At 42.6% G+C, this 144,179-nt stretch overlaps 2 protein-coding genes across 8 annotated transcripts; one reads left to right on the top strand and one right to left on the bottom strand.

Annotated features, from left to right (window-relative positions):
* Window positions 1-37,206: 37,206 nt before the first annotated feature.
* Window positions 37,207-93,472, top strand: PFKP (phosphofructokinase, platelet). Of its 5 annotated transcripts, XM_081298420.1 has the most exons (23): window positions 37,207-37,425; window positions 49,077-49,150; window positions 59,238-59,315; window positions 61,463-61,652; window positions 63,037-63,202; window positions 64,310-64,354; window positions 64,574-64,682; window positions 67,982-68,077; window positions 69,487-69,579; window positions 70,134-70,259; window positions 71,909-71,973; window positions 72,457-72,526; window positions 72,759-72,905; window positions 75,587-75,657; window positions 77,707-77,794; window positions 78,506-78,658; window positions 83,390-83,542; window positions 87,027-87,191; window positions 88,855-88,916; window positions 89,459-89,570; window positions 90,693-90,792; window positions 92,580-92,682; window positions 93,044-93,472. In XM_081298420.1, exons 1-23 carry the CDS (start codon window positions 37,314-37,316, stop codon window positions 93,192-93,194), a joined length of 2,529 nt encoding a protein of 842 aa, XP_081154546.1. In that variant the 5' UTR covers window positions 37,207-37,313; the 3' UTR covers window positions 93,195-93,472. The 5 variants fall into 5 exon arrangements, with proteins under 5 accessions (XP_081154546.1, XP_081154542.1, XP_081154545.1 ...); XM_081298416.1 differs by lacking the exon at window positions 83,390-83,542 and having other exon boundaries at window positions 37,208-37,425; XM_081298417.1 differs by lacking the exons at window positions 49,077-49,150; window positions 83,390-83,542 and having other exon boundaries at window positions 37,304-37,425.
* A 1,012-nt stretch (window positions 93,473-94,484) lies between these two features.
* PITRM1 (pitrilysin metallopeptidase 1) lies at window positions 94,485-127,469 on the bottom strand. 3 transcript variants are annotated; one of them, XM_081298038.1, is made up of 27 exons: window positions 127,351-127,469; window positions 125,086-125,188; window positions 122,884-122,990; window positions 122,201-122,352; window positions 121,238-121,352; window positions 121,056-121,152; window positions 120,026-120,186; window positions 115,963-116,089; window positions 115,595-115,683; window positions 114,610-114,738; window positions 113,932-114,045; window positions 113,649-113,745; window positions 112,955-113,089; window positions 111,573-111,711; window positions 108,701-108,817; window positions 107,074-107,206; window positions 105,647-105,767; window positions 105,450-105,526; window positions 105,029-105,194; window positions 104,606-104,706; window positions 103,041-103,161; window positions 101,999-102,070; window positions 101,238-101,350; window positions 96,839-96,964; window positions 95,700-95,845; window positions 94,993-95,095; window positions 94,485-94,868 (listed from the first exon to the last, which is right to left on the bottom strand). In XM_081298038.1, the coding sequence occupies exons 1-27, from the start codon at window positions 127,404-127,406 to the stop codon at window positions 94,775-94,777; spliced, it is 3,111 nt and encodes a 1,036-aa protein (XP_081154164.1). In that variant the 5' UTR covers window positions 127,407-127,469; the 3' UTR covers window positions 94,485-94,774. The 3 variants fall into 3 exon arrangements, with proteins under 3 accessions (XP_081154164.1, XP_081154165.1, XP_081154166.1); XM_081298039.1 differs by having other exon boundaries at window positions 125,086-125,185; window positions 127,351-127,433; XM_081298040.1 differs by lacking the exon at window positions 125,086-125,188 and having other exon boundaries at window positions 122,884-122,956; window positions 127,351-127,377.
* Window positions 127,470-144,179: the final 16,710 nt, after the last annotated feature.

Genomic DNA, 144,179 nt, shown 5'->3' with positions numbered 1-144,179 from the left:
TCTCCAACCTTATTTTCCTGCTGACATTTACACTATAATTCAGTAAATGTTTTTTAGTTTAATTTAATGACTGCTAGCTATTCCCAAATACCTGCTTGCCCCTGCTTCCCTGTAAAAGGCATCCTCTATTTATAGCTGGACATCCAGCTACTCAGAATAATTCCTACCTTTTGTAGCCTCCCTTACAGATTGGTGTGACCAAACTGAGTTCAGGCCAGTGGGACACAGGTGAAGTGGCAGCTTCCTGTAACTATCCTTAGGGAGCTTAGACCACCCTCAACCCCACTTTTTCAGCTTTTTCTTCTGTTAGGGTCTGTAAACAAGTCAAGATGGCACCTGGCATTTTGCAGAGGGAGTGGTTTGTGAAGTAACGCCATCGAGCCATTAAGTGTGGAGATTCCTTATTGGTGGACTGCTGTGTCTAGTTTATGCTAATTAAGATAAGCTGTGTGGAATGTATATATACCCCTCCTGTCCTACAATAAATGGCTCCCACTCCTGCTGTATCAATGTACAAGTTGTTCGACACCCCCTGGTTATTTTGCTGCAGCCAGACTGTGGCATCTTCCTGTGGGCAAGAAGGCAGCTGGACCTGGAGCAATTATTGTGGGGCTGAGAGGTGACTAAGGGAATGGAGGTTGAAATCAGTGGAGTAAGCAGACAAAGAAAGGCTGGGTCACTATTTCTGTCCAACTCTATTTTATCAAGCTTTCAGAGATGTGTTTCAGCTGTGTGCAAAGCACTAGACCATCCCAGGAGATCCAGTGATGAGCAGGAGAGACGTGGAGCCTCCCCTGAATTTACTCCCAACAAGGAAGATGTCCATCATGTCACAGGCATGACCATTGTGATGTGGTGAATGTCACCAAAGAAGAAGCATGGTGCTGTTCTGCCCCCAGCCATCACGCTGGTGGTGGTCTCAGGACTCTCATTCTGAGGTGGTTGTGCCTACAACAGGGGAAAGAGTGAATGAGTAAAAGTCCATCAAGGACAGAGTGGGAACACATGAACCTACATACCTTATTATCTGTGATGGTGAGGAAGCAATCCATTTACTAAGATCTAATCAGGATGACTCAAAAGTCAACATGAGCCAGATGTGGTGGCCCACACCTGTAATCCCAGCAGCTAAGGAGGCTGAGGCAGGAGGATCACAAGTTCAAAGCCTTCCTCAGCAAAAGTGAGGTGCTAAGCAAATCAGTGAGACCCTGTCTCTAAATAAAAATACAAAAATAGGGCTGGGGATGTGGCTCAGGGGTTGAGTACCCCTAAGTTCAATCCCTAATACTCCCCTCAAAAAAGGCCAACATGAATATGCTCCCATGGGGCAGAGATGGGACATTTGAACTTCAGAAAGGATAATAATCCAAATGATCAAAATCCTTAAAATATGTTCATGTTCATTAGTTCCCATTGATATTAAGTAAAAACTAACAGGTTATCTTTAAAGGATGACAGACATGCTGGTTAGCTTTCCAATGCTACGACCAAATACCTGAGAATATCAAATTACAAAGAAGAAAGTTTTATTTTGGCTCACAGTTTCAGAAGTTTCAACCATGAATAGGTGGTTCTGCTGTTTGGGGGCCTTTTGTGAGTTAGCACATTGTGGCAGAATGTGCATAGTGCAGCAACATTGGTCATTCTGTGGTAGCCAAGACCCAAAGGGAGAAAAAGGAAGGGGCTTGGGTCCTAATATTCCTCCCAAGGACACGCCCCCATGACCTAACTTCCTTTTACTAGGCCCCACCTCTTAAAGGTCCCACCATTTTCCAAAAGCACCATCAGCTGGGGACCAAGTCTTCAATACATGACACTTTGGGGACATCCAAACTCAAGTAATAGAGCACTAGTTCCTTGTGTTGAGAACTAGTTACTTAAGAGTGGATGAAGATTTGGTATATCAGGGGTCCTTAATGGGAAATCAAAGAGTAGATATGGGAAAATAAAATCATTAAATCATTTCCTTTACTACATAAAGGGAATGATGGAATGGGAATGGCACTATTTTGCACGCCCCAACAAATTAACTGATCCAGAAGTCGGAATAGAGCATTGACAGAGCCTAATATCACAGCAGGAGATGACTGGGCATTCTGTAGTTACTGATGAGAGAGAACATAACCTTCCGAAGTGACCAAACCCTGGGTCTAACCCAGCTTCTGGATCCTTCTGCCAGTTTGCAGAAACACAGCTGATAGCGAACCATGTGAGCTGAACCATGAGTATTACATCATCAAAATTCAGACTGAGAGACTCTAGGCCAGTCTACCCTGGCACTCCAAGAATTAATTTGTAAGGGAATGAAAGAGATGGAGCAGGAACGGTAGGGTAGAAGAGACTTGATAATAATCAAGCCGTTTTAAAAATGGTGGTGGAAAGGAGGGGGGGAAAGTCTAAAACTAGTGTCTCAAGATACACCTTGGGCTACTAGAACTTTTTTTTTATGTCTGATCTTATTTATTTGTTACTTTTAAAAATTCTTATTTTTCAACTGGTCTCAGAAGTAGAGGCTTTCAGAGAGGACAGCCTACGTCTCTTAGAAATCTGTTCCTGGCATTTTTCTTTGGCCACGTTCCTGCTCCTGACATCAGCTTCCTGCCCTAAGGTCATTCAGTAGTCTACACGTTCATTTTGAATCGTTTTTTTGGTTTCGTGTGTGTGTGTGTGTGTGTGTGTGTGTGTGTGTGTGTGTCTATGTTTTATTTTACATTAAAGTTGTTTTTAGAAAATATAATGATAGGGTCCTTATAACCTATGCAAAATTCTCAAATCAATTGTACATCCCACCCCACAAAACATGCAACCAGTCCATACCTTAGCGGACTCACAGCTATTCCATGATGAGACTCCCCTGGTGACCTTCACACCCTGCCTGGTACATGCTCTCTTTTCCACTTGAAGCTGGGACCATAGCGGCACAGGGACTGGGACATAAAGATTTCCCATCGTGTTTTGAGTCAGCATATTCAATCTCTTCCCTCTTTTGCCTTAGAATTTTCAAATTCTCCCAGGGGAAGAAGAACTCTGGCTACAATCACTGGCTGTTTAGTTCTGTGAACCAAATAAGACATTACCAGGTTCTTACAGCTGCAATTTGCAAGACCACTGCAACAGATCAGCCAGTTCCCTGTTCCTAACCTCAACTTTGTTCTTTGGGGTCCTTTACCCTAATTCTCCCCAGGACCAATTCCCAGAGTTACATAAATTCTGCTGATCATTGACCTTGAGGCATGCTGAGACCTCCTGGCTGGTGCTTGTATACATTTGCCCCCACCCTGTCACCATAAATACCATCATAGGCACAGAAGATGAAATTCAGTCTCCTGCCCAGCCTCAGATCCGGAAGGCACAACTATTAAAGAGAAGACACTGCACTTAGTAGGACTTGAATTGGGAGTCTACTCGGGCTTTGAATATAACCCTTGTTGCTTTGCCACTGAAACTTAGTTTAAAATTGGCTTTTTTTCCTCCCCTTCCTCTTCTCCCTCTCTCTCTCCCTAACCATGGGGGAAATGAGATTAACCTTAACCCATCCTAGGCCACATTATCTGTCCTTCAGCTAAGGGACCACAGGACTGAAGAAATCCAGGCTTCAGGACCGGCATCTGCAGATACAAAAAACTACTCTCTCAAGGCTACAAATGAATGATGATTCCTGACAGAGCACAACTGGAGTGTGGCCTTTGTGTCCCCTCTTCAAAGCCTGCTGTTCCCCCCCCCCCCGACAGTTAGAATCACCACCTCTAGGACAGGAGTCCCTGCATTTCTCTTTTTATTTATTTATTTATTTTTAGTTGTAGATGGACACAGTATCTTTATTTTTATTTATTTTTTTTTATGTACTGCTGAGGATTGAACCCAGAGCCTCATGCATGCAAGGCAAGCGCTCTACCACTGAACTACAACCCCAGCCCCCCTGCGTTTCTCTTTTCCTAGCAAAGCAATAAAACTTCTAAAATCTTTTCCTCAAAACCTTGTCCTCATTATTGGATCAACATCAGGGACAAGGACAGAGCTTTCAATATCAGATATGGGACTTTAATCTTTTTAATGAAATAGTAGTAAATAATTTGGGATAATGTTGGATGACAGTTCAATGGTGCATCCCATCAGTCAAAGCTTGTAAGAAACTAAAAACATCGAAAAGTGACAAGCCAGCGTGCTGTTTTGAGGCAAGAGTGCTGCCATTTATGTCGTCACTGTGAACGGCCTGCTCCCATTTAAGTCCAGCCACGAGGCTAGTCATGATTACACCTAGCAGTAAAGTGAGGCTAACTCATTGCCAAGAGTGCAGTTGTGTGCTCAAGAAGCATGTGCATCTGCTAAAAACACCTAGAAAAATAGGGGCAGCCCGGCCAGCAAGGCTTCCCAAGAGCCCAGGCAATCTTCCAAATGTGCAAGTGCAGAAATTGAGTCACAGGTAGGCTTAGGTGACTTCCAGAGGTCACAGCAGTGTTCACCTTCAAATAGCACATTCGCCTGTAGGTGCAGAACACACTACAATAAAGTGAAATCGTGTTTGCCAGTTTCTCATGCCTCAGTCAAAGACCGCGCACTCTCCAGAGGTGGAACGTCGCGCATCCGCGACTTACAACCCACGATGTCACCCTTTCTCTTTTGTCCCTCAGCTGCTGGGCTTCATGTTCATGTCTCTCAGCTCTGTGAGAACTGAGTAGTTTCTTTCTCCCAATTTTACTTTTCCTTCCTGGGTGGAATGCTCCATTTTCTTCATGATCATGTGCATCTTTCTCATGTACCTTCTGCACCCTCTGCACCCTCTGCACCTCTGCACCCTCTGCAACCTCTGCCCAGCTGTTTTGTCTTTTCATCGACATTTTCCTCTTCTCCCGGCAGACGTTTTTCGTAGACACACACACACACACACACACACACACACACACACACACAATACTTCGCCTAGATTCTCTGTAAGTACACATTTGGGGTGCTTCCCTAGAAAATTGTAAATTTAGGCTGAAGGGGGGATTCAGAAAAAGAGACATCCAGATTAAATCATTGTTTTAATGACTGTGGGATCTACCAGAAAAATCTGTAGACTGCAATGTGTTGTGTGTAGATCTTTAGATCCATTGACTCAGCAATTCCCTTCCCAACACACATGTCAGAAAAAAAGTTCAAGGAGCAGCGTGTAAGACTCTCCAATGGAGCATTGCTTATGACAGTAAAGAAGCAGAAACCACCTAAATATCCATCAAGGAAAATAAAGAAAAACATGTTGTGGGTGCATCTTAGTGGCAGTAGGGGCTTTGCTGTCCCTTGGTCCTGGGTTCCATCCCCAGCACCAGGTGAGAGTGAGAAGGAGATTTGGGAGCTGAGGGTGTAGCTCAGTGGCAGAGTGTGTGCGTGGTATGTGTGAGGCCCTGGGTTCTATCCCCAGCATCAAAGAGAGAGAGGGAGGGAGGGAGGGAGGGAGGGAGGGAGGGAGAGAGAGAGAGAGAGAGAGAGAGAGAGAGAGAGAGAGAGAGAGAGAATTTAAAGTTCACTTTGATCTGGAATGGGGAGAGAGCTGACTTCAGAGGGACTTGGAAGCAGAGCTCTTTCCTTTGAACACATAGAAGAGTAAAGAGATACTTCTGCCATGATAGTTTTTTATTTCACAAATGCTTTGGAAGGCATTTTGAACATGATCTGAGCTAGAAAACAGAGAGAACTATTACGTGTTTAGAGGAGAAAAGCAAACACAGTAAAAAGTGTATCGAGTCTGATGCTCTCTGAGATGTTGCCATCTGCATTTTACTGGAGTTGTTAGGGTTAGAAAACAAAGCCCTGCTCTGGTTATTTGTGGGTGTGTGTGTGGGGGGGTGATCTCCAAATCCCTTGCTTTTAGCCACACTTGTCCTGCCCTGTTGCCTTATGGCTAACATTCAGTCAACTGTTATTAAGAGCTCCCACCCCAAGTGCTGCCACAAATCAGTGACAGGCTGGGTGCTTACTTCTCTGGTTATCTCAGCATTCCTACAGGTTGACTTACCTTCCTGTCATAGATAAGAAGACAGAGAGACAAGGGAAAGTGAATGCATTCCTAAAGTTCACGGAGCAGCTGAATCGGATTCAAACCAAACCCTGCCGCCAAAGCTTTATATCTAGAAATTACTTCCTGTTACATTTGAAAATACAGAATCAGTTCATATCAGCAGATCCTCAAGGCCTGCAGCAGAGCATGGGCTGGATCACAGCCTGGGGGCCCAGACTGCAGGGGCCCTGCCCCTCTCTGGACGTGAGGTCCTGGGCAAGTCACCAGATGATCCAAGGCTCAGCATCCTGGCAGATTCAACGGGAACCCTAGCAGGACTTAACTCATGAGGTTATTAGGAAGATTACGTGACTTAGAAATGCTGGAAGGACTTAGCCTAATGCCAGCACATAGTGCAGCACTCACAGAAAAATGATTTAATAAAGTTGAATACAAAAGACCAAAGACCATACCCAAAGTGAGATCCTATGACCCGGATCTAATATGCGCCAGTGATGAGCTTCTTTACCACAAGATCCCGAACTGACCTGTATTATTCTGAAGTAGATCATATTGGGATCTGCATAGTATGCATGAGTTGTAATTTGTAAACATAACTATCAGAGAAAAAAGGCTGCTCATGAATTTGATTTTACCTTCTATAATAATAGCGTTTCTCAATGTTCTTGTGGATCTCTTGTGAAAAGAGACATTAAGGATATAAATCGTTTCTGGATCAAGTAAGTATGACAGATTTTAGAAGGAGTCTCAATTATCTAAAGGTCAAATATTAAAGATGTTCAAAAAAGTGGGAGCTAAGATACAGCAAAGAAGTACAGTTGGAATTTCCTCTTTATTGTTATATAATTTTAAAATAGCTTGGTTTAAGATAATTTAAGGAACCTGAAGGGATTGAATGATTCAAAATGACCCTGTCACTCTGCAGATTAGGAAACTCATCTTTCAGGGAAAACAGTGGAGATGATTTCTCGTTTCGGTTCAACACAGAATTCCATTTCCTCGCTGTGATTAAAACAGCTCACACTGACAACATGAGCTTTCTATGCTGAGACTCTCAACTTCTCCTTCTAAACAAGTAAGATAACTTAAAATTAATAAATAGCAACATTCCCAGTATTCTTAATGACACATTGAAGCCTGATCACTCCTTTAGCAGTTACACTAATAATTCCAAAGATTTTGTATTTTGTAAGCTTGAACCAAGCAATTTTTTAATTAATATTTTAGTGACTTTTCCTTTCCCTCCACCTTAATGGACCAAATTATTTATAAACATTGAGACTACATGTCCACAGGGAGCTCTTAGTACCAAAGGTAGTCCTCATGATGCAACATCATCTTAAAAGAATCTGTTCAAAAAGCTCAGAGTAATAATTAATTCATCTCGCAAAAGTACACATTGTCTTCATTAGGACAAGAGAAACACTTAGAAATGAGTAATGATGGTTATGAAAAATAAAGTATTACCTGCACCCTTCATCAGAAATTACCTTCTTAAAGATGAAACTTTTGCAGGGCCTCTGAACCTGATTTGATTTTCTCTGGCAGCAGATTCTTCACCACCAGGTAATGCCAACTCAGTACATATAAATCAATTCATTTAAGTGAAGTTTTATGAAAACAAAGAAACAACAAATTCTTTATAGATCTGAGTAGAATATAGGAATGATGAAGATGCTAACTGGATGCTGGTCCCTGCCCTGAGTCTCAAGGAAGAATGGGTGAAGTCTCCATCCAACATGGCGGCAGGAAGGCTCGTGCCCATGCAGGCTATTTTCTCTGCTTAATTCTCATCCACACTGAGAAGATTTCGATTTAAAGTTTCATCTTTGCTTCTAAACTTATTCAACATATAGTCTGCATATGTAGTAATTTATGCTGAATTGATCCTCTCTCCTGTGTGTTGTGGAACATTTTGGATGAAGCTTATACAAGTTATGCCTCCAGATTCAGGACACTCCCTCTGCGTTTCCTTTAGGGGATTTGCTTTCATCCCTCTACCAGGGCAATGAGGGTGGGGTTGAAGGTTCACTGGTTCCAGGAACCCACTTCCCACCTAGAACAGGAACTGAAAATGAGTCATTCATTGGAGCAGCACCATGACAGGCCATTTGTGATAGCATTAGATTCTCTCTCTCTCTCTCTCTCTCTCTCTCTCTCTCTCTCTCTCTCTCTCTCTTTCTGTTTCATAGAAACATTCTCACCACATTTACCAGGACTATTCCTGTTCAGACATTCTATTCTCAATGTCATGTGGGTTAGACATGATTATGAAGCATCTAGACTTCATGATTATCTTTATGTCCTGGCTGACCAGATGTATAATGGGCACCATTCAGTAGCATTACTGCCAGTGTTATAAAGGAAAGCTTCAACCTACACCATGATTGATAACTCCTCTTAATTTAATAGTTCAACACCATCTGTGCTGATAAATGGTCCATTTCTGGACCGGAGGGATTTTTGAGCATGTATGAAACATAAGACTTTCCTCTCCATGTACAAATGCCAGTTCCTATACATTTAATACAATAAGGTCATGGCTGTGTCAGTCATTCCCTGCTAAAGGAAAATATATTGTATGGATATACAGCCAAATGTCATTTAATGATGGGGATAGCGACTGAGAAACATCGTTCTGTCACTGTTCGGCCATCATAGTGGGCACTTCCACAAACACATACAGTGTTTCTACAGGTTGTGTGTGCGCGTGTGTGTGCAGATACAGATGCAGGAATGGTATCACCTTTTGCTCCTATGGTTGTGATAAGAAAACCACCCAAGAGGAGATGATGTGCTCAAGAGACCCAGGAACGTGGTGGCTCACCCATCCTTACTGGATGACTGAGTGTCCAGCTCATCGTTGTTGGTGATGTCTTAACAGCAGCAGCTTGTCTGTTTTCTACCGGAGGAACCTCGTTCTTTCCCTCGTTCTTACCTCAGTGGGTGTACAGTGAGAACAATAGGCCAATGCTCCCTTGGTTGGAGTCTCCCTACCAGGAAACAACTAGGGAAAACTACAATTCTTAATGCTAGAAAAAAAGGAAGAGATGTACTGGTTACCAGTCATCACCCATGAAGATGTTACACTGTGGCCTACAAATGCAACTCTGTTACTCCTGGTCCCAGGAAAAGCTTCCCTTTACAGCAAACTAACTTCCAAGCTGATTTGAGTGCAGCTGCTCCTCATTTCCCACAGTTAATACCAGAAAGACTAAGACATAAGGATGGTTACTATCACATTTGGGATGAATACATATGGCTTACACCCACCACAGGACATCTAAACCAGAGAGCCCAAGTCTATTGGGAGAAATGCAGCCACACTTATGATAAATGACCTAATTACACCTGAGAGTTCTGACAGACCCCAGGATATCAGTGTCAACATATTGTGATTTTAAAGGCTGATGGTTGGCTTGGGAATAATTGGTTCTTCAGGTCCAGAATTAGATAGCCAGCCTGGGTATGTGGAGCCAATTTATGGCCCTGGCTTCCTTCAGGCTGATTTTGAAAGCTCATTGTCAGGTACCCATGGATGCAAGGGGGTAGACACAAAGAACAGGACAACCTGCAAACCTCCCCAGGGTCCCAGCATAGAAAGGGGTGATTTTCATTGATCTGATCATTTAGCTTTGCTCTTCATCGCACACCTTGGTCTAGAGGATGTATTACAGCACGTGGAAGCTTTGGCCAGCTGTACTCAAAGAGCTCTCCAGGACACGGAGATAGGTCTTTCTCTCCTTAACATCAAGGTGTCACTCGAGAAAAGCCATTTTACAAAAACAAAAAATGTCTTCAGACGTCCTCCTAGCAGCTCAGGGAGACCCTTGCACCATCACCAGTTGGGAAGTTGCGAGCCCATTCCCGGAAACTCCAACGATGGGACTTAAGTCCTCAGAGATCTGCACTCCCAAGCACATGCTATGTCCTCATTGCCCTATCCTGTGGACATTTTGGTTTTCCAGAACTTTCAGGTGGGAGAAATTGCTGTTATTATGCTCATTAGTGTATTGGGGTGTTCTGTGTCTATTATTGTATGAATCTTGTACCCATATTCTTGCCTTCCTGCTTCTCTCACGGGGCACCCTTCCCCCAGATGGCATTTGTCTGTTTCTACTGAATCAGAGGTTTGATTGGCCTTACTCACAATCAAAGCATTTGAGTGACAACTAGCAAAGACCTACCTTGTAGGCCCATATCCCTAAAGAGACTAAAGAAGTAGAAATGATTTAATTCCATCACCGCTCTCCCTGTATATGATTCAAGGTCTCCAATCTTCGAAAAGGAAATGTTAGGTAGTAGTTAGTGGTGAACCTGGAATGCAAACTAATAGCACAGCTGAGGCCAGGGGTTTCTTTAATTTACCCAAGACCAATGAATACTCGAGTAGTTTATAGGAAAACAGTCAGTGCACTAACCCTGAGAATAAACAGCTGAAAACAAGAGGATCCATTGAGAAACCTGTCTTCTGAACATGTTTCTAAGGCAGATCTATGGGGCTAGCTCCTGCCAGAGTCTACTGGCATCATTATACAGTTAGGATTTATGGCATGGGTTTCTCAATGCTCACCAGAAGGGAAATTTCACTAGAAGTACAGTTGCACTAAGACAAGGTTTGCCTGGTCATTGACCCCAGCACCTGCGTGAACATAGGATTGAATTGTAGATGAAGCCCCCACAATGGAATGGTTACTGGGACAGTGATGAAAAAAGACCAACCAGGGTCAAACTCTCCCCGGCCTGACATGGAGGAGGAGTTAAGCTTCAGATTGGGGAAGACTCCAGAAGGTGGCCCCAGTTCCCACAGCAAACATAAATCTGTAATAAATTTGAGAGTAGCATTAAGTTTCCTTTGCCATTCTCTGCTCAGAGACGACCCAGTCTCTTGCTTTCTTGAGAGTTTTCTTTGCTTGAGCCTCACTTTCACTTAGAATAAAATTTTCTCTTGCTTGGCTTTTTGTGTCTAACTATAAATTTTCTCTTGTCAGGACACAAGAACCAAGGCTTGGAGATTCAGCTTCCCACTTGGTGAAAAGTAGTTTTACTCCCATAAATGAACAAAGCCAATGGAGAAGAACATAAAAAGGGAACTTGAACTGCAGCCAAATTTCCTCAGAAAGCAATTATTGTGGCAAGTTCTAAAAAGGGTATGAACCAGTGAAAAAGAGAAAGTTGGTAGATGCATACCATCTTATTTCTAAATGCTAAAATAACAGAATGTGGTATCGGAAAAAGAATGGACACACATGAGTGGTATGGTAACAAGGTACAAAAACAGACTCAGACTTATGGGGCCAAAGATTTCCAAAAAATAAAGGCATAAAGGCAATCAATGAAAACAAAGTATCTTTTCAAAATATGTTTCTGGAACAATGAAACATATATATTTTGTATACCATAATGATCTGACATAACCCCCACCTCACACCATAGACAAAAATTAACTGGAAATCTGAGCTAGGCAAATATTTCTCAGATATGACACACAATGCATGAACATAATTTTTTGAAATGATACACTGGACTTTATCAAAACTGAAATTTTATTTTAATCTTAATTTTAATTAAAAAGTGGTGGTAATTATTTGCAAAACATATGTCTGGTGAAAGACTCACATTGTTAACTTACAACTATTCTTGCAACATGATAATAAAGAAACAAAGAACCCAACTTTAAAATAGGCAAGATTCAAATAGACCTTTTTCTAAAGATTGCAGATGTCCAAAGAAGCCCATGTAAAGGTCCTGAAGCTTATGAATCAATTATGATATGCAATTTAAAACCAGATACCACTACACGTAAACTAAAATCTTAAAAATTGACCCTACCATGTGTTGGTGAGTACAGAGAACATGTGGAACTCTCATACTGCTGATGGAAACATTCAGTGGTACAACCATTTTGGAAACCAGTTTGGCAGTTTTTCTAAAAATGTAAACAAATAACTTCAATATAACCCTAGAATTTCCCCCCTAGATACAGTCTTGTACACTAATATCCACTGAAGCTTTATTTGTAGCCAGTACCACCTGGAAAAATCCAAATGTCCATCAACAAGTGAGTAAAGTGGTTACAAGCTATCCACACAGTAGAATGCTGGTGTGCAGCAGAAAAGAATGGATTCTTGATACACACAACATGACCAAGACATGAATCAAAACCATCTTGTAGAGTGAGAAAAAGCTGAAAAAAATAAATAAATAAATAGATTAAATAAATAAATCAGAGCATACAGTATATCATTTCATTTTATAAAATGATGGGAAATGCAAGCAAATCTATAGTGACAACAAGCAGGTCTTTCTGGTGAGGAGGTACAGAGAGAGGGCACAGGACCACTTTGCCAGTGGTGAGCAACAGTTTCATTTTATTTTGTGGTCTAAGTTTCCTTGGTATAAGCATATGTCAGAATTCGGCAGTTTGTAGATTTTAAATATGTGCAGTTTCCTGAGCATTGATTATACCTCAATAAAGCTGCAAATCAGGAGGAAAATACTAATAAAACAAACAAAAAAAAAAATTCAAATTTTTTTGTCGTTATTTGGGCCTGAAAACTATGCAACAAGAAATAGACTTTTTGAATTTTAAAGTAGACAGAGTCATTCTAAAAAACTTGAGTTCAGAGATGGTTCCATAAATCTTGATGTTCTAAAGGAGAATAAATTCCTATAATAACTTAGTTACAGACTATTTTAAGTCTGTACTCCAGATGGGAAAAAAAATCAAAAACATTTTATTGAAAAGGGCAAAAAGACACTTTACCTGTCAGGGACCGGTAAACTCCTACAGGTGTGGGAAACAAAATTCCTGGGAAAACATCTGTGATTCATTCTCTCCTAATCAGAGACTCAGCATGACGGCTGACAATGCTGCTGCCGGCTTGCCTCTTTCACAGTTGGTAGGGCTCTGGCACCATCTCGTGGTGGTGATGAGGCAGAACACAATTGTCAGAGGCATACATCCTTGTACCTGTGAATCAGATACAAAAGCCTATCAATGATTAGATTATTCTCTAAATAATTATTCTCTAAATAACCTGAAGATTATTCTCTAAAAAATTTTCTATATTCATAATCAATAATATAGAAGTAATTAAAGTGTTTCTCAAATTTTACTATGCATAAGAATTGCCCAGAATACCTATTTAAATGTATTCTATGATCCAGGGTCTGGGGGCAGGATTTAGACTATTATCACTCAACATCTGGTGATGGTAGATACAAACCACAGACCATGCTCTGAGTATCAAGGTCTTAGAGAACGGTAAAATAAATGGAAATGAATTCCTAAGCATGGATTTTGATATATTGAACTAAATCTAAAGAATAATTCAATACCACAAACATACGCACACCTAATTTTTCAGATTGCAATGAAAAACTCAAGTCTTTGAAGTGTGAGAAGGGCTGGAGGCAGCTAGTGTGGATGGATGGAGAGATTCTGAAGGTTCTCAGTTGGAACCAGTTGGCTTGTACAGCAGAAGCTCACCAGATGCCACCAGTTGATGAAGTCCCAGTCATCTTGGTCAGGATTTTGCTTTCTCAATAATCCAGTAATTATAACACTCATGTAAAACTTACTTATTGAAATTGCTTTCCATACATGTACATGTGCAAGTATTTTCTGGATTCCAAATTTAGCTAGGGAATATAGCAAAGACAAAGTGGGTGGGATCCAGTTAGTTTCTGTAAAACAAAAATGGAAGTGCACATACAGGTCAGTTCGCCTGGTGGAAAACATTCCATATTTGAAGCAAGACATGAGGCGGGAGTCTCCAATGGACACTATGCAAAAAAAATGCAAAACCTATCTTCAAATATTTATCATGATTGTGGGATAAAGTCCATTTGAAATGCATGCCCCATAAATGAATCTGGCATTTTCCCCAATGAATACCATGCCCTTCATCTTGCTGTTTCTCATGCAATGTGGGCCTTTGGCAATCAGGTCCCTGTCCTTAAAAAGTAATGAGGAGGCATCCTGGCAGGAAAATCATAGGAGGAGGGGACAGGGAGAGGGGCAAGGATAACAGATAGCAAGAGCTCAGAAAGGAGAGAGAGAAAGAGAAAACAGATGCACCATTTCCTAAATCAGTAAGAAACTTTCAAAATATTTTAACGTTTTTATTAAAATACCATTTACTGAAACTATGTTTTTAAAAACCACAAATCACACAGAGAAGTGAAATTTATGTTACCCACACACAGCTAAATTAAACTTTGCCAGCTTACTAAATATGAGGCATTTGTGTGTGTGTGTGTGTGTGTGTGTGTGTGTTTAATTCTATTTCATTGAATTAGGCAAAAGATGTTGCTCACCACCAACCTGCCAGGCTGATCACACTGCCCACAAACAGAGGGGCACTTCCAGCCCCACACTGACTTATCCCCAGCCCCACCCAGCTTGCTAGCATAGTCTCAGTTTCTGCAGCTAAAGGAAAGCAGCCTGGGCTATTTTAAGTGCTTCTCTCTCTCTCTCTGCAGCCTGCTCTTTGGAATCTGCCCAATGAGGTCCAGACAGACACTGGAGAAGTCTAGGGGTGGGGTCGCAGGCCAGGCACCACCCTCTGGCTCCACTTCTCTGGCCATACAAGGAAGTCCAAGGCCCCACCAGGATGACTAAGCTACTGACCTAACGGGGAGGGAGGGCTCAAGAGGCAGCATCTGGCCCTGCTGCCAGACATTGTCCCATGATTCTCTTAATAGTGTCTTTCACTTAAAAGCCACCCATCTCCACTAATGAGCACTTAGTTGTCTGCACTGCCTGACAAGGAGTGAAGTTAGCTCCGAGGTCAGAGAAGCAGAAGCGGACACAACTGAGAACAGTATCCAAGTCTCAGTCTCACAAAGTAAGAGGGCAGGTCTTGCCTGCCCCCACCCCCCACCCCCACCCCCGAGGCCTCTGGGGTAGATAATAGGGCACTAGGACCTGACCTTGCTTTCCTGGTGGAGAAGCCCTGACTCCCTGTGTCTCACTCCATCCTCTGTGGCTCCAAACTGAAAACCAGCAAGTCTGTCCTGTTGGGGCACCTGCCCAGCTGTCAGTCTGCTGTCTCCACTGGTTCCCTCCACCTGTTCCCTCCAGTCCTTCTCTCTGCCTGTCCTGGCTGTCCCCTGCCCCCTGAACTCACCCAGATCTTTCCTGGGTACTACCCAACACTGCCCAGGACCTCACATAACTCTGCCCTCTCCCCACTTTCTCAAGGCTCTTCTAAGAGCAGGTGCCTCATTTCCAACTCCTACTCGTCTGTCCCTCAGGTCACCTTCTCCAGGAAGCCAGCTTTCATCTCACTTGGGTCCCTCAACATGCCTCCAGAGGACCTGGTCACCTCTGCTCCACAGCTGTTTTTTCCAGTTGTCTGTGTGTTTATCATTCCTCCCTAATCCCAGGGAATTTAGGCCACTGCTGCCCTTGAGCTGACTGGAGTGTGACCCCTGGGTAGAGAGATGGCGTCCCATAGATGCGAGAAGTGAGTGCATGGGGCAGGGCCCAAGGCCCCAAAATATCCTCTATGTTGGAAGATAGGCTGGCCTGAGGCTGGGAGGCCAGAGTCACTCAAGGGGCACACAGGACATCCCCTCCCTTGGCTTCCCTTCATGCTGCAGGTTCAGTTTCAAAAGCAAGGAATACAAGCGAAACAGGCTTCTGTGCCTAGCTGTGTAGTGTGTGCACATACATTCACAAGCACAGGTCCACTGGACACAACCCCAGCCACGCAGGAACAATCGAGCAGAGCGACAAAGCTGCAGGTAGCAGACCTGAGGAGCATGGCCACAAGGAATGAGTAAAAGCCAGGGGAAAATAATGTGATTTGAAAATCCCAGGAATTCGTAAACAGGATCCTGAATGAGCCGTCTCCAGGGAAGAGTTCCAGAAGTGCTTCAGCAGAGGAAATTTGAGGATCTGTCACCAAGCAAATGGAATGTCACCAGGATACAGCTTGGGAGACAAGAAAGCAAGTCTACTTAAAAATAAATCTTATTTTTAAAAATGGAGAGGAAAGACCAGAAGAAGAGGAGGAGGGGCACATTCTGGGAAGAGAACTGTAAAGTCTCGACAGCCAAAAAAATGCTATGCTCTGTGCAGTGCTTTGGGGCAAAGGCACTAAGACCCTGAGCCACTGACCTGGTGCCTTAGACAGGGTGGTCAGTAGCTCTTCCCTCCGCCTCTGCCTCGCTCTCTCCATGCTGCCCCCTGATGCTTTGGTAGAAAACCCCCTCCAGACTGTCCAACACCCCTTCCCTTCTCCCACACACCCCACCTGCCCTCTGGTCCACACACAGCTTTTTGTTTCCTGTCCTCCTGGAAAGCCCACACCTCTGGTAAGAGATGCTATTGCATTTTCCCTATGGTGGTCACTGGATCACTGAGCCTTGAATCCTCGGGGAGGAGGGAGGTTCTCAGTGCCGCTCATGAGCTTGGGCCAAGGGGACAGAGGTCGAGGGAGGAAGAGATACAACTTGGACTGGTTCCTCACCCAGGCTCTGGGACTGGGTTTGAGGCCATGGGAAAGGAGTGAGGACTGGGATCTCTGAGACTGTCACAGGGGAATGTGACAGCCAAGCCCTAGCAGAGCTGGCTGGATTTCTCCCCCATCTATGCAGACAGGGTAATTGTGACGGGAAACTTTTTCCTTTAGCCTGGTTACTGATAGCTTACAAAAGTCAACTAGTTTGGATATTGGCATTTAACTTAATCTCATCAGTTCTAACAGCTCTTGCAATTACCTTAATATTTCTAAAAAAAAAAAAAATCATCAGTTGCCCCCGGAATTGTTCTTTCATCCATGCCAACGGTTAGACTTCTTTGGTCTGTCTCCTGCCCTCATTGGATATGAGGCGTCTCTGTTAATGTAAGATGGTGTCCTGGCTGCTGGCAATGGTTCTCCTCTCCCTATTAAATAAAAGAAAGACCCACATCTATAGTCTTGCACACACAGGGGAAACACCAGCCTGGCCTCTGGCCAGAAACAGCATCGCCTTGTCCTTGCTCAGCCTCTGACGGGCTTGAAAGAGGAGGGGTGGCTTTTTAGGATAACAGGGACAAGTGACATGGCCATTTCAGACATGGCATTAGAATCCTTCCAATTTGCCCCTCTGGTTAGTAATGACCTTCAAGATTACAAATGGGGAATCTTCAAAGATGTCTGACCACAGTTTCCCTGGCTGGTCTTCACCACTTAGTAGTCCAGTGTGGAGAAGAGAGAAGGGATGGTATTCCCTAACTAGGGTCTGTAAGTGTCACCCTAGGGAGCCCCACCTGTGCAGCAGACAGAATTCTGCTCTCTTGACTCTATAGTTTTTCAAAACAATTCCCAAAGGTCCTTAGGCATTGCGGAATCTGAGATTCGTGTTCCCCAAGGCTTGTGTGTTGAAATTCCATTCACCCTGTGAGGTTCTGAGAGGTTGGAAACTTAATCTCACTCTGGTGTTTATGAGTGGGACGTTGGGGAGGTGATTGGAGGTGACTTTTTGGAGTGGAGCCCCATGATTGGATTCTAGTGGCACTGTCCAAAGTGGGAAAGGGACCAGAAGAAACTCATGCATGCAAGTGCTCCTGGTTCCTTGCCAAGTGATGTCCTGTACCCTCTCAGGACTCTACCAATGAGAAACCCATCACCAATGCAGCCCCTGGACCATGCACCTCCAGAACCATAAGCCCCTTTTTCTTTAGAGCTTGCTAACTCTGTGTAGTTGTGTTATTAGCAAAGAAAACAAATGAATGTACAGAGCTCCCCGTCTCTGCAGCTGGTGTTCTCTGCAGGTGCCCTTTCTGGACCCTTGCCATAGCAGTGCAGGTTGCAAATCCCCATGTAGCCTTCATGGACTTCCTGCCACCTCAGACCTGCCACTCACAGCAGGTACAGTGAGAACTATTCGGCTCTCTCAGTCCTGTCCTCACCAATGGAAACATTTCATAAATCATGAAGGCATTTAATCCTTACCATGTATGGATTTGTGTGCCCCACCCCCAACCATAAATTCATGTTGACGTTTTAAACCCCTGACCCCAATGTGATAGTTTTAGAACTAAGATTTCAAGCTGATAATTTAGGTTAAAGAATGCAGGCTCCTACTCCAGTAGGCTGTAATGTCTGTATGAGATTCTCCCCCTTACCCTGCCCACTTTCTCTGACAGTGAGAAGAGGCTATCTGCAAGGCAGAACAAGGCCCTTCCCAGACTGCATTTGCCAGCACCCTGATCTGAGGCTTCCAGCCTCCAGAAGGATGAGATAAATGGCTGCTGTCCCCACCACTCAGCCTGCAGTATTTCATTATGGCAGCCTGAGCTGATTAATACAATTCTATTCTCCAGAGCCAGGGAGAACAGGTATTATTATGTTTTTTAATATATAAATAAGAAAAAAAAAGGATGTAAAATGCATCTCCTTCTCCTGGATCAGGGAGCCCATAGCAAAACTAAGTTTTCAGCTCTTAATATCAAAAGCCTGAGTCTTTCCCCTGGCAACTAATGAGCTTATATGAAAAAAAAAAATGTTCAACATCTTTAGCAATTAGAGAAATGCAAATTAAAACCACTCTAAGATTTCATCTCACCCCAGTCAGAATGGCAATTGTCAAGAATACAAACAACAATAAATGTTGGTGAGGATGTGGGGGAAAGGCACACTCATACATTGCTGGTGGGACTGCAAATTGGTGCAGCCATTATGGAAAGCAATATGGAGAGTCCTCAGAAAACTTGGAATGGAACCACCATTTGACCCACCTATCCCACTTCTCGGTTTATACCCAAAGGACTTAAATTCAGCATACTACGATTCCAGCGCGAGCAGTAAGGCTGCAGCCCCCGAGCTGCCCGGCTCTCTCGGCCCCTTTTCCTTCTCCAGTCTGCCTTCCCACTTTGCTTCTCCCCCCCGCCATCTCTCCTCCCATGCTCACTCCCTAAATCTAGATCTCAATTTCTTCCCCCCCCCCGCCCGCTCTCTCGCGTGCTCAGACACCCCGCATGGGCCCCCGTGGGGATGCTCCCCTCCCCCAGCCCGCACCCCCTCCCCAGGCATTCCAACGGCTGCAGCTGGGCGGCCGCCACTTCCTGTGGAGCACCTTAGAGCAGACTCTTCACCGCGCGAGTAAGCCGCCGACCCGCCGAGTAAAATGAAACAGCTGATGAGTGACAATTTAAAATCTAAGTGATCCAAAATGGCGGCGGACGCGGAGAGATCAAGTCTCTAACCCCTTCAGCTGCGCAGGCATAGGGAGAAGTAAAATATCAAAATGCTGTTTGCTCAGGACCACTAGGCAATGTAGAGCTGAAGTGGATCCGGGGTGAACAGTCTGGCCTTCTGAGAACACACGGAGGCCGGATAGGCTGCATTCTAGCTACGGTTCGCCTGCTTCTCGTGATTCAGCACTAATGATCCCGCTGAAATAACTAGTCGGCCCACCTGAACTCACAGAGGTAAAGGCCAACTGAGCACGATAGCCAGACCGAGGGAATCTGGAGTGACGCGGGACTAGCGGCACAGAACTCCCGGCTACCACTCCCACCAGTGCTGACAACAGAGGTCCCTTGCACCAGCTACCAGGAGAGTTGCTACCTGAGGGCAAACAAATTCGCTGGGGGTCCTCAGCCCCAAGCTCTACAAACTTGGGGTCTGAGGGAGGCAAACAGAAAGGGTGTGCCCAGGCATCCATGAAAACAAGGCTCCCAGGAGCAGCAGACCTGGCGTGTAGCCAGTTTTGTGGTGAGTGTCACAGGTGACTGGGGCCTGGCTTGAGGAAACACAAGAGAAGGCCCTAGGCACTCAGGATTGGAGACCCGCACAGTCTGGGAGGAAGAGCTGATGCACAGTGATTGGATCCCACCTATCAAGAAGAGAACCTTGGCCCAGTGGGCATAGCTCCACCTACTGGAAGAGAAGTTAATCGAGCTCTATGACTGCATTTATTATTATTAATTTTTTTATGATTATTATTAGTATTTTTTTATTTTATTTTCATTTTTTGTTGTTAATGTTGTTGTTCTTTAACTTTTTTATTAATGGTTTCAATTTTTTTAATTCTTTTTATTTTATTATTATTACTACTATTTTTCAAACTTTAATTTCCATTTTTTTATTATCATTATAATTTTTTTGTTTTTTGGTTTTAAATTTTTGTTTTTTCGCTTTTTCTTTCTTTCTTTTCACTTTTTTTCTTTTGTCTTTTCATTTCTTTTCAATTTTCTTATTCCCCCTTCCTTGAATTCTACCTGCCTACACTCACTCTCTTTAGTGACTTCTTCCCTTCCCTTCTAATATCTCTCCTCCCAAGCATCAAATAAATTTATAAGAGTAAACAGTAACTCAGCAGTCAAACAGAACAAGAAGTAACATGAGCATTAAAAAGCAAGGAAGAAAAGGAGTACAAACAATGAAGGACAGCCTAAATATTCAGGAGGACCTAGAGTCATCAGAAAAATGGCCATATAAAGAATTCAAGGAATACCTTAGACAGATGGAAAGGAACCTTAAAGATCACATTGGAAATGAATTACATAAACAGATAAAAGAAGAAGTTAAGCATCTTTATCAGGAGATAGAGACTATAAAAAAAATCAAACAATTCTAGAAATGAAGGAAACGATAAACCAAATTAAAAACTAAATCGAGAGTATCACTAACAGAGTGGAACAAGTAGAAGCCAGAACGTCAGATAATGAAGACAAAATATATCATCTTGAAAAGAGTCTAGCCAACTCAGATAGACTGGTAAAAAATCACAAAAAAAAATCCAAGAGATTTGGGATAACATAAAAAAAACAAACTTACGAGTCATCGGGATAGAGGAAGGTACAGAGATTCATACCAAGGGAATGAGTAACCTGCTGAATGAAATAATTACAGAAAACTTTCCAGAAATAAAAAAGGAAACAGATATACAAATTGTAGATGCATACAGGACACTGAGCACACAAAATCACAGTAGACCAACGCCAAGACACATTGTTATGAAGATATCCAATATACAGAACAAAGAGAAAATATTAAAAGCTACAAGAGAAAGGAGGCAGATCACATTTAGGGGTAAACCAATAAGGTTAACAATAGATTTTTCATCACAGACGCTGAAAGCGAGAAGATCCTGGAACAACGTATTTCAAACATTGAAAGATAATGGATGCCAACCAAGAATTCTGTATCCAGCAAAATTAAGCTTCAGGTACAACAATGAAATAAAAATCTTTCATGATAAACAAAAGCTAAAAGAATTTGTAACCAGAAAACCAGCATTGCAAAGCATTTTGAGCAAAACACTACACGAGGAAGAAATGAAAAACAATAACCAAAACCATCAGTGGAAAATGCCTCGGTAAAGACAGAGGACGGGGGGAAAGCTAATCATGGAGAAACAAACTAAATTAGAAAAAAAAAAGAGATAAACAATCAAACATGGCTGGAAGTACAAACCATATATCAATAGTAACTCTAAATGTTAATGGCTTAAACTCTCCAATAAAGTGACATAGGCTGGTAACATGGATTAAAAAAACAAATCCAACAATATGCTGCCTCCAGGAGACACATCTGATTGGAAAAGACATACAGAGGCTGAAGGTGAAGGGATGGGAATAAGTATACCACGCACACGGTCCTCGTAAGCAAGCAGGGGTGGCCATCCTCATGTCGAATAAAATCGACTTCAAGACTAAGTTAATCAAAAGGGATAAGGAAGGACATTATATACTGTTAAAGGGAACCATTCACCAACAAGACGTAACAATTATCAATATTTATGCACCAAATAATGGCGCCGCGACATTCATAAAACAAACTCTCCTCAAGTTCAAGAAGCAAATAGACCACAACACAATAATTATGGGTGACTTCAACACACCTCTCTCACCATTGGACAGATCCTCCAAACAAAAGTTGAATAAAGAAACTATTGACCTCAATATCACAATCAATAACCTAGACTTAACTGACATATATAGAATATATCAACCATCAACAAGTGGACATACTTTTTTCTCAGCAGCACATGGATCCTTCTCAAAAATAGACCATATATTATGCCATAGGGCAACCCTCAGTAAATATAAAGGGGTGGAGATAATACCATGCACTTTATCAGATCATAATGGAATGAAACTGGATATCAGTGATAAAAGAAGGAAGGAAAAATCCTACATCACATGGAAAATGAACAATATGTTACTGAATGATCAATGGGTTACAGAAGACATAAAGGAGGAAATCAAAAAATTCTTAGAGATAAATGAAAATACAGACACAACATATCGGAATCTATGGGACACAATGAAAGCAGTTTTAAGAGGGAAATCCATTGCCTGGAGGTCATTCCTCAAAAAAAGAAAAAAACAACAAATAAATGAGCTCACACTTCATCTCAAAGCCCTAAAAAAGGAAGAGCAAAACAACAGCAAATGTAGCAGAAGGCAAGAAATAATTAAAATCAGAGCAGAAATCAACGAAATTGAAACAAAAGAAACTATTGAAAAAATTAACAAAACAAAAAGTTGGTTCTTTGAAAAAATAAATAAGATCGACAGACCCTTAGCCATGCTAACGAAGAGAAGAAGAGAGAGAACTCAAATTACTAACATACGAGATGAAAAAGGCAATATCACAACAGATGCTACAGAAATACAGAAGACAATTAGAAATTATTTTGAAAACCTGTATTCCAATAAAATAGAAGATAGTGAAGACATTGATAAATTTCTTAGGTCATATGATTTGCCCAGACTGAGTCAGGAGGATACACACAATTTAAACAGACCAATATCAATGGATGAAATAGAAGAAGCAATCAAAAGACTACCAACCAAGAAAAGCCCAGGACCGGATGGGTATACAGCGGAGTTTTACAAAACCTTTAAAGAAGAATTAATACCAATACTTTTCAAGTTATTTCAGGAAATAGAAAAAGAGGGAGCTCTACCAAATTCATTCTATGAGGCCAACATCACCCTGATTCCGAAACCAGACAAAGACACCTCAAAGAAAGAAAAATACAGACCAATATCTCTGATGAACCTAGATGCAAAAATCCTCAATAAAATTCTGGCGAATCGGATACAAAGGCACATCAAAAAAATTGTGCACCATGATCCAGTAGGATTCATCCCTGGGATGCAAGGATGGTCCAATATACGGAAATCAATAAATGTTATTCACCACATCAATAGACTTAAAGATAAGAACCATATGATCATCTCGATAGACGCAGAAAAAGCATTTGACAAAGTACAGCATCCCTTTATGTTCAAAACATTAGAAAAACTAGGGATAACAGGAACTTACCTCGACATTGTAAAAGCTATCTATGCTAAGCCTCAGGCTAGCATCATTCTGAATGGAGAAAAATTGAAGGCATTCCCTCTAAAATCTGGAACAAGACAGGGATGCCCCCTATCACCACTTCTATTCAATATAGTTCTCGAAACACTGGCCAGAGCAATTAGACAGACGAAAGAAATTAAAGGCATAAAAATAGGAAAAGAAGAATTTAAACTATCACTATTTGTGGATGACATGATTCTATACCTAGAAGACCCAAAACGGTCTACAAAGAAACTACTAGAACTAATAAATGAATTCAGCAAAGTGGCAGGATATAAAATCAACACGCATAAATCAAAGGCATTTCTGTATATCAGCGACAAAACTTCTGAAATGGAAATGAGGAAAAACACTCCATTCACAATATCCTCAAAAAAAAAAATAAAATACTTGGGAATCAACCTAACAAAAGAGGTGAAAGACTTATACAATGAAAACTACAGAACCCTAAAGAGAGAAATAGAAGAGGATCTTAGAAGATGGAAAAATATACCCTGTTCATGGATAGGCAGAACTAACTTTATCAAAATGGCAATATTACCAAAAGTTCTCTATAGGTTTAATGCAATGCCAATCAAAATCCCAACAGCATTTCTTGTAGAAATAGATAAAGCAATCATGAAATTCATATGGAAAAATAAAAGACCCAGAATAGCAAAAGCAATTCTAAGCAGGAAGTGTGAATCAGGTGGTATAGCGATACCAGATTTCAAACTATATTACAGAGCAATAGTTACGAAAACAGCATGGTACTGGTACCAGAACAGGCGGGTGGACCAATGGTACAGAATAGAGGACACAGAGACTAATCCACAAAGCTACAACTATCTTATATTTGATAAAGGAGCTAAAAGCATGCAATGGAGGAAGGATAGCATCTTCAACAAATGGTGTTGGGAAAACTGGAAATCCATATGCAACAAAATGAAACTGAATCCCCTCCTCTCACCATGAACAAAAGTCAACTCAAAGTGGATCAAGGAGCTAGATATCAAATCAGAGACTCTGCGTCTAACAGAAGAAAAAGTTGGCTCCGATCTACATATTGTGGGGTCGGGCTCCAAATTCCTCAATAGGACACCCATAGCACAAGAGTTAATAACAAGAATCAACAAATGGGATTTTCTTAAACTGAAAAGTTTTTTCTCAGCAAGAGAAACAATAAGAGAGGTAAATAGGGAGCCTACATCATGGGAACAAATTTTTACTCCTCACACTTCAGATAGAGCCCTAATATCCAGAGTATACAAAGAACTCAAAAAATTAGACAATAAGAAAACAAATAACCCAATCAACAAATGGGCCAAGGACATGAACAAACACTTCACAGAGAAGGACATACAATCAATCAACAAGTACATGAAAAAATGCTCACCATCTCTAGCAGTCAGAGAAATGCAAATCAAAACCACCCTAAGATACCATCTCACTCCAGTAAGGTTGGCAGCCATTATGAAGTCAAACAACAAGTGCTGGCGAGGATGTGGGGAAAAGGGTACACTTGTACATTGCTCGTGGGACTGCAAACTGGTGCGGCCAATTTGGAAAGCAGTATGGAGATTCCTGGGAAAGCTGGGAATGGAACCACCATTTGACCCAGCTATTGCCCTTCTCGGACTATTCCCTGAAGACCTAAAAGAGCATGCTACAGGGATACTGCCACATCGATGTTCATAGCAGCACAATTCACAATTGCTAGACTGTGGAATCAACCCAGATGCCCTTCAATAGATGAATGGATAAAAAAAAAAAATGTGGCATTTATACACCATGGAGTATTACGCAGCACTAAAAAATGACAAAATCATGGAATTTGCAGGGAAATGGATGGCACTAGAGCAGATTATGCTTAGTGAAGCTAGCCAATCCCTAAAAACCAAATACCAAATATCTTCTTTGATATAATGAGAGCAACTAAGAACAGAGCAGGGAGGAAGAGCAGGAAGACAAGATTAACATTAAACAGAGACATGATGTGGGAGGGTAAGGGAGAAAAAAGGGAAATTGCATGGAAATGGAGGGAGACCCTCATTGTTATACAAAATTACATATAAGAGGTTGTGAGGGGAACGGGATAATAAACATGGAGGGAAATGAATTACAGTAGATGGGGTAGAGAGAGAAGATGGGAGGGGAGGGGAGGGGGGATAGTAGAGGATAGGAAAGGTAGCATAATACATCAATCACTAATATGGCATTATGTAAAAATGTGGATGTATAACCGATGTGATTCTGCAATCTGTATTTGGGGTAAAAATGGGAGTTCATAACCCACTTGATTCTAATGTATGAAATATGATATGTCAAGAGCTTTGTAATGTTGTGAACAACCAATAAATAAATAAATAAATAAATTCAGCATACTACAGTGATGCAGCCACATCAATGTTTATAGCAGCTCAATTCACAACAGCTAAACTATGGTACCAACTTGGTATCATTATCAGATAAATGGACAAAGAAAATGTGGTATATATACACAATGAAATATTACTCAGCCTTAAAGGAGAATGAAATCATGGCATTTGTCAGCAAATGGATGGAGCTGGAGAATATTATGCTAAGTGAAATAAGCCAATCAATCCCCCCAAAAACAAAAGCTGAATATTTTCTCTGATATGAAGATGCTAACTCACAGTAAGGGTGGGAGTTACTTTAGATTAGGTAGAGGGGAGTTAGAGGTGGGGTGGTATTGGGGTAAGAGGCTATTAGAATGAATCAAACATTATTACCTTATGTGTATATATGACTACACGACCAGTGTGATTCTACATCATGTACAACCAGAAGAATGAGAAATTATACTCCATTGTATATGATGTATCAAAGTGCATTCTTACTATTATGAATAACAAATTAGAGCAAATAAATTTTTTTTAAAAAAGCATTTCATGTTTGACTACTAATGAACAATTTGCAAAACCAGAAATCAACAAGAATTGGTGTGAGCAGAGAAGGAAGGGGTACCCACTGGTCATGGCGCCTCCACCACCACAGGCGGGAAGCAGGTCCCAGAGGTTACTGCAGACTCTGTCCAGAGTTGGTTTCTATTTAACAAGTGCATCTGCCAGGAGGAAGTTCAGATACTGGGGTGGGGAGAAGCAGCAGAATTGGGAGCCAGGCAGCTATGTGTCCTGGCTCAGACAGAGGGCAGGGGAGGCAGCCCTACGGGTCTCCTGGGCCCCAGGACAGCTCCCTGACACAGGAGGAGAGACATGGAGGAAGGGCTCCTTCATGGGCAAGAAAGTGTGTCCAGGCAGTAAGGAAACAAAGCATTAGGATGGGGCCGGGAAGCAGCTCAGTGTACAGCGCTTACCTAGCACAGATGAGGCACTGGGTTTGATCCTCAGCACCATCAATAAACTAATAAATAGGAGGGAGGCCAAGATGTTGAAATAGGCTTTGTCCAAGTTACAGTTCCATGTGGAGTTTGATCTGAAGGGAAAAGAGAACCAAGTGACACCTGTGGGCATTGGATCCCTGCTTAGGACCCAGTTGTGGGTCCTTGTGCCCAAAGCCTCCATGTAGCACTTCTCAGACCCATCTCTGCCAGCCCCCTTCACAAAGAATGTTCCCTCTCTTCAGCTACAGTGCGGCAGGGACATCTTCACATCTTTCTGAGGCTCTTGACAAAAAAAAAAAAAAAAAAGTAATAAAATAACAAAGAACTAAGGTGATAGATAATAAAAATAACAAAAGCCAGATTTTTAAAAAATAAAATCCCTAGAATTTTATTCTTAAACACTAAAGGCACAAAATGGTTCTATCTAGCTCAAGTTGCTGACAAAAACTGAGATGAGAGTGAATGTAACTTTACTTAATGACGGTGATGTAGGGAACTGGGTTACTTTTCCAAGTGACTTCGTAGGAGTGTGGCACCAGGTCTCAGGGGATTTTCACATTTCTGGGGCACTCACTTGCCAAAGAACCTTGCATCAGTTAGCGACTTCGTGCCACCTGCTCCTCCTAGGCATGGTGACCGAATCAGAACTGAGCAGGACACTGGGCACCTGGGAGCAACTTCAAGTCAGGTGAATCCATAATTGTTGTATGGGTCAGAATGTGATGTTTAGCATGAAATAATGACTGCAAGATTTCAAGGAGTTTGGAAAAGAGAAAGACCACTTCTCATGAAAACAATCTCAGAAGACGTTGGTGGGGAAGAATCCCACTTCCAGACATTTACTTCCAGGCCAAGGCTGTGAACATTTTTGTTACTGTGATCAAAAGACCTGAAAAGAACTATGTAGAGGAGGAAAAGCTTACTTTGGCTCATGGTTTCAGAAGTTCAGTCCATGGTCTGCTGACTCCATAGGTCTGGGCCCAAGATGATGCAGAACATCATGACAGAAGGGTGTGGCATTGAAAAGTAGCTCCAGATATGTCAACTAGAAAGCAGAGAGCTCTACCCACCATACAAAATATAACCACCTCCTTTCGTCACACCCTACTTGCCCACAGTTAATCCGTATCAGTGGATTAATCCCCTGGTTAGGTTAGACCTCCCATAATCTAATCATTTATTATCTGGGGGCCAGAGGTGGAATGTTATCATTTAGATATGAGATATCCCCCAAAAGCTCTTGTGTGAGACAATGCAAACATTTTCAGAGTTGAGGTGATTAGATTATGAGCATTGTAACCTAATCAGTGGATCCACAGATGTGGATTAACTCATGGTAACTCTAGTCATATAGGGTGTGGCTGGGGAGTAGGTCACTGGGGGCATGCCTTAGGGGTTTATATTTTGTCCCTCTGAGCTGAGTTCTCTCTCGGTTCCCTGGTTGCCATGTCCTGACCTGCTTTCTTCTGCTACACCCTGCCACCATGACGTTCTGCCTCATCTTAGGCTCAGAGGTGTGGACTCTGCCAGCCACAGCCTGAACTTCTGAAACCAGGAAAATAAATAAACTTTTCCTATTCTACATTGTTCTTGTCAGGGTTTTTGTTCACAGGGACCAAAAATACCAGAAAAAAAAAAAAAAGCATGACTAAAACAGACCCACATCTACAAGTAAGGGTAATCGGACGGACTTCTTTCTCTGGGCAATGTTGGCAGCCCTTTGGAATGGACACATTTCAGTCTTCCATAATGAATTCCAAATGGTAATAAGGGATTAAGAGATATAAGTTGAATGAGTAATAAAATTCAAGGTCTGAACAACAATTTTCTCACTTGAGTTTGTAAAAAGACCCTCTCTCTAGATACAGTTGTGATGTGGCCTCCGTCAACACCTGCTCCCTGCTCCCTGCCTTTGCCCTCTTTAATCAAGTGAGGAGGCTGAACTACCTGATCCCAACAGCCCCTTCCAGCTTTCTGTTGGCTGGGAGAACACCAATACCTAAAAGGTTAAAGTGAAATATAAGTAGGGTGAGGGATCAGGTTCTACCACATACAAAACGGGACTGGGGTAAAAATACTTCCACAGGTACAGATCTATGTTTCCATCTAAAGGAGGAAGGCAGGCAAGCCTCAGCCACAATGTGGATCCATAAAACTCCCAGAGAGCCAAACTTCTGCCATTCCCTCAGCCATGCTGATTGATGGAGTTTTATTTCCTAGATGGTAACTTTAGCGAGAAGCAAATTTAAAGAACTCTGTGTATTTTCTTACTCTCTTTTTTCTGTCTCTGTCTTCCTGTGCTTCTCTCTGCCCCCTCCCCACATCTCTTCTCTCTCGTAGCCGTCTTTGGCTTCACCACACAGGCTCTCTCCACCTGATGAGAGGATGAAATGGATCTCCCCATCAGCTCTGGGAGGGATCAGCAGGCACCTGGTGAATCAGCCTGTATCATGTGTCCTCCCATGACCTGGGCAGAGGGAGCCAGCCACCTCCCTAAGTGGTCAGTCCACCCACTCAGGACCTCAGGCAAGTGAGGGAAGAACAGTTCACAGAAAGGGGGTGGCCCTGGCAGAGTACATTAAGTGACAAAAGTTATCTGTGTCTGCTCATTAGTAGCAGAAGCTCAGCTCTGATGTTGTAAAGCCCTGGAGGAATGGCCTGTTATGGTAGAAAGCTTTTTAGGAAGAGAATCAGCTGTCCCCAAGGAGTGTTCAAATGGACATCTCTCAACCCATAAAAATAGCTGGAGCTTTGAAGTGACCACTCTTCAAATACGGCATTGCCAGGGAAGGCATAGAAATGAATCACACAAATGCCAATGTTTGGTCCCCAAACTCAGGACCAAGACCCCAATTTCTCACCCTGGTGAGTGGATTGCTTATATCCTGAGCCAAAAAGTCAATTTGACCTGGACTCAAAGACACCAACTCTGGACTAATATGAAGGGCATCCCAGCCATTCATGACAACTCAGAGATGCCTGCTCCTGACACATGATCACAGTTCTGCCTTTGCCCTTGGCCTGGGCTTCATTCTGTCCAGTCCTACTCCTCCCCTTGCAGCAGGACTCAGCACCAGCTCAGGAGTCCCCTAACACTGCCACATGACTTGGGGTGGGTGTGCAGATGCACTTGGGTAGAGGAAGAGGTCCGTGGCTTGTGTCAGAATCGTGCAAACAAAGTGAAGACTCCAGCTGGATTCTGGCCATGTGCCACTGACAGGGGTGTGGCCTGGTCATGCTCATCTGCAAACTGAAAAGTAAGATTTTTATAGCTTTGGTTTCGGGAATGCTTGCTTGTCCTTGAATGCCCAGACTTGAACCACTTCAGTTCTGAGTTGGAACTAAGAGAGCTTTATTTTTTTCTTAAAATTTTTTTCCACAGGAGAACATTTTATTTATTTAGAAAAATGTTTGACAAATTAAGATATATATTTTTATGATACACAATGTAATATATTGATATATGTGTACATTATAAAATGATTGAATTAACTAATTACATATCTATCACCTCTGGTACTTACCTTTCTGTGGAAAAAACATTTAAACATCTACCCTCTTGGTTATTTTCAAGTACGTGATATATTATTACTATATTCTACACCCTGTTCAGCAGATCTCCTGAAATTACTCCTCTTATTTATCTCTGTGACATTTAACAAACATCTACCCATTATTTCCTTCCTCCTCCAGCTCTGGTTACCACCATTCTATTCTCTACTAATTTGTTTTTGCAGTTTCCACATGTATGTGAGTTCATGTATTTTTCCATGACTGGCTCATTTCCCTTAGTATGGTGTCCTCCAGCTTCAACTATGTTTGCATAAATGACAAGCTTTCCTTCAGTTTTTTTTGTTTGTTTGTTTGTTTGTTTTTTTAAGGCAGAGTGGTATTCCATTGTGTGTGGGTTGACTCCCTATCTCGGCTTTTGTGAATAAGGCTGCAGGAAGACAGCAGCGAAGATGTCTCCAACATGTCCATCTCATCTCCTTTGATACATACCCAGTAGTAGAGCTGCTGGATCACATGGTAGTTCTGTTTTAATTACTTAAGGAACTTCCATAGTATTTTCCATGATGGCTGTACTGATTTACTTTTCCACCAACAGTGTACCAAAGTCCCTTTTACCAAGGAGCTTTAAGAACTAGTAATTACAAATTCAAATTCGTAAGCACAAACAGAGGTCACAGGTCTATGTGTAATATACACAAATTCATATTCAGATGTAGCATTTCACAACTGAAGCATGGAATGTGTATTTAACCTAACAGTAATGCTGCTAGAATCCTGAGTTCTTTTTCTAATTGGAAAATTTGTATGTAACACATTTTCCAGTGGAGACCAATCTCTCGTTCTCCCCATTTTCTTAAGTAACTATGGAAATGCCTAGTGATGTTCCTGAAAAAGCAAGTCATTTATTGTCCACTTTAACACCATGATTATTCTTCCTTTCCTGTTCCACTGAGAGTTGGAAGATGAGGACATTTCCATTAATCAACTCATACTAAAACACTGAGAAGGAAATAAAGTTATTCTGTGAAAAAAGCTTTAGTGTACTTACTCATTGATGAAATGGCCCAGAGAAGTCAAAATTCGTAATGGCCTCATACTTTACAGAAATGAGACATTTTTTCGTTTTTCTTTTTCCAGTTTCTAGATATTATTTCAGGATGGCATGATCCTGCTTCGAAGCCTTGGGAAACATCCAACTCTTTCCTAAATCATTTAAAGTTTAACTGCCAGATGGAGAGCTAAGTTAGTTTTAAGGGCAGGCAATCTGACCTGCAGCTGGAGGGAGAGGCAAGGGTTGAAGGATCTCCTAGTCCAGCAGGTGGCTTCACTTCCTCCTGAATTTACTCAATCTCAGGAAAGAGAGGGCAAGTGAGAAGGAGGATGGAGTAGGCACAGGACAGAAAGGATGTCAGGCAGCTGTGGTTGCACATTAGCTCAGAGGCAGCCCAGGGATTGGAACAGAAGGGAGTGGCCAAGGCAGGGGCAAAGTCTGGATCTCTGGGAGTCTGCGTCCATAGTGGCAAGGACAGTGCTGGAGCCCAGGGATTCATCCTGAGCACCTACAGTATCCTAAGCTGCTTACATTTTTATTCAAGTTTGATGACACTGAGCCAAGCTGTCCTGGGTCATCCTAGTGAGAAGGAGCAAGGATGGCGAAGGCAGTGAGGAGAGGCGCGGGGCTTCACGGCCTCACCTGATCTCGCTGTTCTTGACTTCCTACAACCCTGGAAGTATTTTATTACACAGCAGGAATTCCCAAAGAGGGGAATACAGTGCTGTGGGAGCAGGGGTGAAGGATTTCAAGACTGACAGATGATGGACATTTAAAAGGAAAGTAACAAATGGGCCTGAATATATTAAGTACTGCCAAAACTGTTTCTAATAATGATAAGGGGATACTCCAAGGGGGTTGAGGTTACCTTAGGCCAGTGACGAGGGGGCATCCTGGGGGCCAGGTACTGAGTCCAGCATGGCCCATGGGCTGTCCTCAGCCATGGCGACTGCAGCAGGTAGAGAGATGCCCCACCCCTTCTGTGAGAAATCCTCTCACTCTTCATCCACCCACCTGTTCATTCATTCATTCATTCATTCAGTAAGTAAGTACTGATGGAGTGTGCTCCTGTATGGTTTGGATTTGAAGTGTCCCCCACACACTCCTGTGTGAAAGCAGCATGTTTGGAGGTGACATGATTACACTGTGAGAGTTGAAACCTAATCAGTCTACCCCATTGAATGGACTGGATGGTGACTGTAGGCAGGTGGGGCATGGCTAGAGTAGGGGGGTCACTGAGGGCTTTCCCTGGAAGGTGCCTGAAGCCCCTTCCCCCTCTCTCTGCTTCCTAACTGCCACGAGGGAAGCAGGGCTGCTCCAAGTCCTTCCACAATGATGTTCTGCCTCACCTTGGGCCCAGAGCTGTGGAGTCAGAGGGCTGTCTAAACCTCTGGAACTCTGAGCCAAAAAACCCTTTCCCTCCTCTAAGTTGCTCTTATTGGGTATTTTGGTTGCAACAACAAAAAGCTAACACAGCTCCGTGTATGCCAGGCCCTGTTGGAGGACCTGGGATTGCCTCTGTGAATAAGCAAAGACTTCTGTATTCACAGCACTTGGAGTCCAGTGGGGGAAACCTGCCAAGGAACCAAGTAAACAGGGGAAACCAGGTAAGCTCGCAGTGCGGGTGACAGTAGCAAGCCACACCTCTGGAGGAGAGCAAGAAGGGGAGGAGGATGTGTGGAGGCTGCAGTTTCTAACAGGGTGCTCCATGAAGGAGACCTTGCTCAATGACTGAGCAAGCTGACTAGGTGAGTGTGAGAAGCCAGTGCCTGGGGCTGAGGAAAGAGCAGGTGCAGTGGCTCTGAGACGTTCATCCACCTGGGCAGATCTGGGGCAGAGCAGGGCTGGTGGGATTAGAGAAGCTTCTAGGAGAACAGGGCACAGGAAGGAGCCGGATGTTCCACAGGCAGAGAGAAGGGCCTTTACCCTGAGTGAATGGGGGTCACTGGAGAAGGGACAGGGCACTGAATGACATTTTAGTCATCCCACTTTGGCTTCTGTGTTGACACCCACAGAAAGGAGAGTGGGCCAGAGCAGAGAGGAAGCTGTCACTTGGTCCATGTCAGGGACAGTGGCCTAGACATGGGTGGTACTAGCGGTACTAAGCAGCCCAGGAGAGTATTCCTGCAGGATTTTCCAATGGCTTTCAGATGTCAGAGGCTGGCAAGTGCCCTAAGGTTTCAGCCTGAGCAGCTGAGAAGATGAAGTCACCAGAAATGGAAGCGAGGAAGATTGGAGGTACAGAGACTGGAGTTCATTGACGGTCCCTGCAGGGGTGAGATACCAATTTCCCAGAAACTGGGAGTCCACTGTGGGCAGGGGAAAGGCCCCAGCTTAATGATAGCAGAAGAGCAAGGATGGTACCCCAACGTACCCGAGGCATCCTGAAGTAGGGCTCCCTCCTGGCAGTGTTCAGCCTTCTTGCTGATCTGGTGAAATGCTCCCCTTTTCCAGAAGTTCAGAACTCGGGGCAGGCTGCTGCTTCATGGTCCCTGCAGAGAAGAGCTAGAAAGATATCCACTCCCAGCTTGTGCTATACTTCCCCTTGCCCTAGGCAGCCCCAAGAATGACTTCCAGTGGTCTCTGGTCCCCAGTGTTCACACCACTGGAAAGCTGGACTTAGTGCCCCAACTAACAAGTCAAAAAGACATCAGGTCGGTCTCCCCTGAGGCTAGGTAGCAATGGCTGTGAGTTACTCATGGTGCCCAGTCTCACTGGTTCTTGTCACATAATCCTATAATAGACTCAGCCTAGCAAGGGCTGTGGCCAGAGTGAACCTGAATCCTACCAACAGCCATGGTGGTGATCTTGGAAACTGTTCCTTCCCCTTTTGAATTTCCCGGCACCACTTCAGGGACTGACACCTGTTACAGCCTCAGGGAGACCCAGAAGCAGATGACCAAGTGAAGCCTGCCTGAGGGCCTGGACCACAAAACTACTGTGTATTGGTATGAGCCACAGAGCTTTTTAGGGTAATGTGTTAGGCACAAGTAAAGCACACCCACCACCTCCTGCTGGTGTAAGCTACACAAGTTAGGAGAGATGCAAGGTCCTCTCTTGAAGTAGAGGATTCTTTCCTAAGGCCCAAATTTTAAAAGCATCCTCCAGTTAAAGAACTATTAAAATACTGTAATGCAAAAACAAAGAAAAAAATAAGTGATGGCTATTTTTAACTATTAACTTTTGTCACATATTAATATCCTAATCAACTGAGCATGGGGCTAGAGCTCCTCATGACCGTGGCTGAATGATCAATTGTGTACCTGAGCCACAACTCTTCATAACGTAGACTCAAGCTTCTGGAAAATATACGTAACTTTGAGGAGCCGACAACTCTAAATCATATTGCTTCTTCATTGGGTACTGGGGATTGAACTCAGGGGTGCTCTACCACTGAACCACATTCCAGCCCTTTTTATTTTTTCTTTTGAGACAGGGTTTCCCTAAGTTGCTGAGGCTGGCCTTGAGTCTGCAATCCCCCTGCCTGAGCTTCACTGGGTTTACAGGTATGCACCACCAGGCCCAGCTATTGTTTTAAATTTACTATTTTTGTTCTAAAACCCATACTTTTTTTTTAAGTGTGGGGGGAAGACAATATTCAGAATACACAAGAGAATGGAACTAAAAATACCTAGGCTTGTGTACACACAGAGGCTCACACTGCTTCCAAGCCTGCCTCTTCACTTATTTATATATCCTGGGTGTATTTTCATGTGAATATATCTTTCTAACTAAAACAGTACTTGACTCTTATTCCAGTTTATATTTTTGCCATAATTTAACTCATTATTATGTTTAATCTGAGGTTGTACCTATCATTTCCTATATTTCACACAATTTGATAACCAATGACCAGTCCTGTAATTTTATGTAATGAAAATAATTGCATGAGAAGATAAAGGGCAATGGACTAAAAAATCAGTGTGGACCATCTTTTAAAATATTATTTGCTTTAGAAAGGAATGAATGATTGACACTCCTACAGCACAGACCCTAGGCCCTGGGCTACAGAAACCTCTGTGGGTAAGGGTGCTTAGAGCCTGGAACCTCCTGTCTTGGCAAGATAAATGGCACTGCCACTGCCAACTTCAAACACCTGTTATTCAATTCACAATAGCTAAGCCATAAAACTAGGTACCCTTCAACAGATGAATGGATAAAGAAAATGTGGTGCATATACACAATGGGATATTACTCAGTCATAAAGGAGAATGAAATAATGACATTTGCCAGTAAATTAATGGAATTGGGGACTAGCATGCTAAGTGAAATAAGCCCATCTATTCACTCTATTGGGGAGGGCAGAATAGAGGGAAGGGAGGGGACATTGGAATGGGAAAGAGTAGTAGAGTGAATCAGACATAACTTTCCTATGTTCATATATGAATACATGACCAATGTAACTCCACATCATGTACAACCACAAACATGGGAATTTATACTCCATGTACCTATATGTCAAAATACATTCTACTGTTTTGTATAACTAGAAAGAACAAATTTAACAAAGGAAAACAACCAAAAAAGGTGATTCTCCCAATTATTATGATAATAGTGTCTATGCTAATTCATAGACAACAGGTCTCAAATTATGCATTCATCAGAGTAACCTAAGGAGCTTGTTAAAAATGTGTATTCCCTGAGTGCATTCCTACAAATTGGACTTCAGGGATGTGGAGAGGCCAGGTGATTCTGATGATCTTGGGGCTTAGGAACCACTCCACCAATTCTGGCCTAAGCAGAGATCAGACCATGCAGGCACCACCAATGTGATTTATTATTTTTTGATGCTCAGAGAGATGAGTCAGAGCAGGAGGCAAAACCCATGTAAATTCGCATACCACCATCTTTTGTCTAACATAAAAAAACTAGTTTGTGTTGCTTTTGCAGCCTTTGTTCAGTTTCTTTATTTTATTTTCTTTACCGTTCAACAGACATTTATTGTGCAGAAAGAAGGCTCGCGGACTGCCACCCCCACCCTGAACCACGGTGTGGGGTCTTTTATGAAACTCTTGGGGTTACCACTGAAGGAGATATGTATCTCAAGAGACTGCTTCCTGAAGCACCACAGCACTAGGTGAAGCTCCATAAAAATTAACTTACTGCTCATCAATCGCACAAGATTTTGACTACAGACATTTCAGACGTTGTAGTTTCCAGTAGAGCAGCTATCTGGCAGGCAATGCCTTGACAGATTTCTTCAGGTAGGAGCAGCTGTCCTACTCTCCAGCCCCATGGCTTCCTTGTGGCGCCTTCTCCTGCTACACGCGGATTCTCCAGACTAGGCCTGGAGGCGAGAATGTCTCAGACGGTGGCGTCCATAAGTTCTCCTAGTCTCAATCCCTTTTGTTTCTGCCAGCCCAGAGCTGGAGGACCCAGAAGCGCCAGCGCTCTAAAGACGACCCGAGAAATGACAGCTTTGTCATCCCTCAGTCCGCAACGCCCACGTTTTCCCACCAACTTGAAGATCCGCTCACAAGTTCTTCCTCCCTGATCACAGAAGGAGGGGAAACCTGTGCGATCTCAGAGAAAAACGTTGGGGCAGATCACTGTTCCCGGCGCTTCTCCTGGAATAATCCTGTGGGAAGCAGTGCATGCGTCTCTGTGACGACTGGGACCCCAACCACAGGGGCGACTCGGGTTCACCAGGAATCTCCGAGTCCCACCAGAGCGGTTCCTACCTAACGCGGCGACATTCGGCTGGCGACATTCTCGCCCACCTGCTGCGCTCCGCCCACCTGCGGTATCCCCACCCCGGGCCTCTCAGCCTGGGGTCTCCCCACCCGCGGATGCTCCCCGTAAGCCCTCCCCCTGCGGCTGCACCTCCCCCGACCCCGTTCCACGTACAAAATCCCGGGGTGCTGCAGACCCCCACCTGCCGTGCTCCTCCCACCCTACGCCCATTTGGCAGCGCGCCCGCAAGCCCCGCCCGCGCGCCGGCCCCGCCCGCCAACGCCCATTGGCCCTCGGGCGGGCGGAGGCGGTTCCTGCCCGGTGCGGGCGGGGCGGCGGTTCCGAGGCCCGCGAGCGTGGGCCAGGTCCTCACTGCTTGCTGCGTACCCGAGCGAACCGGCGGTCTCCGGCCTCCTCGCCATGGCCAGCAGCGTCCCATCGACCCCCAGGGGGTCCTTCCCGAGGTACCTGGAGCACCTCTCCGGGTCCGGCAAAGCCATCGGTGTGCTCACCAGCGGCGGGGATGCCCAAGGTGCGCGCCCGCCCGCTTCCCGAAACCGGGCGGGAGAGGAGGGCGGCGGAAGGGGTTACTGGAACGGGGGGGGGGGGGAGGGGGATGGGAAGAACCTGGGAGAAACGTTGCGGGAGGATGGCTGGGGAGAATGGATGGGGAGGGAACCGAGGAGAAGGGATGGGGGCTGGAGTGCCCGGGAAAAGAGATGGGGAAAGGGACAGGGGAGAAACGCGGAGAAGCGATGGTGTAGGGTGGGGAGAAGCCCTGGGCCATCAGGGGTTCCTGGGGGCGACGGGAGCCGGCGATGGGACTTAGTTGCAGGGCGGGGTGCGGAGGACGGAGAATATGGCGGTAGTATTCTTCATCGGGAAGATAAATTATTTTTCCACCTCCAGGTCTATTTTAGCAATAATGGCAATGGGGTGGAACCATCCTTGGAGGTCGTTCTGTATTTGAGTCATAAAATGGAGCCAGGCATCCCTGCCAGAGTTTGAGTACCGCACGACTCCTCGAATATCACAGTACCCACCCTTTGCGGGATCTTCCCAGCCCCCCCCCCCCCCACACACACACACCGCGCCTCCTGCTGACTCGCGCCCCCCGCGCGGCACTAGCGTAGTCCCCTCTGCTGCATTGCGGGACGCGGCGGGGGTCGCGCAGGGGGTCCCTCCTCTGTGCTGCCTCGGCTAACCCGCTGCGCCCGACGTTTCCGCCGGGAGATTTTAAAAAAGGTTTCTCTGCTCCGACCTCCTGTCGTCTTCCGGCTTATGACAAAAGTGAAAACAAAAATGGGTCACTAGGCCCTCCCTGTCAGCCTCCCCTGGACGGGAAAGACCAGGAAGCGGGGACTCCGGGACGTCACCAGCACTCGGGGCGCGGACTCCGGGCTGCCCTTTACCCCTACGTGGAGACTGGTTTCAAGGCGGAAGGGGCCCAAGCCTGGGACCCTTCGACATGGAGAGTGGTCAGCCGCTCACAAGGCCTTTTGCCCGGGTGCACGTGGGGCGCCGGAATTCCCTGACTGAGGGGTTCCCCGGTCCATATAAATCCCTAGTGAGGGTAAACCAACTACTGTAAAGTGGATGTGCGCGTCTCAGGTGAACACACCCTTGGAGCCTTCAAGATCACGCGGGCTGGACACTTGTTCCCTGAGCTGGGTTTTGGTTTTATTTCCCCCTCTTCTCCCAGATGAGTATAAAGGCACTGATGCCTCATTCCTCCCGTTTTGAGGCTACACACCGAGGAGGGATGCTCCGAGGATGAGCCCAGTACCCCGCCTCCTGCCCACCCCGTGGGTGACCTTCCCTTCGCCCTTGAGCGGGGCGGGGCCCGGCCGTGCTGGCGCGGGGGCGGCAGGTTGGGGAGTCGTGAGCACCGCCCCGCCCGCTGCGAGAGCCTACGTGATGCCCAGTCCGTCGCCGCCCCTGCGCCTTGGCCGACGGGACTCGAGGGACACTGGGGCAGCATCCCCGGAGCCTAGCGTCAGGTGCGCCAGCGTAGGAAGCCTGCGCTATCGGGAGGGAGTTTCCAGTGAGACTGTCCTGATTGCTTTAAAGTCTGTTAGCGCTGCACCAGTCACCACCCGCACCTTGGAGGCCCTCCTTCCTCAGTCGGAGAAAGAATTGCTCTAGTATTGGTATTATAGTAAGGAGAGCCCCAGTGTAAACATTCCTTATGAAGGGCTGCTTTCCTAGGGAAGGAAAATGTTGTGAGATAGCAAAGGCTGGGGTTGGAAAAACAGGAGACTGAAATAGGAGATAACATCGCCTGAGTTATTTAAATAAACGCCTAAAGATGTGCTTGTGTAGGGCAGCCTGAAGGTCTGTCTTGTGACCTGAGTGGCTTCCCAGTCCAAGGGCTTCAAAAGCATCTGCATTTTTCCAGAGACCTCGTGCTTGGTCAAGTTAGGAAACACTTTGAATCTTATCCTGGGCTGCTGAAGAAGCAGCCATAGCCACAGGAAGAGGAACTAGTCTCCAACCCATCAGGGCTGCACATCAAGATTACTTTAGAATGAAGATGCTGTATTGATTGATAAAGTGTTTGTCAAAATACTTGTTCCAGTGTTTGCCAAAATACTTGGTGATTGGTGTACAAACCTATGAGATACTGCTGCAATTTGCAGAATCAGTTTTCTGTTGCTTATCCGGAATCTGCCATTTGTGAGAAGTTATAAATACTTAATTATAGCTTAAGTAATACTAACATGTCCATCTCTCCCCTTTCAGCAGAAAAGATACCTAGAAAATGAAAATTGTTTGAGAACTTTGGGCTTGGTTAGTGGGAGATGGCTGCTCTTAGTTTAGCAGGTGGCATGGAAAATGGCCTGGTGCTTTTTCAGCTCTGGGCTCTCACTAGAGGATGAAGCCATTATTCATTTTCCTGAGGCTCCATGAAACCACCGAGTCTTATTGTGATGTTTTCTTGGACCTGCTTGAGAGTTGCCCACGTTGCTTTCTGAGAAAGCTGGCCTCAAGATATTTGCTCAGAGGCTCTGGCCTTGGCAGTAACAGGTTTACCAATCCTTAGAGGAGGTTATTCCTGGAGATAGTATCTATTATACTCCAATGCTTTCACCATTTTCGCTTGAATGTATTAGTACTTGATTTTTCTCTGAGAGAGAAGATTTTTGCATAATAGCTGGAGAGCAAGGATAAGAATTTGGTCTCATTTTTAGGGTCATTTTCTAATCAGATATGGAATTACAGTAAAATTTCATATTGAGATGGTTATAGGAACTATTTTTTTGTGTGTATTTTATGTACTAAAAGCTTTACAATTTCTATCTCTGGGTCTAATCAGGTTGCCCCAGGATATGTATTTCTTAATTTTGGCGGTGGGGAGAAAGACCCACAGAAAGATGAGTAATTTAGGCAAGGCCATGAGGCTCCAGATAGTTTGGCAAGATTTAAACTAAGCTTTAAAATCTTACCCCCCCCCCCTTACTCTCCATTAAATCGTGTTCTTAGGGGGATTTTCTCAGTGAGGTCTTGTGATCTAGTCATGCTCAAATGTGAGCAGAGCCCATCTCTCTAAATTATGCAGAGTAAGCCTTTGGGCAGCTTTTTCTGGTGGAACAGAAAATGCCTTTTCATAGTAATGACAATCAAGGTGGCTAAAATGATGTACCATCACACTAGATATCAAAGTAACTGAGCACTTTCATTCCCAATGGAGTTTATATAGCATAAAGTAAAACTAAAAGTCCCCCAGCTGTATTCCTGACTCCTTTAGTCCCCACATTAAGAAAGAGTATTTTAAGGCAATTTTTTTTCATCTTCTTAAGTTGCACAGTATATCTGCAATATTAAATTGATTTCACTTTCATCTAAAATTAAGCTCTGCATTGCTGTATAGATAGGTTTACCATGACCTAGTACCTACCCTCAAATAATATTGTTTCACACACCAAAAATTATCCATGGTCTTAGACACAGGATGTAGTGTTTGCAAGGCTTCTGTATGGTGGGGCTGAGAATGAATGCTCAGACAGTCAAAGTTCATTCTTAGGGGAGGTGAAAGATGCTCAGGAGTCAACATGCATCCTTAGGGTGGGTAGAAAGGCTCAGGAGTCAAAGTCCATCCTTTGGTTAAGTAGAGGACCATAAGGAATGTAAAGGCACCTTTTTTGCCTAAGGCAAGGAGAACTTTAAAGCCGAACTTATGGGCAGTACATACAGTTTAAGTATGTCTTTCTAATCACAGAATAGCCAACATTGAGTGACTGTTATGTAGCATGCTTGCTGCCCCCAGGTGCTGACTTATTCCTGTTTTACACACACGCACTTGAAACCTGAGATGAACTGGCATTCCAGAGTTTGCAGAGCTGAGTATTAGTGCCTGGCTTTATGGCTGCAGTGAAAAGGTGCCAGACTGAGTACACTGTATTTCCAGCACCCAGCACGGGTGGCAAATACTCAGATGTTTGTTGATTGTTCCCCACCTGGAGTCACCTCTGAGGAAGTGGCAGGTGATTACGGTTCCAGATCATTTCCTTTGTCATGAGGTCATCCAAGTGAATGACTCAAAAGTTCTCTCTAATCCTCAGAGCAGGAACATGTAGACTTCACCAAAGTGCTAGTTGGTTCTTCAGTGTCTGTCCTCCAATTTGTGCCTTCCGCATTTACAGATTCAACCGACCTCAGATTGAAAAATATTTTAAAAAATATTTTAATATTTACATTGTATTAAATATCACAAGTAATTTAGACATGATTTAAAGTGCATGGGAAGATTGTGTAGATTATATTAAAATTCTGCATTACATCATTTTGTAGAAGGGACTTGAAACATTCAAGGTTTTTGATGTTTTTGATATCTGAGGGGATTCCTGGAACCTATCATACAAGAGACAACTGCATTTATTGAGCACCCAGTCAGCGTCCTGCTTTGGTCCCTTTGGTGCCTAGAGCTTGCCCATGAGCCTAGTAAAATGCACATTGAGAATACTGGCATTCTGTCTCTCACAGCTCTGGGGCCCTTCAGTATCCTGGAATTCTGTATGCCTGTTCTTTAATGGGATCTTTTTAGTTTAAAATGTAATGATTAATTTAGCAAAAATTAGTGGGCCTAGGAAGCAGTACGTGAGAATTGTAGCATAGCCAATTCTGTAGGAGAGTGGTGGATTTGTGTAAATGCATCCTTTTCTATGAATTCAGACATTTTTTTGTGGGCCATATGCAGATGACCCTAAGGAAAGACATCATGTTGTCTTTCACAAAAAGGCATATTTTATATTTTCCTCCTTGGTTCCAGTTGCTGAAAGCTTTTGGTAGAGAACTCAGACCTTCTGGCAGGCAGAATTGGGGCTATTTAAATAAGCTCTATCAATCTTAGGGGCTGTCAGAAGCCATTAAAATTAAAAGAAATACGAAAACCAAAACAGCATGTTAAGGACAAAACATCAGTTTATAAAACGGTGCATCCACTACCATTGTGATGATGTTAAAATGCATATATGGATAAAGAACAGATGCTTCTATGTTAAGGAAATGATTGAGTCACTTTTTTTTTAATCAAGCTTTATCTGGTAGTGTATTTTTATGGGTTACAAAGTATCTGTGTAAGGCTGCAATTCCTCTTAACTAGTTCTCTATTCCTTGTACCTTTGCCATCATGGACTTTCTTTGTAATTACAGTAACTGCTTGTCTAGAAGAAAGAAGCAGCAAAACATGGCAGAACAGTGTATTTGAAACTCAAGAGACTTATTTATAGATCCTGGTTCCTGGCTATGCTATCTAGTGAGATAGGGTCCTGTTTTGTTTGTTTGTTTGTTTTTTGTTTTTTTGTTTTTTTTTTGGCATTTACAGCACCAAGACATTGAAAATCACTCAGTCTTCTCTCCCTGCCTCCCTTTCCCCCCCCAACCCTTTTCATTAATGAGAGTCTCAGGCAAAATAGGAAGTGTCAAAGAAACAATGCAGGACAGCTCTGAGCCCCTGTCAGAGTTTTCCCCAGGGCTTTTTATCCTCTGCAGCCACCTAAGGATCCTGGGTAGAAGTGGGTGCTGAGTTTGGGGGTTAGGTGAGGCTTGAGCCTTGCACTTGGAGGCCACTGGTGCTCAGGTCCTTGAGACTAGGCTCCTTTGAGGTTTTTCCAGAGGATACCATCCCAGGAGTTCCCTGTGTTGGATTTCTGACCTTGACCCACATTTTGAGACTTTTTTTTAAAAAAAACATACATTGTTTAACAATTTATAGATAAGGGACTCAACCTTAGATTAGAAAAATGACTAAAACAGTGACATACAGTCACCTCAGGCTCAGTCAGTTGTCATTCCTTCTCTGGGTTTTGGGTCTGGGCTGAGGTTATGCAGATGGAGGGGGAAAGCTGCTGTTTCCATGGAGGGAGGAGCCAGCAGGAAGTGGGAGCCCTGGGGCCAGTGGGAGGAAGTGGTCCTGGGCGGGTCCTGGCTACTGGTAGACCAGGTGAGGACTTTGGATTTACCTTGTGTGAACTGGAAGCTGTGTGAAGGTTACTGGCTACCTCTGATAAAGGTGGCTTTGTGGAGTGGAGCAGGGACAGGGAGCCTGAGAGAGCCTGAGGTTAGAGAGTTGTTAGGAACAGGATCAAGCCACTAATGGAGGCTTGAGGGGGTGGTGGGTCTGGGGTATGTGAGCAGAGTATGTAAGCAGAGGTTGATACAGGTAGGATGGCTAAAGGGTATTTTTTTTTTACAGCAGTGTTCATAATAGCAGGCAAAAAAAAGTTGGGGGAGGGATTGTGAAAAACCACCCACAGGAAATTAAAATTCCATGGGTGTTCCTGGAATGGGCTTTGAAGAGTTTTGTGTCATCAGTGTGGCCAGATGTGCACAATGCATCAAGGATTAAGCACTCAGGACCTCCTCTGTCCAGTGGGAATGAAGCTTGCCTAAGTAGTTGGTGTTTTATAGGTAATTTCAATTGATATGGTTGCTACATTATTCACAGTAAACGGAAAAAATGAAATTCTATTTCACATTAAAACATTTATTTTCTTTAACCCACTATTTCAGAACATAGTTATTGATTTGGGTATTAACAAGTTACTTAAATTATTTCCACACCAAATCTTTGAAATCCATTGTGTGCTGGTACCTACTGCACATCCCAATCTGGGCAAGACACATGTTTCTCTGGACAGTGTGGTGAGAGAGACATGGGTATGTTACCACCTGTAGTTAAAAGATCCCCGTGAGTTTTATGTGAGAGCTTTGAGGTAGGCAGGGGAACAGCTGGAAATGGTCCTGACTTCTGCAGAGGACCCTGAAGGTCACACACTTCCAGGATGCTCTCTTAGGCCTTTGCTGGCCTGGCCTGTTCTTCTCTAGATGCCCACTGGCTAACTTTCACCTTCTTCAGATCTTTCCTCAAACATCAGGTTTCCAGGGATGCCTTCTCCAATTCTTACCTGACTTTTGCAGCCTCTCTGGCACCCTCTACACCCTAGGTGGCCTCTGCCCTCATCTGCTTATTTTTCTCCTTAGCACTTGTGCCCTTTTACCAGTGGGTATATTTTATTTGTCTGTCATGTTTATTGGTCTCCCCTGACTGTAACAAGCTGCAACAAGGTCTGTTTTGTCAATGTTGAATCCCAGCAGTATCTGACAAGCAGGAGATGTACAATCCATGTGACTCTGTAGATGGTGGAATGGATGAAGGCCTCCTCACAGATGTGTCTGCAGTTATCCCCTCCCTGACTTAAGCCACGGTGGGTGCAGCTGCGGTTAGGCAGTCCAGAGAGGCTTCCTGGCTTGATAACTTTGAACCATGAGGGAGCCAGCATCCCAATAGGATTCCCCCTGGGATTCCCACCTGCTCAAAGAGAAAGCTTTAGGGAGAACTTTAGTAGCAAGAGTAAGATAGGGCATAGTTTAAATTCGTCTTTTTTGTAAGAGAAGCCAGCAACCTGACTTTATTTTTCAAAAGGGAATTTATAAATACTGAAATTAGTGAGTGAATATGGTAAGTACTGTGAAATATTCAAGAAAAGTGGCTCAATGCTGTCAAAGGTCAAGCGAGGAAATTTATTCCACTATTTGGATAAGAAAGGAAGTAAAAGGATGGGTCCCAAGTATTTTATTAAATCAATATTTTTCTCATTTTTAATAAGTTTTATTTTTAATTAGCCCCAAATATTTTGTACTAATTTGTGGGGTACAGTGTTGCAATCTGATGCATGTATATGGTGTATAATGATTGGATCAGTGTAGTTAGCCTTTCCATCTCCTCAAAAAGTATCATTTCTAATGACGTACAATATAAATTTTATCAGAGCAGAGTCTCAAGCATTTGGAAACTGGGAGGCCACCTCAGTCCACAAATGAGGACTATCCTGGTGCTTTCTTGCCAGGCCCTGCTGGTGGCACATGCAAGACTCTGGACCTCAGGGAAGAAATTACCTGATCACTGTTAGTTGCACTAAAGTTGAGCGAGAACCTATTGAAAATGTGTAATATCAAGAAAATAATAATCTGGCCTTTCTGTTGCACTGAATTATCACTTGTTTTTCATTACTAGCTGTCTCAAGGTCTGTTTTTGTCTTCATGCTTTCCATACCTGGATTCTGTGTTCCCTGAGGACTGAGGATTAGATTTTGGTAAATTATGAAGAGGTTACTTTCCCAATGCCAGGATTCCTGCTCAGTAGGAGGATTACATTTTCCCACGGAAATGCTGATGAACATTATTGTTTCCCTGGTCTGGCTACCAAAACCCAAACAGAATGAATGAACCCTACTGGGACTAGGCTGTCTCTAAAAACAGTAGCTTGAGTGTTGAGTAGAGAACCCTGAAATGGCCCTTTGTCCCAAAAGGCCTAGTGGCTGAGCCCAAGGACAGCCCTAAGCAAAATGAGGAAACTGGGAATGTTGACCCACCAGGCTGTGAAACCAGTCGAATTTGCAAGGATTGGTGACTCTCCTGCTTATTTCTTCCCGCCTTGCCTCCGGTCCTTCAGTCTCTGGCTCCCTGCTTTGACCCCTCCTAGAACACTTTTGAGGTTCTCCTTCCTCAGGCCTCTACCTACAGTGCTCAGGGGAGGCAGGGGAGGCGGCCCTTTGCAGAGTAGATCACACCCCAAAGCTGGGAGCTTTCGATCCTATCAGGCCCCACCCCCAAGCAAAGAAATGAGAATCTGGCCCCTGCAGGCATTCTTATCCTGAAGCCTCCTTCCGAAGCCTGCTTTGGTGCTTCCTACACTTGGTCTTTGTAATAGGTGAACCTGGAGAGCCTTTTAAGTTAAAAGAAGAGGAAGGTTTAAATTGCCACTAAACCATTTATTGATTTTGTTACCTTGGGCAAATCAATTTATCCCCTCAGAGCCCAGTTTTCTCAGGGACCCCTGGAGGTGGCAGAATCTTAGCAGGCTTCCTGCCTGGTCCCAAACAGGTTGCTCCTAGCTCCTGAGCTGCAGAAGTGAAAAAAGGCCAGCTGGCTTTCTCCATTAGGGTAACTTGCAAGTGAAAAACCCCTAGGGCTTAGAGCTGAGCTTCTCAACAATGTGGTTCCCACAACAGCTGGAAGCCTGTTAGGAACTGCCAACAAAGGCCCAACCCATCTGCCCCAGGGGGTTTGAGCAAGACCTGCGGGGGCTGCTGCCAGCTTAGTAGAGCTGCCTCAGGGGAAGCCAGCTTTTCTCCCCCAGGTGGGAGGCGGAGAGGTGCTTGGAGGAGGCCCCCGGGGCTCACCTTGTCTTTTGTGTCCAGCTTTTAAAAATTTCAGTCCTCCTGCTATTTCTTTTCCTTGGACGTTCCTCAATCCCCAGGATTGTTCACTTGCAAGCCTTTATGAAAGGCCCTGGAGAACATTATTGTTCAGAGAAGAGGGGAGTAAAGGGGAGTAAATGGGAAAAAGGTTCTTGTGGTACAGTTTATCCCCTGGTGCCACCCAGTATCTATACAGGTATATCTTTGGTGGCTAACCCACCTGTTCTTAGTGACTGTAGCATTAAGTCCTAGAACAACACAGTCTGTTGGAAGGATCTGGAAATTGCTGCTTTTAATCCTAAGTGTAAGGCAAGATGCCTGCCACAGATGTGAGTGCCAAGAGGCAGGTGCTTCTCCCTGCAGGGGATAAGGAGAGACAGACGAGGGGGAGGCTGAGGAAGAGCCTCCAAAGAGGAGTGTTAACAGGGGAAGCTGACAGGCACTTCCTGCAGCCCCCAGGCAGGAAGGAAGAGTCCCCAGAGCAAGGAGTCATGGGGGAGGGGGAGGGGAGCATGGCACTGGAGTGGTTTAAAACAAAACATTTGTGCTGATGTTGAGTACAAAAACTTCAAAAATCGTGTACAGGAAAGAAGTATGGAATTATATTCAGGAAGATAGCCATGCAGCCTCGAATCGAGTTTTCAAAGGTCGGGGGGGAGGCTTTTATGTGTCTGTTTCCTTATCTGTAATTATTTTTATAAATTAACAGAATGTATTGATAAGTTATTTGCAAAAACACACAAAAAAGAAATTGCTTGAGTCACTCTGGCCAATTTCTGGTGTGGATGATGTTAGCAGGACATAGATTCAGGGAGAAAGTTTAGGAAAAGATGTCATTTTTATAGGCAGGGGCAATTGGAGGTATTGGTTTCAATGGCACAGAAGAAAATTGTGGTGCTGAGCAAGAGTGAGTACAGGGGAAAGAGAAAATTACCAGGATAAAAGAATCCAATTATATTTAGAAATGCTGTTTGACCTTTTTCTTTTTCATTTATTTATATGTGGTGCTGAGAATCCAGCCCAGTGTCTCACACATGCCAGGCAAGCACTGAGCCACATCCCTAGCCCTTTTTTAAAATTTTATTTGGAGACAGAGTCTCACTGAGTTGCTTAGCACCTCAGTGTTGCTGAGGCTGGCTTTGTACTCACCATCCTCCTGCCTCAGCCTCCTGAGTTGCTGTGATTACAGGTGCATGCCACCCACCATGCCATCAAGTTTGACCTTCTTGAGAGATGGCCCCCAGTAAATTCAGCAGGTTGTTAAAATTTCTTTACAAAGTAAACTGGCTTTTAATATGAAGTGATAAGGGTACTTGATATACACATGTACATAGGCATCAAATGTATATCATATACATTTATTTCTAAGACATACAATCCCAAGGCTTTTCAGCTAAAGGGATATTGTCATTCAAAAGTGCAGCCTTCCAGTGGTAATGAACTTATTCCAGAACTGCAGAACTGGCCTAGCATAATTTAGGATTTTTTAAACCATCTTCTGGGCCAATTCACCATATAAATATACTCAAGTTTAGTCTCCTCACAGCTCATTTTTATGGGGCATTTACTTAACAAAAGACATTGTCTGTATATTCTGTGACATCTCTGGTTCTGATATTTGTTTTATTTGTTTCCAAAATGTAAATACATGGAGGAGGCAGATTAGGAGTGGTTGAGTGTCTGGGAGCAGTTTGGCTGAAAGCTAGGGTGTCTCCCCCTTATGAAGGCATCTTTCTGGACCTGGTCCTCAGTCCTTCCATTTTTCTCGTGATGCCCTTAGCTCATTAGCCAGAGCAGTGATGCAGGACTGTTCAGGTTCCATGCCTGCGGGGGGGCAATTCCAGTCAGTTGTCAGCCTGCAGAAATGGGACTTAAGGGGAAAGCAAAGCAGATTCGAGTCTAGTGGACTTGTATGATTCCACGTCGAACTTTGCTGCTCTTAGTTTCTTTTAAATGTGAAAGATGTCCTTGAGTTATCCTGGTTAGGTTTAATATTAACACTAGGCAGGTTTTTAATCTTCTAATAGAATTGCATGACTTATATTGCACTTAAATCCATCACCTAATTGTTTATTATATTAATACTGGTAATGAAATAACCAGTTTTTCAACTCCTCAAATCAGACTAGTTGCCCTTTTCAGTATTGATTTCTTTGACTGTGGCTAACTTCAAGAAGACTATCTTCTCTGCTGACCTGCCACATGTGGATCTGCTTGGGAACTCACACCAAGCCCAGGCACCAATGTTCTGAACTGAAAGTGCTCCGGGTTCTGTTATGGCTGTATCCCCCGTATCCACTGTATCCATGGATGGGTGACCTTGCTTTACGTTCCCTGTTTCTCTTAATCCTTACACTAATCCCTCACTTCTCACATAGGGGAAAAGGGACGTAGGAGAGGTTGCACAATTTACCTGTAGTCTTGGTTAATTAATGGCAGAACCACAGGCTCTTGAGTAACAGTTGTTCCTGTTCTTTCTCAGGTATGAACGCTGCTGTCCGTGCTGTGGTGCGCATGGGAATATACGTGGGGGCCAAAGTGTACTTTATATATGAGGTCAGTGTTTGCTTCCCATTTATTGTTTATCTGTGCCTCCCATCTATCAGAGCTCTGCCATTGCAGGCCTGTCTCTCACCTGTCTCCCAAAGCTGAGCACAGGAAGTGAGGGAAGAAAGGAGATAAGACTGAGCACATGTCATTTTGCTATCAACTTCCTTTTCTTGATTTGGAGGATCAGTAATCTCAAATGGTGGTATTTGTCTGTAGTTCTTATTCACATACAAGTGATATAGTCCTTTCCAGTGTGGGCTGAGCTTGACCAAGTACTCTGAGAAATGGGGTAAAACAGCCACTTTGAGCTTTTCATTATTCATATGAAACCCAGGCCTACTCCCTAGTGTTCAGGCTTTAGTTTCAGAATGAAGAGTCTGTGACCAAATAGTAGGGGTGGCACCTAGTCTTTGACTTTTGAGGCCCTGGCAACTTCAGAATCAGTAATAGTTGGATGAAAGGTGCTAATAGAGTTTGAACCACATTATTTATTTTAAGAACTATTTGGAAATTTTTACCTTTAATTTTTACATTTATAAGTCATAGCTTCAAAAAATGGGAAGAGGAGAATGTTTATTTTTAAGATTAAATTTTTCTTAAGATGACCATTAGTGAGTATGATTCCTCTCAGCATTATATATATTAAAAGACTGGAAGGAAATATGTACATCTTGAAAAGTAGAGCAAATATATTTTATATGCTGTATTTTATTCCTGCCATTATGACTGTTTTCTGTTTGGTATATTGATTCCAACTATTCCTTTATTTATTTATTTTTGGTACTGGGGATTGAACCCAGGGATGCTTCGCCCCCCCCCCCGAGCCACATCCCCAGTCCTTTGTATTTTTTGAAACAGAGTGACAGTAAGTTGCTGAGGCTGGCCTCTAACTTGTGATGCTTCTGCCTCAGCTTTCCCATTTGCTGGTGCCTACAGGAATGTGCCACCACTCCTGGCCCAACTCTTGCTTTAAATGATCCAAAATGCTCCATCAGATTGATGACCCATTGTGTACTTGGCCCTCACTTCCATGATTCCTGATCCACCGTAGCACTGCAAGATCTATATAATATTTTAAACCATCTAGGGTTTTATATCACTACCTGCCAAGACCTGGCATTGACTGAGTCCAAACTCATGGTCCTTTTAATGCCAATGTCTGGCCAAAGTGATTTCAAAAATTTCTAACCCCAGCCTGAGGCCCACCCCCATCCAGCACTGTGCCACCCATGCTTGCCAGATACGTGTGTGGCTGCATTCATGCGACTCCCCGGGAGCTGGCGAGATTCCCCTGCACATCTACTAACTCATTTTCCCCTTTTGTGAAATGTCTGTTCCCATTCTTCTCTCATTTGTCTACAGAACCATTTGTTTATCATTTGCTGAAAAGAGGACTTTCCTGTGTTTTGGTTTGCTTTTTTGGAAGTGTTATGTGGTTTCTATTTGTACTTATCTGGTTGGGGCAATTTTAAAATGACGGTTTTAACCTCCGAGTTTCTAGACCACTGTTTTATCATTTTGTGTTTGGATTGGTTTAAGGTCAAATTGCCCTTGTGAATTTCCATTCCTGCGCTCTGGCCAGGCTCTGATGGCTGCTTTCCCCTGCTTATTGACTTGGAATGAGCACATTAGCGTCGGTGCCACGGGCATCATCCTTCCTTCCACCCCACTACCTTCCAGTTTGCATTCAGTCTCCAAGTCTCTCACCTACACCCACTGGCTGCCTTTTCCTGCTCCTGCTGCAGAGCGTACCTGTGCACCCTGAGGTAGTTTCCACAGCCTTGACTTTTTCTTTTCTTTTAAGTGGTGAGGTATGCATTCTGCATTAGACCAGGAGGGAGAATTTGGTGTTTTGGCCTGGAAGCTGTTCCTAATAAGTGAATGAGCTCTTTGGAGTTGGAGCAGCCTCAGATGAGGTTTTTCTGTCGAAATTAGGAAAACGTGTTCAAGTTCAACAAAGTACAGGATGTTTCCCCAGGAAAACTTGTGATTTCAGTGGCTGCTACAATCCCTGGCCTCTGTTAATGCTCCTGTTTTACAAATGCCTTCAGGATAGCGACTGACTGGATCTTGGTGGTGACTTTGTGGGTGCGAGTTGTGAGGAAGGAAGTTATTTCTGTTATTTCATAGTGAAAAGAGCTGATCCATCCCAGACAGTTTACTTTCTCTGGGTCACTACGCCTCATTTTTAGGGCTAGGAAGGTGTGTTGATCTCTCAGGCTCCTAGGCCAGGGTCAGGGGAGTGACTGACCCCAAGGACACTTGCTAGTGTTTTGAGACTTTTCGTTACCTCATTGTTGGAAGGGTTGTTGGTGGTGGCACCTAGTGGGTAAGTCCAGGGATGCCATCCAGCATTCTGAAGTGAACTACGTAGCCCCCACCACTGATGCCCAGCTGGCCTCAAATGTGAGCAGTGTTGAGGCTGAGCAGCCCTCCCGTAAACCAGGGGTCAACTCTGCACTTGGTTTGGATATTGGTAGAAGGAGGACCTGGTAAGGCTGATGGATATACGAGGGTTTTGTTTTTGAAATAGTAACTGGTCAACTTGATTGGATTTAATGGTTTTGTCTTCCTGGCCCTTGTGTATCTGTTTTTATTGGCCACTGTGCACGTGGTTGTCCACCTGTGTTCTGGTGATATTCAGACCTATGTCTACGAGACTAGGCACATTTTAAAATTAAGGAATTGGTATGGAACACATCTCATGGGCCTGTAACTGAGAACATGTGGTCTTTCTTTTGAGATAAACCAGATTTATTCTCTACATCATTGTATTCATTAAAGTTATAGCTGGGGATTTGTTAGATGGGTCCATAAGCTCGGAGGTTGAAAAGCCTCACTGTGGCCATCTGCAGTCCAAGGAAATCAGTAGCTGCTCACTTCAAGAAGCTGGAAAGCTCAATGTGAGAGATGCAGCTCCCAGCCACAGGCTGAAGGCCCACGGCTGCCTAGAGGGCCACTGGGTACAGGTCTGCATTCAGAGACTTAAGAAACCAGATTCTGAGGTCCATGGGCAACTCTTCAGCAGGGCACAGCAGGACTGCAAGCTGCCTCTTCCTGCTGCTTTTTCTTCCATCAGGCCCCACCCTGTTGGATAGTGCCACGTTCAGGGCAGATCTTCCTCAGTTCAGAGACCCACACATCAGCCTTCCCTGAAACACCCTCATAGAAGCAGCCATCCATCCAGCCAAGCTAGCACCCAAAGTCAGCCATCACGGTTATCAACTAGCGAAGTTGGGGCTCTGAGGTCCACACTTCCTGGTAGGCAGCGAAGGTGCCTGAACCCAGTGGTCTGTAGGGGCTGCGTTTGTCCTTTCCTCTCTGAAGCGGTGGTGAAGGGAAATTTTGGCTGGAGTGGGCTCCTCTTCCTATCCTTTCCTGGAGGGGGAATGAGGAGTCCTGGCTCTGGGCAGCTCCCATTTCCTCTAGGAACCTCCACAGTTCTTCCATTGAGATGTTGCCAAAGAGAATCCTGTGTGCAAATGTTGTTTAAAGACGACTCTAAGTTTCATGGTAACTATTTTACTAGGAGTGGGCACCTTAGATAGAGGCTGTCGCATATCTGAATGTAGTCGTACCTGGATTTTAAAATTCTGTCTTAGTGGAGTGTAATGGAAACACCCCAAAGATGAACTCTTTTGAATTGAAATTGCCCATCCAGAGATGATGAGGTGCTTCTCATGACACCCCTGTCCATCTCCCCACAAACGGTAATCTTAGTGGAAGAGCTCTATTCTTCATATCCTTACAGGAGGATAGTCCTCAATATCTACTTTACCTTGGTTGGGCTCACTAGAAGCATATTCTCAAACCCACCTCAGACCAGAGGGCCTTTGTGCAAGTAGCAGGCTCTTTGCTCAGTAGCAATAAATGTTATCTACTTGATCGGTTTGGAGAATCATTTCCTCTCTGTTATAGATTTAAAAATTTGTATCTGTAATTCTGAAATTAAAAAAAAATTCTAAAATCTGCAAGTTTTTTCTAACTTACAATAACATCCTGGCTGCCTATAAGGCTACCTATAAATCCTGGCTCACCCACCCAGTGTATTTGTACCTTAATCTTCAGAATCCCACGTCTGTAGGGGTGGGTTTGGGGTGGTGCATGCTCCTGAGAGCCCCAGGTTACACAGCAGTAATGTTCATACTGCTTGCTAAAATCCAGTGTCTTTTGAATTTTGGTCTGCCTCTCACTCACAGAGTTTGGGTAAAGGATTGTGGACCTATAGCAAGCATCTCGGTGGCAAGATGAATAAATTAACCCATAATCCTGTGTCTTCCTCTGTCCAGTGCAGAGGCCTCCTTACACTAGCACCAAGGGGGGCTGTTTGTGACCAGACACAGCATCAGGGTCTGCCGCTGATTTATTTATAGACCTGCTGGAAATTGTGGGTGCCTTCTCCCTGAGCTCTTGAGACTGTGCCCACATTTTGGAGCTTCTTTCTTGACCTCAGCACTATGACATTCAGAGCTGGGGAATTCTGGGAAGGGAGCAGAGTCCTGCACACTGCAGGATATCCAGCAGCATCCTGTCCTTACCAGTGAGATGCCAGGAGCACCCCCACCCTTCAGTCATGACAGTCAAAAATGTTGCCAGACATTGGTAAAATGTTCCCTTGGCAGAACGACCCTCATTGGGGACCACAATTCTTGACATATGTGGGCTCAAATTTAGAAGATGTGCCATTTAGTATTTTATTGCATTTGTAATTTTTTTTTTTAGTCTAGTTTTTGTGTTTTGCCAGAGCTTTGGAGGTTACCATCAGACTAAAACAGTTAAGCAGGTTAGTATGAAAGAGGGGAATTGAAGATTCTTTTTTTCTCTCTGGTAGAGGGCGTGTGAAAGTGTATTCATTGGAAGGAGCTGGTGTTTCTGGTAAAAGTCTGGCACTGTATTAGCCTGAGCTGTTCTATCTGGCTGTGGCTTGCAGACCTGTAAATCTGGGGCAGGCCTACGTGTGGTGCATGCGAAGCCCTTGGCTTACGTGTCAGAGAGCTGGGGAGGGATGGTGGATTAACCCGTTCTTTTCTACCTAGTCTGCTGATTATTGACTCCTTTTTTTTTTTTTTTTTTAATGGAGTAGCATAGTTTTTCCTTTTTATTGGCAATTAAATTACTTTTTTTTTTATTGGTTGTTCAAAACATTACATAGTTCTTGATATATCATATTTCACACTTTGATTCAAGTGGGTTATGAACTCCCATTTTTACCCCGTATACAGATTGCAGAGTCACATCAGTTACATTTCCACTGATTTACATATTGACATACTCATGTCTGTTGTATTCAGCTGCCTTTCCTATCCTCTACTATCCCCCTCCCCTCCCCTCCCCTCCCCTCTTCTCTCTCTACCCCCTCTACTGTAATTCATTTCTCCCCCTTGTATTATTTTTCCCTTTCCCCTCACTTCCTCTTGTATGTAATTTTGTATAACCCTAAGGGTCTCCTTCCATTTCCAAGCAATTTGCCTTCTCTCTCCCTGTCCCTCCCACCTCTCATCCCTGTTTAATGTTATTGATCTTCTCATGCTCTTCTTCCCTACTCTGTTCTTAGTTACTCTCCTTATATCAAAGAAGACATTTGGCATTGACTCCTTCTTGTTCTTCCCTTTAAGCTAGGGTTTTTCCTTAAAGGTATGGAAGCCTTTAGCTTCTTGGCGATGCAAGAACAATGGTTTGTGGCCAAGGCTGTGTCCAGCCGACTGCCATGGTTAGGGTGGGTCACACTGAGTAGGAATTGACCCTTAGCTGCCCCCCAGATAGCCTCTGTGACTGCAAGAAGACCCTGCAGAAGAGGGCTGTCTCCTTGAGTTTAGTTTGATATATGGGTTTAATATCCTGTTGTCAAAAGCTATTTTGCAGATTTAAAAAGAACCATTAAATATGACCCAAAAGTCTCTCGTTTTAAAAAGAAACTAGTTTGATGCTACTCATAAATAGCCATTTGTAAATATTATCAGTGTTCATCTCTCCTCTTGCACACCCTGAAATAAAAACTAGGAGTAATCCCGTCACTTTAACTGCTTAATCTTACTGTTATTAAAAAGAGCAGATTGTAAATGTGTCTGTGTAAACCCTTCTTACAGTAAAGGAATAAGGGCATGGGCAGGTAATCCTGTAGTCTCCAGAGCTGCTGTGGTAGCACCTTTTCCCCTCCCTGTGGCCTCAGGGCTCAGGGTACCCCCTTCCATCTCAGCTTCCAGCTTTCTCTTTGAAGGCCCAGGTTCACCCCAACTGGCCATCTGCCATGAGCTTGAATAATCAGCATGTAAATGTAGTGTCCCTTGTTCAGTCCTGAGCATTGTGACTTGACTTAATACACTAATAAAGAAGTTTTAATTAATAGATTGGTATCATTTTCTTTTCCTAATGGAGCCCCCTCCTTACCAGAGGAAACGCTGTCTGGGATAAGAAGCACCACCCTGCTCTCCAGTGTTTAAAAGTGAGAAATGCCACCCTGTGACAGACTCACAAAAGTCTTTCCCATGCACCTGCCCCCTGCTTTGCTCAGAAGTGCTGCTGCCCCCTCTCTAGCCTCTGTATGCCAGCCACTGGAGGAGAGCTTGTGAGGTGACTTCTCTGTAGACATGCTGGAATCCAGATAACACCCGTGCTCTTGGAATATGTGTGCAGGGGTAGCTGGTGAAAAGACACCAGGCCTTGACTGGGCTGACCTTGTAGGGACATGTCTGTGCTCCATCTCACCCCTCCCATTCCTGACACTGACCTCCACCTTCCCCCAGCCATGCTGAAAATTCCAGACGTGCCTGTGGTGTGTCATTCAGGCATGTCTCTTTGATGTTTTAAATGTAACTGTTTTTCTTTTAACTTCATTGATGCCGAAGCTGCTTAGCCACTGTGTCTGCTGGAAAACGACTGTCCCCGTTGAGTGTGTCCCTCTGCGTTGCTGCCTGTGCTACTGCTTCCCACCACTGTCTGCGGGGGGTGGGCTATCCCACCACTAACACGCGGGCATGGTGACTGCATTGCTTAAGTTGCTTAAATCGATTCACAAAAAGCCTGTGTGACCTAGGTCTCTGACGCATGCCTTATTACCTTTCCACTGCAATACGGGCCAGTGCATGTCCTGGGACATTGTCATAATTACAGGATGAGCATTTTCTTTTATTGAATGCTCACTGCATGCCAGCACTTAGGGTAAATTCTTCAAGTGAGATTTGTCTCTGGTGACATGTCCTCGACAGCCCGCGATGTCATGCTCCCTGTTGCTGGGAGCTTCAGCCAGTTTCATCACAGTTAGCATTTTTAAATTGCAAATGATCATGAGCTCCTTCCCCTGCCTCTGTCACTTCCACTGCCACCTTTGTCGCTGTGGGGCTGGGGGAGCCCCCTTTGAGTTGTAAGATAGCCTCTCTCTGGGAGGAAGGTGACCTGTCTCTTCTTGCTATTGTAACCACTGAGGCTGTGTACTGTTAGCTTTGACTGAAAGGACTCGAATAGTGCCAGAGGGCTAAATTAACCATGTTACCATATTATTTGTTTTCCAAAGTGCCAAGTACAGGACTACATAATGGTTTGCTGTGTTCAGCCTATTCTAGAGCGAAGTCTTATCAAGGACATCTCCTAAGGCTTCTTTCTCTGTTGGAATTTTCCATGGAATAATGTGCACACTTTTATGGGATAACTGTTCAGGTCTCTGGACAAGAGCATTTCTTTAGATCCCTAGTGGAAAGGTGAGCATGTGGGGGAGGAACTCTCCAATCTCAGGTTCTACATATGCATTCCCTTGGGGGAAAAAAGAAAGTCACAGCTCTCAACTTTGAAAATCACTGACAGAGAACTTTCTGCTGCCCCGTTTTATTGAGTGCCTAGTCTTGAATAAGGTAAGACTGCGGAGCCATTAGGCAGCCCACATAGCCATTCAGAGGGCCCTGTGTGCTCACTCTCAAGTTCTGTAAGTGAAATGCTTTGGTTTATTCAGATATAAACTGGGGGAGTCCTAGTACTAGCAAACTAACAGAAAATGTGTACACATGGAAGCATCAAAGCCCATGGATAAATCTTTGAATGCAATAACTACATTCACAGGAAGTCAGTTGTAACAGCATCTAGAAAAATGCTTTCAAAGTGCATCATTTTCAGCAGCTTGTTTTTCAGTTGTGGCTGGAATGTTTGCTGATCAAACAATTATTGACTGAAGAATTCAGGAAATCAGATTGGAAAAACAAGCTCCATCCAATTAAGAGGCACGGATGCACTGAACAAAATTTCTGGAAGAAGAGGTATTTTGCTATAACACCAGCCCATAAATTTCCTCTGGGTCTTTAATTAAAAAAAAAAAAAAAAACATATATCTATCTTTCTTAAAAAAGAGAAAGCCATCTACAGCTGGAGTAGCTCTTTTTCTGTTTATGGCAGATTCAACAAATGCCTGAAAATACTGGCCCAAACTATTTCTAAAGAAAGCAGTGTCTGGGCTGGTGTTGTGGCTCAGTGGTAGAGTTCTTTTTTTTTTTTTTTTTTTTTTTTTTAAACAGTCACACCTTCGAGAAGCCTTCATGGGCCACTCCATCACTATTATTATTTTTTTTTTTTAGAGAGAGAGAATTTATTTATTTATTTATTTATTTATTTATTTAAGTTCTCGGCGGACACAACATCTTTGTTGGTATGTGGTGCTGAGGATCGAACCCGGGGCCGCACGCATGCCAGGCGAGCCTGCTACCGCTTGAGCCACATCCCCAGCCCCAGTGGTAGAGTTCTTGCCTAGCATGTGTGAGGCACTGAGTTCGATCCTCAGCACCACATAAAAATAAAATAAAGGTATTGTGTCCATTTACAACTAAAAGATATATATGCAAGAAAAAGAAGAAGAAAGTAGTGTCTCCTAAGTGATCAGTTAGATGGTTACTAATGCTTATTCTGACATTGCTCAAAAGGTTTTCAAACAAGAAATTGAAATGACTTTGGAGTCTGTGACGTGTTCTTAGATGTGAACAAGTGACTTGCATTAAAACTTCTGCAGGACAGTAGGTTGGGCGCTGCCATGCAGGTCTCTTAGATTCCACTTATGAACTAGGGACCACCACAAGACAGATAATATTTTTGTTTTTCAGTCAAAAGCTAAACATAGTCTTCAAGGTATTGTTTTTTGTTTTTGTTTTTTTTTTTTTGTCTTACATGAGTCATAGAACCGCCTTGGCAGACAAATTCCAAAAGTCGCAGAAAATATTTTGCTATGTTAAAATAAGTATGTAGCCTTCCAGGGAAATTTCATTAGGAAAAAACTCATCTGAATACATTATAATACATTTGGTTAAAATTAGACCACAATTTGGTAACATCTCTTTATTCCTAAAGACAGTTTAACACTGCAGTTAGCAGTTAGTTACTTTTCAAATGTTACATCCGGTGATGACTTTGTAAATTGAAGAATGAGTCATTTCCTAGCAACTTACCACATGTGTACAATGAAGAGACCTTTGAATGCTATGCTAATTGCTGATTGAGTCATTCTTTTTTACTTTTTGTTTTCTTTATGTAAAATAATCAGATTATTTTTGGAAAATATGTCACTTTTTAAAATGTGTGTCATGCTATGTTTGGGGATGTAAGCAGTATAATTTTCACTAATGGCAAGATCAGACAGGTTGAATTATTATTCACCTACGCTTTAAAAAACAAAAACAAAAACAAAAAAAAACTTTAATAGATCTCTAATCAGCCTGGAAGTGCCTTGGCAAATTGGGACCCTGACAAGATGCTTTGACGTGTGCAATGTGTTGGTGAACAGTTTGTGTGAGTTTGTGTCAAGTTATGAACACTCACAATAAATGTGTCCCTTTTCCTAAGAACTAAGAACTAGGGAATAGTAGGCAAAACACTTTATTCCCAGATTTTCTGTTTGGATAAGTCTGGGAAAAAGCTTCCATTATTAAAGGGTAACTTCAGAGGCTTCATTACAGTGTAATACTATCATCTAGTGCAAGTATCGTGCTGTCTTCTAACCTTTATGTGTGGGGGAAACTATATTTGTGGCCATTTGTGATTCCATTTTGTGTAATTTGGGGATCAATTAATGTCACTGCAAAGTTCAACCCACTTTTAAGACCTCCTGTATTTTCTCGCCCAGGGCTACCAAGGCATGGTGGATGGAGGCTCTAACATTGTGGAAGCCAAATGGGAGAGCGTGTCCAGCATCCTACAAGTGGTAGGTACCACGATGTCTCTCTGAGGAACTGTTTTAGTTTGATACCTTTTCTACTTGGGCTTCAGTAACACTGAAAACACATTTATGTGCTGACTTCTGTTAGTGATTTCCTTACTGCTTTCATCAAATGAAAACATTATTAATTTGCCATTTAATTAAATTTTAAAAAATAAGAAACTCTCCATAATGTAAACCCAGGAAGTGGCCGTGATACAGAGTGTGTCATTGCCTGTTTTCCTGTGGCCCTGCAACTGGATTTTTTTTTTTTTTTTTTAGATAAGACTATAATTGAGGTGACTTTGTTGTGTTGGTGCTGTGTGTTCAGTGGCAAATCTCTGTGCTCATTAGGTTTTTGCATGTCCCTTGGCACTGGATATAACAAAGCCTGGGAGCCCCGAGGGCTACAGCTTTAATGGGGAGCCTGCATCACTGTTGTGGTCTAGATCAGGCAGTGCACAAGGAAGAGGTGATCTCCACTGCAGGGGGGAATAGTTGTTTACTCTGAGATTAAATCTAATACCTTCCTGGAACATTTCAGCTCAGCGAAGGCTCCAAGTTAAAAAGTGGAAAAGAATAGACTTCATGAAATGCCCGTAATTTGTGGTTTGGTTTTTTACAATGTGTAGACTAATGCTATGACTCATTTTGAGTACTTTTTATTAGAAACCAAACTAGCACATTGGCTCAGAAGATGCTGGTGGAATGTACATTGTAATGTTAGCCAACGACTCAGTCTGCACCTAGCTCTGCTGTGCCTGGACAAAAAGTGAAGGAACTTTTGACAGCCATCAGTAATTAGATAGAACAATACTTGTAAGACTTCCGGTTGTGTCAGCTGAATTCCACAGAGAAGAACTTTCCATTCTGCCATTGTGACTGAGACAGGATAATAGGAGGTGCTTACTGGGTTGGAGGGTGCTGGTGAGGGTGGGAATGGCTCTGTCCCTCTTATCTCTCCAACCTTGGTATTTCTGGGTATTTGACTCTTCTTCCAGGTGTAAAAAGTCACAGAATCCTCCAGCTGCTCTCTGTCAAGTGAAAGTCCAGAGAGCCAGCATACCCTGCTTTGACCTCTGCCCCTCCCACCCCAGGCCTGCCTCGGAGGGAGCCAGGTTGTATACTGTCGCAGTCACACTTAGAACTAGCATTGTGAGACCAGGATCACTCTTGGTGCTGTTAATGAATAGAGTTTCAAAATTGGGAACTTTCTCATAATGCTTTGGCCAATTAAATGATGGCGATTTTAATGTAGAAAGAACGTGCATTTGTGTGGTTTAAAATGGGTCTTCATAAACTGATGTGAGTTATACAGTACACTCTTGGGGGTGTCCAGACGAATACCAGCATGTGAGCGCCAGGACTTCAGGAAGCCATGTCCCAGTAGAAGTCTGCGCAGTCCGGAGATGACACTGTTCCTAAGCACCAGCAGATACTTGAGGCAGCTGGTCCAAACTGGAGTTCTTATAATTGTGTTTGTTATTTAAAGGACTCTTACATTTCTCCAAATGCTACAAACACACCATCCTCAGTTTTTTGAACAGCTAAGTATGAGAAGTCATGATTTATCTCTCTTGGAAGTTTGAGGGATCAGATTTCAGATTTAGCCTCTGAAAAGGGTGGAGGGATGTAATGCAAAAACTGGTCTCTGTTTCTCGGGTTCCCGTTGGTGTTACTTGAACCTGTGGTGCAACCTGACTCAGGGAAGGAGCCTTGGTCACCTGGAAGCAGCAGCACAAGTTGCTTCTCGGGTTATGGCTGGTGATCACGTGGTGGCTGCATCCCATTCTGTGTGCACCTGGTCACACTCACCTGCTGTGGGTACAGCTTCCACACAGGCCTGCTGGACAGCTGTGGTGACACCACAGACTTTCAAATGCTCTGCATACTTGGTCCGTGGCTGCATTTGTCTTCAGCTCCACACCTTCTTGGCCACTCTGGGCATGACACCTGTGTCTTTCACCACATAATTCCAATATGGGACTAAAAATGAGAAAATCACCAACTTTCACAGTGGGCTGAGGAGACATGCCAACAAGGAAAGTGTAAATTGAAAGTCCCATGTTTACTCATCAGTCTGCATGTGCTGATCCATCTGGCCTTCTGTCCAGTTGAAAGGAGATCAATACATATGATTTTATCTTTTCCAGGGTGGGACGATTATTGGCAGTGCCCGTTGCAAAGCCTTTCACACTCGAGAAGGTCGCTTACAGGCTGCTGGTAACTTGGTCCAGTGGGGCATTACCAACCTGTGCGTGATCGGTGGGGACGGAAGCCTCACAGGGGCCAACATCTTCCGGAAGGAGTGGAGCGGACTGCTGGAGGAGTTGGCCAGGAATGGTACATTTCCCTGTCTGCTCATGCTGGTCTCTGGAGCTTCTGTTTTCCCCATTCATCTTCCCTGGCCTTTAGTGAGATTTGAAATGCAAACATTTTGCCTTTGTAAAAGTTTTATTTTGTGTATGACGGACAAATAGCAATTGTGCACATTTATGGGTCCTTTTTTCTGTGTGAGCCTCTTAACTGTAGCCAAGTAGATTGGGCATCATTGTGGTGGTTCTTACAGCTTGTCATTTCAGGATTTAAATTGTGTTTCTCAAATAATAGCAGTGATGATGGTAAGCCTTACTGTGTGCTGGGAAGCAGTCAGCCTTTTACATAGATAGTCCTGTGGAATTCCCACAGCAATCATCTGAGATAGGTTTTTACCTTATCTCAGTTTTACAGATGAGGAGTCAGAGGTGACGGGAAGCGCACAGCTATGGGAATGGTTGGGACTCACGCCAGCCCTCAGACACCAGCTTCCACCCTTTGAGCCACCATGGTACATTCCACTGGCTCTGCTGGGGTCACTTAAACCTGAGTTGTTGCAGGAGTTTAGACGATGACGATCTGCCATCTTGTCATCCTCAGTCACCTTTGATGCTACCTAGGAAAGGACTTTGGAGAACCCTGTGTATCCTGTAGCTTTCTCTCTTTCACAGTTGGTTTTGTATGATATGATGTGTGATATGAAAGTGTGTATTGCTCAGGCTGGTAGCAACTGCATGAAAGATGTGAAGGTGAGCTCACGCATTTGTGCTCAGGTTTGTACTTAGGAATGGAGCATTACCACCAGGCCAGAGGTGGCGAGGGCCTCCCGCATCCTGCCGTCCACCTTGTCTGATCTAATACAGGTCTGTTGGTAGCACAGAGTAGGAATAGTGACCATGAGTCCAGGCCAAAGCCTGTCCTTGCTCCTTTGGCCATTCTAATTTATTTTTTTGCAGAACTGCCTGATCCAGGTGAGTCTGTCCAGAGAGCGCTAGGTAGGTGGATACCCACCAACTCGCTAGCTCCCTGTGGAGCCATGAGAAAGGAACGTGAAGCTGGCATTTGTGTCTCAGTACTTAATTATGAGATTGTAGTGTCACCTTGTTCATAGTGATGTCATTCTCCAAAGGTGTTGCTAGGGAAAATAGAGGTTCATACGTACTGATTGCAACACGTGGGTCTTTTCATTTCTGTAATTCGGTGCTCTTGTTAAGTGCCCTGTGCCCACTCACGCTTCTGTGATGACTTCTGGCTCTGTCTGGCTTTTCTTTCCTTAAGTCTACAGATGCAGGCTGCATATATTTCTGAGGAAACAATGAAGAGAAAAGTGTAGAATCCTTGCTCTCTTTACCTGTGGCCGTCTGCCTAGTTCCTGGGCAGCTCTTAACTGTGTTGCTTGTTTCTAACGCAGGTAAGATCAGTGAGGAAGCCGTGACGAAGTACTCTTACCTTAACGTGGTGGGCATGGTGGGTTCCATCGACAACGACTTCTGTGGCACAGACATGACCATCGGCACGGACTCTGCCTTGCACAGGATTATGGAAGTCATTGATGCCATCATGACCACTGCCCAGAGGTAAAATTCCCTGCAGGAACCAGGGGTGTTGACTGTAGGCACGTGATGTGCCAGCGCTCACACACTACTGCTGGCTGTGCCGAAGGTGCTATGGGGGGCTGTCAATATGGTGCATTTCCAAGCACAGAGAGTTGTTCTCTGGTTTACTTTTCACTTTAAATCTTAAAATATTGCTTTAAAAAAAAATCTGATCATAGAAGGAAATGCACTTGTGGGAGAAAAATTAGACAACAAAATTAAATTATCCAAAGCCTTGCCCAAAATTTCCTTGAAGGAATAGCTTGCAGGTAAAGCGATGGAGCGAGTGAACTTGTTGGAAAGTGAGGAGGCATTACCTTGTGCCTGGGATTCCAACCTGCAGTTGATAGGAATATAGAGCCACATCAGCTTAGCCGAGCCTGCCCAAACTCATGGCAGGGTATTACCCGTCACTTCAGGGCGGCTGAGAGTTCCTGAAGCACTATTCATAAAAACCATGTGGAATAAGAAATAGGGCAAGTGCCTCCCATTTTAAGGATGAGAAGCTTGAGACTTGGAACTTTGGAAAAGTACCCAGAGGGTAGGGCCTCCCAAGTCCTCCTGTACCTGTCCTGTTTGCCTCTATTGCAGACCAGGTGTGAATGTAGTAGACACCTAGGAAACCACTTCATCTCTTCAGGTGTGGAGGGATTGCTCAGAGCAGTTGGCTCTTGCATTCCTTGGAGAGACAGTAGTCATTGGGTGTTCATGGAGCTGATCTGTGCACTCATGACTTTACTTGGGATCCAGCTATGGTTCTTGACAGAAGCACCTGACTTTGCCCAGCACATCATCACCTTTGAAAGAGCATAGAACAAATGTGTAAGTTAGTCTTAGGCTCAAGCAGCAGGTGTAGAGTACGTGCTTAGAACTTGCAATTGCTCCTTATGCCCCTCTGCTCATAAGAGTCTGAAATACTGTTATAGTGGCATTTTCTTTTGTAGAAAATGAGTCATTTTTTGGAAGCTTGGGTACCTGCCATCATTAGGCAGCAGACTTTGTCTCACTTGGCTGGAAGAGCACTTTTCTGTTCACTTTCCATACTGTTCCCAGTGGAGGTGACTGGATTTTCCCTTTATATCTTTCCAGCCACCAGAGGACCTTCGTTCTAGAAGTGATGGGGAGACACTGTGGGTATGTATCTGCAGACACGATTTAAGTGGAAAACACCTTTCATTTGTCTCCTCCAACGTCCTCCACCCCATATTGTGTGGCTCCCAGAGAAGCCAGCATCTCCTGGTTCAAGTCCAGTGTGACATCTGACCTAGCTTGTTGTTGTGCTTGGGTGCCTGTGGTAGGCCGGCTGGAAGGTTCCTGCTCCGTGTATTCATCCTGTCATTTTGTTTTATGTAGGTACTTGGCCTTGGTGAGTGCCTTGGCCTGCGGAGCAGACTGGGTATTCCTCCCAGAGTCTCCACCAGAAGAGGGCTGGGAGGAAAACATGTGCGTCAAACTCTCAGAGGTAATTGGTGATTTTGCCATGCATGGCCGGGGGATTCTGGCTGTTGCTTTAGTTAGGATCTGTAATGGCCTTTGGGATTGCCAAATTGGACAGCTCTTTAAACAAGTGAAAACTTGCTGATATTAAACAAAGCAAAGCCTGTTGCAGAGAAGCCTCCTCTGTGGGCTGTCCACGTGTCTGTCTCCTCCTGAAGTGCCAGGAGGGAGCAGCTAGCATAGCACTTGGTTGCTTTTCATTCAAGGTAGTGATCCTAGTTTGAGAAGTGAATTCCATGGGATTATGGCTATTAAAGGAAGCCAGATTTGGAAAGAGAATCTGTTTGTTGGCTTTGCTACCTCTGTGTGCCCAAGCGTGAACAGACCCTTGTTCACCTCTCCAGTTTTAGTTTCCCCAGAACACTAGGAGTCAGGTATTGTGGCATTTCCTTCTCCAAGGTATGGGATCTGGAGGTTTGCCTGTTTGCTGATTGACATGAGCCAGGCTTCTTTCTTCCTCTGTCCAAAGTGAGCTGCACATTTATCTCTCATACTATGGCTGTTAGTGTGGCTTGTTTGCCTCCAAGAAGGCTTAATACTTAAGGTATTAGAGGTCTCACTTAAGACTATGATTAGCTTTTAGGATAGCATCTCAATATGTGGGTTAATCCCCCATCTATTTTGTAGTACTAGGGATAGAGTCCAGGGGCCCTCTATTACTGAGCCACACTCCCAGCCTTTTATTTTATTTTGAAACAGTGTCTTGCTAAGTTGCTGAGGCTGGCCTCGAACTTGCAATTCTCCTTCCTCAGCCTCCTGAGTCATTGAGATTATAGGTGTGTGCCACAATGCCTGCCTTCCTTCTCTTATTTTTATAATCGTTATTAATTGTTCAATAGGTAAATTGTGCAAGCACCGTGTCACAGACCAAATTTAGTTGTATTCAGCAAGTGCATACATAGTGCCTGTGAGAATGGCCACGTGTTCAGTAAGGCTTTGACACAAGAGCCTACGTTAAAAACTATTGAGTAAAGCTGAACTGTAGCTAGGGGAAATCATGCATCCTTTTGAAGTTCAAGCTGTTAGTTGACATAGTACAAATACTACCATTTGAGGAAGAGGTTCCCTGGTACCTGGTTCTGACCCAGGGGATGTAAGCAGCATCTTCATTGGGCTTGGATTTCATGAGATGTAGGTCCTACTCCTTTTAACAGGCATGTTCACTGGGCCCTGGGGAATATGCAATGAATTATACAGGACTTTTCTTCTGAGATCTCTGTGCTCAGTGAGCTTGGCCAGTCAGGTATCTGGCCTGATCCTCAGTGACATTGTAGGACACAGGTCCAATGATAGCCCTTCAAGGAAGACTCTGGGAGGCTGGTTAGAAAGAAAGTCTACAATAAGATTGGTTCAGTCATTTGTTTTCTAGATACTTCCCTCATATTTGCAGGTGATTAAACTGTGTTGTCTCATCAACAAATCTAATTGAATTCCACACTTATACACTGCACTGTCAGGTATGACCAGAGGAGGGACACTGGCATCCATCTTAGGCTTTGGCAGAGACAGGACTGATGGTCTGAAGTAATCCATATTTGGAAACACTTGATATCATTTTGTCATTTATTCTTAATTGATCATCAATGCCCCACTGCAAGAATTTTTTCCAATATTTTGAAAAAATAAATTAGCCTAAGAAACAAGCCCTCAAATGTCTCCAAGCTGTATGTATTTTAATATAAAATTTATTACACCTTTCTGAGACATCAGAATTCCTAGGTTGAAACCTTGGCTCTACCACTCAACGGGTGGTTTAGGACAAGTAACCTCACCTTCCTGCATCCAGTTTCTCTGCTGTAATTTGCAAAATCCTTAGTGATTTTGCAGAGTCAGTGAATGCATTCGTCCAATCCAGGTACAGGACAAGGAGGTGATCTATAAATGACAGAGGCAAGGAGGCTGTCTTCCCACCTCAGTGTCCTGAGGACTGTGGTTTGTAATCAGTCCAGAATGGTGTGTTGGATGGTTGTTTAGCCAACCAGTTATTTATGGAAATTGTTATCATCTCTGCTTTTTCTCTTTTAAGCAAGGCTGAAGTTATCACTCTGTACTTTGAACCCATAAGAAGTTGCTTCTGCATAGCAAATTCTTCAAAGCATAGCACATTTCATATCCATCAAGAATGAAAACAGAATATGAGTTTAACACTGATGTTGTCAGAGTGAGCCATGTTAGAACAACCCGCCTTACCCTGGTTCTGGCAGGGTTGGCTGCAGTCATGGCCGGGGGTCCTCACAGCTACCACTGACACTTTCTACAGAATGGTCTTTAATTTGGGACCTTACAGAAATGTATCCTTAAGAATGAGTTAATCTCCCTCATGCAGTGGTTGCTACATGTTATGATTCATTATAGGCTCAAGGGACTTCTGTAAGTATCTAAGACAGTGCCACCAACAGTACCAACTAGAGAGTCCAGACAGCATGAGTGGCCACTAAGGTACAGCTGCCCAAACCCTCTGTCTGGGCTATGGATCTGCATTATTCAGGTTTCTGTTGTTGTGACAAATCACCTGAAGAAATCAACTTTAAAGGAGGAAAGGTTGATTTTTGGCTCATGGTTTCAGAGGTCTCAGTCCATGGTCAGGACTGCCTGGCAGAGGAGGGGATAGGGTCCCAGTGTCCCTTCCGTGGAACACCCCCATTGACCTATTTCTATCCCTTGGCCTCTCTTTAAATGTCCCACCACATCCCAGTGGTGTTTTGGGGTGGGAGCAGGCCTTCAACACATGGAACTTTGGGACATTACAGATGTAGACTGTCACAGGGTCCTTTCCCACCCCACCCGTCCACTTCTCTGTGTGTGCATAGTCCTGTTCATCGCAGTGGCAGCAGATTCCTGGCCCAAAATAGGAGTGGGCTGTCTTGGGGATGGGGGCTCTTGGAGAGTAGCAGGAAGACCCGAGTGTAAAGGAGACCAGACGTGGTTTGCAGGGAGACACAGCTCAGGAGTCCAGCCTATGTGGGATCCACCACCCTGTTGTGGCCTGTCAGCAAGTTGGCACTCTACCCCTGTCTTGGCTGGCTGGGGGTTCAATTCTGACCAGTGTTTGCAATGCCACCTACGCCATTAAGTCCCACGGAGACCCCCAGCCTTCCCTGTTGTCACTCAGGCTACCTTATTCCTTCAGTGTCATCGGGAAGCACTTCTTGAAAGGATTTTTGCCTACAAATAAGCCAGTTTACTTTGGGACAAACTTCTATGGTTTTGTTGTTGTCAAAAACAGGTTAAGAATGCGAATATTTTCATTTTCTGTTTCTTTAGAACCGTGCCCGAAAAAAAAGACTGAATATTATCATCGTGGCTGAAGGAGCAATTGATACCCAAAATCAACCCATTTCCTCTGAGAAAATCAAAGATGTAAGTTTGTATAATTTCTCATTTTTACTCTGTTGTGCACCTGGAAACAGGAGCTGTTAGCATGATTGACAGGGTTTTGATCTAGAACACTGCATAGTACTAATCTTTTTTTTTTTTTTTTTTTTTTTTGGTCCATGATAGTTTAGAGTTTTTTTCCTAATGACTCGTAACTTCAATGGCCTGGGGAACACACAGCTCCCAGGCCGGCACTTCTTCTGTTCTCTCTTGTGATATTCCTCAAGGCTATGTGGCTCCAGCAGAAATAGGGAGAGACATACGGTGACCAAGCATGTTCTTTTGGTTAGAAAGTTCCAGCTATTGGGCTTTGGATGTGGCTCAAGCGGTAGCGCGCTCGCCTGGCATGCGTGCGGCCCGGGTTCAATCCTCAGCACCACATACCAACAAAGATGTTGTGTCCGCCGAGAACTAAAAAATAAATATTAAAAATTCTCTCTCTCTCTCTCTCTCTCTCTCTCTCTCTCTCTCTCTCTCTCTCCTCTCTCACTCTCTCTTTAAAAAAAAAAAAAAAAAAAAAAGAAAGTTCCAGCTATTGAGCATCAATTGCTCTGAGGGTGAGCAGGACTGACCACATGGCAGCTGACCTGGGCTTCTCTGTTTGCAGCAGCAGAAGTCCCTCCCCCAACCCGGAGCATCAGCTGAACACATTCTCAACAAGCTGCCTCATTGGCCATGAGTCATTGTGTCTTTATGGCCATGAGGAAAGGCAGGGTCTGGCAGGATGCTGCCATGAGGCTGGCTCAGTACATTTCTCTCACTGATTTCAGTCCCAGCACTGCACATCCATATTCAATTACTGACCCATATCTATCAAAGACATCTGCCAATGTTTGCGAAAAGTGATCCATAAAACGAAGGCAAAGATTTTCCTTCTCACTTAACTGAGATTAAATCATGGAATACTATGCCAGAAAGGGACCATGGACACAAGGCAGCCAGCCCTGCTCCTGGTAGAGAGGAGGACTCTGAGTCCTAGAGAACTTTGCCTCTGCACATCAAAAGCTGGCATTCCTTCGGGTGCAGGGCTGACAATCCTGGGTGATGTTATTCAGATGACAGCTGTGCAAGTTGAAGGTGATTGGGGAATTGCTTACATTTTCAAAAAATATAGATACCTGAAATAGAAGCTACTTGAAACATTGCGCTTTTTGGAAAATAAATGTTATGTTCATTAGCTAGTTGGGAGATATGTTGTATTTGATAACAAAAGTGTTATTTCAAAAAATATCTGTTATCTGTTCCACTGAACATTCTTTAGGAACAATCATCTGTGACTTTAGTTCTGAAGAAAGAGTAGAGAAATCTCTCCTCAGTGCAGTGACTGTCTCCACAGCTGAACTGATGTGCCACATCACAATTTTGTACCTTCTAATGGAAGTCTTTCCCTTTAGCTTGTGGTGAAGCAGCTGGGATTCGACACTCGAGTGACTATTCTTGGACACGTGCAGAGAGGAGGGACCCCTTCAGCATTTGACAGGATTTTGGTAAGTGAGGATGGCAGATGCCAATCACAAGGTCTCTGGGAAGGAAATATGTGTGGACATTTAAAGGAACCTGTTTGTCATAAAGCCTGATGGGCAGCCCATCCCTTGAGATGCCAGCAGTCTGCATCCTAAGGTTAAAGATCCTTTGAGACTTGCTCTCCTAGAAGAATTTCCCAGTTTAAAATCACCTCAGTTGATGGGGAAGTCAGTGTGCCATTTCAGAAAGGACCAGGACAATAGAACCCAAGAGGTGGAAATGCAGTGTTCAGAGTGTAGGTTTCCACATGCTGGCCCGAGGGGACAGCGGGAACCCCGAGTCCAGACCCTCAGGTCTGAATACTCTCTGCTCCCTCGCCTTGTCCTGCTGCCCTCTAGCCAGTTCTCACTGGAGTCGTCGTGTTATGGGGAGGTGGACTGGAGGTGAGGAAGCAGGGTGGAAGGTGAACACAGAAATGGCAGAAAGCCTTGCCGTGATCTCTGTGGGCTACCGGTGCCTCCTGCTGAGGATGTGGAAGAGGATGGTGGGCCATCTTTGTCCCCACTCTCATTTCCAGGCTAGTCGCATGGGAGTGGAGGCGGTCGTTGCCCTGCTGGAGGCCACCCCCGAGACCCCGGCCTGCGTGGTGTCGTTGAGTGGAAATCAAGCTGTGCGCCTGCCCCTGGTGGAGTGTGTGCAGATGGTAAGTGTGGCCAGTGGGTGGGCATGGAGAGGGGCTACCCATCCATGACCAGTGGGTCATAGTGTATAAAACCCACGCAGCCTCTACTCTCTTGTTTGTGAGTTGCCGTCCCAGTGGCACTCCAGTGGTAACATCCCCAAAGATGAGTCTGCCATCAAGAACCAGTGTGCTCTGGGGGCCTTGAGTGCCTCCTACAAGAGAAAGGATCAGGTGGCCCCTAGGCACCAGAGTCTGCTGGGAAAACCAGAGCAGGCAAATGGTCCTGCTGGGAATATGTAGCGTAGCGCTTCACAGGGAGAAGGTGTGGTATGGTGCATTTCTCCACTTTCAGTCACTCCCTGTCTGTCCGTTTGTCCCATAGGACATTCAGATCTGTGTTATGGGACACTGGAAGAGCTTCCAGTGACATTCTGGTCCACAGGAATGTCTGAAACAGGATGGAGGAAAAATGAGTTATAAGTTTTCAACCTTTGTTCAGTAGGATGGGGTGGCAGTGAAGTTAGTTGCATTAGAAATTGCTCTTCTGTTTTTCCAAAGTGACTGTAACTTTGGTCTTTCCATTGACCCTGAGGTGAATGCCTTTCGTGATATGGAGAAGTGGATAAGTAATTAAGTCAAGGGGCTTAGGCACAGTAATCCTAATACACCTTAAAAATATACTTCCCGAAGCCATCAGGAGGGAAGAAAGTCTGTATATGTGTGTGGTCATGTGTATGTATGTGCAAATGTGTGGTCATGTGTGAATGTGTGTGGGCATGTTGTGCAAGCGTGTTCATGTCCATGTCTTTGGGGACGGGAGGACAGGAAGTGTCTGGAAGCGTGTGAGGGGTGATGGGCTTAAAAGGCCACAGCTCGTTGATTTTGAGCCTGTTTCTCATGTCTCGTGTCTGTTCTCCTAGAGACCAGGTGGCACAAAAAACTTGGCTCCTTCTTGAAACCATCATATTAAGGTTTTGTCACTGAAGGCCACAGTGAGCCATTTGCTGGTTCCCTGCAGTTTGTCTGGTGTTTTCCTAACCGTCTGTTTTTAATAACCTTAGACAGCTTTGGAGAGGGGTTGGGTTTTTCCTCTTATCTTACAGACGAGGAGATTGAAGTTGGGAAATGGGTAACTTGCCCAGGGTCCTAAAGTTAACTGGGATCACCGGAGCCTGTCATTCCTGTCACACCCTTTGTACTGGTGTGGCCCCAGCCCCTCTGTCCCCTCTGCCTGCTGTGAGCACACTCAGGTCTCGTTCACAGGCCCCCAGAGAGGCCAGGGACTATGTTTTTCTTTTCCCTATCAGAATTAAATTGAGAAATATTCAGAACCTTCCCTGAGAGATTGGTTTCCTCTAACTTTGCTCTTGTGGAGTGAAATCCTTGTGCATCGGAGGCCATGAACAACAGGTCCCACCTCCTCTTCCTCTTTCGGGAAGCAGTCTGGGCTGGGTGGGTCCAGGGCTCTGAGCTCATAGCCAGGCACTGACAGTCCCACTGCTAACCACAGTGTTGGATGCCTGGCCACCTAATCTTGGGGCTGCCGGTCATCCAAAGTGAGACTGAGAAGGTCCAGCTGTGGAGGCATTGACCCTTTCCGCCCAGCAATCCCTACCCGGAGACATAGTAACTCTTGGCACATCCTTATTTTTTCTTATTTCTTTTTAAAGACCCAGGATGTACAAAAGGCGATGGATGAGAGGAGATTTAAAGATGCTGTACGACTCCGAGGAAGGTGAGACATTTTGAAGAACATTCTACTTCATGAGGAATTTATATTCCTTGGGCTTGGTCGTCTAGACTGTGCTTAGAGCTTGTGCTCATCCTTTCCCAGTATGCACAAGACCTAGATAACTAGGTGGAGAAAAATAAGTGGTTTTTTGTTTTGTTTTGTTTTTAGCAGGGGTTGTTCAGACCCTAGTGAGATCAAGGTACAAGGAGACATGCTGCCTGCATTTTGAAAAGAAACTTAGCAGGAACCCAAGAATGCCATTTTTCCTTAGCCTGTTTCTGAAGTAGAAAGAGACAGCCTCATAGGCCCTCTCAAGCTCCCTGTAGGACATGTGTAACATCAGGGCCTTGCTCTCCCTAAGTGGCCACTTGGGCATTTGCAGGGTATCTGGTAGGATTATTCTGTGGGGCCCTGCCCCCAAAGTGAGTTCCTTCCTGCTGTGTTCAGTGTTCTTGGCCCTCACTCAGCAAAATCCTTTCTTTTCAGGAGCTTTGAGGGCAACCTGAACATCTATAAGCGACTGGCCATCAAGTTGCCTGATGATCAGATCACAAAGGTAGGTGACTGGCCTCCGGTGCCCCGGTCCTCCCAGGGCCTGAGTGCCCTTCTGCCCTCGTGCACACAGGCCCCAGCTTAAATGTTGGCTTCTGGGGGATTATCCTTGGGCTCTGCGGCTGGCCTTCCCACTGTGACCTTTACGCTACTGTGGAATGTGGTCACCTGCGTCGTGTGGGCCAGGTGTAAGATGTGCAGCATGCCTGATGACCTGGGCCTGCCCTCTCCTCTAGAGCAACTGCAACGTGGCTGTCATCAACGTAGGGGCACCTGCTGCTGGGATGAACGCGGCTGTGCGCTCCGCCGTGCGAGTGGGGATCGCAGACGGCCACAAGATGCTGGCTATCTATGACGGCTTTGATGGCTTTGCCAAGGGCCAGGTGAGTTTCCCCGGAGTCCCAAAGCACATGACACTGTCCCTGCACGTGGGGAGGCCAGGCTTCCGGTGCCTTTGTCATCCAGGATTCTGTGACACTGTGATGACAGCAGGTTTTCGCTTCAGAGGTCACTTCTGCTTGAGACTCCTTCCCCAAGTTAGAGTCTGGGCCTTCAAGTTAAGCCCAACACGTGACATGTTTTCAAGTTTCCTGAAAAGGTGCTGGGTGATGGCAGTGGTGGTGACATCACAGGCATTTGTCAGGTCTGCACTGGGCCCCGGCAGGCAGGGCACACGGTCTCTGCTGTGCCAAGCCCTAGGTGAGATGAGAAGAACAGTGCGCCCTTCTCACCTGCTGGCACTGGCCCGCATTCCTCAGGATTTACATATATTAGCTCATTTCCGCATTCACCTAAATCTAAGATGTTGTCCTGATCTCACTGAGGAACCTAAGGCACAGAGCCATTGACTGACTCAACCCAGTTTCCCTGGTGTGGGACTGAAGCAGGGCAGGAGGACTGCAGAGCAGGCACCTCAGCCAGGAGCCATGCTAGCTGACACTAGCTAGCAAATTGTTTTGTTTGTTAAATTCTTACACTGCGAAGTTAAACAGGGGGCAGGGCAGACCTCTGAGAGAGAGGTGACAGTAGGAAGAGATCCAGTAAACCATCTAGATTCTTAGACTGGAAGCAGTGCTGAAAAGACACTGGGGTCAAGAGGGTGATGGAGCCCAGCAGGGTTTGCATGAAGGTCCTGCCCAGCTGCTACTGGGAACTGGATTTTAGACCAAAGGTCTGGAATAGGCAGGTGACTCCTATGGGCCTGGTGTGCTCATCCTGGGCAGAGGAAAGGAAGTGCAAAGGCCCTAAGGTAAGGTGTTGCTATTCTAGGGTGGTGGTGGCCATCCTGCCCAGCAGGGGAATGAAAGGGTGGAAGAAAGGGGTGGGGATAGAAAGGATGCTAGGGCCACATCATTGGTAGACAGTGGGGAGTAAGAAGCTTGGCTTTTATGCTGAGCTTTTATGCTAAAATGGGATGGTTTTCAGCAGGGGAGTGGTACAAACTGCTGGGCTTTGCCAGGATCCCTGGGTGTTCGTCAAAGGCAACAGCAGGGAGCACCAAGACTAATTGTGGGGAGGGGAACAAGAAGTGTTGGTGACATTGTCCATTCTGGCAACTGCACAGACAGACATCTTCAAAGGTCTGAATGTACTTTCAGGACAGGGTTGATGGGATTTGTTCATTTAATATGTAGCTGTGGGGAACGAAAACAAAAGGGAGGAAGGGTTACTCCCCTCTGGCCTGGGCCGATGGGAGGGGTAGAACTGCAGTAATGCAATTAATCGCAGGAGAAAGCCTGGGGTTGCCAGCTTGCAAGGAAATACAAGGAGCTGAGGTTTAACAAGGCTCATGAAAGATGTCCAGGAAGCAGGCGGACACTGGGGCCAGGTGTCATCAGAGATGTGGCCTAAGATGTGAGCTGGGAGGCTTTAGCGTCAAGATGATAGACGTAACAAACTTGGCGTTTCCCCAGTGGAGTGGAGGTAGGACAAGAGCAGGAGCAAAGTCTGGGGCCTTGTTGAAAGAATAGAGCCAGAGGAGCCGGCGCCAGCCCAGGAGGCAGGAGCGGCGGAGAGGTGGGGTGCAGTCACCTAATTGGCAGCCCTGGGGAGCACCCCACAGTCCCTTTCCACCTTGGGCAGCTGAAGGACAGCACCCAGTAAGATAGGGTCCCTCTGTCCTAGTCTGAGCAGCAGAGAGGGGACTAGGAACCCTGCCATCCTCAAGGGCATCTCGCTCTGCCATTGTTCCTGTTGAGGCTTTGGGAGACTTACTAGTATTAAGCTGTTCTTTGCTTTATGGAAATAATTAAGCCAATCTCAAAGAACCAAATGCCAAATGTTTTCTCTGATAAGCAGATGCTAATTCACAGTAAGGGGCTGGGGGCGGGCTAGGGAGAATAGAGGTACTTTGGATTAGACAGAGGGGAATGAAGGGAGGGGAGGGGGCGTGGGGGTAGGAATGACAGTAAAATGAATCAGGCATTGTTACCCTATGTGTGTATATGATCACCCAACCCCTGTAACTACCCCATTTACAACCAGAAGAATGAGAAGTTACACTCTATTTATGTATGATGTGTCAGTATGATGTGTCAATGTATTCTACTGTCATGTATAACTCATTAGAACAAATTTTTAAAAAAGAATTACTCCCTTCAAAACTGGCAGTTATAACTTCCAACTTGTGGTTCTCAGCAGCATTATGTTGGATCCCCTCCACTATGGTCTCTTTTTCTGTCTCTGTCTCTGTCTCTGTCTCTGTCTCTCTCTCTCTCTCTCACACACACACACACACACACACACACACACATGCGTTTGTTCATGCATATGGGCCTGGATAGATACACTGGAGTGGGATGATATCTTTATTTCAAATATACATTGGCAGGAGCCCTCACAGCACATGTTAGAGTCCCCCAGGGACTTGACATACCCAGGCACATGGTGGAAGCTGGGAGTCCTGGTCTTCACTCCCTCGGCAACACTCTGAGAGCATGGTTTTGTAATGCTTCAAAATCTTCCTGGGAATGCAGCCTATTGAAGGTACAGGAATCTGAGCTCCTTTTTAAAGTGTCCCTAGTCCCTTTTATCTCTCACTTTGCTGTTTGTGTTTGCCTATCAGATTAAAGAAATCGGCTGGTCAGATGTTGGAGGTTGGACTGGCCAAGGAGGGTCCATTCTTGGGACAAAACGGTAATTTCCAAATCTTAACTCTCAACCTGCTCTCAAGGAAGAAGAAACAGGCACGTTCTAGAAGAGTGGCTGGATGTGGGTGCCTCTTCTGATATCTTGGAAGGAATTCCTAAACAAAGAGGCATTGGGGCACCTACCTGTCCTCGCTCTGGGAACCCGATTATGTTTGGGAACTGGGGGTGAGTCCCAGGGCTTGGAAAGAGAGAGAACATAGCTTTTGGACACTTTTGTCCAATCAGTTCTTCATTCCATACTTTGGAAGAGCAAAACCGCACAACTCATTGGAGGTTTCAAGAGAGGTAATCATCACTGGGCTGTAGTAACCTGCTGTGTGACAGGCACTAAAATCTTGCTGGAGCAGGTTTGTGGTGTTGGGAATGACACAAGGGAACCCCATAGCGGCTCTGGGTTCATTTCCACACTTGAAAAAATAACATGAGTAATTTTGATGTGAAAATGTGTTTATCTGAATTATAGTATGCTTCAGTGTTTCCCCATAGCTGGGGGAAGGATAATCTAATGAGGTGTATTATTTAATATTAAGTGAAAGTCCTTTTCATCTTTGATAATCCCAGGGGTGCAATATTAATGCCAGTCATTATTATAGTTTATATTTTGATACGGAAAGAAAGTAATTTTTAGGTAAATGTTATATAGGGTTCCATCTGATAGTGACTTATTGTCCCTAGAAAATTATCTCAACCCTTTGTTCTGCTTTAAAACTAGGACTTCCAAAATCGCCTGCTGCTAGCAGGGTCCCACAGGGCTGGATTAGTTCTTCAGATCTGCCTGTGTTCAGTTTTCCAGTCGGACCATGTGCCCTGGGGTTGGTTTCCTGGAAAGCTCTAGTGGAAGGAGATGTATCTTTAGGTACTTCCAGGCTTCAGCAGACTGGCCAAGACACTTCCAGCATCGGTGTGCTGGGCGTTGCTCTTGAGTCAGGCAGAACAGGTTGGGGACTTTGGACAGATTCTAACGATGTTTCAAAATCTGCATCAGAAGGCTAGGAGGGACTTTGCAGTTAGACACATGCACTCTTTTGCTCTGTTTGAGTATTTTTGCCCTACATATTTTTATAAATCTATCAAAAATATAAGTACTTTATATCCTCACATAAGCATGAAAGGAAGACAAGGGATGTGGCTGGGGATCTCAGTTGGTAGAGTGCTTGCCTCACCTGCATAAAGCCCTGCATTCAATCCCCAGCACCTCACAAAAACAAACAAACAAACTAACAAACAAAAAAACAAAACAAAACACAGAAGGCAAGATAAGGTGTTGGGTGGAACCTTGGGCAGACCATAGAGCACAGTATCGTTTGCCTGGTGTTACATTGTTGATCATGTCATTTGAAATAGGCAACAACACAGAAGGGTACCAGCAGAGCAAGCCTGGATAGCAAGTGTAGGTGTATGAGATTAAATTATAAGCTGAGTGCAGTGGCACAGGCCTGTAATCTCAACGACTCAAAGGCTGAGGCAGGAGGATTGCGAGTTCAAAGCCAGCCTCAGCAACTTAAGGAGACCCTGTCTCTAAGTAAAATATAAAACCGGGCTAGGGATATGGTTTAGTGGTTAAGTGCCCCTGGGTTCAATCCTTGGTACAAAAAAAAAAAAATTTTTTTTTCTTTTTTTGAATAAAAACGTTCACAGGAAGCTACAAATTTCTATTTAGACAATTACTGTTAATAATTACAAGTTGCTTTGGTTTATTGTTTTCTAATAAGGCAGAAGGAGGCTTTTCAGGTGCAGGATTAGCTGAAGTGCTTCTTCCCAAATATTTATGGAAAATACTCTCTCGAGATGTGACTTATGGCCACTGCTGCCTTGGGTGTCCATCCCCTGGCACTCTGCTGCTGTCTCCGCAACAAAGGGACGGAAAAAAGCAGCTAACAGTCCACTACCATAGTGCCGTAGAATGTGGCCACGATAAGAGGTGGGAGGCAAGACCTGGGGCGGAGGGGTTGCCGAGGGGCTGCAGGTGTGATGCACATGGGGGACTGTGTACTGGACGGTGCCTGACCTCATCTCTTGGTCCATTTGTTTCTAGTGTCCTGCCCGGGAAGTTCTTGAAAGAGATTGCTGAGCAGATACGTGCTCATAGTATCAATGCCCTCTTGATCATTGGTGGATTTGAGGTAAGTCGTTGTCTGTTAACCTGCTTGATAGTTGCGGACATGTGACTATCGACCCTGTTTTCACACAAGCACAAAACTTGTTGGCTGCTCTTTAGGAACTTGGGTTATGGATTCTGAGGCCCGTTGCCACTGGCTTGATTGTAATGCAGAAGAATAGCAGGTGGCCTAAGATTGACCCAGTTCCAGTAAAGACACCTAATGTGGAAGCCAAAGCTTAACTTCTTATCTGAGATTCACCTATTTGTGAGATCTGATTTGATTCCTGTCTATAGAAATCATTCCATCTCTTCAATGTGAAGCCCATTGGCTCTTTACAGAGGAAGGTAGTCACACGGTTAGATTTTCTTTTTTCAGTTTCTTCAGAGTCACGTGTTGGACTACAGTCCTTAATTATGTACTCTTGGATAAAGATCAGTCCTGTGATAATCTTTTGATTTACTTTGAAGAAATGTAAGAACCTTAAGTAATCAGCCTCTCACCAATAAGAGTTAGTGTTCTACGTGATAATGTCCTGCTTTCTCCTCTGTACTCAGCAAACCTCTCACCCTTGGACTGAATGTAGTTCTGTGGTATCCCAATATGTACCTTGTGTGCTGTGCTGGAAGTGGCTCCCTGAGGCTCTCCTGTGTTTGCACTCCCAGCGATACCCTCTTTGCCCGCTGCGCCCCTCCCAGCTTCCTGGCCCCGCAATCACACACACTTGTCTGACAGGCCTACCTGGGACTCCTAGAGCTGTCAGCGGCCCGGGAGAAATACGAGGAGCTCTGTATCCCCATGGTTATGGTTCCTGCCACTGTCTCCAACAATGTACCCGGTTCCGATTTCAGCATCGGGTCAGACACAGCTCTGAACACTATCACCGACGTAAGTGCGCGTGCCAGCAAAGCAGGTGCGCTGCTGCTAACCTTAGGCCTGCCCCTTTTATCTACCAGTGCACTAGAAATAGGCCCCAGGCAGCTGGGCAGTGCCTGCATGGGCTCAAAGAAATCTTTTGGCTTTTTCTTTTCTTTTTTTTTCCTAAGGTATATTCAAAAGTCCTTTTGCCTCTGAAAAAAATTGATCTAGTTCCTCGAAGTTTTGCAACCTCTTCTGTATAGCTGAGGCACTATCGCTGCCAAGGCCATTGAATGGCATTGGCACCGTAGCTCTGGGATTTGATAACTATTAAGATTTTTGTTTGTTTTGGTGGAGCCTCATTTACTTCCAGTCTGTAAATATTACTGTGATAAAACCTGGACCGTGCTTCTCTGCCTTGATGTCTAAGGGTGGAAATTCAATATTTGGTAATTTTATTCATTGATTATTGAATCCTCTGTTTGCATTTGTTGTGTTTTTCGTTATGCTGTTAATGTCATTTCCTCCTTAATTGGCAATTCTAAATTACAATCTAAAAATATTGATGCTGCTTTGATTTTTAATTTTTTTGCCAGAAGGCAATAAGGAAACATAGAAGTGCATTCTATGTATCATATTTGTAGTTAGCCTTGATAATTCATATGGGAGTTTGAAGATCAGTATCTAAATCAGAATACATTAGACTTAGTTTGTTGTCAAATATTTCAGTTAAGTCTCTGGTTTTTATTTTCCTTGTGAGATCTAGTTCTTATGAAAGTTTTTGGAGTTTTTTTTTTTTTTTAAAACTCCTATCACCAAAAAACCTATTTCTAGTGCTGGTAAATAAAAGCCCAAAAGCTTTTAAGATAAGATCTCAAGGGTAAGTAATGATTAGCACTTATTTCTTGCTTTTCTCAAGTGCTTAAACTTCTTCCTGCTTTGTTACTACAGCAGTGTGATCGTGTCTGCTGAAAGTGGTGCGTGTGTGTTTGCAGTCACTAACCTTTTGCTTAGATCTTGCATGTGCTTCTTGGTGATTGTTACTGTTTTTGCTGCTTTCAACTGATTTGGGCTCTGGATGGATCTTTGTGAATGTAAAGATCTGCGTCTACCACAAAATGAATTTGTTTTTTTCTTTCTCTCTCGCCTGTCCTGCCTAGACTGGGGGTCTCTGTAGGCTGAGTTCCTCAGAGAAGCAGTTGGACTTGAGTTGCTTGTTTACTCATTGTCACATAGTTAAAGCTCACCTCCGGGGGGATGGATGGGGACCTGGAGGCTGTCCTTTGCCGTGGGTGGGAGCTTCTGCAGGTGCCAGCCAAGGCTTTTGTTCCCTTGATAACACACTCTTAGGCACCAAGGAAAGAGTCTCCTATCTTACGATTCTGAGCTCCTCTGCTATAAAGAACTGTTTCTTCCCAGATTGTTGAGAGAGAATAGATACATAGTTGAAAATTTGAAAACCAAAATAAATTGGAGGACAAAACCCAAACCATCTATCCTACTTCCCTTAGAGGGAGGTTTTTGTGACTTCTTAAATTTGGTCTTTTATTTGTTTGAGTTTCTCAAAGCTAGGTTAACCAACAATGATCATTCCTGAGAGCCTCAGGCATGATCACATGGCAAGGGATATGTGTGGTCTTCCTCATGTGCTGTTTCTGAGGCTCCAAGGAGCCAGGTCCTCTTGGTTCTGCCATCTCAAGGTAGGTGGCCAAGGCTGGGCCTGCTCTGATTGCTCTGGGGCCTGGAGCCTGGTGAGGGGTGAGAAAACAGCTAAGAGCCCTTCCACATGTCCTAAAGGGGTGAAGACCAAAACTGAACATGTCATTGGCTTCTTCCAAAGATATGGTTTTTGGGCAAAATGAATTCAATTCCAGTCGTTTTGATTTGGGGTTAAACTAGGCTAGGCTAGTCATAACCGCGAATCCTCTGCAGGAAATGGGGCATGCAGCAGTCTACACAGGTCACCCGGAGTCCCTCTTGCCACTGGTTCTGGTGAGTCAGGGCCCAAAGCAAGTTAGTATCACCTCACTCACCTTATTGGTAGCATAAAGCCGGTGTCCTACACAGGCCCTAGGAGCTCCCTGCACGCTCACATCTAGGTACTCTGTTTCTACTGGTGTGATGTCTGCTTGGCCCAAGATGGCCTTCGCATTTAGAATCAATGGGCATCTCCAATACCAAATCACTCCTTTTGTTCAGGGAGCTTGGCGATTCTCAGCTGTGGATGGTTTTGCACCAAGGGGCATTTTGAGCATTGAAGGGTATTTTGGATTGCTGCAGCCAGGAGAGAGACTGCTTCTGGCATCTCATTGGCCAAGACCAGGGATGCTGCTCAGTGTCCTGGGAGGTATAGGACAGTCTCTACCACAGGGAGTGATCTGGCTCAGGATGTCAACCCTGTTGAGGCTGACAAACCCTGAGCTAGTCTCATGTGATACAGATATCATTGTCTTTGGATATCCCATTATTGTTGTCACTGATCCTTTCCCACTTGGTAGCAGTGATGCTCAGCTTGCAGATGCATCCCTTCAAAGGGATCTCAGGAGCTGCAGTGTCAGTGGGTCTTCTGGATAGAGCAAAACCCACACAGTACCTCAGAGCAGGCATTTAGAAAACTCTCCTGAGGTAGCTGTAGGCTTTTCTGTTGAACTTACTTTTTATTCCTCTACAATCGTACAGCACTTTGTTCCTGGCAACAACACAATCAAAGCAAGCTAAGCACGTGCTGCTGTTGATGCCACAAAGGTGGCAGTGACTACAGCCCTGCCCATATCCCTGGTCAGTGATGTTGACCATGAAATTGAAAACCATGACTAGGTCCCTATCTGATTGCTCTGGGCCCTGGAGTCCGGTGAGGGGTGAAAAAACAGCTAAGAGTCCTTCCACGTGTCCTAAAGGGGTGAAGACCAAACCTGAACGTGTCATTGGCTTCTTCCATGACTGTGCCCCATCTCTTCTCTCGGCGTGGGTAGCTCTATCCAGGGTAGCTTGATGGTGTCTTAAAGTGTCCACCCCGGAGCCCTGAGCAGGGCAAGTCACTGGTGTTCACTCAGGATCTGCAGGCAAGACTTGCTTGTGTGTCTTTGGAGTGTCCTGCCTTCCTGGGCAGGGGGCTGTCGTGTCCAAAGTTTTCCTCTCATTTGCTTAGAGATTGAAGGAAACAAAAGGAGCAATGGGAAACAGAAAGTAGGAAGTGCTACAGCAGTACCACCGCCATCGGAGGTTTCAGGAGAAACAAAGTCACTAACCCTGCTGCTCACCTGCCGCCTCCTCCACCCCACCCCAGCTGGCCCACGGAGAGCACTCTGTCCGGGGCCATGGCCTATGTCCCTTTGACTTCCAGCAACAGCTTTCTCAGAGAGACAGCTGCTTTCTCCACAGCCTGTCCTTAACTGACCCAGAGCTAGAAAGTGCTGAGGAGCCCATCAAAAGAGTATGGGTACTGGCCAGTGGGTTCCCCCAGATGAACAAGTGCTGTGCTAACTGCCACACCAAAGGTGGATAGGCAGAGGCCACACAGAGACTAGCCATGGGCCCAGCTTGGGTGGAAGCAGAGGATCAGGGCTGAGTGGGGGGCCACATGTGGGTACCCTGCTCCTGTTTCGTTCATCGTCATCCAGTGCAAATGGCCCCATGTCACCTCCAAACTAACTGCTCCAAGGACTAACCTGCACAGGTCTACGGCTCACTGTCCAGAATCCTCAGGCTGCACATTTTGGGTCACAGAAAGGCAATACAGAAGGACAAGGGCAATGACTCAGTGGCAGAGCACTTGGTAACATGCACAAGGTTCCGGGTTCATCCCCAGCACCGACAAAAACAAAGGCAATTCAGGGCACACTCCGTTTATCATAGAAGTTTCTGCAGAACACTGAGAAGATGTATTAAGTAGAACCAAAAAAGACTATAACTGGGTCAGATTTGCCAGCAAATGTTTCATAAAAATACCTTGTTCTGTTGGAGGCTGCTTGGATTTAGGAACTATGGGTAAGTGGACCTGTATCCTACTACTAACTTGGTTACCTCCCTGAGGCAGAGAGTTCAACCTCTGTCTAGGGGCTGAATAGCTCACCTTTTGACATCAAAGCCAAATCCTGCTTAATGTAAGCTCTCCCGAGGCCCCTGAAAGGGAGGCTTCCTCCAGAGGGAGGTGGATTCCCCAAACAGAGCAGTTATGCCCCTGAGCCAAGGCTGCAGGTAACGTATCTGCACGCCTTCTTCCACTTCAGCCCTCCATGGCGCCGCAGTGCCTGCTGCAGGTGACCCTGCTCTGCATCTGTGATGCCAGTCATTTGATGTCTACCTCACAGCCCTGTGCTGTCCCCACACCTCCCTGCAGAAGTTACAGGATTGGTATTGCGCTTAGACTTCCCAGCCTAATCAGCTCTCCCACTTGCTTTGAGATGCCAAGAAATGAGCTGCTGACGGTCTAATGACTAACACACTTGTGCCGCCTCCACCCCTGCTTTGCTTCGTGCCTGCTTTGCTGCTGCCTTGCACCACCAGACTCCACTGCTTGTGGCCGCTGCTGCGGGACACGGGGGAGGAGGTCGGGCTGCACCCTGTGGCCCCTTGTTGTTGGAGCTTGCTCTGCTCCTGCAGTGTTCATCCGGCCCTGTGGGCTCTGTAGCCCTGCATGAAGCCGCTTCCCACTGGCGACTCAGGCCCCTCCCTGTCACATCCCTGGAGCCACAGCCCACACCCAGTGACTGGCAGGTGACGAGCCTGTGCCTGCTAACTGCCATGGCCCTGCTGCTTCAGGCTTACTCCAGCGCGATCATGATGGCTAATGCTCGCGACAGACATGAGGAGTTTTGCATCCCTGTGTGCGTTCTGCCTGCTACCATTAGCAACAATGTCCCAGGCACAGACATAAGTATTGGCTCTGACACTGGCCTGGATGCAGTGGTTGAGGTAAGAGAACTCTGTTGGCTTTTGCTTTGTTGTGTTTAACAATTTGACTCTTCTGCCTTAAGAACATTGCTGTGAGGTCCAGCTCTCATTTCCAGTTCTCAGTTCCCCTTCACTCCCTGCCTTCCCCCAAGTGGACATTGAAGGGAAACCCACCCACTTAGTCTCTTAGGATAAATGGGCCAAATTTATTATTACTTTTTTGTTTCCTACGAGATTGGCTTTATGTCACATTTTCTGTAATAAGGTAATTTTTCCTAGTTTCTCGCAGGGAGAGCCTGTTTGTATTGACTGAAAGTGAGACGTTGTATAAAGCCCTTTGCATAATGTTTCTGCACCACATAAACAAGGTGAGCTGTGGCCGTCCTTTCTGGTGAGGCCTGCTGCTCCTGCCTGAAGTTGAATAGCTAGAGGTGTGACCTTAGCGGAGCATCACAGAACAAGGCATGGGAGCGTGCGGAAAGGGGGCTTAGGTACCTGGTAAGTATGAGGACTCCAAGATGAAGCAGTGCTCGTCTGCACAAAAGTGGGATCCACTGCCTGGAAGCACAGTCTTCCTAGAGAGATGAAGAGGCTCCCTAGGAGCTCACTGACTGCCGCACCCTGTGGGTAGGGACTAATCCAGCAGGTGCCAGCGACCACATTGCAGCATGTGTGACGTGCTAGGCCTTCATGGCCTGTGACTCCTTTACATTAGACCTGAGAATATTTGGTAGCTCCAAAGGCCTTTGCTGCCTAGACTGTTCCTCACCAAACCAGAAAAAGGATGGTGGCCAAGCACGCTGGTAACTTCTGACTCAGTGTATCCTGTGGGCCTCTTAAGACATTCATATCTGAGTTAGTTCCAGAGTTTGCAATGAAAAGTCATGACTGTTGGAGAGTTTCTTTAGCTCAGCTCGGTACAGAACTTCAGAAAATAGCAGTTTTATCTGAGGTTTTTGTTCTGGGTTGAATTAGAATGCAGGAAAAGGAGAGGACCTCCCCCACTCCACCACACACACACACACACACACACACTTGGGCCAAGTGTCCCAACTTTCCACTAGAATCCTAGCATTTGATTCTTGAACCGATGGAAACATCCTCATTATTGCCTTCTGGCACTGGTTCTTTGCATGTTAAATAAGAGCCCAGATAAACCAGTAAAATAGCTCTCCATCACTAAACACTGTTAGGGCCCAGGACAGTGCCTAGGCCTTACTCTCTTTGAACACCTGGGCTAGTTTAGACTGCTCAATTTGCAAGTAGCACCGAACTACCCATGTTCACTGACCAGAAATGAGACTTGCTGGCTCCCTGCCAGCAGACAGTGGCACCGGCCCCTCCTGACCCCTGTGCAGTCGCTGCCCCTACTCAATCACTGGTCCCTGGAGTTCAGCAGTCAGCCAGCTAGTCAGAAAAATATGACTTCCTAGCTTGTTAGCAGAGCAAGACTGTGTCCCCACAGTACAGCCCACTGTCTTTCCTTCTGCCTTAATACTATAGTAAACCCCTCCTTATCTTTTCACCTTTCATTTATAGTTTTGAAAACCCAGTGTAAAATACTAAGGGTATTTAAACTACAGCTTGTAGTTTTTCTTCTAGTACAAATCTTCCCAGAAATTTTCCCCAGGGCTGTGTCCCCTAGTGACTTCACTCTCCATTAAGTGCCCTGGAGACTAGTTTAGGGAATCCTGTATGATGGGCTCTGGACTGGTTGATGACATGGGCCAGTCTGTTTCATATGTGCATCTATTTCATTCTGTGACATTGACTGAGTACTTAGCTCAGCACTGGAGCTGCTGACTGTGCCACAGTGGGTAAGCCCAGCCCAGGATGCCTGCCCTTGTGGAATCTAGTGAGGAAGAGACACCCAAATCAAATACCTTCACAAGTAACTGCAGGACCTCATCCTGGGGTGGTTTCTATCAGGAAAGGGCACCCAGTGTCACAAGAGCCCCTACAAGAGAGAATTGTAGAACCCTAGAGATTAGACTTTTCCTGAAGAAATGACATTGAACTGGGTCAGAGGGAAGAAGGTATCTATGAGTTTCCTGTTGTTGAAGTTACTGTGCATGTGCCAATGTACTCTCAAGAAGCACTCGCTATTTTCTACGTCTCTGAAGGCAGAAGTCGGGGAGCTGACGTCAAGGTGCAGGCGCTGGGTGCCTTGGCCCCTGGCCTTTCCTCCTCCCTCCAGGCCAGCATGAGGAATATTGCTCAGTGCTTACTGGTCTGCTGCTGCTGTGTCCCATCTCCTCTGACTCCCCCTTGTAAGGACCCATGTAATGGCATTTACGGGCTACCTGGATAATCCTTAGCTTAATTTATAGATTCTAGGATTAGAATCAGGATCCCTCTGGGGGCTTCTATGCAGCCCACTACATGCCCAGAGTGTACGAAGACCACAAAGACAATCCAAGTGCAGCATGTCTGCAAATCAGGACGGGGGCTGGAGCCAGGAGTGGACCTGACCATGGGAGCTGGCAGGCCAGGGGTTCCATTTCAAGGTTTTGAGCTGTACTTGAAGTAGTTGGTGGAAGATTTTGAGTAAAGCAAGAAGTTGATTAGATTTGGATTTTAAAGTTGGATCTCAGTTTTGTGTGAATAGATTGGGTGCTGGGGCCAGGGTTAGAAGTTTTGGCAGAGTACTGAGGAAATAAATGGCACCTAGACCTGTGCCCCAGGTGGGAGGCAGCAGTTGGATGTTCCCGAGTTGCTTGCCAGGAGCCTGGAGGTTAGATGAAAGACGTTTCATTTTGAGACCAGTTGTCCATGTATCTGGAAGACTTCTCTGGATGCCTTTGTTTAAGAAACTAGTCTGTCTCTGACTAGAGGTACCCCTAAGCATGATGTAGCATGCATGCCAGAACTAAAGGTGAACAAAACCCCAATGGCACAGACAGCTTTTCAAAAACAGTGTAGTGATTTCCATGAACTAAGCTGGATAGTTGGCATTTGCATAAAATCTAGATCTGCACTAGCAAGGGCTCACTCCGTGTGGTGGCACATGCCTATAATCCCATCAGTTTGGGAGGCTGGGACAGGAAGATTGTGATTTCAATGCCAGCCTCAGCAACTCAGGGAGACCCTGTCTCAAAATATTAAAAAGGGCTAGGGATGTGGCTCTCGGTTTAAGTGTCCCTGGGTTCAATCCCTAGTATCAAAACAAGGAAAAAAGCAAAGGTGAACTGTCTTGAGTGACCATCTTCCCCATCACCTCCTAAGGCACCCAGGAGAAGGACAGTGGCCAGGCCTCCACCATGGGTGATCATAGCTTCTAGGTGGCCCTGGTAAATAAATGCAGAGGCTGGCTCAGGTTACTGAGGCAAGGTCCAGGCAGCTATGCATACTGTTCCTCGCTATGTCCAGTGCTCATGACTGCTCACTCGGGCTTGGTGGAGGGACTTGCTATACCTCTTGAGGGGTGCAAGGCTCTAGGCTGGTGCACATCTGGCACTGGCCGGTGTCCTGACTTGGAATGACTGATCTCCTTTTCTATGACCAGACATGTGACAGAATCAAACAGTCGGCCAGCGGGACCAAGCGTCGAGTGTTCATCATCGAGACCATGGGGGGCTACTGTGGCTACCTGGCCAACATGGGGGGCCTCGCAGCTGGAGCTGATGCCGCCTACATTTTTGAAGAGCCATTTGACATCAGAGATCTGCAGGTACATAAAAGGGTCAGGCCCCCATGAGCACTGTTTAGTTCAGAATCCATGTGGTACCGCTAAGTTCATAATCACATTTGTCACTGATTGCGTTTTTAGGGGATAGAGATGGTGTTGTAAAATATCCAAAGCTGTATGCCCTTCAGTTATTGCCTTGTTTTATTCAGATCCTGTGACTTTAGTATCGGGAGCTCTTTTGATGGGTGACAATGAATAGACAGAGTCGAAGGACACCTTTTATTCCTGTGTGTGAAAATAGGCTTGTACAGAGATTTCATCTCTTTTATGTTTTTTCTCATGTGTGACATAAGTCACCGAAAGGTGATACATGTTTAATGGGATCCAATATGTTGAGCAGGCATATTATGTATGACCTCAGTCCCAGGCCTCTGGAATCTTTGTAGATCCAAGGGTGGGGAGTTTGTGGTAGCTGGAGGGTGGTCTTTGCCCTGCAGTGCTGGGGACCTGTACCGGTTGATGAACCTACATTGCACATCATGGCCCCCAGGCCTGACTGACACAAGGACTTACTGGGTGTTGCTGTAGCTCTTTTAAAATCCTAAGATCTGCGATGACTGACAGAGGAGGCCTAAGGCTTCCCAATTCCTTCAGTTCGTTCAGGCCAATGGCTGGTTCAGCCAGTCCTTCCAGGCTCTTCCCTGACTGGCCCCGGCCTGGCCAGAACCAGGCTGCTGGATGGAGGAAGGACCGGTGGGCATCTGGCAGAGCTGGTGGCAGCCTCAGTGCCCGCAGCAGGTGGTCACGGATTGGGTAGGGAGGTGGGGCTAGGCCCAGCCATGAACCATTCAACCTTGCAAAAGGATAAGCAGGGACAGATGAGACAAGTTGAGCCATTGTTTTTAAGCAAGTTATGTTGTTTCTGAACTAAATCAAGTAATGAGATGTTTGGTGACATGGACATTGCATGAATTTATTGACAATATTGAACTGTTAATACTTGAGGTCTCTCTAAAGACAATGCCTTACTGGCACTTATGGCTTCTGGCACATGGTAGATGGTTAAGAAATGTAATTATGACAAATTCAGTGACTCATTTTTTAGGATGAGTCATTAGGAAATTACCGCCCTTTAGTAATCTTCCTTGCATGGACTGAAATGTTTTTGCACATTCTTTCAAGACCAATTTTCTTAAGAAAATTTATGTATGCACGAGCCTATAAAATGTTTCCTTGGTCAGAAAATGTTTATTAAGCATTTGTATGAGATTATATAGAATCAGTCAGGCAACAGGTAGTTATTTCCGAGAGCTCTAAAAAAATACAGTATAGATAATTGTATAAACATTAGGCAAATACACAGAATAAAATAAATACTTTAAGAAGGAAATCCATTTATTTTGGAAAGCATTTCTTGTGGAAGTTATGATTTTCATTCACTAAATAAATATGCCCAATAACACAGCCCTGTTGCTACCCTATATATTATTATCTTGATTATTGTTACTGGTGCATTTATTACTACTATACATTTATCACTAATATATTTTTATTTTGTCTGCTGTAGTCTCCCATGAATAAATAAATAAATGTAAGCTATAAACCATCTCTCTCAATTGCTGTTATATTCTAGCACTTAGGATCTTAGAGTAGGCACATAGTGTCTAATAATTTGATTGTCTGATGAACAAAATATTCTTTCTAGTCCAATGTGGAACACCTGACAGAGAAAATGAAGACCTCCATCCAGAGGGGTCTTGTGCTCAGGTAATGAAACAGTATTTCTAATCTTACTTCCTTTTTAGACCTAGGTTCTTAGAATCTCTCTTGTGATATGAAACCTAAGGTGCACTCATTACTCCTTTGCCACTCTGATTCTCACTATAAATGCTGAAGGAACACAGACAGAAATACAGCAATTGCATGCTGTTAAAAATACACTTGCATTTAGATAAAGAGTGATTTTTCTGGCAAGGCTAATATTTACTTGCCCTCACTTAGACCATAGTTTTGTTGATTAGAGCATTATTCTGAGCCAGTGTTAAAAAAATAAAGCAATGAAGGGCAATTTTGAAATTTAATTTTGCTCTGTAGTCTTTTTCTTTTCCCCATGATATCTCCCAATCATATTAAGCCCCTTGATCTTTATGAAGAAAGGGGAAAATACCTAGTCCGGGTAGGGATGAAGGATCAAGCAGCCCACCTGACAGGTGGCTGTACACCCCTGGGCTGCTCGGGTAGACCACTTCCCTGGAGACCCCTGCTTGCCATCACCTGGTAAATAACTCAGATGTTTCTGTTCATGGCAGGAATGAGAGCTGCAGCGAGAACTATACCACGGACTTCATTTACCAGCTCTACTCAGAGGAAGGCAAAGGGGTGTTTGACTGTAGGAAGAACGTTCTGGGCCACATGCAGCAGGTAGGGCTGGAGGCCTGGGTGACATGGAGGCCTCTGTGCTACTCAAGACAAAGGCAAACTGTCTTCCAACTGATGCCTCATTGTAGCCATTTTTGGAAAAATATGTATTCAGAAGTAAATTCTAGGGTGACTAGAAGTAGCAGCTGAATTACTCCATCATGGCAGTCTCACTAGCTTTAGAATTTGTTCTCGTTTATAATTTATTACAGTTTATGAGTATTTTAAGAAATACTATGTAAATAGTGACACTGGTTCATTTGGAAAGAGTATACAAATTTAAAAACAAACAATTTTTTGGTATCTATAATTGAATCCAGGGTCACTTAACCACTGAGCCACATCCCCAGCCCTTTTAATTTTTATCTAAGTTGCTGAGGCTGTCTTTGAACTTACCTTGCCTCAGCCTTGCAACTACTGGGATTACAGACATGTGCCACCATGCCTAGCAAGTACTTTCTTAAATATAGGTTTAATAAGATTTAAAGTAGAATATCGGACCAATGATACTTGATGTTTATAAAAAATCAGAATGAATTGGAAAAGAACTGTAGGGTAAACATTAATTTTACGATTTCTGAGTGTGTCCCCAAATAACAACTGTAGCTCAGCTGGGAAGTAGGTGGTCCCAGGTTTCCCAGTTTGAAGGTCTCTGCTGTTTGTATCATTACCTCCTATTCCTTGTATGTTAGGGAACTTTTAAAGTAGGGTCCATTGATTTATTTCAAAAGGTTCATGAGTCCTTAAATCATATGATGAAATAGGCAAGTGTGTATTTTGGGGGGAAAAACAAAAATCCACAGTTTGTCAGATTCTTAAAGGAAACTGACATCTCTCCTTACCCCAAAATAAGTTCAAGAAACCCTGATGTGAGACTCTGCAACCCTGAGGGGACTCGTCGGTGATGGTCCAGTTGATTAGAATCCTGCCCTTCGAGAAGGAAGGCTTGCCAACTAGGTGAGCCATCAGAGTTTGGATTTATGACCCAACCAAATCCAACAAGACAGAAAAAGGCCAAACCATACCATATTTGCAGGTTCACATCTCTTAAAAATGTGAATCTTGTTCAACTACAGAAACTGTCATTTCTGCCTACTTTGTAACTAATAACTTAACCACAAACAGGGTGGAGTACCTTCTCCATTTGATAGAAACTTTGGAACCAAAATCTCTGCCAGAGCCATGCAATGGATCACCACTAAGCTGAAAGAGTCCTACGGCAAAGGTAGGAGGTCATGGGGAGGATATTTTTGCTTTTTGTTTAGCTTTTGCTAGTCTTAGCATTGCTATATGACTTGCAAGGTTAAAAATAAATATAAAGCCTATTAATAAAATAAAATACTTTACTCCTGCTTTTAGTGGTGGATGACAATCCAATAATTTAGTAGCTTTATATCTATTAGGCAGAAACTACTGCACACATGTTAAGACTTTTAACAAGACTGTAAAATGGGCTTGTTTTATTTCCCTGGTGATGAGAATCACTTTGAATTAGCTTTTACTTAAGGTACTTAGGACTTACTCATTGCTTCATTCACAACTTTTAAGAGCACAGAATCCCATAACAGAAGACAGGTGGTGTCCACACCATGTTTCTCCTTCAGAACCCAAGTGTATCCTTCAGTATTTTAGAATTTTATGATGACCTGTGCTCCTGCAAATCCATCATCTCTGCTGATCCAGGCCAGCTGACCATTCTGGTGCTGGCACTTGAGTATGCCACACAGTATGGTAGTGCCCAGCTTCCTAGGACCTGGCCCAATCGTAAGCCTGGTTTCTGCTGGACTGCAAGGTCTTCAAATTAGTTTACCAGTCCCACACTCACCTGCAGGCATGCAGTGTCCTGTTACTCTCATCTGGCTTACATCTGTTACCCTGACTTAAAAATGTTGTCTATTTGGTGTTTCACTGTGGCTTGGAGAGGTGGACTCAACAGGTAAAGAGGAAAATGGCAGGTGGCATGATGTTCTTGTTTCTCTGTATTTTGCCTGTTTTTCTGTTGGCTAGTTGCTAAGAGTCTAACATGTATCAAAATCATCCATCAAAATACTCAATTTTCTTTGTAGAAAGATTTGACTGCTGAATTTCTCTGACATTTATAGAGACATTTGTGTTTTTTTTCTTTTTTCTTGAATCATTTTTGTAAATTGCATTTTCTAGGAAACTTTTAATTCATTTAAAATTCTCAAAAAAAAATTGTCACTGAACTTCCCATAACATTCTTCTTTCAGTGCCTGTAGCACATTTAGTCTTCATTTAATCCTGAGACGGGCTTTTTGTGCCAATTTTTGTCAATGCCACCCCTACCCTGCAGGTTTCTGGGTCAGTCATCTCAGACATGTGTTTTTATACAATTTCTGATGTCTGGCTTACAAAAACACAGCTTTTATAAAAATGGTGATATAAGCAGTTCCAACCTAATTTTAGTATTGAAGAACTGGCATTGGCTTTAATTCCTTCTACTTTGATAGTTTTTCTACATCAATTTATACTTTTGATATTTCTTTCTACTTCTTAAGATTTCATTTATGGATACTCATTAACTTTCAGCGTCTGTCTTTCTGCAATTTACGTTCACTTTTCCTTACTCCACTAGTTAGTGAAATATTTATTCATTGTTAAAAAATGTTCTTTGCATAAATGTGTGGTGGCCGCTGTTCTGGTAAGTGGCAGGTGATCAGCCATGTGAAATAAGGGAGGCCTCACCACAAACCAGGCCGTCCTCCTCATCAGTCCTGAAAAGCCTGGAGAGACTCTGGAAAAGTCTCAAAGGACACTGTTACACTGTGCACTGGCTGTCCCCACTGGATAGACAGCTGATTATCAAATGGAATCCATGGCACACATCAGGATTTCCAAGCTTAGTGGTCAAAACTGGAATTCCCTGCATCCACCCCAAGGTGGCTCTGAGGCATCCAACTCTTATCTCACCTTCACATGACATTTTATCAACATGATGCATTAGTAGTTCCTAATTTATTTTCTTTTCTTTTTTTTTTTTTTAACTCATAGGAAAGAAATGTGTTTCTGATGACTACATCTGTGTGCTGGGAATAAGCAAAAGAAACGTCCTTTTCCAACCTGTGGCAGATCTAAAGGAGGAAACAGATTTTGAGTAAGTCAATTAAACACTGTACGAGTAAATGTCATAGCTGTTAGCAAGAATGAATAATAGGAGTCATGAGGAAAGAGGGACACCACAACCGTAGTCATTGTAAGTAATGCATGGCAGTATTTGAAGGAACACATGGGCTCTTCTAGAGCAAGGTTAAAGAATAGTAGACATTGAGAAACAGGGCAGAACTTTTAGAAATACAAAAATAATATTTTCATTTGATCTGTGAAAACTGGCTTTATCATCCAAAGTTTAGTCAGGTGACTCCATAAACCCACCTTTTTTGACAAGTCTTCTTTGGCCTAGCTGCAGCCAGATTGTCTTCCAGCAGGGAAGGTGGCAGTCTTCTCTTCCTTCCTAGGCACAGGATTCCCAAAGAACAATGGTGGCTGAAACTGCGGCCTCTTATGAAGATCTTGGCCAAGTACAAGGCAAGCTTCGACGTGTCTGACTCTGGTCAGCTGGAGCCTGTGCAAGACCAGAATACTCAAGGGGAACCTGCGGCCATCTGAGTGCTGTGCTGACCACCGAAATGACGTGTCCAGTGAGGCCTGGAACTTACCGGGACCATCTTTTTGTAACATTTAAGTTATTTATCGGCACTTTATGCAAGTATTGTTGGCAGTAACAGCTAATCAGAAAGCATCAGTTACCAGTGTCATCTTATCCCAGTCATCTGCGACATGAACCCCTACCCATTCCAGTGAGTTGTCTCCTCCCCCTTGTATTCTATCTCATGCTTCAAAATGTGTCTGTCTAGTGGAATTAAACCTATGACTGAAACCCTTAAGAGCACTGTTTATTTTCTTGAATTTAAAACAAGACCTGCGGGTGGTCACTAAAGGATTCCTCAGCAGTTTTCTGGGCAGAGACTAGCAAAATGTAGAGAATCATTGAAATACATTAGCACAAAGTCATCTATACAGCAACTGTGTCATTACATGGAATTGCCCTTTAGCCCATGCTGAAATCAGCCTGGGCCTGGCTCTGACACACCATGTAGTGGGTAGGTTAACTCCAAGCTCTTAGTCTCTCTTCAAAGTGAGACAAGGTGCAGAATAATTAAAAGAAAAAAAGAAAGAAAAAAAAGAAATATATGAACAAATGCCTTAAGTATAAGCTATCATATACTCTATTTGAATTCTAGTTGCACATTAAAACCACAAAGGGATTTGTTACGAAGAATCTGATTCCCAGTATGTCCTGTAGACCACAACAGCCGTGCTTCTGGGTGGGCCTAGATCGGAACTCTTCAGAGGGTTTTCAGGGGGCTGCTGGAAGGTCAGTCCACAGGCATGAGGATAATCCCACTGAACTGATGAGTCACTAGGAAAAAGCATTTCTGCCTCCTCTTCAGTCCACACATGAGTCTAGTCTACAGTAGGCAATGTACGAGCACCAGATAAATAACTGAGCTCTGCCCACACAACTGCTGAGAAAATAACGGGGGAAAGAGTTCACAGAGGGAAGGGAAGGAGCGACTTAGTAAGTTCTGTTTGCAAAATCTGAGGATAAAACAATAGAGGCGAGCTGGTCCTGAGAAGTGTTCTGTCCCAGTAAAGACAGTAGGAAAAAGTCAGTTTAACACTTCTTAATAGAACATGCCTTGTTCTTGAGCTGGACTCCCCTAGGGCAGCCCTGTTTGACTCACATGTGTGGGGCTGACTTTTCCGCTGGTCCATGGTGTGATCGCACCAAGCAGACAGAAGCTGGAATACCCTTGTCACTTATTCATCAATTTTTAATGAAGGTTTACAGTGTTCAGTTTTAGCAAAATGTCATTTAAAATAATGACAAACAGGTAGGTCAAAGTTGCCTTTTATTTTTAAAATAAATGTTTTAGGATTAATAAGTTTAAAAATTCTCATTTGTATAATCACTTCAATTTCTTCATGATGACCTACTTCCCTCATACTTCAACTTGCCAGTCAGTACTTTTGGCCAAATTTTAAAAACAACATGATTTTTGGAAAAAGCAGTAACATTTCTGGTCTTCCAAGTTAAATCTGGCTCAGAGGCTTCAGTTTTAAGAGCCTATACACATGTAGGTTCAAATGAGTTCCAGAGTCCAGTCAAAAATACTTGAGACCAGTTATCTTATTATCCATGAGGGGTCCTTAGCAATTTTTGCAATCTCTGGTCCAAGTATAGCCAATCCATGTGTGCTCTTCCCAATGCCAAGGTATCTGAAAGGAAAACAGTAAATCTGGACTGTTTTCTACATTACACACATTCTCCAAGTCAACAGAAAGTCTTCACATTTCTGAATTTCACTAACTAGACACATCATACTACAACGCGCATACTCACTCATTGCTCACGGCAACCAGCTTATCATGGCTGACGGCAAAGAGCTGCTCCCTGTGTGCCTGTTTCATCTCATCTGAAAGACCCAACAAGAAGTGGTCCATTCCTGAAAGGAAAACCACAGGTATAGATGGAGGAGCTAGCTGGGTATGGCTCAGGTGGGGGCCTCTGTGTTCACAACTGGGCAGGGATACTGAGGTTACTTTATTGATGTATTTCAAACAGGTATCTGCATGGCCCAGAGAGGTCAAACCTTGACCTCCACTTACCACAGAGCCATGCTCACCTCTCCTACAGAGTCCCACTTTTGGAGTATGGATAAAGAGTAAGGATCACCTATGACTGGTAAAACTGTGAACAAAATTGCGCTATATGATAAAGTGGCTGTTCTCATGCCAAGTCAAAAATATTCAACTCTAATGCAAGGTGTTTTACTGGGTCAGCAATTCGACCTCACTGTATGTTTCCATTCATTTGAAGTAAATCATCAACATGTTGTTGACTTGCTGTCAGGAAGCATGACTTTGAGGTCACTGTTTAGGTTGTTAAATATGAAAACCATATCACAAAGGAAAAAGGACAGAGATGGGGAAAAAACAAGACGGAGTTGCTGCCTGTGGTCCCCACATGCCAAGAAGGAAGTACTCAGAAAACTCGAGTTTTAGCTGGCAATAACACACATCAAGGATTTCATTATTTACTCAAATTACCTTTGTCTGAAGGAGCAACAGGAGCATCTACAGCAGAGAAAACAGAGAGTTTGGCTTCATCAATGTCCTGCTCTGTGAATTTTCCAGATTTAGCCCAGTCAATAGCCTTCTCAAAAGATTGGAGTGTTTCTATTGAATTTGGATCCCTGGAAAACCACAGTTAAATACTGAAGGATTTTACCAATGGAAAAAGTAACGAAAATCACATGGTGACTAAGAGTTCATCGACATTTTCTATTTGTTAACAGTTCTACATTTAATATGTCGTATTCCAAACACCACACTAACAGAGCAATTATATTCTGCAGAAGGTTAAATCTGACCACAACAACCTCATGACAAACTCCTTATATTTGGTGACATAGTCTACCTGCCTGATTTTATTGACAAATTATTTTAAAATGCTCTTTTGTGATTCTATCAGGAGAGGAAGTCACATGGAAGAAGGGAAGTCAGAATCACAATGACATTACAGGAGACTGGTGGAAAAGTTCAAGGTTAAACAAAAATACTTCCACAAGATAAACTCAGAATACTGTCTAGAATTTGCCCAAAGGCTGGACAATTATCAAGATATTTCCTTGTATCTGAGTGGAAAGACTTCCAGTCCTTTCTGCCCACCATCATGGTTCTGAAGGCAACTTCTGGGGAACGTGAGGGGAAGGCCTGTGGGCTGTTTTCACCCCTCATCTAGGTACAGCATGGGAACAGCAGCAGTGGGTGGCAACTCGAAGGAGGAGGGACAGGAGAACTGTATCAGAATGACACCAGATGACTCACTCTCAGGGTATTCTGGCACATGCCTTCTTCAGGCAGCAGGGCCTCGAGAAGTTTAGAATTACACCACAAAAAGGGTAACAGTCTTAGGTCTCTGAAAACCTCAAACAGATCTCCTTTAGGCCTCTACCATTGACAGGGGCCCAGAAGGCTCTCAGGTCGCTAATGTGACAATTAGCAAACGAGGATCCTATCCCTGGTCCTTGCAACACCAAGGGTACTGTTGGGTGTGGTTAGGTGACAGTCACTCCTATATATAAGATGATATATAATTACACTGGTAATTAAAACAGCCAAGTACTAGAAGTGAAACGAAGTATGTGTGTTCATACATGAGATGTGGTGAAAAGACAACAACTCACCTGTAAGAGTAAAAAGTGAAAATTCCATTATAGTTGAGTTTGGCACCTCCACCATAAGCACCCCCTTTTTCTCGAATTTCTGTATGCAAGAATTTAGCCGTCATCACACGTGCAAGGATCCTCAGGCTGCAATTAATGTATTAAACAATGCAAGTTAAAAACAACATGGCTAAAAGGAAGTACTACATGAAATATAATCTGAAGAGATGTCTAGAGTATAATTAAGTGAAAAGAAAACTAAGTAACATACAGTTGGCTCTCTGTAGCATTCACAGATGGGTTTAATCAAGCACAGATCAAATATTTTTTTTAAACTTTTTTTAGTTGTGGATGTACACAATATCTTGATTTTATTTACTTATTTATTTTTATGTGGTGCTGAAGATCGAATCCAGTGCCTCACACGTGGAAAGCAAGAACTCTACAACTGAGCCACAACCCCAGCTCCACAGATCAGAAATAATTAACAGCAACAAAAAAAGTATCTGCAACAAACATGCAGTTCACGTTTTTTCTAGTCATTATTCCCCAAACACTACAGTGGAGCAGTTATCTGAACAGCATTCACATTGTATTAAGTATTCTAAGTAATTGAGCCATGATTTAATGTATACAGGAAGAGTTGTAAGCAAAATACTACACTACTTCATGCATTGAATGTGAGCATCCATGTATGGTATCTGCAGGGACTTCTGGAACCAAAAACCAATGACAGGTCCACATTACGGTCCCACTTTTTTTTTTTCTTTTATGTAATGAACAAAATGTAAGAATGTGAGGAAGAACAATTTCGAATAGTTCCCTTGGGTCAGAGTTTGGACCAGAGAGATTGTAGAGATGGAATAGACTTTTCTTCAAAAGACTTCTACATAGCTTAACTTATTATATACATATGTGGCATTTTAAAAGTCTCATTCAGTAAGAAGAAGTTATTTATTTTTTTTTACCAATTTTATTTATTTTTTGATTGTTTAAGTTTTTTGCATACTTCCAGAAAATGATTAGATTATATAAACTAAAATATATAAAAGCTAAAGAAAAATCATAAGACAATGGCCAAAAAAATAAGTTAACAAAGTTATGAGAAAGTGATAAGGAGAGGATTTTTTCACAAAAACTACCATCATCATATATAAAAATATTAAACACAAGTCCCAAATCATTCAAATATATCCACATTAAAAAAAGGAAAATTATATACTCACAGCATAAAAAATAAAAGGAAAGAATGTAATTTACTTAAAATATGTGGGAACACCTTAGTTCTCCATACCAATTGGAGAACTAAAATTTATAAAAAGCAAAAAAGGTCATTATTTTGCAGCCAAAGCTTTCAAAATTGATGGGTGGAGCAACGGAATAATAATAAGTAATTATTGTAAAGGCAAATGTACAAATGATCATTTAATTAAATGCCTCACATCACTATATGGAAAACTGAATAGATTTATATAGATTTATATCTCTATTAAAAAAACACGCATATTCCAGTACAGCACATTTTTATTAAAGACTAACTTTCTGATGGCTTCCACTGTGAATGATAACAGTTGGACCCCTGAGAGAGGAAAAGATTTTAGACAGCATATTAACATGGCAAAAGATCAAACGGAACAATGATGTGGAAGGGAGCCACAACTGGGAAGTCCGTGGCAACAGCCCAGGCCTGTTACTTATACTGTGGTGACACTAGGTCCCAGATCTCTACTACCACTGACTGTGGTCTTCTAGAACACAGAGGCTGAAACAAGCCAAATAGAAAATGAAGGAGTGGACATGACCCCATTCCTGAAAGACTGTGGTGGAGACGTTACCTAGTATCTCCTGAGTCCAGGGGAGATCTGGTGTGCGAGGGGTGGCACCACTCAGCGCCAGTGCCAGCTCGTCCCCTGACTGAGCAACAGCATAGGTAGGACAGACAGGCCCTGGAGAACAGAGCTTCTACCCTGGCATCAGGACTGCAGTCTTTATCCATCTCTATTATCTTTTCCTGAGATATTCAATTATTTACTATTAGGTAAAAATACATGTTCACTTGTTGAAAATTATAAAATATAAAAATTAGCTTCTTACAACTTTTAAGTGTTTTAAATTTACATTTTCCTGCTGAATAGTAGAAACATATATATAAATATTCATTTTCTACTAACATGTAAACACTGAAAACACAGTTGAGATACACAAGGCATTTTTACTTTGAACACATTCCCTGTTCTTTCTTAGCCTCCAGAGACACTCATTCATCTGTTGGGCTCCCATGCACCTGTCACTGACACCTCCACGGAACGCAATCCCTCTTGTCCATCTGGTCACTTGTCCCAGAGCTGGCCTAAGCTTTCCACTTGGGCAGGCAGAGTGGGGAATCTAACTACCTAGAGGGACCTGGAAATATGCACCCCTGCTTCTATCACCCCGAAGCCTCCTTGTGGGTGTGCATGTTTCCTGCCCTCTCTGCTTTGCTGGGCAATTGGCTTTCTCCTTGCCCTTGCCCGCTGCAGCTTCCCTGAGTCACATGGTCCCTGCTCATCCGCATTCCTGCTTTCTAAGTTTTCCTGAAGCCCCTGAATGCTGTCTGCCACCCCATCTCCATGCCTTCTACCTTGTGGCTTTATGCTTTTTAAGACTCTGCTGACACTTTGCAGAGTTACTAGAGGGTTCAAATATAAACACACAGGTTCCATCTGCCACATTTACCCTAAAGCTTCAAGCCTTCACTTATGCAATTTTTACCTACAGATAAGGAGACTAAGTTGGGCATTTTGAAAGGAGTTCATTTAGATCTGTAAATGTTAGCATTTTTACAGGAATATTGAAGGAATATAAAGAATGAGACTAGATCTCTATCTTATTCTGCATAAAAGTCAACTCAAAGTGTATCAAAGACCCAGGAATTAGACCAGAAGCAGTGCGACTGCTAAAAGAGAACATAGGCTCACCACTCCATCGTAGCAACACTAAATGTCAGCTCTTAGAGCTCAAGAAATAAAACCAAGAATCAATATGTGGGATGGCATCCAATTAAAAAGACTCCTGCACAGCAAAGGAAACAAGGGCATATAGAGAGAGCCCACAGAATGGGAGAAAATTTTTACTGCTATTCCAAAAGGGGATTAATATCCAGAATATATGATGAACTCAAAAAACTAACATCAAAAGAAAATAACCCAGTCAGCAAATGGACAAATGATCTAAACAGGCATTTCTCAGAAGAAGAAATACAAATGGGCAACAGATACATGCAAAAATGCTTAACATCTCTAGCAACTGGGGAAATGGAAATCAAAACTACACTGAGCTGTTCATCTCACTCCAATTAGCATGGCAGCCATGAAGAATACAAATAACAAATCCTGATGAGAATGTGGGGAAAAGATGCATTTGCATATTACTGGTAGGACTGCAGATGACTACCACTACTCTGGAAAGCAGTATGGAGATTGCTCAAAACACTAGGAATAGAGCTAGTATATGGCCCAGCTATCCCACTCCTTGTATTTATCCTCAAGAACTAACATCAGCATCCTATAGTAATACATGTTTACCAATGTTTACAGTAGCATAATTACAATAGCCAAGTTATAGAGCCAGTCTAGGTATCTGTCAACTGATGAATGGATAAAGAAAATAATGTATACATACACGTATATACAATGGAACTACACAGCCAGCCACAAAGAATAAAGTTATGTCATTTGCTAGTAAATGGATGAACTAGAGAACATCAGGCTAACTGAAATAACCCAGAGTTAAAGAATGTTTTCTCTTGGACGTGGAAACTAGGGAGAAGAAAAGAAAAAAGGCATAAAAATGGGATATGACAGAAACAGAAGGGAGACAAGAGAGCAGAGGAATGAGATGGAAAGGGAGGGAGGAAGGGATAGAGAAAACACTGAGGAAAGAAATCAAATTATTCAATTTTCTTGTATGAATATAATGAATCCCACTTTTATATACACCATACTGCACTAATTACAAAAAAATATATATAATAGAAGGGAGACCAGCAGAGTAGAGCAAGGGGATGAGGAGGAGGAAGGAGCAGAGGGAAAGCAGAGATACTGTGGAATGAGACTGAGCAAATCATATCATGGGCATATAGGGATACAGCATAATCAGTTGCACTATTATGCCTAATTATAATACATTTTCATAAATAAATATAATGATTTTTTAAATTTAACATAGGCATATTGTTGGGCTGTGTACAAACCCCTCAAGGTGCACACTTTGCATTTTCTCCACAGGAGTTCTTGCCAACTGGGCATAGCCAGCAGACAGATCCCCTCACGTGGCAGTCCTCAAAGTCAGTATGAAAACTGTGCTTGACAAGACAGGCCTTTCTTTCAAGACATGCTCAACAAGTGCTGTTCTTAAAGCACAGAACTCAAGGTCCACCTACCTGGCGTGATCTGGATGCACATAGGGGACAGTCCTGATACACTCGCCCACATAATAGACTGGGAACGGCAGCTGGAAATGCGTCTTTATCTGGCAGGGTTTGAAAGTGGGATCCTGAGGGACAAAGGAGCTGGGTCATGCCAGGCTGCAGCAGCTAACACAGCCCACAGGTACTATAACTTCCCTGAGGGAGTCACTCATGGTGTGCTCCTACTTAAGAGCAAGGCACCACAATTACTTCACTCCACACAACCTATGACTTTAAAACTAACATGAAATATTCCACACTTGCTGTGATGCTTTAAAATACAGTGTCACCACTAAACTATAAACACCCCATTGCACATCATTTCTATCATAGCTGATTCTTTGGGAGCATGTTAAACTGCCATCCTGTGATGAACAAAGCCCAATGGCTTCACCGCAAAAGCTGAATGGGTAGGAAGGATCAATCGGACTTCCTAACTAAGGGCACACTGCTGATCAAGCACCATGAGCTACAGGAAGCTGTGAGGAAAGGGAGGAGCCTGTGTCCTCCTAGCCACACCCCTATCCAGGAACAGGGCCCTCACTGGGCAGTTTCTAAGGGACAAGGCTCAGAGTAGTAATGACCAAATACAACTAACAATTCTAAGGACACAGCCCAGCCCAGCAGGATGCAGATGAGGCCCGGAGGAGCACTCCCACTCTGAGGGTAAAAGGACACCCATGCAAAGCGACCAGTAGGGTTCACTCTGGAGTCAAGGGCCTGTGGCCACTTACTGTGATCAGCTTTCTTATGATCTGGGAACCATTTCCATGTGCTCTTTCACCAGACCCACTGTGTGCAGGTTTCTGAAAGTAAAACATTTCCAGTAGAAATGAGAAAAACCCAAAACTCACACAAAAGAGATATGGTAGAGATGTGTAAAACTCACAGAGCTGATAAGTATCAGGAGAGATCTATTTTTAACTCTCACATACAAATATTTAGACATTTAAAAGAAATGAACTTGTAGAATTTTTTCAGATAGTCAATGAAAAAAAGTCCTTGTTGTACATCACAATGAAAAATATTTTAAGCTTTCTTCTTTTTGCATTTTCTAGTCATAAAGCTGCATCCAGAACAAGAGGGTGTATAACGCGAATAGGCTGTGGGCAGAGTCACAAAGCAACAGGAAGCTGCCCCCACAGAGTCTCCCATAGGTGAGGTAGAGAAGCTAGTGAGACAAGGGGCAGCCAGGGAACCAGGGCACAAATGGAAGAAGGGACGTGAACATCAACAGACAAAGAAGAAATCATTCCTGCAAAATCCTCCAATTCTCAACACCCTCCAGTGTGAAATAAGGCCTCTCACTGATCATGGTGAATCAGACTAAAACCACCTTTGTCAACTGATCAGATTGATCAGGTTATTAATGATTGATATTGCTTTAGATAAAAATCCATGAACTATTGAGTCACAGCAAAAGAATTTTTTAACAATCTTTTTCTTCCAAAGCCTAACAATGGGAGAAAGACTTCATCAGATAATTGTTTTCAGCTATTTTTATGGCCATATTCCAAACCAGATTCTGCCTTTCCTTGTCAGGGGACTGTTTGCTGCAAGACACAGAAACAGCAGGTGAACACAGGATGGAGGGCAGATGACAGGGCATGAATTCCTTTAACTTGGTCAGTGTGAGAAAAGCTATGGATACCTCTTCAGTTTCTTCACATCGAATGGTTTTAGAGTTAAATGATTAATATATATATAAAAACTGAGACTGACTCCTGGTGCCTGCCAGATGCCCAGTGACCACCAGCTTTATGACCAGGGTGTTACCTCAACCACATGTGGGCGGACAGGCTTCCGTTCCTTTTTGCTTCGACCAAGACTTCTGATGAACTTTTCTACCTCTTTTTCTGCCTGAGACATCTGTTGAGGAGTAGCATTCACTGAACATCTGATTAAAAAATTATGTACAGTAAACCATTATTATAAAAGATAAAACACTTTTACTGATTCTTCACATTTTGTATAAATTACACAAATATGAAGTGAATAACAATGTTTCTGTATAAGACGATATTCTAAATGTTAAAAAGAAATACTATCCAAATGTGAAAATAATACAGCTTACTTACTTCTCTACGGTGCTTTCAAATTATCAGACTTTCACATATTTATTTTAATGTGTTATATCTACTAAATAGTCATTAAGATGTAAAGAAAAAGTTGTTGACTCTAAATTCTGTGCTCGTAAGAGCAAAGAGAATACAAAGAACATCAAGATCTGCCAGTACTGTCTTCAGACTTATGTAATCAGAAGACTCAAAACTTTAAAAATTCTCATCCAGAAGACAGATCAATTTGAAAATATAAATTGGTTGCTAGAGTAAAAAATTATAAGATACCAAAAATCACCATGCTTCCAAAACATATTTTTATACAACTTTCAAAATTCTAAAAAATCACAAATACTAACATATAAAATTTATTTGAACTCCACAGTGTGTTGGTAGAATATATTTTCCATTTTAACTAAATGGCTGGTAAAATTAAATTAACACAACGTTTAGGCACTTAACTAATTGAATTGAGTATATTAGTTCTTTTGTTCCTTATGATAAACCTGCAAAGTAGGGTTTTATGGAGGAGGAGGCAGAAGACCCAAGTAGTTAAGCCACCCAGGATGGCCGTGGTGTACACCTGAGCACTGGGCCAGAACCTGCAACAGCCCTGTTGGACACCTGACTGCCAGGCCTCACCTCCTGCCACCCACAGCATGACCTCAGAATCTGCTCACTGATTGTCAGGAACCACTGCGGAAAGGTGCCAGGTCTGTGAAACCAGGGACTTGAACATTTTCACACCAGGGACCAGTGAGTACAAAGTCAGGGTCACTGTAATAAGATGCTGCAAATAAACTGCTAAGGATTTAAAAATTTAATTATGATCAAACCTGAAGGCATAAGGCCAACTTTATGTGCATGAGTAAGCTGGCCATCTTATAATTTTGTTTTTATAAGAAACTGCATTTTTATTCTGGTCTTGAGCAAATTAACCTTTATTCAGCTTCACAATCTCCTTATTTAAGGAACATTGCTTTTGGAAACAATATAACCTTAATTCTACTTTGCAGTTCTAGAATTAAATTAGCTTGCTTTCTTCTCCATCTCCCACAACTTTTATTGAACTTAAAACATAATTCTTTTCATTTCCATAGCAAATGATTTTAGCTCACTAGAATGTTAAGTCTAGAATCAACTCTATAACTTATACCTATACCAAATAGTCTTTCTTCCTTGAAGATAAATTTATATAATTTCAAGTGAAAAAATCTAAAAACCACACTCAATAAAATAGAATGAATAAGATCTTTCTTTAGAAACAATTCAGGAACCTACCTCATATTATCACAGTTTAAAACATGTTTCTTGATCCGTGGGAACTTTCTCAGGATTGGTTTGATGTCTGTCATTTCAGCAATTCTCTTCATCAACCTCACCTGAACCAAAGGAATCAAACACAAGAATGATCAAGACCACAGACAGAGCCCCAGTCTGAAAAGCAAAACCCTCAATATCAGAAGCCTACAGGAGACATCTGCCAATGTTGTGCTTGTGTGTGGTAATCGCCAGCCGAGGTGGGGTGGTGTTGGAGTAGAGGTTGCACAAGGAGGAAAATGAGTTAAACAATTATTCCCCATGAGAATTGTTAATTATAAAGTTAGTGCTCTGACATAAGTAACTTATTACCAGAAACCATCAGCAACTCTGGAAGAAGATGTGACTAAGCCAGAATAACAAGCATCCCTTCCCAAGTCCCACCTGATTCATGCCACTGAAGGTCTCTTGTAAGTCCCCTGCAGGCGTGAGGGTCCTGCTAGCTCTGAGGGTTGCATAGAAATGCCCAGAGTCTGGGATCCCATTGGAGAGCTCCTGAGCTGTCATCTTAACTAACACTTTGAAGTGTTCGTCTTCTTCAAAGGATGGACTATGGAGAAAGAAAACCAAAATAAATTCCTGAAGATCCTTCTGTGCCCCCTTCAATATCATGAAAACCTTTATTATGTATAAGTTTTCAGATTATTTCAACATCTTCAGGCATTTTTCTGGTCCATAGGAATGACAAGTAAAACCAGGCTAGGAAACCCAACAAGGACATGCTGAGTGAAGTCTACTCTTAGAACATTTCAGTGTTACTTTCTGATACATCTCAAGCATTAACATGTTTTGCAAATAAAGTTACTTGTTAAATATTTCACTCCACAGGTGCATCATGTCTGGAAGATTTCGATTCAGGCAGAAAGAGGAAAATAGCACACCCTATATCATGAAAGGAAAAAAAAAAACAAGTAAGAACTTATAACGTAATTTCAAAGGAAAAAAAATACACTTTAGAATCAAACCTTTGAGGACAGCTATGATCCTGAAGTGGAATGCTACCTGCTCGTATGTGTCCGGGTCAGACTCGTCAGGGAGCACGTGGGGAGACACAGTCATGTCTCCCGTCTTCAGCTCCAGTTGCTGAGCCAGTTCTCTGTAGTTGAGCGTGCCACAGCCCAGCCTGTCATGGCAAAGCATTATTTCCTCCATTACCAAGGCAACTGCACTGCATCGCTTTTAAAATTGTGCATCTTGAATTACAAGTTTCTTGTACTAACTCACAACATGGCTTTCCAAACCTTTTATTATATGTCCGAGGTTATAGAGCCCAAATGCACTGTGGCATTAACACTCTCTAGACTGCTCATGTGCCCTCTCTCTAGAGTGGAAACCAATTCCTCTTATTCAGGTTTCCAGGATCCAGGCCACTAGACACTCTGGCAGCCAGTGGCTAGCACTGAAGATAAAAGTCTGAATTGCATGTGCTCTTCCAGGCCTAAGCTTGGAAATAGTTGATGAGTACTCTCTATTTGCTTCTAAAACATTCTGAAACATTTCATTTGTTCAAATATAGGTGGTCTTGAGGGGAGATATCCCCAAAATAAGTCTTTTTACTTTTAAAGAAAAACAGTATTACTCTTTGCATTGATGCTTCTAAAAGAATCGTTCTCACCAATGCTCCTAAGGCAAGAAATAATCTGAGCCAAGAGGACAACTCTGAGGTATTATTTAAAAATGTTACAAGACAAGCAGTGGGAGCTCTTAGGAAGGCAGACACTTTCAAAAGGTGGAGGCCCTTTTTCACCTGACGCACAGTCAGGGTGTAGTGCCCACAGCCACACAGTGTTCCGTACATGCAAGCATTTGTACCTCCACAAAGTACAGTCTGCTTCAATGATTAGGTTCTTTCTGTCTTCCTGGAATAGCAAAGGAAGGCTACAGCTCTATCTACTGCATATCCTGCCACCCTCAACCTCTGACATGCACAGAGAAAAGGAGCAAGCAGTGCATGTGTGCTCCTGAGTGTTTCCCAATCTATTCAGACACCTGCTTACAGAGGACAATGAAGTGACCTGCAAAGTCAGCTCGGCAGAGAAGCAACCACAGGAGCAGGAGGCACACCATGCTCTTGCAAGTCAAACCTAGGCTTAGGTCCTGCACTGTACTGCTTATATTTCCTGACTAAACACAACTGTTCCTTTTTAAACTTTTAATAGATAAATAGCATTGATATGATCCATTTGCAAGTATTACCTAATTCTCCTAGATTCATAAACTTTTAATGCTATATATTATAGTAATAAAATGTAATTTCCACAAGAAAACAAATTCTAAAGTATACCATAACATTGTAAGCTTTGAAAAATGAGTCACTGAAAGGTAGTTACTATTAAGATAATATAAACACACAGAAGATACACATTTATAAAACACACAAAGATGTGTGAGTTACATAAATGTGTGCCTGTTGCAAGTCTGAGACTCACTTGGTAAGGACGCTGCAAAAGAGGGGCACATAAGGCCTCAGCTCCTCGGGAAGTGTGTTCAAACTAGAGAAGGCTCTGAAGTACACCAGGCCATTGGTGGGCTGCGCACAGTACTGCACGGGGATCTCTCCAGCTAGAAAAACAAAGTGAGTAATCGTTTTTAACCAGTAAAATTTTAATCGTATTTAATATTTAAGAAATAATGCTATGCTTTTCAAGAATGGAGGTCTAAAACTTAGTAACAAAAAAAAATACTATTCACTCATTCCAGTTTATATGAAGTTCCCTTTTGTACTTGCATTATGATAAAAAACGAAAACAAAACAGAAAAGATCTTTGATACTAAAGCAGACACTAATTTTTGAAGAATCAGAATAGAAGAACAGCTGTGCTCATCTGATTATGTAACTATGCCAGCATTCCAGCACCCATTACTCACCTTTACTAAAACCCACCCTTCATTCATAGTGACTTGACTAAGTCATTCCAGCAACATCTGACCTGACTGTTTCACCGACTTTAAATGCTGCTCATCTTCCCACAAAGGTTGTACTGGCTCTTTAGCTGTGACTCTTTCTGCTGTACCCCTATGTATCCCCCAGTACATTCTGGGAGCACCTCCAAGTCTGGTGGTTAGGTGCTGTGGATTCCATTTTGTGTATTCCTACCTAGCACAACTCTTGAAACCAGAAGAGGGACTAAAGCCTTCACTGATGACTGACTGGTCTTTGCTAGTTCTTTTAATGAATACCTAATGAGGTTCACTGGTAAATAAAGACCATGGGAATTAAAGCATCAGTAGGACAAGAGCCCCACTCCCCAGAATAAAGGAACTTATGCCAACATGCACATGCATAAGCACACGTACAAATAAATCAGACATGGTAAACACGACAAATACTGTTAAAAAATTAGAGGCAAGTTTGAGTTGTTTTAAGAAAACATGTGCAGGTAGTCTAAACTCTTATCCCCAGAGGTACAAGTTAATGCATAATACTGGCATCCGATCAGTAAGCTCCAACCACGCCCACTGCTAAGTTCGACGTCCACACCTTCCAGGGTAATGTTATTCCAGAGACACGTGTCTCATAAGCTACCAACCAGAAGCCAAAGTAAAATTCAGTAACTCTGAGAACACAAAAGCAGTGACAGACCACAGAGCAAAACACTTGGATGAGACATGAGGCTACCAGCAGCCTTCAACTCTCCTTCCAGTCGATCCTACACTTCCTGTGGCATTTCTTCATCCCTCTCCTACACTGACAGTTCAGCTGAAGAGAGCTTGGCCAAGGACTCAAAAGGGTGCCTACATCCTTTAAAAACCACTTAATACCCACAGCATAACCCAAAGCCTTATCTGTTTCCAGAAGCAGCAAATTACAGAACCACTTCTAACCTACTCATAGGAAAAAAAAAAAAAAAAACAACACAGATTCCTACTGAGTAAACAAATCCACTGCCATTGAAGATAAAGAACAATTTACAAGACTTTTGAAGAGCAAGACAGTCACATGTTTTCTGGAAAACATCTAAAATGTGACCCTGCTTCTCTTATGGAAACTGATGTTTAACTTAATCAAGAAACTCATACACCCCGAACATGAGTGACATGAGTATTGAGCGAGACCTGTCAAGGCCACATCCAGGCTGGTGAAAGGCATGGAGGGCTCAATGTCTGAGACTTTCAGTGCTGGGAGACAGGAGGCATCTTGAGGTTTACTTTGTTGACTCCGTAATTCTAAACCTAAAAAGAAAAAGAAAAGGGAAAATGAAACACTCAGGACTATAATTAACAGATTTTACCCAACTGATCTCCTCTCTGCTTTTCATTATCTGACATTCAAAATTAGCAACCCCAGGCCTAGTGCTGAGTATGTGAACAACTATGGTGTGGAAGGTATCTGCCATTTCCAAGCGAACATTTCACAGGCATTGTATTTGTTTTGTAAGTGGTGTTTGTTCTAAATCTCATTCCTCAACTATTTTGAAAACAAAATTTAATTGGGAAGTGTGTTTTTTTTTTTTTTTTTTTTTTTTTTTGCTCAATAAGTTTAGTTTCCTCTCTGAAACTAAAAATTTTATACTGGATAGAATGAACTTATTTTATAACCACTTTTTGCTGAACTGAAAGCAGTAACTTTAATACTTGTGTTCTCTTTTTAAATTTTCACTTCTATTAGTAAAACGTCTATATAATCACATAAATTTCACAAATGACAGCAGTATTTAAAAATACGCTCCCTACGCCTGATGATCCATGCATCTAATCAGAGGGAATTCTCTCCCTGAGGAATTACTCCACAGAATCCAAAAGAAGAAAAAATCTACAAAATCCAGAATTTTTTTCTGTCATACACGTACACAAATGAATTTGTTCACAAACACGGTTTGTAGGGGATAGCTGTGCTGAGCTAGTAGTTTAACTCAACATCACAATATAGAACACTCCTGCTGACTGCTGAGCTGACCTTCAAAGGAACAACACAGCTGCCCTTGTCCTCTGTGAGAGCATGGGATTACCTGACAGTCCACTCAGGCGTGGCACTTGGGAGCAGGTGAGCCGTCTCATGCACTAATTACTCTACAGGCTTCGCTGAGCCCAAAATAAAGTAAAAGTTGAATGTACACTCCACTCCCCGTTCCTCAGGCCTGTGGCCTGGAGCAGACAATCTTTGCTCCTTGAGGTATCAGGAGCCCAGGTTCCCTCTGAGTTCAGTCCTTAAGACCTTCCCTCGCCTGACCAAGTTGAGTTTCCCAATCTTATGCTACTCCATTTTTAACTCTGTGTTTGTGATATGAAAAAGCCTTCTCTTACCTCTTTCCTTACCAAGTCTCACCAATAATCTAAGACCCACCTCCTCTAGAACATTCTGCAACTACTCTGACAACCCAATTGCTCCTTCTTTGAGTGTACTCAGTGTCAAAAACATTCAGTATTTTCTTTTTTTCCAGCCAATCAAAGCTCTGTGGCATAGTACTTAATACATTACACAGAGACACTAAAATTTTTCAAGATTAAAGTTTTTAATAAACTTATTTCTCATTCACCTTTTTTCTATTAATGTTAATTTATGGATTAAACTTTAATTCACGAAACTGAAATCCATACTTTAAGACTTACTGACCTGAAATAACTATTAAATGCACTACTAGCAGCACTGTGTCCTATTAAAAGGAACTTGGCAGTGAATTGGTAAGGTAAAAACATACTTTAGTAATATTAGCATCATTTACAATGTACTGGATAGACTGTAGTATACTAAACTTTCTTCAAACAAAGCAGACCTTAAAGGCTAGTCCACAAATATGTTAGCAATTTAGGAAACATATATTCTGTTGCTTAAGCATGGACTTACCTTATGGACTTACTATGGCTTTAATTAAAAGTGAAAGCTCAGAACCTGTCAATCAGCATCATCAAACTGCTTAAAATAGATGTGTCTTTACAAGAACTCAAGTGTCAAGAAGAAAGGTTACGAGTTGCCATTAAGTTTTCCTTAATAGATTATATAAATGCAGTCTTACCATAATCAAAATGGGATTATTTTCCAGAGACACTTATACCTCCTAATGAGCCAAATAATTGCTCCCATAATCCCAGCCAAAGCTGCTTTCTTTAATGTGTGTGGGGGAATGTGTGTGTATGTTATAAAAATTTTAATAGGCTTTACTAAACAATTATTAATCTGCTCCATCTCTATAGCTCTGTCTTTCTAAGGGCATCATACAAATGGACTCTGAAATGTGTATTCTTTTTTTTTTTTTTTTGCATGTACGGGGGTGAGGGGTATACAAGAATCGAACTCAGGGGCATTTGACCACTGAGCCACATCCCCAGCCCTATTTTGTATTTTACTTAGAGACAGGGTCTCACTGAGTTGCTTAGCACCTTGCTTTTGCTGAGGCTGGCTTTTAACTCACAATCCTCCTGCCTCAGCCTCCTGAGCTGCTAGGATTACAGGTACATGCTACCACGCCCAGCTTGCAATATGTATTCTCTTGTGCCTGATTTACTTCATTCACTTAGTGTAATGCTTGTGAGATTCATCCATGTTGAGTTAGCCATAAAAAAGAACAAAATTATGATTGAGTCATATTGTTTTAATATGTGCCCACACTGCGACCTGCCTCTCTGAACACATTACAGCTTATACCATCTATATTGTTCATTTGGCAATTAATTAAATAATGTGACAATAAGAAAAAATTTGTTGACATTTTACAGATTCTGGTAAACAGAAAGTACTTATAAAATCTGTAAAATAAATAAATTTCATAAAGCTACTTTCAATTATCCTGCTTTTCCTGGTGAATCACATGAGTTTTCATGTAGGGTTGAATCTCAAAGTTGAGCCCAGTTCATCAGTAGGAATTCTGTACGTGCCCAGTGATTAATTGTTGGTTGAAATAATACTTGCCTTCAACTATTATCTAGCTAATAAACAGTTCACTAGATCTGCATGAAGGAAAGGGAATTACCAAGCAACGAAATATCTGACCTTTTTCATAGATCTGTTGCTTGTCTTCCGGGGACAGAGAATCGACTTTTTGCTTCAGTTTTTCTGTTTCTATTTGTGTTTGTTTCTCATAATACTTGTCATCTGGCTTCATTGATAAAGTCAGTTTATGCTGATTATTCTGCAACAACCACAATAGCAAAAAAGTTAAAATGGAACTTTGTTAAAGCCTGACCTACTAAACCATGTCCTTGGTTCTGCAATTCACCCATTTTTTAAAACAATGATAATAAAATTTAACTCAAGTGTTGCTTTACAAATCAAAGTATGAACAATAAAATGTTCCTTTACAAATAAAATTCTTAAAACGAGACCTGTCAAGTAGTAATTATATAATAACATAAGCTGTTACTCTTTTTATAATTATCATTATAGTCATTTTGTCTTATCCACAACTGTAAAAATATTCAACATTTCCTTTACATTTTGGTTGTAAAAAGAAACTGTTTGGGGCTGGGGATATAGTTCAATTGGTAGAGTGCTTGCCTGGCATGCACAAGGCTCTGGGTTCAATCTTAAGCACCATAAAAAAAAAAAAAAAAAAAAAATTGTTTGCACTCTTTAGTATTATAAATCTTGGATGTCAGTTTAAATTTAAAAAAATAATAGAATTCTAACAATTTCTGTTTAATATTGATTATCCTATTAACTTCTGATTTTGATTCAATACTTTGCAAATTATTAGGACATTAGATATTAATCTAATATAAAAAATGTTGGTAACTGAGTTTCTCCAATTATTTTAATAATCTAAAAAATAAGTACAAAATGTTCATTTGTAATACTATTAAGAAAAGTAAGAGAATTAGAGTATAATGAAAACCTATAACAAAGAGAAATTACAGGTCAAATTATCAAATCATGTTCTATGTCTGAAACAATGGCACATATTAAAAGTTACCCTCCAAAACAGGCAACAGTCTGACCCACCAGTCATATCTTTTAAAAAGTTTAATGAGTACGTAGAACAAGTAATAAAGCCAAGTATAAATGCCTAGAAATCCAGGAATGTAAGCAAACATCAAAAGAACTCAGTCATAAAAATAGAGTATTCAGTGTACTCAACTGTTCTTATAGTTTGTTTTACTCTTCCACTAACAAAACAGGAAAATGTACACATTTTGTTAATACATACATATATAAAAATGGACACAGATATTAGTATGAAAAAGATCAACTTGCATTAAAACCTGGAAAACAGTGTTAGTGTAAGCATTTACATTTTTAACTAGAAATTAAGACATTATGACACCTACTCATTATTAGAAATTGACTTACATAAATATATACATTATGTTCCTAATGTTCCTTCTAATATTTTGAAATCCAACTTAAAAGTTAAATAAATTCTCCAATTTTCTTACCATAAAATATTGTTTCACTTTTTCTTGCAAAAATTTAGGATTTTCCTTAAGGCACTGCCTAAATTTAGTCAACTGATTTCCCAACTGCAAGAGTTCCACAGGGTCCCCGTCATGATTCCAGCAGGAAGCTACATACTAGAATGAAGAACTTTAAATTATACATAGCATACCACAAACATTGTACTGCCCCATAAACATGGTACTACTCGGTAAATGTGAAAGGCATGATATTTTATTAAAATCCTAGTTTCTATATTTAAAAATAATATGGATGATTGTTTATAACAAAAAAAATTAAGTCTTTAGTTCATCGAAAAGGAAAAAAACTCATTTTAAACTTGTTTTGTTCTAATAAAATTAAAAGCACAGGTTTAAATTACTTTTAAAAGATATAATTGTTACCAAGAGTTTGCTAGATATAATACACATTTAAAGTTATATGTAAATTTATTCCACATTAAAACATACAATATCAAGAAGCCAATTAAGTAAGTTAGTAAAAAGATAAAAGTGTACTATAAAACTAAATTAAATTTATATCTGATTCCAAAATAGCCTAACTTTCAAGGTTCAAATGAAAAGCATTATCAGTATGAATCTGTTTTCAGGGCCATCAAGAACCACTAATCATATAAATAAAAAAGCAAAACCAAACCAAACCAAAGCCAAAACCCAGATGGTTGAGAAATCATACCGATATCAGGGCACGTCCAAAACTGGTTGACTGATGCTTCATTTGAATTTCAATTTTATGAAGTAAAGCTTCAATTTGATCATCTTCAAATCCTTTCCTAAAGAAAAGAGATGGTGAAAAGAAAAAGTTCAAGCATTACAGGGTAGCATCAACTACTAATACGTGTTTTGTTCCATATAGAGAAGGCTAAAATATGGAGAAGCCACAGTCCTTACAGTAAGGAAGAGAACTGTTGAATGAAAGATGAAAGCAAATCATTACAAAAGAAAGACCACACACTTACTCAACTACTTCGTCAAACGTGCTATCCACAAGGTCTCTGACCTTCTGAATATCTTTCTCTGCAATCCCTTGGAGGCCTACGCTGAAATACGCCTCCCTTGTGTTTCCGTTATATCTAGAAAACAGAAACAGGAAGTGTGTTAGAACCCACTTGCTCTCATCATTACCTCGCAACACGCTTTAAAAATGAGAACTAACAACTTTCAACTCAGGTTCTATTAAAGAAAGTTCATGAAAGCCAAGTTCTCAGATATTCACTTCTCAGATAACAATTGGCCAAAAGTACATTTAGGTCTTTTCAAATATTTATAAAAATCAGTATGGAATTTCTGGCAAAATCCAGAAATGGAGAACTGCTGAGTTTTAGAAAAACTTTTTAAGATTTCCAAGACTTCTTCATGATATGACTTTTAAAACAGGCATCAGTATGATATTCTGAGAATTTGAAAATGCTATTTTTTCCCACTTTGGCCAGAGGTCTCTGGATCCATAACCTAATCCAGAGGTCCCTATTAGGAAGGGAGGATGTCCTGAGCATGGCGGGACACCGAGTAGCTCCTTGGCCTCTACCCACTAAACACAAACAGCATTCCCTCCGGTTACAACAACCAAAAATGTCCCTGACAGTGTTAAGTGTTTCAGGGTGGGGCAGTGCAAAATTGCCAATAATAAAACTTACCCAACATCAGGAGAAAAGTCTGTGCCAAGTCCAGATTCAATTAAAGCTTTGTAAAAGGGGGAATTGGGCCCAGCAACCAAGAGTGAAGACAGAAGACTTAATGTGAAGGCTTCAAATGTGTCAGTAATACTTTGTGGGAAAAAAAGGATGGGGGTAGGCAAAAGGGAAAATCTTTAGCAATTATGAACGTTTCTTAAGTCATTTAAAAACACTACTAAAATAACACTTTTATGTCCAAACAAACTGAAGTTATTCTAGAAATTCTTGTGTTTCACATTTGTTTTAATCATTATATGAACAAAAGGGAAAATTTTTTAAATATATCAGGCTGCTTTTTTTTTTTAACTCCAAACCCCATACTCTAAATATGTATTGAATGCTCATCACATGACAGTTTGCCAAGAACTTTCATATACATTATTTCAATTTCAGGTACAACATCACAGCAACACAATAAATGACTGGTGAGAAGGCACAAAGAGTCCCCACTGTGCAGCTGCTATACTACATGGAGGGACAGGTGAGACTGAGCCGGTGTCCTCCCTGTCCTCAATACTCGAGGCACCAGTTCTCGCCTGGTCTCCACAGTCTTTAGAATTACAAGGTTTTGTATGTGGTATATTTTTCCATGGCAAGTTATCATAGTATTCTCACAATCAAAGGGACCTTTGACCATACAAATATAAACAATTGTTAGAAATTCTAAGGCAGTTTTTCCTCTGGAGGATTACAGCTTTAAAATAGAAGGAAGTAAATCACTTTTCTGCTGGACAGCTAACAAAACGGTTTTCCCATGAAATTAAACCACATAACTACTTTCAATGTTATTAAAAATGTTCTTGACATTTTGTTCTCATTCTTAAAACCTGCTTGACTCTTGAATCCCAGCTTGATTTATAATTGACTTTCAAATTCTCCTCCTAATGTTCTCAGCTAGGTATTTTCCTGTTTTCAGCTAGTAAAATCTTTAGCAATGTATACTTACTCTGGCAAGAGGAAGCTAACGCTGACCATTGTTTGTTTAGAGGTGTTTGCAGCAAGCGAATGTGGGCCACATGTTATCTGGAATTCCCTCTGCAAAATGATGTGATGTATTGGGTTAGTGGGAAGAGAATCTGAATGGGGGTAACTTAAACAGGTTTTGTGTGGATATATAAAATGCTCTAAGGTAAGCTTTTCACTAAGTTTCTTTCTAAACAAATAACAATTTCCTAGTCTTAAAAAGCTCTTATGCATATTGTAATGACTACTGTATTTTAGAATACAACTATTAGTACATAGTTCATCCTCATTTCAATGTAAAAAATTAATAGGTAAGATAAAACAGTAACAAAAACTGCATGGGGCACTTACTGGCTTATCCCAGTGCTTCTGAGCTGGAACTGCAGTATTTGGTTCAATTTTCTGAAATTTACTCAGTGCTTCTTCATGAATTTGTCTCAGATGCTGTTCTAATTGAAAATTACCATAAGTGAAGAACCTAAAATTTTGAGGGAATATGTTGGTCTGTTTTAGTTTAAATGATTAGAAATCAACAATGATGTACAGAATAGAAGACATGGAGACAAATCACATAAATACAGTTATCTCATACTAGACAAAGGCGCCAAAAACATACATTGGCAAAAAAAAAAAAAAAAAAAAAAAATGGCCTCTTCAATAAATGGTGCTGGGAAAACTGGAAATCTATATGTAGCAAAAATGAAATTAAACCTCTATCTTAGCATGCACAAAACTCAACTCAAGAGTGGACCAAGGTCCTAGGAATTAGAACACAGACCCTGCACCTATTAGAAGAAAAAGTAGGTCCAAATCTTCATCATGTTGGAATAGGTCCTGACTTCCTTAACACACTCCTAAAGTATAAGAAATAATATCAAGAATTAACAAATGGGATGAATTCAAACTAAAAAGCTTCTTCTCAGCAAAGAAAATAATCAATAATGTGAAGAGAGAGCCCAAAGAGTGGGAGAACATCTTTACTACATGCACATTAGACAGATGCACATCCCAGATATATAAAGAACTCAAAAAACTTAACACCCAAAAAATAATAAATGGGCTAAGGAATTGAACAGACAGTTCTCAGAAGAAGATATATTATCAATCACCAAATATATGAAAAATGTTCAACTTCTCTAGTAATTAGAGAAATGCAAATCAACACTACTCTTAAGATTTCATCTCATTTCAGTTAGAATGGCAATTATCAAGAATACAAGCAATAATAAGTATTGGTGAGGATGTGGGGAAAAAGATACACTCATACATTGCTGGTGGCACTGCAAATTAGTGCAACCACTCTGGAAAGCAGTATGGAGATTCCTTAGGAAACTTGGAATAAAACCATAATTTGACCCAGCTATCCCACTCTTCGGTCTACACCCAAAGGACTTAAAATCAGCATACTATAGTGAAACAGCCACATCAATGTTCACAGCATCTCAATTCACAATAGCTAAACTGTGGAACCAACCTGCCCTTCAATAGATGAATGGATAATGAAAACTGTGGTATATATACACAATGGAATATTATTCAGCAATAAAAGAGAATAAAATTATGGCATTTGCAGATAAATGGACAGAGCTAGAGAATATCATGCTAAGTGAAGTAAGCCAATCCCCAAAAACCTAAGGTTGAATGTTCTCTCTGATAAGTGGATGCTGATCCATGGTGGGTAGGGGGAGTATGGAGGAACTTTGGGCGAAGGGAAGGGTAGGGAAAGAAGTGGCAGGAGGCAGGAAAGATGGTGGGAATGAGATGAACATCATTACCCCACGTAAATGTATGACTGCACATATGGTGTGACTCATTGTGTAAGACCAAAGAAATGAAAAGTTGTGCTCCATTTGTGTACAATGAATCGAAATACATTCTGCTATCATGTATAACTAATTAGAATTTTAAAAATCAGCAGTGATTTTTTTTTTTGCATGAAACAGAATACACAGTATTACAGCAGCTAACAACCCTCTCCATGTTTAAGTAAACTTTGCAAACCAACGTATATTGTTTTGCTTAGTTTAAATGCAAACACTGATAGACTCTTTTGCCTTTTTGAGAGGTGGCTCAAACAAAACAAAAACCATAAAAAAGGGCTTAATTAAATGCAAATGCAGCAAAAAATAATTTTTTATATTAAATCTAGTATAAAGAAATTACAAAAACCAAATGAGTTATTTGTTAAATATTTTACTACCCTAGCTACAATACTACAATAATTGGTTTAATATTGATAAAAACAAATAATTTCATAAAATTCAATTTTAGGCTGCAAATTTCAGATTATAGATATAAACCAGAGAAGGCTAATAATGCCAGAGTTGATCGTTTTCTTTACTATAAAGCTGTCTGAGCTACGGTTAAGATTTGGGGATTAGCCTAAAGATTCCTTAAAAACTTTTATGCTCAAGGGTTTAGAAATAAATTGTACAGACAAGGACTTGGATAATCCACTAGCAATCGACATCCCTAGAGACACTGATCTCTCAACACTTTTTGCCATTCAGTCATAGAATCCAGTGGATAAAGGACTAGCGGAAGATTCAGAGCACAAGCGCCTGGATGTGCATGGGGATGCTCAATGAAAGCTAAGAAAGTGTCAGAAAGAAACTACCAAGGCTCACAGCTGGGACATTCTGAACATGAAAATATATAGGTTTCATCTGATCACACAATCTCAAAAAAAAAAAAAAAAAAAAAATATATATATATATATATATATATATATACACTTAAATACTTTCATGAGATCATAGTGTTATTTAAAAACAGAGCAAAACAAAGATGGCTGAAGGGCAGGAAAGAGAGGAAATAAGCTTCTTTCAATATAATTAGAGATAGCTTCTGCAACCACCTGTCCCACTAAAGTTGGAAAAAAAGCAGTTCTCTCAACCCACCAGACCATATTTCGGGGTAACGCAAGAGTCCCAACTGATAAGGAAGAGCTCTTCTTTGTATAAGTTCAGCTAATAGACATAGAAGTAATTACAAAATGGAAAGACTCGGCAAACTCTATTAAATAAAGTAGTTGATTCACGCAATAGTTATCAATAAGGTGAAAAGGAACTGCGGCAATTTTCTGGAGTATCAGAACCTCCACCTGCCAGATGGCCTGTGATTGTGTGGAGAGAAGCAAACTCTCACTGCATACAGGCTGGGTATCACCCTTCTACAGGCTGATTTCAGCAGGCCTGTGGAGCATCAACAGGCATCAGAGCGTCTGACAGGAATGCAGCCTGAAAAACTCCCTGTAAAAAGGTTTCACCTGCCTCTAACCAAGTCCTGAAATCCAAGTTTCAGTTCTTGAAAAATCAACAAACACCACGAAGAAGCAGTGGAACAACTCAGAAAGTAGAAAAAGTCTAGAGGAAGCCAGGCCTGATCTCCCATTGTCCTCCTTGAGAAGGTACCCAGGACATGCTGAATAACAAAATGCCACGTGTGGGCCTCATTTGGACTGAAAACACATTTTGGGGGATATGGAGAGTTTGAATATGGAATAAGAAATACATGGCTTAAAAAAGGATGCTTTGTTTTGTTAAGTATAAAAATGTTATGCAAGAAAACATTCTTGTGTTTTTGGATCACAAACTATTTAGAGGTGGACAATTGTGATGTCTATAATTTAATTTAAAAAACTTAAAAATTATCTGTATAATAAGTGTATGGGGATTCTACTTTTATATATGCTTAAAACTTTTCATAACTAAAATTTTATTTTATTTTTTTACAGAACAACCTTGTAAGTATGATTTTACGCTAATATTTATTTGTAAATAGAATTGTTAGTGATACATTAAACCAGCAACAATTACTACATCTGCCCCTTTAATGTGCCAAGGGAAAGCTTAGTTTTTGAGGTACTGTGAAAATTAGCCCTACAAAGTGGATGCCATCACAAGCATTCCCATTTTACAAGTACTGAAGCTGTTACAGAGGCAAAGGAGGCGCACTGAAACTCTCCATCAAGGTGACTTCATGGGCTGCTTGGAATAACCATGTTGTGCCAAGCAAGGACCATTATCACCTCAGATGTTCAGAATGAACATCAAAATAAGTTAGGCAGGAAACTTAAACAAATCACCTTCCCAAGCCTTACCTAGTTCTTAATCGAACATTTCTTTGCTAAATGTGAGGGAAGCCATGTCATTTAGTGGAAGACAAACAAATCAATTCTTAATTTACCATTAATCCTTTAAAACACCATGTTAAAAGAGTGCTAAAAACAAGTTTGTGAGTTGAAAATGATATTCAGATATAGCAAGGGCTCAAGAATAGTCATCTGCTTGAAACAGAGCCTTCCAAAATAAAGAAATAAGTTGAAATCATGAGGCTTCTGTTGGTTTAAAAAATAAATAAATAAAATAAACAAAACTATGAAAAATGAATAAAAAATAAAACAAAATATTACCTGGCATTACTTGGGTGGTAGTGAGTAGCATGAAACTGTTTAAGCTGTTCCCATGTGAGTTCTGGGATGCACAGTGGATCACCTCCGGAGATGACTGAGTAAGTGTGGTCAGGAAGAATTTTGTTCTGAAGGTGCTGGGAGAATATCCTCTCATTATCTGTCTTGAAATTTAAAAAAATAATAATTCATATGCAAAATACAGTCATGTACTGCATAACCACATTTCTGTTAATGATGAATCACAAGTGCAATGGTGTCCCATAATATTTCAATATGGCCTAGATGAGTAGTAGGCTGTGCCACCTGGGTTTGTGGGCACATACTCCGACATTCACAAAACAACAAAATCACTTACTAATACTTTCCTCAGCACTAAGTGATATATGACTATAAAACACACTACTATGTTACAATGCAGCAAATTAATCATACTCTGGACCATATCCCTATATCACATGGCAAATAAAACTGTTTTAAAGGTAATCAATGACATCCGTGCAGTTATGATTTAATGTTACATTTAATTTACTATAATCTGTGCACTGGATCCAACAACTGGCTCTCTGGGAAGAGAAGAGCAACTGGCTTTTCACTATGCTCTGAGGGAAAGACTGAACCACTAACGTCAAGAGAACGGCTGTGTAGGATCCTTCCGTCCACTAGCCATAAGGACATGAGGACAAGAAGGTGTCTTGGAAGACATGACACCAAGTGGGGCATGAAAGGATACATTTGCCAGATGAAAGAGGCCACAAGAACCAAGAAGTGACATGGAGCACACAAGCCACACCATGCTCTTCAGAGACTAGGACAGACAGGGCATATCTTCTAAGCCAATAGGACACACGATGATGCCAGGCCCTTCATCCAAGGGTCATTTCTGGCCACAGCGCTGACCCAGCTAATACAATGTTATTATTTAAGAAGAGAATGTGAGACAACTAAATGTTATCTACCTTCAAGCATTTCTATATTTCAAAATGTTATACAGGTAAGATGATTTTAACTCGATAAAAGAAAAAATACTTACAAATGCTCCCTTCATTTCATTAAAGACAACTCCTTTGAAGATCAAAGGCGTCTGGGGATCACTTGGATCCTCATGTTCTAGTCGCCATCCTTCCTGCCTAAGTCATAAATAAATAAATAAATAAATAAGATAGTGATTCTAATACTAAAATCTAAGTTAACCATCAGTTAATCAGTACATACCAGAAATCCAGTTCCCGCAAGCATGGAAAAAAGGTTGCATCCAAATATACTGAGAGGAGATTCTGAAAATCCTTGTGATTTTGTGTGGAAAATGGATACTGCGTAAAATCACTAGCTGGGTACAAATAAAAAGTAAGATTTTTTTTTTAACTTTTTTTCTTTCATGTTAATTTCCTTTTTAATTTCCTCATTTTTATTGGTGCATCATAGCCGTACATATTGATGGGATTTATTGTTACATATTCATACATGTGCACAACATAACAATAAGATTTGGCAATGAAAAATAAGATTTTAAAATACAAGAAATTTCTGCAGAAGTTGTTTTCAAGCCTCACCTCACCATAACAGTGAGTGTGAACTGTCAGAGGAACAGAAGCCAGAAAACCCAAGCTCAGGATCCACGCTTCACTTCCATCCTTGGCTGTCACCCCAACTTGCTGAGACCCACCCGATTCAAGGTTTTCCTTTAATAGACATAAGTACTAATTTTCAGTGGATTTTTATGTAGTTCAAGTTCCTTTAGAGAGATTTTCATATTCCTGGAAAGGCAGTCTTAATTCTGCGTAGGCATTGCTTTAATTTACACTTTAATCTCACTCCTTCCTAGAATACTTGGAGCACACCAACCTATTCACATTCTTGAGTAAACTCAAACACTGACACTAACCATAACGCAACAGGCACCTAATATAGCCATATTCCATGAAAAAAACTACTCTGAACTTTTTCAGAAAATGCTCAGGTATCTTTCTTCTAAAACTCCAGTTTTATGATCTAACCATGATGTGGCTACCCTAAAGAAATAAATTTCTAACATCTTTCCACTAGATTAGAGATCAGTGATTTAGTCTAAAATATTTATTAATGGCCAACAACTCTCTTTACTCCTAGACACTAACTGAATGCCAGAGTTTGCATCTGGCAAACCCAATAGTGATTATGGTTCAGGATTAGTCTTACCTGTGAAGGCATTCATGAAAGTAGATAATGACCTGTTCAACATTTTGAAGAAAGGATCTCTACATGGATATTTCTGAGAGCCACACAGGACTGTATGCTCGAGAACATGTGGAACACCAGTACTGTCCATTGGGGTAGTACGAAATTGCACACTAAGAAAAAAAAGAAAAAACAAATCGGGAAAGGTTAAGCTTAATACTGTCCAATAGAAATCCTAAACATGGGATCACCTCCAATTATTAAAAAGAATGATTCTAATATCAGTCTTTCAGCATTGTCATTTCTGATAATGTTGAAATCACGAGTCAGACTGTAAAATTTTAATGTATTTCTGAGATAAGGATAGAAATTCATGAAATCTTTTCCTTATGTTTTCAGGTCTTTCTGTCAATAAAAGTAAAATATCTATGTGATATAATTTTTTTTTGTTTTTTTTTTTTAAAGAGAGAGTGAGAGAGGAGAGAGAGAGAGAGAATTTTTAATATTTATTTTTTAGTTCTCGGTAGACACAACATCTTTGTTGGTATGTGGTGCTGAGGATCGAACCCGGGCCGCACGCATGCCAGGCGAGCGCGCTACCGCTTGAGCCACATCCCCAGCCCCATGTGATATAATTTTAAATTACTTAATGTACAGTAGATGCTTTAAAGAGAAAGAATACATTGGTACAGTGCATCACACACCTGAACACATTATTTGTGTCTTCTCTTGCCAGGTGCAAATATCTGGCTCCTGTGTTGTCATGGCTGAGCTTCACTGCAGTTAGAAAGAGTTCAGGAATAGATGTTACCTGAGGTAAGAAGAGGCAACATGAGTGGAAAACATGGGAGAAATGGTTATCTTCAACACATGGACCAAACAGGCTGCTCTGTTTTAAATTAGACAGTGCCAGGAAGCCAGCACTTGAAAGCTGGAAGGCACAGGCCATCTTGTCCAAATCCCTGATCCTGCAAACAAGAAAATTAAGACCTGAAGAAAGGCTGATGTTTCTGTTTCTGTTTTCCTTAAGCACTTACCTTTTTAAGTTAAGCATTTGCTTAAGCATTTTCTAAAATGTCATATGTAACCTATGAGGGAGATTTTCTCATCCCCTTTTGTAGATGAAAAACCCACGGCTCAGAGTGATGAAAAAGCAGCTCAGGCCACATAGCCAGGATTCCCTGGTGTCTCTGCTCTTCCCCATTATTCTATGTCACATCTAAATACCAGCAGCTCAATCTTCGAATGTTTGCTGTGCGTCTCTGGCTTTTGCACATATGTTCCATTTAATGCTAAACACTGTCCTACAGGGAAGGTAAATGTAGAAATGGCCCTTAGCGTGTGAAAGTGGAAGGATTCTCCTAGAAATAAACTTTGCTTGATCTAGTTTAGGATGGGTTCTCTGAGGTAAGCAGGGGTTATTACCAGCTGCTGATCCCTCCTGGGAGGATGATCATGCACATAAGCAGGACCTTTAACCAGGACCTCCTGATAAGGACCAGGAGGGTATAAAAGCCCTCAATAAAAATGAATGAAACCTCACTCCACAGGGAAGGGGGATAGCAAAAGAGCTGGCAATCATCTCTTATTTTAGGTAAGCCTCCACATACGTGTCCAGAGTTCTTGATCTTAAAGAAAGTATCCTGTCTTTCAACTATGCCAGCCCTCTTTCCTTTAATCAAACGCCGTATTGTTGTGATAGCCACACCATTTACCATCCCCTTTTTTCAGTGCCCAACAAAGTTACCTGTCCATTATTAAAAAGGACGTTACTGACAGAACTGCAATCAGAAATGGAATCTGATGAGGAGCCCTGTCACATCACGACACACATAAACTAGTCTGCTGATTTCTGCATAATTTACAGATGAAAAGTTACTACTTATGTTCTCAAGTTTATTATACTTTAACATAGGTGATTAATATACTCAAAATCAGTAGATATGGTGAGTTAAGTTAATAACAGCTTTCAGGGTAACTATTACTCAAATAGGAATTGTGGTTTATCATAAAGTAAGTTTTTTTTTTAATTAAAAAATAAAGGACTCTACCATTCTGAATAAGATCTTTTTTAATGGTAACTTGTACTATAAATCCAAACTTCTTTCCATGGCCTTCAAGGGACTTAATACACTGACCCTGTTTTCATGACTTATCATTCCTAGACTTGCCTGAAACTCCCCTGTGTCACTGGCCTGCCCAGAGTTAGAGGCTTTCTTTCTTAAATATCACCCTCATCACAAGCTTTTCCCTCTCCTGCCATCAACTTTCCTTCTCCCCTGGCTCATGGCACCTCTGCACACTGCTCATCAAGCCATGCCTTGTCTTACAAGCTGTTTTTCTTTTTATTTTATAACGCAGCACAAAGCCAACCACCAAATATTTAAATATATACTTTTCAACTCACATTAAATAAAAAAAAATCAATACAAAAGGTTTAAACAACAAACAAAAACCAAAAATCAACAAAATCTATTTTAAGATACATTGAGTAAATACTGATCTACAATCTCTTCTCTAAAATTTTGAGAGCCAGATGGCTCAGAAAACAAGTTTAAATGCAAGTTTAGAGGAATCTATTTGATGCAAAAACTTGACTGGACAGATATAGGAAACTGAGTTTTTATTGATCACACTCCAAGTGAAGCACCAGATTTGGCTACAGGAACATTAGTGTTTGATTAAGAAACTACTAAGAATGTCACTTTCTAAAATCTGAAAAGGTGTCAGGCTTGAAGGGACACAAGTAAAGGAATGGGACCACTTCATTTGCACAGTTGGTCTTCAGGGTCTGGGAATATAAGAATAAGATCTGCAGTCTTGGCTCTGAAGAATCTCAAATGCCAGCAGAAGTTGTGTACATGATCTGCCTCACTTTAGAAAGAGCAAATGAACACGGACTGTACCTGGTTTACAGTGAAGCCGTGGATCTTTTCTCCCACCTTATATTGCAGAGCTCTCTCACAAGCTGGGTTACTCATCCCCCTCCATACTCTGTGCTGTGTACTGCTGCATTGAAACATCATCAAAGTCAGGAAAACAACTTAGGAAAATTGTTTGGTTAACATAATTCAGCAACATGTTGAACATACTGCTATGTGATAAGATGATTAACTAAAGAAAAATTACATTTCACATCTCCAAAATCTTGAACATGTCAGTAAATTAATTTCTAGTACAGTTCTTTACATTGTAACCTTATATCTCAATTCAGATAAACTTTATAATATCAATTATCAATGAAATGTTGAAAACTTTATTTTTACATGTTAACAAATAACTACAATATACAAGTTTTCCTTAACTGAATACAAACAATTCTTGTGTTGAAATGGCTTCTTTCCATGACAGAATTCTCAGAGGCCTTCACAGTAAAGTAATAACTCAAACTACAATAAAATCCCATTACATATTTACCAAGTTGGTGAAAACTTAAAAGCTTAATATTACCATGAACCCTCATACACTGAGACTAGGGGTGTAAATGGGAATGATTTTGGAAACCTTGTGGTGTCACTGTATTTAGAAAAGTTGGAGTTCAACAAGTCCTTCACCTCTTTCTATAGCCTTGAAAACTTGTGCTTAAACACGGCACACACACACACACAGAATGGTGGCACTAATCCTAACAATCCCAATCTCAACCAACTCAGACATCCATCAACAGAGAATGGATAAAAGCTGTGTATTATTCATTCAATAAAATATAGCAATAAAAATAAAAGGACTGCAACAACGTTTAAAAAAAGATGTGGGTCACATAATGTTAAACAAAAAAATACAAGATTAAAAAAACCAGTATTATTCTACGCAGGTATTATTCAAACAGGTAACACTATTGTAGAAATGTATTCATCTGGGAAAAATATAAAGAAGAAGCAAGGAAATAATTATAATTCAGGAGAATTATTACATGGAAAGGAAGTAGAGGGTTATAATCAGGGTAAAAATCAAGCGTAGTAAAGGTGACACAACTTTTTTTTAATAATTATTCTCTCAAATAGTATTACATGTTTTATAAGATAGTTTACATTAACACCATACTCAGAGATATTTGTTTTAAAGGTTATATACACAGAAAAGGAAATTGCCAACTAGTCATTGGCAATATTAGGGAGATACAATAAAATGAACTCACATTTCCTTATTAATTTAGTAAATTCCAGATTATGAGTTAGAGAAGAATTTTAATAAATTATTTCCGATCAAAAGCACAATTTGTATGAAAACCCGGAGAGGCCAAACGAAGGCTGTTCCCCCTTTATACTTTCTGGTAACCTACTACATACATTGTAATCTACCACCTACAAGAATCAAGTTCCTGTTGCCAAATTTAAACAGTCCATAGAGGCCTCCCAACCATTGATACCCCCATGTTTCCCTACCTGGGCCAAAAGTACCTAGACTGCACTATAAATTAAATTCGATTTTATGGATTAGTGTTAAAGTTAAACACTTTTTAAATCATATTATTTTTCTGTAAATCGAGTCATTAAAAAAAAAGTTTAATTCCAGGCTACAATTTTATATAGCAGCTTAAAGTATAGGCCTCTAAAGTACTCTGCCTCATAACAAAAATTAAATGGGAGTGAATCTATTAATGAGAACCATAAACTGCCAGTTACTTTTTTTACACATGTTAAGATCTACATCAGTGACCAGCTCCACTTCAAAAAGTCCTGACAACTCACACACAGGGCCACCCACTCTGGGATCACCTGAGGTCAGGGAAGGTAAGGTGGGTCAGATGATTCCCAGGGCCTGGTTCCCCCTTAGACCATAGACTTCCCGGATGCATCACCCCAGTCCTGGTAGCTGGGACCAAAACTCCTGGGAGGAAACGCTCTGTCATTCCCAGAAGCTAAAAAGATTTCTTGGCAGTCCCGTAGGGGCACTCGCTCTGGACTTGGGGTACCTGGGTTTGGGACCCTACAGGAGGCGTTTCGAAGTTCAGGAACTCTAGACAAGAAGTGTCGATGCAGGAGCCCAGACAAGAGGCTGCAGGTGCAGGAGCCTGCAGAACCAGGAGCTGTCACCCCAGGCTCTCGGATGGCAGAGACTCTGATGCCTCCCGCGCACGCGCCACCGCCCCCTTCTCTGGTCCCAGTGTCCCCACCGCCCTGCGAGTTTCCTCCCCAGTCCCAGCGTCCCCACCACTCCAGGGGTCTCACCAGCCCCTCAGCCGCTGCAGCGCTTCTCGCACCCGCCGACCGCCGCAGCGCCACATGGTGTGTGACTAGCAGCAGGACAGCGGATACACTGCTCTTAACCCGACGCACGGCGCGGCGGGGCGTGACTGCCGCAACTCTCATTGGTCGGCGCGTACGGCAACGTACTCTCCGATAGGCTAAAGAGGAAAAGGGCGGGTCCCCTGCTGCGGGACCAGCCTTAAGGGCGGGGCGCGGAGCGGGTCCTAGAGGGGGCTGAGTCGTCGCCCCTCCCGAATGGGGGCGTGGTTGCGGGCGTGGCTATAACAGATGCTGCTGGGCGGGGCTCCGACGAAGCTGGGCGCAGGGCAGCGAGGTGTGGTGAGGGACTCGGAGCCAGCGGTTGAGGGGCTCCGCAGCCTGGTGGCCTGGCGGCCTGCGGGCTGGGAGTCGTGGTTGGGTCCCACCCGACATGGCTGAGGCTGGTGAGCCTGCTTTCTGCGTGCTCGCTCGCCCGCTAGCAGGGGTAGGGTGAGAGTAAAGGATGCTCCGCCGGGCCCTGGGCAGGTCCTTAACCTGCGGGAATGCGTGGCTTGCAGTTGTGGCCCACGGGCTGTTCTGGCCGGTTCCCAGGGCCAGGACGCCACAGTGTTAGACAGGATTTCCCCATCACTCTGCTGGACGCTCGGAGCTCCCGCGCGCTCTGTGGCCCACGGCTTCCCACCTCCTTCTCTGCATTTCGTGTGTAGGAAGATTGCACCTCTGTGTTCTAAGATTCCCGAAGTACCCACGGGCCCCTTTTGGAAACAGAGCGGTGTGAGCCCTGCCGCTGTGGGTTGGCAGGGACATTTGGAATTAACGATACCTGGGACGTGCTTAAATGGAACTTGGAAAACATCTGCAGACTAGACTGACCCCAGGGTCTCAAGAGACTTTGTCTCTTCCCTGCATTCTTCTCCTCCTCTCCCTGAGCCCACTAATGCAGACTCCAAATCTTCCTCTACCTTCCTTTTGGCGGTAATGTAGAGGGTAATACAGTGAGGAAAAGCCACAAAATGTCTACCAGAACATCCCTATAGTGCAGGGGACTCTTGCAGTTAACCAAGTACTTTCTTACTGATGAACTCGAATGAACCAGAACGAAGGCCTACAAACAGGATCTGCTCTAGAGAGTACTTGAGTCATCATAACATCTCTGTAATCCTGGGGGAGATAGTTGGGTATTATTAACCCTATTGTGAGTGTATAGAAAACTGAGGCACTGGGGGAGGTTATAGTATTTTTCTCACTCTCTAGAATAGATGCTATATAAATCCAGTTAATTACCACCTGCTAGTATGTTCCCATAGGACACAACCTCACTGATGGATAACCTAGATACATGTACACAACAAGAATTTATAAATAGTTATCTTGAGTAGTACCTGACCTAATTTTAAGACTTAAATGTAATCTAAATAAATATTAATATAATTACAACATAGAAGTAAAAATTATGTATGCAATTTTCTATGTTACAAAAACAGATCCTATGGTATAGTGAAAATCATTGCTTTATAAGATTATTGAGTAAGCTTTTTCAGTAGAATAGACTGTGCCCTGTCAAAATCTTAGAAGGGTAATCAAGTGAATATTGGGTTTTAGATATGTATAATTGTGTCTCTCCAAACATGCCAATACCTCAAAATGTGACTGCATTTGGAGATAGGGCTTGTATAGAGGTCATCAAGCTAAAGTGAGGTCTTTGGGGGTCACTCCAGTATAATTGGTGTTCTTAGAAAATGGAGAAATTTGGATGCAGAGACAGGCATACACAAGGAAAACACAATGTGAATATAAAAACAAAAATCAGGATGATATTTCTGCAAGACAAGGAATGCCAAGGACTGACAGCAAACCATTAAAAGCCAGGAGAAGGGTCTGGAACAGATTTTGCATCACAGCCTCAGAAGGAACCAATTCTGCCAGCACCTTGATCTTGCACTTCTAGCTTCCAGAACCATGAAATAATGGGCTCCTGTTGTAAGTCAAGCAGTTTATGGTACTTTGTTAGAACAGCCCTAGCAAACTAGTATAGAGAAGTCAAGAGGTTTTTAATCTCTGAAAAGTAATATGAAGTGATATAACCAAGTCTGGTATTTTTCAGTATTGCATGTCATTGATGTAAGGTAAGCTTTAGGAAATACTTAATTTCTGAATCATAAACCCAAAGTGATGATTGTTGCAAATACAAAATAAAGAATAAGCTCAGTGCCTTCAAATTTATTGAAATGTATAGAATACCCACAAACTTAGTACAGACAATATGATATAAGGAGAAAGCTCCATACTGCCAGAAAAACCTACACACCAGTCCTAGCCTTCATTCATCCATTCATCTTTTTATCATTCAACAGATATTATCAAATGTCACTATTTGCCAACTTTGTTACTGGTAAACTTTGTTACCGGTAAGTTTAAATAAAATATTTCTTCTTTCTGTTGAACTTGTAAAAAATGGGCTCACTGTAAAAGGAAAGGAGACCAGATTTTCTTGAATTCTATTTTTAACTATAAAATTCTTTTTTTTTTAATACTAAGAATCTAACCCAGGATGCTTTACTACTGAGCTCAAATATCCTCAACTTTTTAAATTTTTTGTTTTGAGACAGGGTCTCACTAAGTTGCTAAGAGTCTCACTAAATGGCTGAGAGTAGCTTCAAATTTGCTATTTTCCTGTCTTAGCTGCCCAAGTTGCTGAGATTATAGGCAAACGCCAATGAAGCCAGCTCTACTCTAAAATTCTATAGATATTTTATCCTAGGTCTTACTGAAGCATTGATGATAGAATTGGCTTTAGCCTTCAGTTTTATTTTCTGCCTGTTTAAAATGATACACTAAGAAAATAAAATTAATTTGGCTGATTTTGATTTTCTTTCTGATTGAAATTATGGTCCCTCATATCTTCCTTTGATTAATTAATTCCCCTGAATTAATTTAAATTTAATGTTGAAAATACTAATTTTGAATTTCCTCTTGGCTAATGCCCTTCATAATTTTAAAAACTTTACAAATTGATATGAAAAAATTCCAGGATTATTCATAAACAGAAAGTACAGTAACCATATGATATTTATTCTTTTATCTAGCAGATGTAACAGTTTGATAAAACTTAAGGGTAGTGAGGTTTGTGGAGGTATGGGCATCAGGTTTTTTCATATTCTGAGTATATTCAGAGCTATACATTTCTTGTCTTTCATAAAGCATTTTAGTATATTTGTATGAATTTAAATGTGTATGTTGTCACTGGAAATTTCACCTCATGAAATTCATCCTCCAGCTGGAGTCTCACAAGGGCACTTGATGGATAAATAAAGATGTTCCCGGGGCTGAGGATGTGGCTCAAGCGGTAACCCGCTCCCCTGGCATATACGGGGCGCTGGGTTCAATCCTCAGCACCACATACAAATAAAATAAAGGTGTTGTGTCCACCGAAAACTGAAAAATAAATATTAAAAAATTCTCTCTCTCTTTCTCTCTCTCTCTCTCTTTAAAAAAAAAAAAAAAATGTTCCTGGCAGTATTTCCTTTTTCTGACCTACAAGAAACACAGAACAACAGAAAAGTCTATCATGAGTTTTCCTGAATAAAATGTAACACAGTCATGTAACTCAATACTATGCAGATACTAAATCAGTGATAAATATGTGTGCGTATATAATTTTTCACAGACATATTACAACATAGTAAGCAAAAATCATCAGCAGCTAGATAGATACCAGATGCAAGATGAAGTTCTTGCTTGAATTCGAAAACATCCTCTGTTTTGATTGGAAAGAATCCAAATGAGATTTTAACCCATGACCCTACTATATAATAATTTGGTGAAAGGAATTTATGAAAACCTAAATGAATGGCAAAACATTCCATGTTCACAGATGGGAAACCCAGTTTGATAAAGTTCTCAATTCTCTCCAAATACACAATGCAATTGCAGTAAAAATCCCAATAGAATAGTGACACAAAATGATCCTAAAATATAATATGAAGGAGAAAAGATTTAAAAACAGATGTCAGGGGCTGGGGTTGTAGCTCAGTGGCAGGGCACTTGCCTTGCTAGCATGCATGGGGCACTCGGTTGGATCCTCAGCACCACATAAAAATAAGTAAATAAAATAAAGATATTGTGTTCATCTACAACTTAAAAAAAAAAAAAAGAAAGAAAAGAAAAGAAAACCAGGTGTCAGCTTTGAAGAAGAAAAATGTGGAAGATTTATTTTGCCAGCTGTTATAATAAGCCCTTCTTTTTAAGGGCTGCTTCTTACAGATTTATTAAATCTTCTGAGGTGCTTTGGTTTTGAGTGCATCCCCTGCTCCACTGGCACTCCTGCTGGAAGCTTGGTCCTTAGTGTGGGGATGTTGAGAGGTGGTGGAATCTTAAGAGATGAGGCCTCTGGGAGGCAAATTAGGTCATTGAGGTCCCTGCCCTTGGAAAGGATTCATGCTGATGTCATGGAGTGAGTTCTTGGGAGAGCAGAATTGCTATTAAAAAGTAAGACTGGCCCTTCCCACTCTCTGGTTTCCTGTCTAACCCTATGACCCCTTCTGTATATGTCAGTTTTCCTTTCTGCCCCTCTCCATGTTGTGATGTAGCCAGGGAGACTCTCACCAATGGGAAGAATAGACAAGACTGCTCAATCTTGGACTTCAAAAATGTGAGCTACACCAGTGTCTCTTTAAAGTGCTTAGCCAAGCCTCAAGTATTTTGTTAGAGCAACAGAAAACAGACTAATACACAGAGCTATAGTAAATAAGACAGGGTAGCATTTGGCACAGAGATAGGCAAAGGGGCTGTGTTAGTCACGTTTCCATCTCTGACAGAATACCTAGGGAAAAAAATACTCACAAGAAGAAAAGATATATTTTGGCTGGCAGTTACAGAGATTTCAGTCCACAGATACCCGGCCCTATTGCTATGATTTGTGGTGAGGCAGAATATTACGGAAGCAGAGGTGGACAGGGCAAAGCTGCTCATCTCATGGCAACCAGGAAGCAGAAAGCAAGAATGAAGGGGCCAGGGACAAGAAATTCCTGTTCCAGAGCGTGGCCTCACTGACCTACTTCTTCCAACCAGACCCCACCTGCAGTTTCCACCACCTCCCAATAATTTGTTCAATTATGAACCTATCATTTGATTATCCATCTGTGGGTAATAATCTGTTGTTATTTCAGACTACATTGGTCAGATTTACATTTCGAAAGCATGATAGTTGATTGATACTAATTCATTTTTTTTGCATTTTTTCCCCAAGCTTCTTCCTTCAATTTTATTTAGTGTTCAGAATCATTATTTTACATTCAATGTGAAGAGTCTATTGCAAATTCTTGGTATTTTCAGCAAAACCTTCTACAATATTCTAACTTTGCATGAAATATGTATGAAGGAAAGATTTTGATATGCTATTACTAGAAAGAAGGAAACAAATCTAGTAATTTAATTTTTAGACATCACTTTTTGGAGCTTTCAAACAAATACCTGTCTGTTCTAGAAAGAATGAATGGGTATGTACCAGAGGATGGAGGAAGGGAAACAATACCCATGATAGCATTTATACATCATTTTATGCATTATTGTTTGTGGCAGTGAGATAAATATTCATTAGTGAAACGTCTTTTTAGTGGAAACAAGCCAGAGGTGAAAACATGTTTATAGAACATAAAGTTCAGTAAGAGAAAAACCTTTTTGTTTCTTTCTTTTTTAAAAATTTCTCAATTGATTCTGTTTTGATTCAGACAATGTCATTATTAAGGAAGATTTTTTTTTATTGGTTGTTCACAACATTACAAAGCTCTTGACATATCATATTTCATACATTAGATTGAAGTGGGTTATGAACCCCCAATTTTACCCCAAATGCAGATTGCAGAATCACGTCGGTTACACATCCACAATTTTACATAATGCCCTATTAGTAATTGTTGTATTCTGCTACCTTTCCTATCCCCTACTATCCCCCCTCCCCTCCCCTCCCATCTTCTCTCTCTACCCCATCTACTGTAATTCATTTTTCTCCTTGTTTATTTTCCCATTCCCCTCACAACCTTTTTTATATGTAATTTTGTATAGCAATGAGGGTCTCCCTTCATTTCCATGCAATTTCCCTTTTCTCTCCCTTTCCCTCCCATCTCCTGTCTCTGTTTAATGTTACTCTTTTCTTCCTACTCTTCCTCCCTGCTCTGTTCATAGTTGCTCTCATTATATCAAAGAAGACATTTGGTATTTGTTTTTTAGGGATTGGCTAGCTTCACTAAGCATAATCTGCTCTACTGCCATCCATTTCCCTGCAAATTCTATGATTTTGTCATTTCTTATTGCTGCATAGTACTCCATTGTGTATAGATGCCACATTTTTTTTATCCATTCATCTATTGAAGGGCATCTGGGTTGGTTCCACAGTCTAGCTATTGTGAATTGTGCTGCTATGAACATCGATGTGGCAGTATCCCTGTAGCATGCTTTTTTAAGGTCTTCAGGGAATAGTCTGAGAAGGGCAATAGCAGGGTCAAATGGTGGTTCCATTCCCGTCTTTCCCAGGAATCTCCAAACTGCTTTCAAATTGGCCGCACCAATTTGCAGTCCCACCAACAATGTACAAGTGTACCCTTTTCTCCACATCCTCGCCAGCACTTGTTGTTGTTTGACTTCATAATGGCTGCCAATCTTACTGGAGTGAGATGGTATCTTAGTGTGGTTTTGATTTGCATTTCTCTGACTGCTAGAGATGGTGAGCATTTTTTCATGTACTTGTTGATTAATTGTATGTCCTCCTCTGAGAAGTGTCTGTTCAGGTCCTTGGCCCATTTGTTGATTGGGTTATTTGTTGTCTTATTGTCTAATTTTTTGAGTTCTTTGTATACTCTGGATATTAGGGCTCTATCTGAAGTGTGAGGTGTAAAAATTTGTTCCCAGGATGTAGGCTCCCTATTTACCTCTCTTATTGTTTCTCTTGCTGAGAAAAAACTTTTAAGTTTAATTAAGTCCCATTTGTTGATTCTTGTTATTAACTCTTGTGCTATGGGTGTCCTATTAAGGAATTTGGAGCCCGACCCCACAATATGTAGATCGGAGCCAACTTTTTCTTCTATCAGACGCAGAGTCTCTGTTTTGATATCAAGATCCTTGATCCATTTTGAGTTGACTTTTGTGCATGGCAAGAGAAAGGGATTCAGTTTCATTTTGTTGCATATGGATTTCCAGTTTTCCCAGCACCATTTGTTGAAGATGCTATCCTTCCTCCATTGCATGCTTTTAGCCCCTTTATCAAATATAAGATAGTTGTAGCTTTGTGGATTAGTCTCTGTGTCCTCTATTCTATACCATTGGTCCACCCGCCTGTTTTGGTACCAGTACCATGCTGTTTTTGTCACTATTACTCTGTAATATAGTTTGAAATCTGGTATCGCTATACCGCCTGATTCACACTTCCTGCTTAGAATTGCTTTTGCTATTCTGGGTCTTTTATTTTTCCATATTAATTTCATGATTGCTTTATCTATTTCTACAAGAAATGCCGTTGGGATTTTGATTGGCATTGCATTAAACCTATAGAGAACTTTTGGTAATATCGCCATTTTGATGATGTTAGTTCTGCCTATCCATGAACAAGGTATATTTTTCCATCTTCTAAGATCTTCTTCTACTTCTCTCTTTAGGGTTCTGTAGTTTTCATTGTATAAATCTTTCACCTCTTTTGTTAGGTTGATTCCCAAGTATTTTTTTTTTTTTTTGAGGATATTGTGAATGGAGTGTTTTTCCTCATTTCCATTTCAGAAGTTTTGTTGCTGATATACAGAAATGCCTTTGATTTATGCGTGTTGATTTTATATCCTGCCACTTTGCTGAATTCATTTATTAGTTCTAGTAGTTTCTTTGTAGACCCTTTTGGGTCTTCTAGGTATAGAATCATGTCATCTGCAAATAGTGATACCTTAAGTTCTTCTTTTCCAATTTTTATGCCTTTAATCTCTTTCGTCTGTCTAATTGCTCTGGCCAGTGTTTCGAGAACTATATTAAATAGAAGTGGTGATAGAGGGCATCCCTGTCTTGTTCCGGATTTTAGAGGGAATGCCTTCAACTTTTGTCCATTCAGAATGATGCTAGCCTGAGGCTTAGCATAGACAGCTTTTACAATGTCAAGGTAAGTTACTGTTATCCCTAGTTTTTCTAATGTTTTGAACATAAAGGGATGCTGTACTTTGTTGAATGCTTTCTCTGCATCTATCGAGATGATCATATGGTTTTTATCTTTAAGTCTATTGATGTGGTGAATAACATTTATTGATTTCCGTATGTTGAACCATCCTTGCATCCCAGGGATGAATCCTACTTGATCATGGTGCACAATTTTTTTGATGTGTTTTTGTATTCGATTCGCCAGAATTTTATTGAGGATTTTTGCATCTAGGTTCATCAGAGATATTGGTCTGTAGTTTTCTTTCTTTGAGGTGTCTTTGTCTGGTTTCAGAATCAGGGTGATGTTGGCCTCATAGAATGAATTTGGAAGAGCTCCCTCTTTTTCTATTTCCTGAAATAACTTGAAAAGTATTGGTATTAATTCTTCTTTAAAGGTTTTGTAAAACTCCGCTGTATACCCATCCGGTCCTGGGCTTTTCTTGGTTGGTAGTCTTTTGATTGTTTCTTCAATTTCATCCATTGATATTGGTCTGTTCAAATTGTGTGTATCCTCCTGACTCAGTCTGGGCAAATCATATGACTTAAGAAATTTATTGATGTCTTCACTATCTTCTATTTTATTGGAATATAGGTTTTCAAAATAATTTCTAATTGTCTTCTGTATTTCTGTAGCATCTGTTGTGATATTGCCTTTTTCATCCCGTATGTTAGTAATTTGAGTTCTCTCTCTTCTTCTCTTCGTTAGCATGGCTAAAGGTCTGTCGATCTTATTTATTTTTTCGAAGAACCAACTTTTAGTTTTGTTAATTTTTTCAATAGTTTCTTTTGTTTCAATTTCATTGATTTCCGCTCTGATTTTAATTATTTATTGCCTTCTGCTATACTTGCTGTTGTTTTGCTCTTCCTTTTCTAGGGCTTTGAGATGAAGTGTGAGCTCATTTATTTGTTGTTTTTTTCTTTTTTTGAGGAATGACCACCAGGCGATGAATTTTCCTCTTAAAACTGCTTTCATTGTGTCCCATAGATTCCGATATGTTGTGTCTGTATTTTCATTTATCTCTAAGAATTTTTTGATTTCCTCCTTTATGTCTTCTGTAACCCATTGATCATTCAGTAACATATTGTTCATTTTCCATGTGATGTAGGATTTTTCCTTCCTTCTTTTATCATTGATTTCCAGTTTCATTCCATTATGATCAGAAAAAATGCATGGTATTATCTCCACCCCTTTATATTTACTGAGGGTTGCCCTATGGCATAATATATGGTCTATTTTTGAGAAGGATCCATGTGCTGCTGAGAAAAAAAGTATATCCATTTGATGATGGTTGATATATTCTATATATGTCAGTTAAGTCTAGGTTATTGATTGTGATATTGAGTTCTATAGTTTCTTTATTCAACTTTTCTTTGGAGGATCTGTCCAATGGTGCGACAGGTGTGTTGAAGTCACCCATAATTATTGTGTTGTGGTCTATTTGATTCTTGAACTTGAGGAGAATTTGTTTTATGAAAGTCGCAGCACCATTGTTTGGTGCATAAATATTGATAATTGTTATGTCTTGTTGGTGAATGGTTCCTTTTAACAGTATATAATGACCTTCTTTATCCCTTTTGATTAACTTAGTCTTGAAGTCGATTTTATTCGATATGAGGATGGCCACCCCTGCTTGCTTACGAGGACCGTGTGCGTGGTATATTTTTTCCCATCCTTTCACCTTCAGCCTGTGTATGTCTTTTCCAATCAGATGTGTCTCCTGGAGGCAGCATATTGTTGGATTTGTTTTTTTAATCCATGATACCAGCCTATGTAGCTTTATTGGGGAGTTTAAGCCATTAACATTCAGAGTTACTATTGATATATGGTTTGTACTTCCATCCATGTTTGAATGTTTATCCTTTTTTCATTAAGGAAGATTTACTTCAACATTCCTCTCAACTCAGTAATCATTAAAATTACTGCATTATTGATAACATTGAAGTGCCCTTTGAGGGAAAGGGTAAATGTCTTTTAGGTTAGGAGTCAAACAAATTTGTGCCAAAGAATGGGTCCCTTGGTCTGGGCATGTGGCTCAAGCGGTAGCGCGCTCTCCTGGCATTCGTGAGGCCTGGATCCAAATATCAGCACCACATACAAACAAAGATGTTGTGTCTGCCGCAAACTAAAAATAAATATTAAAAAAAAATTCTCTCTCTTAAAAAAAAAAAAGAATGGGTCCCAGTGGGCAAGGATGCGGCTTTATTTTCTCTCTATAGGTAGTCTGAATAAGAAGGAGAAGAGTGGTCCTACTTCCAATTTCAGGGTCCTAGTTGTAACTACAGACACACATAAATGTCAATTGACGGATTATTGAATACTCATCTAAGGAGAGTTTTATTGGAAGAGCACACCATCCTAAACTCTGTGCCTGGTGGACTGAGCAGCCTGAGCTCAGTGAAGCTCAAACACAAAGTGTCTTCCAACTGCCCCATCTCTGACCCCATTTTTCAGAGAAGCCATGCTTTCCAGTCTTTTTTAGGTTTTACAACAGTGCATTCTAATCCTTCTTACTCCAGGTTATGACTTAAATTCATAGCCTTCCCTCCTCCGCAATCCACTCATACCCAAGGACTGGGAAGGACTTTCTAACCATCTCAGACTTTGCTGGCTGGGGGATACACTGGCTCGGGGCTGTGCTAATATCATACATGAAAGAGAGAGTAGGACATCTCTAAAATCTCCCCTAGGACCTCCAGACATGGGACATGTTCTCTGATATAGTAGTCAACCTCTTCTCACCTTGTCCTTCCCTTCTTTGAACAGCTTTTAAGAAGAACTAGGAAAACTCATTCAATACTCTCTCACAATGTGGCCACTCCAAGTGAAGTGGCACCCCCTTTCTCCACAGAAAAGCCCTCTTCATCATGGCTGATTTGAGGACTGTCAGAAAAAGAGTCCAAGGTAGATAAACTTCCTATTTTCGTGTCACCCTGTTTACTTGACCACTAGCCGAGAAGATACCAGCACTCCAGGTGCTGGACACCCCCTTACTAGTTTTTCACAAATGTATCCAGTATAGTACTTTGAAGAAATGTGCAAACAAGGCCTCTGGCCTTGAGCTGGGACTTCACAGAGATGTCTACATTTTTAAGATATGTTACAAATGGGCTCCATGGTAACAGCTGGCAGGGGGAGGATAGAAAGAAGCTCCTCCCTTCTCAGATGCTATCCTTGAAGAGTTAACGTGCCCCGAACAGTGAAATGAAAAACTGCTTTTATGTGAACTTCTGCAGACTGTGAACTTCTGAGTCCCTCCCCTTACATGCTGAGTATAAAACTCTGAAACTCCCTGAACTCGGGGTTCAGGGGATTGATTGATTACAGCAAAGGCTGTACCCTCTGAACCTGGCTGCAGCCAAATAAAACTGTTTCCTGCTATCTTTGGTGCCTTGCCTCGTTTGCCCCTACAACATTTTTGGTGACGCAGATGGGACAGAGGAGGTAAAGAAGGCTATTCTGCCTCTCTTGTCTGGGGACCGGCTTCCCTGGGGCGATGGGGGACAGTGGTCCCCTTGGCGTGCCCAGACCACTCTTGGCCTGAAGAAGGATCGACTCACCCAGCGCCCTGGGGCTGCCACCCCGGAGCACAACAGAACCCACAGGCAGCAAGAACCAGAATTAGGGTTTTGGAGCACCGCCCATCTGAGCAGGTAGGACCCGGGTCCATTTGGTTTTGCAGCCCACCTGACTTCCCTTTCGAGGCCTAAGCGGGTGGAAGAGAGGCTTGATCACCCTCTGTTGGGTCCTGAGTACCCTCCAAAGTGGTTGGAGCTGAAAGGGACCCGGGAGTCGCCCGAGTAGCCTCTGTTCGGGGTCAGCGAGCAGAGGGGAAACCGTGAATCCCTTTTCTGTTTGGTTTGGAATTGTTGGAATTTGGGCGGTATAGAAATTCTGTCCTGGCCATGTCTGTGGGAAAGTGTGTGAATGAGACGGACAAAGGCAAGGGTTCCAACCCAACCCGAGGGCTGAAGCGAGTGCAGAGTCCTGATCCGCGGTTCCGTGGCACCTCATACAGTCTATGGCGGAATTTCACCAACCAACATCTAGGTGAAAGCTCCAGGTCAGGGGTTGATACGACCTGCCAGGCTAAGAGGGCCCTAGGTCCCTGTGAGGGGAGCAGCCAGAGATGGACAAAGCGAGTCTTGTCCTAAGTGTGTTTTGTTCTAAGTGTGCGAGTCTTGTCCTAAGTGTGCGACACAGATGCAGGGTGGAACATGGGAGGCACCTAAGGAAACTGAGCCTTCTGAAATGTGTGTTAGAAACCTTTAGGAAGGTTTTCCTGGTAACTGTGGGGTGAGACTCATTCCACAAAGGTTGCATACTCCGTGAATTAGATTGGCCCACCCAAGATGTGGGCTGGCCACCAGAAGGATCTTTAGATGAGAGAGTCATTGCTGAGGTCCTTTTGATTGCTGTTGGAACCCCTGAACCAATTCTCTTATACTGATTGCTGGTAAGAGATAGTACAGAAACAGCCCTCTTGGTTGAGAGCCTGTCTAGATGGACAATCCAAGCTGATGTTAGCCAGGAGCATAGTGGTCTCTAAGACCCAGTGAAAAGCAGCTAAACAGAAAACCTGACTAGGAAAGACAGGAAAGGGAACCGTTTTCCCCATGAGCCAGAAGAGGACCCAAGACCAACTTTGCCAAGACCACTGGGACAACAGACTGTCCCCTAGCCCCCTTGTCCTCAGAGGCAACAAATGATGGCCCCCTAATACTGGCTATTCCTTCCTCTGTGATGTCCTCAGAGTCAAAGGTTTCCTAGGACCAAAGACTCTTTCACCTCCCAAGATTAAGGTGGGAGATTTGTCCCAAGATCAGAGCCACAACCCAGATGAGAACTCTCTGGATACCCCTGCAAGGGACTGAAGGACCTGCCCATGTTGACCAGAGGGAAACACCTAACGGAGAGAAAGCAGTTTTGTGTGCCAGCCTTTCTCCACCATCGTGCTCATAAGCTGGAAAATTATACTCCCTCCTACACAGAGAAAACCTGGGCCACAACTGATCTGATGCAGCCCATTATCCAGACCTAGGATGGAGCCCCAACAAAGAAGAAGGTCTAAAATAAAGAGATGTCAAGAAGCCCTCATAGAAAGTCTAAAAAAAGAAAGAGAGAGAGAGAGAATAAAACACACTGTCTGTGCCCAAGAGTTAGAAGGAATCGGAGCCAGCCCTGAGCCCTAGCCTAAGCCAAGCATCTGCAGACAAACAGAGCTGAGATAAGCCTCCCACTGCTCCAGCATCTCCCTCTTGCACCCTAGATAGCCCTGAATATTTCTCTTGGCCCCACATCTGCCTAAGGCCTCTCTGCCCTATGAAACTGGCAGCAATAATCAAAAGAGATGTGCCCAATTGACTCAGAGCTAAATGTCCAGGCCACTGCTGCTGCCGCCCCTCTCCCTTCCCAAAGGTGCTGGGGGTAAGGGGGGGGGGAGCACCATACAAACATTGCAGCTGCAGTGCAAGTTTGTCATGAAGAAATGCATAGGCACAAGCAACAGGTGATCAATGCAGCCTTTGTGGGACAGGCTCAGAGAGCCTTTTGACAAAAATTACAATCCTAGAGGGCTTTACTGAGAAGTGTGCCAGAGACTCAAAGACAGGTAGACCAGAAAGATAAAGAGGAGGATGGATCTCCTTACAAACCCAGAGTTCACTCAAAGGGGGGGGGGGGTCTCACTAGTACAAAGACAATGGTCCAAATGTTTATAAGAAAGAAAAAAAAGAAAAAAAAAGTGTGGCCAGACAAAAGGGGAAGCTTCCAGTGTCCCCGGTGGGTAAGCACCCACTGCCATGCTCAAATGCTAAGCCTTGAAAAGAGAAGGAATGAATGTTTTGGCCCCAGCCACTCCTTTCAGTTTCTTCCCGGTTGCTCAGAAGTCAATGATTGATGAATATGACAGGGGTCCAATAGACACACACAACTGCATCAGATGCACGGGACCCAGCACCTCAGGAGGGCTCACCTGCTGCATGCCCTCAAATGAACCAGGAATATGTTCATGTTAACAGCCAGTAGTGGGCCATAGGGTGCTCACTCCAAAAGGACATGCCACCCTGGCTCCAAGCCACACACTGTGAGCCACCAGCAGAAAAGGCCACAGAGCCCCATGTACCCAGGCATACTGAACAAGAACACAAGCGGGGCAGCTGCTATATACAATCAGAGCAGTCTCCCACCTGACAAGAAGAGAAAAACCACACAGACAAGGAGAAACACCTAGTTGGGCACAATGTGGCTGCCACACTGGGAACTGCATGGAACCGCACTGCTGCCCTCCAACCTTGGCAGATGGCCCACGGAGAAATTGACATAGGTGCCTTTTATACAAATGATGTCCCAGGTCATCAGACTCTGCTAAGATTTACATTAGATTCAAGCGTTGGAGAATCCTAGCAGCCAACATCCTGCACTGGGAGGTAACAAAAAAATTCCTGCATCTTAAAGCGCCAGACGCTCTATGTATGCCTCCCTTCTCTAAATGACAGTTCCTCCCAGGGGCTTGAGTACACCATCCTTAGGACAGCACTGGACTCTGACTTAAAAGCCCATATCTATCAAGAAAAAGGTCAAATTCTTTGGTTACCATCTGACTCGGCAACAGAATAGACAATAGCAACTGGGCCTCAAAAGAAACAGGAGATCTGCTCAATTCCAGTCCCTTCAACCTGCCATCCGACTAGAGAATTCTTGGGGGCTACTGGGTTCAGACATATATGGATCCCCAAATTTCAGTTATGACAAAGGCCCTCTATGAAGACACAAAGGAGGTAAAATGGGATCCTCTTATATGGGGGTCAACTAAGCAAAAGGCCTTTGAGGACATTAAACAAGCACTCACCAGTGCACCTGGATTAGGGCTCCCTGACCTCACAAAGCCTTTCTTTCTGTATGTCCATGATCTGTCTGGAGTAACTGGGGGGATTTGACTCAAATGCTGGGGACATGGCACCGTCCAGTGGCCTATTTGTCCAAACAGCTGGACTCTGTAGCCCAGGGCTGGCCACCTTGTTTATGGGCCCTTGCAGCCACAGCTCTTCTGGTGTTGGAAGCTGATAAACTGGCCATGGGACAAGAACTGGTTGTCAGAGTTCCTCATTCAGTTTTGACATCGTTAAGATATAAAGGACACTATTGGTTGACTAATAAAAGAATGGTCAAATATCAGGGCATGTTATGTAAAAACCCACATATCCACATTGAGGTTGTCAGAACTCTAAACCCAGCAACTTTGCTGCCCATTGGACCTGGAAAATCTGATCACAAATGTGTTGAGGTCATGGATGAAGTGTTCTCCAGCAGACCAGACCTAACAGACCAGCCTCTCGAGAATGCTGATGCAGAGTACTTCACAGATGGAAGCAGTTTTATAAAAGATGAGGTATGTTTTGCTGGTTATGCAATGGTCACTCTGGACTCTACTGTCGAGGCAGAACGTCTGCCTCAGGGAACTTCAGCACAAAAGTAAAACTTATTGCTTTGATTCAAGCACCTCAGTTGACAGCAGGAGTCTATATGGATATTTACAAACTCAAAATATGTGTTCCCTACCTTCATGTTCATAGGGCCTTATGTAAGGAAAAGGGGCTCATTAACTCAGGAGAAAAAAAAAGGCATGATGTATGAGCAAGAAATTTTTGAACTTTTAAATGCACTGTGGGCTCCCAGAAAAGTTGTGATTATATATTGCCATGGTCATCAAAAAGGAAACCCTGTGGTTTTTCAGGGCAACTGGAGAGCTGACAGAAAGGCCAGGTTAGCTGTCTGCAAGAAACGGGAAGAAAATCCAGTACCAGGTTTAAATGCTGCCCTTCTGCCTGGCCAACTAGCTAACCGAATGGGAGCCAACATACTCCCAACATGAAAGTAAGTGATTTAAGACTGAAAAAGAAGATTTTCTCCCAGGTAAATGGTAGAGAATTTTCTGATGGCCGGAATAACCATCCCAGAGATTCTAGCCCAGCCTTTATCAAGACAGTTTCGCAGGAAAACATGTTGGACATACAGCACTTGAGACAGTTCTGAGTCAACATTTCTATGACTCCCAGCTCAAGCATCACCTGGATGATCTGCAAACAATGTGAGGTTTGTGCTCACAACAATTCTTGTCAGGGGCCACCAGGAATCCAAACTATAGGAGGAGCACCTTTTGAAGACTTGGAAGTAAACTTCCCGGAACTACCATGCTCACTGGGCTATAAATAACTTTTGTATTCTGTGAGTTCATACTCTGACTAGGTGGAAGCCTTTCCCACCCGCACTGAAAAGGCTAAGGTGTCCCAATAATTATTGGCTCAGACAATGGGCCAGCTTTGGGGCAGAAGTGATACGATTACTAACCAAGAGTTTAAATATCAGATGAAAGTTATGTACTGCCTATAGGCTGCAGAGTTCTGATAAAGTTCAAAGGATGAACAGGATTTTAAGGCTCAATTGGGTAAGCTGTCTCAGGAGATTTACATTGTGATGAACTTCTCCCTATCACACTGTTGTGGATTAGATCCACTCCCACTAGGAGGACTGGATTCTTTTCTTTTGAGATAATATATAGGAGCTCCCCCCCCCTCTTATTAGGGGACTACAGGGAGACTTAAGATAGATAGGAAAATTAAGCCTGAGTTGACAGCTTCAGGTC

The sequence above is a fragment of the Spermophilus citellus genome (genome assembly GCF_964194105.1).
Source record: "Spermophilus citellus genome assembly, chromosome: 6".
Taxonomy (NCBI): Eukaryota; Metazoa; Chordata; class Mammalia; order Rodentia; family Sciuridae; genus Spermophilus; species Spermophilus citellus.
The sequence above is the reverse complement of the archived record's forward strand: the minus strand, read 5'-3'. Positions and strand labels throughout refer to the sequence as shown.

Coding starts and splice junctions, on each gene's coding strand:
- PFKP (XM_081298420.1), top strand. CDS start 37,314: ATGGCCAGCAGCGTCCCATCGACCCCCAGGGGGTCCTTCCCGAGGTAC. Junction 49,151..59,237: donor AAGTGTACTTTATATATGAG/GTCAGTGTTTGC, acceptor TTTCTCGCCCAG/GGCTACCAAGGCATGGTGGA. Junction 78,659..83,389: donor CTCTGAACACTATCACCGAC/GTAAGTGCGCGT, acceptor CTGCTGCTTCAG/GCTTACTCCAGCGCGATCAT.
- PITRM1 (XM_081298038.1), bottom strand. CDS start 127,406: ATGTGGCGCTGCGGCGGTCGGCGGGTGCGAGAAGCGCTGCAGCGGCTG. Junction 114,739..115,594: donor GTTAGCTTCCTCTTGCCAGA/GTAAGTATACAT, acceptor TTTCCCACAAAG/TATTACTGACACATTTGAAG. Junction 105,768..107,073: donor TTTTGCAGCGTCCTTACCAA/GTGAGTCTCAGA, acceptor TTGCCATGACAG/GCTGGGCTGTGGCACGCTCA.